This window comes from Micromys minutus (assembly GCF_963924665.1).
Source record: "Micromys minutus genome assembly, chromosome: 5".
Taxonomy (NCBI): Eukaryota; Metazoa; Chordata; class Mammalia; order Rodentia; family Muridae; genus Micromys; species Micromys minutus.
In genome coordinates, this window is record NC_137974.1 from 84,803,259 (window position 1) to 84,926,773 (window position 123,515).

At 45.4% G+C, this 123,515-nt stretch overlaps 2 protein-coding genes across 4 annotated transcripts; both read left to right on the top strand.

Annotated features, from left to right (window-relative positions):
• Window positions 1-8,871: 8,871 nt before the first annotated feature.
• Window positions 8,872-117,710, top strand: NCK2 (NCK adaptor protein 2). 3 transcript variants are annotated; one of them, XM_080916826.1, is made up of 6 exons: window positions 8,872-9,133; window positions 70,759-70,818; window positions 73,049-73,217; window positions 86,816-87,057; window positions 103,282-104,003; window positions 116,359-117,710. In XM_080916826.1, the coding sequence occupies exons 4-6, from the start codon at window positions 86,832-86,834 to the stop codon at window positions 116,551-116,553; spliced, it is 1,143 nt and encodes a 380-aa protein (XP_080772952.1). In that variant the 5' UTR covers window positions 8,872-9,133; window positions 70,759-70,818; window positions 73,049-73,217; window positions 86,816-86,831; the 3' UTR covers window positions 116,554-117,710. The 3 variants fall into 3 exon arrangements, with proteins under 3 accessions (XP_080772952.1, XP_080772951.1, XP_080772953.1); XM_080916825.1 differs by lacking the exon at window positions 70,759-70,818; XM_080916827.1 differs by lacking the exon at window positions 70,759-70,818 and having other exon boundaries at window positions 86,819-87,057.
• Window positions 17,409-17,935, top strand: LOC308420581 (large ribosomal subunit protein eL29-like; the record flags this gene model as incomplete). Its single annotated transcript, XM_080916672.1, has 1 exon — window positions 17,409-17,935. The coding sequence occupies one exon, from the start codon at window positions 17,409-17,411 to the stop codon at window positions 17,877-17,879; it is 471 nt and encodes a 156-aa protein (XP_080772798.1). The 3' UTR covers window positions 17,880-17,935.
• Window positions 117,711-123,515: the final 5,805 nt, after the last annotated feature.

Here is a 123,515-nt window from a genome sequence, read left to right on the forward strand (position 1 = left end):
CCCTCTAAGAATGGGGTACACCTAGACCTTACATCATTAATAACCCAAGAGCTAAGAAAATAGCCTTGTAGCAATTTTTGGTATTTAAAAATCATTATGTTTAATCTACACACACCAAGAAAACTTTGTTTCCATGTTATGTTTTGTTTTACATGTACTTTATGCTTATTGTAACTAGTAAGATTTCAATGCATACTATCAAATCTTTAAAAAAAATCAAGTACTGACAAAAATATATTCATATAGTTTTATGCCAAAATGCCTTTAAAAATCTGTACATGTATCTTTGTTTTTTTAAATAAAGTTGTAAGAAAAAAAAGAATTCATTATAACAATTATATATATCCTAGTCATTATTCTATATTCTATATTCTATATATGTATCCTTTTCTATGCATAATATATCTGATTACATAGGATATATATTTTTTATATTATAGCCTATTAAAATAAGCATAAATTTTACTTCTTGGCTGTTTGCTAAGACACTTTGCAAGTCAATATTTCATATTTGTAGGAGACATCACGTGGAGCGTTACAGCCACGTTCACAGCCTATGATGAACGCATATGGACGGCGCTCTATGCAGAGAGTCTCACAGCCCTCTCCTCTCTATGTGCAGGGTCAGTGCATCCAACAAGTGGAAGCCACGTGGGAGACAGTTCACGATGACTAAAGTGTTACTACTGACTTTTTTTTAAAAAACAAATTGACTCTTCTTGTCAATCGGAATTTTTGGACTTTGGAATATTTGCACGCATCCAGCAAGATATCTTCAGGATGTGGCTGAAATCTAAACACAAATTTTTTTTTTTTTGTACTTCAGGTTCTGTTCATACACAGAAGCCTAGAGTAATTCTTTGCTGCTTTTCATGCACCTGACTTTTGACTGTGATCTTCAGATGAAGTCACAGTAGAATTTTCTTTCTTTGTACAGTGTCATCTTAGTGCTGTTGATAAAGTTTTGGGTTTGGGAGCACTTAGACTTCAGGCTTTCAGATCAGGGATGATCTGGTTAGTTCCTATGTAAACATGTTTGTGTTTAAGTTTACCATTTTGTTGAGTGTGCGGTATATGCCCATGACCCGGGTACTCAGGCGGCTGAGACAGGAGGATGATGGGTTTGAGGTAGGTCGGGGCTACATAGCAATGCTTTTTGTTTTCCTTTGTTGTTGATTTTTAAAGAGCAACAACAAACAGGGAAGAAAAACAGACTTCTCTTTCTAGTTGTCTTTTCTCCCACACCTTCCCTTCAGTGCAATTTCAACTTCCAGCTCTGAGTGGGGTGTCAGTGAGACACCCCAGGGGTCCATGGAGGTCATTGCCTCTCTACTCAGTGCACCACAGTGGAATATCATACGGACCACGAATTACTATACAACAAGGCATTCTTGGCTAATGACCCCATGGAGGTTCATAGAGAAAGGAGAACTCCAAAGCTCTTTGAATCTTGGATAGTGCTGTCTAGCCAGAGGGCCCAGACTAATAGTTATTAAATTACACAGGCTCATTCTTTACACCCGGCCTGTCTCTAGTGTGAAAACTTTTAACAGATTTGACACTGTTCCTCTGAGCAGAGTCCTGAAAACCGCAAAGTCAAAGAGTGAAATCATGGTCTTCCTAAAGCAAACTCCTCAAGGACTTACTTGTTCTCTAAGGAAGAGTGGGGCCAAGGAAGGCACATATTGGCCAGTGCTTTGGCTGAAATTTTATAGATTTTAAAGTCTTTCCTGTTGAAAACACACGTGAAGACTAAACAGACTTTGGTTAATTAGAACTCCCGTTCATTGGAAATCTCTCTTGACACTTTTGGGGGAAATGCAGAGAAATGTGACTATTGCCAATGTTTTGTTTGATCTTGGAAAAAGGGTCTTACTATGTGACCTAAGTTGGCCTTAAACTTGTATAGTACAGTATTGCCTAAAGATAACAATCCTCCTGCCTCAGCCTACCGAGTGCTAAGGTCACAGACATGAGCCACCATGCCTCGGTAACTTTGTTACCTCTCTTGAAGAGCACTTTTGGCACACATCATTGACTTCACAAACATCTTATTTGCTCTGCTACACACTTAGCAGTGCAGAATGTGGGTGCATGTTGTTATGGTGACTCTGAGGGACAGAGAACCCCAGTGCCAGGAAAGGACCTGTCTCCTCACTATGCTGTGCTTTCTAAGGTGATTTATCATATGCTTGCAATCGATCTGTTCTGTTGTTGTTGTTGCTTGTTTTTAGATTTTGACTTCTATTCCAGATGATAGGACTTTCTAGTTAACCTTTAATTCATGTGGAAATGTAATTTTGCAGACTAGCTCCTTCTAGGATCTTCTGATTAATGGAGGATTGATTGTAGCTAACAGAAATGTCGCACACACACGACGATCACTTGAAGGTGGAATTTAAGTGGAAATCTGAGCGTTCCTCTTCAAGTTGCTCTTGTCCAAAACAAATTCTGCCCTGCTGCTAACAATGCAAAGCAATGCAAAGCCTAAGCATTCTTTTTTTTTTTTTTTTTTTTTTTTTTGGTGTGAGCTAGTCCTCGGGGTTTAAAGCTTCCTAAAACCGGCACCATCATTCTAAATTTTTTTTTTTTTACAAAATGCATGTGACTGTGCTGAGTTGATTCTGTCCTAAGTTATATCCAACTCTGCATGGCTGCCTTGTTTCCCCCTTTAATTAAACCAGTTAGATGTGTATAGATATTCCCAGAAGCCCAGTTCACATTTCATATAGGAGAGCCATATTGTTCCTGTGAAGGTGGTGACCCATATAAGGATGAGCTTGTTTGAATTTCATGTTTTACAGTGGTGTTGTTCATTTTCTTACGGTATTATAGGTAAAGCCTGGACCTCAGGCATGCTAGTCAAAAGCTATTCCACTGAGAGCCCTACATTCCAGATAAGAGATTGACTTCCAAATCGTATATTCTGCCAGTCACTTAGAAGGTGTCAGACCTTTAACTTTTTGTTTCCTCTTGAGTCTGAAGAGAAAATGAGGCAGAGCATGCTGGGTAAGAAATCATCACATCACCTTAAGAGCCTTCTATACATTTGTTCTAAAATTCTTCTGGCCTCTTATATAGTTCCTTGTCGATATTTGGGACTTTTGCTCTCTTTGGCAAACTCTCAGGAAGGTGGAACTTCCATCTGTCAGGACAGACAGACAGCCTTGGTCTGGGGTTGTGCAGGAAAACCAGCCTACATCATTGCCCTTAGGGTGTTTAGTTTCATCTAAGACGGATGGTATAATTAAAGAGGAACAAGGTTCATTACTTCAGAAGACTATTTAAGGCAGCAAGAGATAAATTTCTAGCAAAAGTCACTTGAGGGCAGGAATAGCCACTTGATCACTTGTAAGCCTCCTGGCGAGTCCTTGCTTGTAGTAAGTTGGCAATAAATTAAATTCATTAAATTGAGCAGGACATATAGATAGATTTAGACAAACATAGACATAGACACAGACATACATAGACAGACAGTCATGGACGTAATGTGAGATCATACAAAGCAGTTTGTCCTTTCCACATTCTGACGTCCACAATCTTGCCGGAGGTCCCAGAGAACTCCTCTTTCTTACCTATTCCGGCTGCTCATGGCTCCAACACTCTTTTACATGCCTCACGATGCCAACTTTTCTACCTTGGATATCATCGGCACTGTCAACCTTAGAGTTAGCTACCTCTGGCTACTCAGGTTAGATTTGATGCCCAATTCTTGTTCTCTTTGAGCACTCATATCCAAATAGCTGACGACATCTCTAGAGCCCTTTCTGTCCATTCTCCCAAATAATTTCCCCATCCTCTACTCTATTGGAGCTGTTGCCTTTCTGAGTAATGGTAATTTATGCCAATTCTCACCAGTCACTCTTGGGTACATCTGCCAAAGACATTTGCTGATATCCACTTCTGACTACATTGTTTCCTGACCTCACCTTGGGGTCCTCACCCAGCATCCTTTACTTCACTGGGGCAAGAAGATCATTCATCCTCCCCCCACTATCCTGCCTCCCTGTGTACATTCCTCCTCTCAGCTGAGTTCTAAAGTCCTTCAATGAGGAACGTCTCCCCGTTTTCACCCTTCAAAACCCTACAGTTTAATGTTACCCAGGGATGTCAGTTGTGAGAAGAGAATGTGTCTCTAGCCACCATGAGTAAGGTAAGTAAATTTATTAGAAGGATCCCAAGTAGTCCTAAAGAAGACTTAGAGCCAAGCAGGTTAGCAGCTGCGGGAGGGCATTCGCCCTTCCTTGTCCTTCTCACCACAGAGACTCTTTACACAACAGATATGTGACATCAGGAATTTCACCTCACCAACTGATTAGTCAAAGCATGTGTGGAGGTCACATGCAAACCCCGTGCCACTTTGTGTAAGATACACGAGAAGCTGTGGGTTTTGGTACCCCAGTGGGTGAAAAGGTCATGAAAGTAACCATTCACAAATATGAGGGGCTTACTGAGTCCCACAGAAGCCCAGTGACCTCAAGTTGCAGGCTTGTCAGCAGACCTTGAACCTCTAAAATCTGACTTGGGGGACATCCACGCCATTACCTCATCAAGGTAGAGGTTTTGAATGGTTCTCTCGAAGAGGGACAGGGAAAGACAACTCTCAACTGCCTCTCTACTGTAGGAAGGTAGAAATTGGTATGGCTTTGTGAGGCGTCTTGAGGAGTGTAGGGTGAATGAAACAAAACACTTTATAATGAGCGGAGCGGAACAGGAAGCTGTTAAGGCAGAGCTAATGTAAGATGCTGCTGGAAAATGACTCACGGGGCTAAGTGCTGATGGGATTTTGAATGCTTATACTTTTTCTCCTACAATGAGTTAGCAAAGACACTTTAATAGTAAAAGGATGACTATACCTTCGAAGTAGAATGCAAAACTGTATACTGTGTATGTTGTGTATGGTTTTCTTTTCTTTTCTTATGAACTAAGCTTTAAAAAAATATCCCCCATGGTAGGCCTTGAATGGTAGCCCCAAAGAACTACTTGCCTATATATATAGCCTGTGAGTTTGACCCTAGTTAATAGAGGGTCTTTGTATATGGTGTGTGCTAAAAATATTGAGATGAGATCATCCTGGGTTAGTGTCTCTTGAATCCAAGCACATGCCTTTAGAAAGAGAGCAGAGGAGATGATAGTCTGGGACTGGGGAACTGGACATGTTAGCACAAAGCAGACATTCGGATGAAGCAGACATTGTGATGAAGCAGACACAAATCAAAGAATGTTGGAGCCATGAGCAGCCAGAAAAGGTAAGAAAGGGGTGTTCTCTGGGGAGTGTGGAAAGGACAAAATGTGCCTTTATCGTCTTGTCTAGCTAATTAAGATAGCTCCAGGACTCAGCTAATTTCCCAGTCTTCCGGTCTGTGAAGACAGGAAGATCTTTGGTGAGACTGTTGTGGGCAAGGAGAAAGGGCAGCAGAAAGCAGTTTTGAACAAGGGTCAGATGACACTGACACCCAGTATGAATACGAGAAAGCACGTGTGTTAACTGGGAGGCAGTGGGAATGGGAGAGCAAGAGTTGTGGGGGCACACACACACATCTCTGTCCCAGCCTCCTTATTATTTCAGCTTTTGGAGATGTGAAATGGGCTTTAGAGTTGATAGATGTCCAGGTTCAGGAACAATTCATGGTAAGTATTGCCGGGGTATAGCATAAATGCCAAGATCCGGTAGGAAATGGAAAGGAAGGCATGGTTAGATGTTTGAGAACAGTGAACCACAAGAATCATGTTTAACTGAATAGGATTGTGGGGTTATGATGCTCTATTTCTAGGTTGTAGGAGACTGGGAGATGGGTCAGGACAGGGTTAGGATGGGATGCAGTTTCTTCTGGGAGTTGAGGTAGATTATGGACAAATGGTCGCTTACGACCATCCTGCATTATCAGATATTTGCATTATGAATCATAACAGTAGCAAGATTACACGTGTGAAGTAGCAATGAAAATAAATTTATGGCTGGGGGGTCACCACAACATAGTGGTGGGGCTGACTGGGGGCACATCTGTATTGAAGGGCCACAGCATTAGGAAGGTTGGGAACCATTTGTTAAGGCTAGGCCAGAGGCTATGGGCTGAAGAGCTGCCTTTGGAAGGAGATCAAGTGTTGTGGTAGAGTGGGCTAGCTGCCTCGAGGGAGTGAAGAGAAACTGGGGTTCTTGGGCATACAAAAGATGACCTTTCATATTTCAGGGGGTGGGCAGACGTTTCAGTGACAAAGTACTTGCCATGCAAACACGGGAAGAGAGCTTGGACTCCCAGTACCCACATAAATGCCTGGTGGGTATGCAACCCTCGGGAAGTGGAGACGGGAGTTTCCCTAGCAGTCTGCTTAGCTACAGTAGCCAAGTAGTGAGCTATAGGTTCGAGCGAGAGCAGTCAGAAAAAACGCCGGATATCAACATCTGGTCTCCATAAACACTTGTGCGCACACGTGATCATGAGTTCATACACGCACAGCACACATGTACAGAGAGAGAAAAAAATTCATTTCACAATGCAAACCAAGGCCACATCGTCTTTGGGAATGTTGTACTTAGATGCTGCAAAGACAACTTCTTACCGGGAGACAGAGACAGGCAGGAGGAAAAAGTACGGAAGGAGAATAAAACACATTACAAGACGATGGACTTTTAGGCAACAACAAAAGGCCACCATTTGAAGGAAAACTTGGTGGGCCAGAGTTCGAGAAGATGCTATTGAGTTTAGATGCAAGATATCATTAGGAACTGTCTTAGTTTGGATCCTATTGCTGAGGAGAGAAACAATGGCGAGTCAATTCATCTCTCTCTCTACCTCATCTATGTCTAGCTAATCTGTCTTGTGGTGACTGGAATAGATTTGGCCCCACAGACTCAAGCATGTGAATGATTGGCCCATAGGGAGTGGCTCTATTAGGAGGTGTGGCCTTGTTGGATGGAGTAGGAAGTGCATCACTGGGGGGCGGGGCTTAGCGCTCAAGCTCTGCCCATAGTGGAATTAGTCTCCTCAGGTCTCCTTCGGACCTAGATGTAGAACTCACTGCTCCTCCCGCACTGTATCTGCCTGCGCGCTGTCATGCTTCCCACCATGATGACAGTGGACTAAACTTCTGAAACTGTAGGCCAGCCCCAGTGAAATATTTGTCCTTATAAGAGTTGCCTTGGTTATGGTGTCTCCTTCACAGCAATAAAGCCCAAACTAAACTAAGACCCCTCCCCCCTTCTCTCTCTCCTTCCCTTTCCTTTATCTATCATCTATGCATTGATTTGGGGGCTTGCTTAAAATTTCGGAGGCTTGGTCCACAATTATGGCCGGGAGCATGGCAGTAGGCAGGCATGGTGGAAGCAGGGCGAGCTATACTCTCTGTAGAGAGCCTCACAGACATACACAGGTGCTAGTTATGGTTTTGAAACTTGAATGCTTACTCACAGTGACACATCTCCAACTGTTCACCAAGTGGCATGCAAAAATATAGACCCAGGGGAGTCCTTCTTGTTCCAATTCTCTTAGGGATTTTACACGGAATTTCGAGAGAGGAGTCTGAGGCCACCATTCGAAGAAAGTGTTTACAATCTGTGTCCATACTGTTCTGCTTATTTAGCATAAACTCATTATTGATTAGAGTTCTGCTTTCATCGTCGTAAAGCTAGACAGCAACGCGACGGGTCTGCATCAATGAAGTTAGCATCTCCAGTAGGAATAGACCATTGGGTATGCAGGTTAGCATCTCTGATGGGAGGAGGGAAGACTGCTAGGTATGCTGATTTTGTACCGGATTCGCCCAATAGTATCAGGCTGTGTGCCGGGTACTTTACAAAGAAGGCAGGTAAACACCTCATGAAATAAAGCCGAGGAGGTTGTGAAACACCTGTGTAAGGTGACACAGTTCAGGAAGCCTACAGTCAAAGGCTGCTATGACTGCAGTGCCAAGCTTCCTCAGGTTACTTATGCCTGGGAACTTCCTTTAGGGAGGGGGAGGCAGCTGCCTGGTCACTTGGGGTGAATTGTTTCTGCCTTGCTAAGGAGGAGCCAGAAGCTAGGGTAGAATCTCATTAACATAAATGTGAGCTGCCCAACCAGAAAACCGAATTCATTTGAATATCAGTGCTTCCTTTGGGGAAATCACGAGTGAAGGAGTTTGGAGAAGAAACATCTGGATTCCGGTGTGCAAGGCATAAGTGTTCTTTCTCCTAGCTCTAGGGTTCTAACTTTCCAAGTTTGCCTATAGGTTAGCCACTACTCAAGGCTGGGAGGGCGAGGCTTCCTTCTAAAGCTTTCTCAACCTCCTGTACTTAAGAAGAATTCCTGGGCTCTAATAAGCTGGCCAGGGCGCTGCGGAGGAGGCAGCAGAGGTCGGGTTTCCTCTCCTCCCCCCTCTAGGAAGTGGTCCCGCCTGGGGGTGGTGGTGGTGGTGGGGGGATGGAGTAAAAAAGTGTCTGGATGGGAAAGTAAATAAATGCAAGGCAAATAAATAAAGAAAATGCCCACAAGCAATTACTGGGAGGAAGTGACAAGCTCATGTAAGTCACTTTTCTGACAGACACCAGGCCTGTTTGGCTGAGAGTGCCGTGGGAATGCTGGGGGGAGGGGCGGGGTAGGGAGGTCGCTGTTAGAATCCAAGGCACAGCCAGGGCGCGGAGACCACCGGGTCCCGTGGGCTGGAAGCGGCACCTCATTCTCCCTGGCAGCCCCTTCCCTGTGCCCCCAACTCCAATTTAGCGCGGGTTACGGCTTGAAGCCCGCAGGCGGCGCTTTCCCGAGGCCTGGCCGGGACTCCCAGGTGGGTCCCCCGCCCCGCGTGCGCCGGGATGGGCCGGCCCCTGGGCGGCGTCACGGCAGCCGGGGAGGAGCGCGGGCGGGGAGCGCGCGGAGGCGGGCGCAGCGCGGGAGGGTCGCCGCCGCGGATCGCAGGCCGGTGCGCGCGGCCGAGCGGGCGGCGGCGGCGGCGGCGACGGTAGTGGTGGGGAGAGCTCGGCGGCGGGCAGGCTCGGGGCTCCCGGGCCGGCGGGGTCCGCCGGGTCCTATTGCGTCCGCTTGGCGGCGGGAGGAGGGAGCGGTGCAGACAAAGAGCGGCATCTGGGCGGGCGCAGCGCGGCCGCCGCCCCGGGACTCGCGCTGCTGCCCTCCGGCCTCGGCGTGCACTGTGCAGCGAGGTAAGGCGATGGCGGGGGCTGCAAACTTGGGCCGGTCGGTAGAGTTGGAAGAGAGGGGCGGGCGGGCCGGGGCTGCCCGGGGAAAGCCAGGGAGCGCGTACCCCTGCGCACCCGGCCAGTGCCCTCGGCCCCGGCGCGGCCTGGCGTCCCCGGCCACCCGCACCTCGGATACACACCTTCCTGCGAGCCCTCGCCTTTCTCAGCCTCGGGCTGGCGTGGGGGTGGGGCGCCCTCCGCGGGCGGACGCCGGGGACCAAGGACCGAAAGCCCTCGGGAACACAAGCAGCCCTGGCCTGCGGGCGGGCGTGGGACCGAACCGTGGCCGAATCGCCGGGCGCGCGTGCCTGGGAAGAATAGCCTGGGATCTGAGGGCCAAGGCGCTAGGAAGCGGGAGGCTGTGATGGCCGGGGAGAACTTACTGTATTTAGAACTATTCGTGTTCCGGCACAGAGCTGCTGTCACGTTCCATAAAGGAGGTTCTCGCCTCGGCGCAGGGCGCTTTTGTGCCTGGTTCCAGTTCCTGCGACCGGTCCCGCATCTCCAAGACTTAAACCTCCCGAGCCAAAGTTTTTCCCAGTTGCTCTGCCCCCTCAGTTTATTCAGGGCGATATAAGTAAGTGGTTCTGCAAGAATTTGATGCGTGACTTTTAATTTCCCGATGGCACCTCCCTTTTGAGCACAGTTAGCTTGGCATTGTGTGGAGGGGTTTGATTTGCAAAACGCTGTTATTTGTACACAACTACGATTCTCATGGAAGGTGTGCGCAGGTGGTGGTTAATGGATGGCAGACATGACTTACAGTAGTATTGTGAACAGCTTGGGGACACAGCTGGGCGCCAAGTAGAGTGGGCCCTGCCACCCTAGCCCATTCAGGTCGGCAGCTTCCTCCTTATTTGGCCTTCCTGGTTTTACTAACAGGTTTAAGGCCAGTCTTGCCAAGTTAGCGTCTTTGTGTGGGGTGAACAGGTCCGAGTTTGGGCTGGAGGTGCACAGGCCTGCTCCTTGGTTGACCCAAAAAGAAGCAGCCCATTGGCCAGTGGGCGTGGCTTGCTGGTACCCTCCCTGGGAGATTTCTCTGTTCCTCACCCAATACAGGCTTTTCTGCATGGATTTTGAGGAGGAATGAGAATAATTTTGGGTGTGTTTCAAGCCTGGGTTTTTTGGTACTGTTAGCAACCGTGGTTTTCTAGTCTAAAGGTCATTACTTTATCAGAACATCTTAACTGTGCTGTGGGCACTCCCTCCATTCACCTTCCAAGTGTTTATAGAGACAGACTTAGAAACCGGACTTTCGTGCGTGTGCCTGGTTTATACAGTGAAGGCAGCTAGTGGACACATACAATGGTGCACTGTAGACAGTTAAGGTTTTACACCTTCGGGCCTTTCCTAAGTGACCACAAGGGACAGTCCTACCTTAAACTTCATCTCCTGGTAGGTTAGTGTAGTTTTGGTTGAAGAAAGTGAAGGTCTGAGTGATCTGCAGCTGAACTGAGAACTTTGTGCGGCAGTAGGACTTTGACTTACAGCTTACTGCCCGTCTTGCTCTCAGCTTCTTAACTGTGCTTGAATGGAGCCCCAGTTTCAGGGTTGGAAGCCACTGTGTGAGCTCTGGTCACTTGATAGGTGATTTGCCCACGTGAGTAGAGACTGACCCCCTTTAATATGGGTAGAGCTTATAAAAGGTGTTTTCCAGCTCCCTGGAGTCTGTTCTCAATCCAATTCCAGGCTTTCCGTTTTGCCTTCCCCACTGGTCCTTGCTTCCGGCTCCTTCCTCCCTTTCTCTTTGACCCTGTCATATTCCTGACCTCATGTACACTGGGGTACTGAACATTCCTAACAAACAGCAGCACCCAGGTATGTGAGAAATGGGCTTTCATCCTTGTGAAATAGCCCCAGATCTTTCCTTGTTGGAGTAGACTGGATGACCCCTTGGTAACAACCAGGAAACTCTGATTGCTCAGCGACCGGAGTTCTTTATTTGATCACTTGCATTCGCTTAATTTGCCCTGGCAAGACCAGGCTTGGTTGCTCTGTAGGGCACACATGCTTCTAACTGACTGGCTTGCAGTGTGCACTGGGGCTGACGAGACTCGGCTTGTGGAAATGGTTTTCTGATGTTCAAAATGAGCCTTAATGGCCAAAGAATTCAAGGCTGCAAGTGCATAACAGTGCAGTGGGCAGTGTTTGGGGAAACTCGCAAGCAGACTTTTCTTACAGAAGAACCCGGAAGCTTACACTAGGGACTTAGGAAATGAGTTTTCCCATCTAGAGGGACTTCAAATGTTGCTTCAGGATTGTCTTCTCTTTCCCCGAAAACGAGTGAACATTTCTCAGGGTGTTTTCAGAGGACATAAGTGAAAAAAAAATGACACCATTTATGCTGTTAGGTAAGTTAGGCAGCTCAGAAGGAGGTCAAAAACAGCCTTTTCCAACAAGCAATCAGAGGTATGCAGCCCTGGTGAAAAGAATTCATTTCTTTAGGCCATCAGGATAGTGCCATTCAAAAAAAAAAAAAAAAAAAAAAAAAACTTTAAAAAAATTTCTAACTTTTCAACGATTCACTTCGGACAAATTACAGAGAACATGACGGTAAAGCTTTTTTTAGGGGATCACATATGTACCCTAGCCCCGTCCTTGTCCCTGGAGTCCACTTCCACCTGAGATTGTCAGTCCTCCCGGCCATGGTGGTGAAGAATGTCCTTTAGGTCCCACCCACATGGCAGTGCCACGTTAGAGTCACAGTGGCATTTCCATCTCTGACTTGTACCTGTGTGAGTAACCCAAGAGGGATCTTAGTCACCTTCCCAGATTGTGTGGCTGTTGTAAGTTTCATCTTTTTGAAGGACCACTTCTGTCCTGTATTTCACCATCTTCTGTCTCAACTGAGAGGCAGTGACTGTGTCCTGGGACTTCCAACAGAACTTGGTGGTGGTTTCCTTTGGACATTTGTGACCTTCCCAGTTGTCTTCACTACTTCTTACCCTGATGTAGGCTGGAAGGTGACAACACACTTCTTAATACATTGTTGATTTCTGGCCTGTGCTATTGAGGTTGGTGATGAACTCAGACCCTTAGCCTCTGCTCAGAGCCACAACCACCACACCGCAACATGCACAGCTTGGTCTCTAGGACTTTCCAGACAGTGAGGGAATGGGATTTCGTGGCCTTTTCATTTAGCAAATTCTCTTGAGGGCAAGTCGTTTGTAGCTGTGCAGTGAAACCTGAAAACAAAACCCACGAATTCTTTATATCCACCTTTACACATCCTAAAGGTAATCCTTACATAATCCTTTTGTGCAGCTGCCTTGTGACTGCCCTTTGTGGAGCTAAACAAACCCCACCCCAGAGGCCTGTGGTGGGACTGAATGGTCTTTTGCTATCGTGAGACATGGTCTCTCTGCACATTGACCTCAGACTTGATCCTTGTGCCGAAGCTTCTAGAATGCTGGGATTACAGGTGTGTGCCTAGCTTGAGGGTTGGAGTTTTCCAGTAGAGGAAACTATCCACGTCAGCTTGATGTGATTGCTCTAGACAAAGCTTTGGTTGTGTGGCTGGGAAGTGGTTACTGCTAAGCACACCCCTTTCTACTGTCTGCATAGTAATATTTTTGAAGAAGGTTGACTTGAACTCAGAATTTAACTGCCAGTTAAAGATCTGTAACCTGAAAATCTGGTCTGCAAATTTCAGGACTTCATTTTTCTTTACAGCTGAATAGCGTCCCACAGTATATATGTCACTTTTTTTTTTTTTTTAATCATCTTCTCATCTGTCGAAGAACATTTAGATTGTTCCCATATTGTGAATAGGGTGGTAATAAACATGGTGACCAGGTATCTGAGGAGTAGGATGCCTGAGTCCTTTGGGCATGCGCCAAGGACTGGGTCATAGTGATAGCTTTTATTTACACCAGTAGTCAATGAGGTTTTTTTGTTTTTTAAGATTTATTTATTATATATATACATACATACATACATACATAGATCTGTTTTCAGACACACCAGAAGAGAGCATCGAATCTCATTACAGATGGTTGAGAGCCACCATGTGGTTGCTGGGAATCGAACTCGGGACCTCTGGAAGAGCAGTTGGTGCTCTTAACCGCTGAGCTACCTCTCCAGCCCCGAGGGTTCTTATTTCTACAGCCTCACCAGCATTCGTTTTGTTGATCTAGGCCATTCTGACTAGGGTGAGATGAAGTCTCATAGTTGTTTACATTCAAATTTCCTTAATAACCAAGGATGATTAACACTTTTCTGAGAAAGCGTTCCCAAACCGAGGGCTTTCTGAGCACCAACGCCACATGATGCCATAAATGGAAAACTCCACACCTGATCTTGTGACAAATGGTTCAGATTCAAGTGAACTAGAAATAATACTGAGATTACACTCAGGTGCACATACAAACTATATGTGAAACACGTGAATTTTTGTTTTGGATGTTATTTCCTTCAAGTGTGACAAATGCAGAGTAGATTGGAGTAGGAAATAATTGATTTATTGGCAGAATAAGCAAATAATTTACCCAAGAGTTCCAGTCCACGCGACACATGCAAGATGCACCAGCCTCAAAGGCTGGCACACTTCCTGCCCCAAGCCTGTTGGGTGAGGAACATGGAACCTGTATTGCAATTTCTTCATTTAAGACAGTTTTGGGAAATACATGCGTGGGCTGACCAGTTGTTAAAGGGAGACTAAAAATGCCACAGGACGAGATGTGTCATTTTTGTAGTTTACGAGGTACGTTTTGCATGCTCCTGTTTAGCATTCTGCATCGAATGACATTTGGGTATGACACCTGTGTGAGAAAAATGCCAGGGGTTGCAGACCGTGGGCTTGGGTTGAAGTCTGGTCACCTCTCAGAAGGCAGCAGGGTGACTGAGTCCTGGAGCATCCTCATAGCCTTTGGGTGTTGTCTTAGTTATAGTTTCTGTTGCTGTGATGAAACACCATAACCAAACACAAGTTGGGGAGGGAAGGGCTTATTTATCTACTTAGTGATTTTTGGAGGCAGGAGCTCAGGCAGAGAGCACCGAGTCTTGCGGCCACTGGCTGGCTTAGCTGGCTTCCTTCTAGAACCCAGGGATACCAGCGGAGGGTGGCTCCACCCACAATGGGCTGGGCCAGGGATGGCTCCACCCACAATGGGCTGGGCCCTCCCACAGACGTGGTTCAGGTATGTGCAGATGTGGTTGGGGCAGTTTACATGTGGGGTCCTTGGAAGGAGAGCCATTTGTGTGGAGGCAGGCAGGAGATATGGCAGTGACTTTGTCTTTGCTTAGTTTTTAGGAGCCAGAGTTGCCTGGAAGGTCTCCTTGTGTCCAGGTTATTCATTTTTGCTTAGTGTGTGTTTTGGCCTCCTTGGTCTTCGGTAGTGGAATGTTGCACTAGGCGGCTGAAGCAGCAAAGTGAACATTCTGGAACGTTCTCAGCATTCTGGAAGCGGGAAGACCAAGGTTATGTTTGTTGTCTGATGAGGAGGGTTCCTCCTGCTGGCCCTCTTGTCTTTAACAGGCACCTTTGTTTTGTTTGTTTAATGTATTTACTGTAGGTGTATAGAGTAAGAGATCTCTCCTGGACCTTGGGAAGGAAGCAGTTCTATTTGATAAGGCTCCCATTCGTATTATCTGTCCCCTTCCCCAAGTGACAGTCTATTAAAAAAATTATATGTGAGCATATGTGTGTGTGTGTGTGTGTGTGTGTGTGTGTGTATGTGTGTAGCTGTATGTATGTGAGTGCTGGTCTTCACAGAAGCCAGAGAGTGTGTTAGATGCCCTGAAGCTGGAGTTAGTTCTGAGCTGCCTGATAGAGGAGCTGAGAACCAAACCTGGGCTCTGTAAGAGCAGTCTGAGCTCTTAACCAGTAAGCTTCTCTCCAGCCCCAGTGTGAGAACTCTGCTTATTTTTGGAGCCGGAGGTCTCATTATGAATCTCTGGCTGGCCTGAAGCTCACTGTGTAGACAGACCATGCCTCAAACTTACGAGACATCTGCCTGCTCTGCCTTCCAAGTGCTGGGATTAAAAACGTGCACCCCCACGCCCAGCTTCAATGTCTTCTTTAATGTTGTGTTCAGATACATTTGGTCTTCAACATCTGTGGTTTTGACCATTGCAAAATTCTTATCTTTACTAAATATATACAGTTTTTTAAAAAATAGATTTCTTAGTATAGTTTCCATACCTTTAATGTTATTGGAGGTATACATAATCTAGAACATATAGATAGGAAAATAAAGAACACAGGTGATACGAAAGGTTGTGTAAAGGTTCCAGAAGTGTGAACATCTGAGGATTTGGGTATTCCAGTGGTTTTGGAACCAGTCTTCCACGATACTGATCGGGGACGGTATCATTATTTGGGGGTTAGAGTTCAGTGTGTGAATCTCAGGCTACAGTTCCATCTGCCACTGTGTGACTCCGTCTTCTCAAATGGCTGGTCTCAGGACATACAGTTGCTTTCAGCACCCAGTTCTGGAATCTCTTTATTTTTCTCCAAGGACAGCTGCCAGGGTGGTTTCAGAATAGCTAGAAGTAAAGAGAGATTGTCAGCTCATTGAGCCTAGCCCTCAAGTCCCATGGAAGGTAAGTATCAGCTCTAACCTTTGAGGCTTGAATCAGTTAACTATGGACACTTGCCGTGGTGATGTGGTTTGGCCATGGGCACCCACTGTGTTTTGTCAGTGTTTTTTTCTCTACGAGGACTTTCATAAATACAGCAGAGAATATGGCGGACTTTGTATGAGAAGGAACACATTTGCCGATCCCTCCTGAGAATAAAGTGTTGGGCAGGGTCTGCTACCTCTGTGACAGGGTTGTGGTCTGCGAGCCAGTGAGTGCTCTTCCTGGGCTATGCATTGTGGTGTTGGTGAGACATATCTTGTGCTGTGTGTGTGTGTGTGTGGCCAAGTCTGTTGTAACAGGTGACCACACTGGAAAGTGGGGCTAACCCGCAACCACTCTCCATCCATACGGGTTCCTTCATTTGCTGCCTCATTTATTTTGGTGTTGTTCCTTTGTTTTCCTGTTCATTCACTCATTGGTATCTTTCCTAATCATTTCTACAACGTCCAGTGTCTCAAACTATACCATCGTCTGGCCTGCCTTGCCCTCTGGCTACTGTCCTCTATCCATCCACTAATCCATCCTTGCATTCCCTCTTGTGTCCCCAATCTGGTTATCAGCCCTGTTGGTTCCTCCTCCAAAGGTTTGCTTTCACTGACTCTGCTCTATTCATTTTTCCTTTGACTTTGACATCAAAACAGCGTCTGGTGGCTCCTGCTATCTGTTTTCTCATTCTTTGTGCCCTAACACTCAGTTGAGGCCACCTTCTTGCACTGGTGACTCCATCTCTCAAGATGTTCCAAGTCCCTGGTGTTACAGGTGTGACACACCGTTGTCTCTGTTCTCCTCTGTAACCACATACCCATAACGGTTTGCGAACTCTGGCCAGGAACTGCTCTTAGACGCTGCTGCCCACTGGGGCTAGAACTCAGGGTGAGTTCTAGACGGAGAGGCTGCTGTGTGGCTGTGGTTTCACATATGGTGCAACAGGAGCCTGCCTCTTCTTTATGGGAAAAGTTGTCCGAAGAGAGCAGGGTGTGTGTGTGTGTGTGCACGCGCGTGCCTTTTAATGCAGTGTCTCCCTGTAAGTTCTGCTTGAAGCCATCCCATTGAAATGTCACTTTAAATGTTCTCAGGGCCCCATTAAAAGTGTATTAAAAGAAACAAAGGCGACTGTCATGTTTTTCTTTACCCTGTCTAGCTAGTTTGGTTGATGTATATAATCATTACAAACATAATTAATGTGTGATTAGACTTTCTTTATTCAATGAAGTCTTCAGAATCCAGCATCCAAGGTATATTTAACAGCACATATCTTTCCCTTCTTGGTTCATTACAGAGCTTCTAGAAATGTGCTTTTATTGTAGAGATTCAAATTGTCAACGTAAATAAATTTTTACATATTTTTGATCAGTGCTAAGTACTTAATTGGTATGTAGGTCTAGAAGCTAAAATCATGTTTTAGAGTGGTCTCTCACACACACATGCACACATATACACACATGTACACACGTACACACACACACACACACACACACACACACACACAACCAGACATGGTAGTTACTGTTCTAAGCATATTATAGACAATAACTCATTGAATTCTCACAAGACCTGAACACAGCACTTTCTGCCTTTATTCTGGAAAGTGGGGAAAAAAAAGAGGGCTGATCTTCCGGTCCCAGGCGCTGCGGGGGCCGCGGGTTACCGTGCAGACATGGCCAAGTCCAAGAACCACACCACCCACAACCAGTCCTGCAAATGGCACAGGAATGGCATCAAGAAACCCCGGTCACAAAGATACAAATCTCTTAAGGGGGTTGATCCCAAGTTCCTGAGGAACATGCGTTTTGCCAAGAAGCACAACAAGAAAGGTCTGAAGAAGATTCAGGCCAACAGTGCAAAGGCAGTGAGCGCACGCGCAGAGGCCATCAAGGCACTTGTGAAGCCTGAGGTCATCAAGCCCAAGATGCCAAAGGGCCCCAGCCGCAAACTCAGCCGTTTGGCTTTCATCGCTCACCCCAAGCTTGGGAAGAAGATTCTAAGCTACATGGCCAAGGGTCGTAGGCTCTGCCAACCAAAGCCCAAGGTTCAAACCCAGGCAGAGGCCAAAGCTCCAGCTAAGGCCCAGGCTTCGGCTCCAGCTCAGGCTCCCAAAGGTGCCCAGGCCCCTGTGAAGGCTCCGTAGAAAAGGCCCCTGCCAAAGTGAAGACAGACGGACAGACTGCCGTGACACACCCACCTACACACTAGTGCAGATGACCAGTGTCCTATGCTGTTTTTACAAATAAACTTGAAACAAGAAAAAAAAAAAAAAAAAAAAAAAAAAAAAAAAAAAGAGGGCTGGCTGAGACCCCAGCCATTCAGTGGCTGGTCTGGAACTCATGTTCTGACCACTTCACCCTCTAAGCCAGGCTACCATACCTTTGTTGAATTCTGTCTAAAATGCATAAAACAGAACATAAACTTTCATGATAGTTAAGATTTGAGAAATGTTGAAAGGAAAAAAATTATCGGTAGGGAGTGGAGCTTGGATTTAGATTCATTCTGGAAACTGCTTATCAGCTGCGTTGTGAAGGACTCAATAAGGCCGCTTCAGTGGCCTTGGAGAGGTACCTTGAAGGGTTACACTGTTCTTCCGACTACTCCTCTGTGCCCATCTGACATATGTGAAGGTCTTGAGGATTTCCAAGTTGGCTTTGGCCTCTTTTCTAGTCATAGAAGGCAGGGTTGCCCCTTAGACTGCATTCTTGGAAGCAGCTGCTCCATGTCCCTTTGGGAACTATGACACAGTTGTCATTCCAGGAGAGCGTGTTCTCCAGACCTTCCCAGACTTGGCCTTTAGTGTTTGGAGGTTGGGAAGACTTTTCCACGAGCAGATGAAAATGCCTGGAAGTGATAGTCTGCCCATGTCTTATTGATTTTCCTTCAAGGATGTACCTCAGCGTCATAATATATGAACTTTGGCTGAGGATTTAAGGATGTCTGTAAGTCAACAAATATTTTAATCATATCACTCAGGAGCCTGCTGCAGAAGCTTTTTGCTGTCTTTCCTCGCCTCCGTCAGCACTGTCTGTCCTATGGCTAATCACGTTTCAAGCTTGTATCAAGCCTGTGTGTGTGAGGAGGGCCAGTCAGAACTGATAACAAATTGCTCTTAATATTGTGTGTGATGGAAGCCAGCTTCATGTTGACATAAAATCTGCAAGCTACTTTAGTACTTTTTAAATAAAGAAAAAACAACTATCTTTCTTTTTTTTTTCAAGCAAAAAATAAAAAGGGATCAGAGTTATGTTGGAAAGTTTTTGGAATCTTGATAGGTTGATCAGTGAATTTAAAGAAACAAACTTAGCCGACTCTAGCAGGATAGATATTCAGTTTCCCCCTTTCTGTGCCTTTGGGATTTCCCTTCATTTCTTCCCGCTTGTGTGGTCCTCTGTTTAACCACTGGGCTTTTCTATGTGCTCTGTTCACCTGGGTGCACACACTACCCTTTATGTCCTTGTTCACAGTCTCCCTAGGATCTGCCTTGCTCGGCTTTATAGATTGACTCTTATCCCTTCTGATTAGTGCTCTGCTTTGCCTGGGCAGAGCCGGAGCGTGTTTGATGAACTGCCTGTGGGCCAAGAGTCTTGGTGTTCTTTTCAGACGTGATTGTGCCTTGTACCTGATGCACTCAGTCAGCCACAGAAAAGCTGATGCTCTCTTTGATGGAACTGTATTCTTTCATTTCACGGCCGTGTCTAGTGGGTCAGTGTCCGTGCCGAGGGAGGAAATGTTTTAGCATCTGGGGTATTAGTGCACACATACCTTCCTGTTCCTTTTGAGATCTGATTTGCTATTAGATTTAGATTGGGAAATAGAGACAATTCACTTTTGCAAATCCAAAATTATGTTTTTTTTTCAAGGTTTGTATCTTGGAAAAACCTGATGGAGGCTTGAACATCCTTTGCCCGTGTCTGTAAAACTCATGGATTCTCAGCTGAGCAGTTTTCCTGTGCTGACATTTGGTGATGTCTGGAGACGCTTGTCATGCGTAGGGTACAGCAGATGGATAGTACCGACTGGCTGTTGGAATCCTGTAATACATAGGCCTGTATTGCACAGCCAAGAGTTCACCGGCTCAGAATACCCATAGGTAATCAGCCTTGGGGTGAATGAATGCAGTTTTCTCCACATGAGTGTTTTTCAAGTTAGTGAATCACACAGTTACTTTTAGGAGACCAATTTCATTTCTTCATTCTGATCAACATCGTGAAAATAATACACGTTTAAAACTTCTGAACCCCATTTGTACGTCTGTGCCCTTAAATATGTAGAGGAGACACTGATATGTAACAGCCTCGTGTGTGTGTGTGTGTGTGTGTGTGTGTGTGTGTGTGTGTGTGTGTGTGTGTGTGTATAGTAATGCCGAAGTTTTGCCAGTCTGCTTATGTGTGTCCATGTACCTAGGAAGAGCTGATTGTTGCTTTGTGACACTTACCTGAGATGGGGGTAAATTCCTCTGCTCTCAGAATGCCGCCTGATGTGGGGGTGATAGGGGACCCCTTATCAGTTGCTTAAGCAATGGCTGATCAAAAGACATCTGTTTTCTTAGAAACTTTACACCAATGATTATCCAGATTGATGTATTTCATTATTATCAGAGTTCATGGGCTTGAGGGCTCAGGCTGGTTTGTTCTGAGCTGGGCACATGCGTTAGTGTTTTAATGTTTGATGTCTGCTTTATATGGTCCTTGCCCTCTTCAAAGCGAGAACACAAATACCACAAATTAGACCTTAGGAAGGAGAAGGAAAGGGAAAATTCTAATTTGGCTGTTAGTTGCTGACTCCCAGCGTCTACACAACTACTGATTAGCCAGCCTAGGATATGATGACTGTCTGAAAATTTTTTTCCCTTTGTAAAGAGGCTCTTTCTTGATCAAGCAGGGGAGGAAAAGGACCTTGGAGACGTGGAGGAGACTTGCCACTTGGAGATGTCTTGTCTTTGTCGTTGTCTGTGTCGTGTTGATTATTTCCTGTCCTGTCCTCTTCCTCTTTCGACCGAATTTCTTATCATGATTCTTCCTGTGATGAATACCATAGCAACACAGTGAAATATCAACATTCTGAGATCTTAAATGTATAGCCTACCTTTTCACTAGTCCTGTCTCAGGTAGCCGAGGATCCTCTGGAAAGTTAATGGTAACTCTTGGGGAACACTGGGAGCTTCTGAAGTTATGTGGGGCTGAGCAATGTATGTATCTTTTCCTGGCCTGTGGGCTGGCTTTTCAGTGCCATTTCCTCCTGGAGGCTGGGTAGGAGGAGTCTGCTGTTGTGAACTGGACGGTTTAGGTCGGTGGGTTCCCAACAGTGAATGGCTTTCAGGAGAGAACTCTGTAGTATGGCGATGCTTCTTGAAAGCTGCTGGCCCTGCAGTCCACTGTAGCTCGGCTCCTTCTGCCTGTAAGCATCTACCTTAGGTGGGGGATGTTTTGGCTGTTCATTATAATTTGAACTGTATTAAATTACATCATTCTGAACTTGATTAATAGGCTCATCTCAATTTAAATGTCTGAAGTCTTGATTTATATTCGGAGTAGAGATTCTTTGCTACTGATTGGGCTAGTTACAGAGTTGTGCTTTATCCTCTCCTAATACTGTTTTGTGTTTTGTGAAAGAGGTTGCCACAGTGTTTCTTACAGGACTGCCTTTGGGGCGTTTATAGTTAGTGTGATGTACCCTTGATTGGCAGAATGTGTCCTTCAATGAGCATGAATAAATGATTTAAGTGGCAGATACTTGTAGCAGATCCTTCACTCTGGTTAAGGCTGGGAGTGGGTGGGTGTAGAGGTGAACCACTGTTGGGATTGTATTTTGAATAAGCAATGTTCACTTAGTGAATATTCATTGATACCACCTGTGTGCCTGGGCTGTGGGAGCCAGAGACCTACCCTCAGGGAGCCTATAAGCTGGTCTAGAGAACTTTTTTAGTCCACACTCATTTCTGACCTTTAATCACCATCTCCATATTTGCATGAGAGGTGTCACTACAGGAAGTGTCCCCCCCCCCCCCCCCCCCGCCTTCCCTGGCACCAACAGAAATGTAGTTCCAGTTTTGTGGAGAAGGATAAATCTTTCCCAAGTTCCTTGGAGATGGAGGCTACCATGGCCACCCGAGTGGAGTAGTTCCCTGGGGTAGTTGGGGAGGTTGGTGGCTGTCCCAGCACCCTCATTCTCTCCTCTAGCTATTTCAAGGACTCAGATGAAAGTCAGACCTTTCTTTCTTTCTTTTTCTTTTCTTTTTTTTTTTCTTTTTTTTCTTTTTTCTTTTTTGCACACAGTAGACTCTTGTTTTGGGGTCAGCTAAACCTGTTCTTATAATATAAACTCTGTTCGCCCGTTGCTTATTTTCTTAAAAAAAAATTAGTAAAACTACCTATTGCAGGTTTTGGCTGAATATTGCATTTAGGTAGCACACAGATCATTTATCTCCTGTTTTGGTCGATAATAGTATAAATGCATTAGCGCACGTTTTATTTTTGCTTGTTTTTATGTATGGTTTTTGGAGACAGGGTCTCACTGTCAGGTTCCCTGGCTGACTGTAGACTAGGCTGGCTGGTTCCGGAACTCAAGAGTCCCACCTTCCTTTGCTTCCCGGGTGCTGCAATGAAAGGCATGGGCCACCACAGCCGGCTCATGCTCTTACCTTTTAATTTAAAGAAGGTTTATTCAGTCAAGTTTCTGTTTCTTGTGGAGCAATGGATGTTGCAGATCAGCCTTGCCTAGCTATGGCAAGGACTTGTTTTGTTTTCTCCTAGGTCTGATGTGGACAGTACTTCCTTTGGAACTTAAAACTGTCTCTTACCCTAATGTGAATGTTTGTTTTTGCATCAGGGTCCTGAAATTTTGTAGTAAGTGTAGCCTTTCAGACTGCCAGTTTCTCAATCCAGTGCCCAGTTCACAAAGTGGTCTGTGAGCCATTATAAAACTTTTCCAGAGGTGGACAGATGTCAGCCTATATTTTTAGGTTCTGTTTAGCATAGGAAAACAAACAAACCAGCCTTGCTTTTCACCGAGTAGGGTCTTGGTTACTCATGCTGAAGCAGCCTTCATCTCCTTTGGCTTCAGATGACACAGATTATTGTAGAAGGGTTTCTGTCAAATACTAGAATTAATGATAGATTGTAGTTAAGGCCTCATGTTTTTCTTAAAGTTAATTTGAGAGTAAACCAAGTTTAATTGGAGATAGGAGGTTTGTGGTGGACTGAAGGTACAGCAGTGTTGGATTTCTGGTTTGGGGCCTTGAGAAGGAGATACTTTGTATTCAGTCCTTGTTGAGTTTCATTGAAAGTTACAAGTTTGCTTCTGCTGTGTATCGGTTTATGTATTCAAGCACACACAGTATGTTCTGTCCGGTTCAGTACTTTGCAGACCTCATTCTGTTTTACTGAGCTGAGCTGTAATGTTGTCCTTCCCTCCCTCCCTCCCTTTCTAATCATTTGAAAAGTTAGTATTAAACTCAGGACCCAGAGCCCAGGCCTTGAGCTTCCTGGGAACAGGCTCGTGCACTGGCCCTTTATTTTGAGTATTGTGATCTGCCAGCTTTATCAAAGTACCGTTTCTTACCATCCAAAGGCCACCATGGTATTTTATGTATATGTGCATATTTTATATTTTACATTAGCATGCCCCTCACCTGCCAATGATCTCCCTTTATAGCACAAGCTAGCTGTGACTTTGCTCTGTAGCCCAGGCTTCATCCTAGCTTGCCCTGTGGGTTTGAATTGCAGGTGTGTACCACCATATCCATGTGTGTATTTTAAAAGCCTCGGATGACGGAGACATACCCAGCACCCCTTTTCCTCACTTCGTTGTCTGGCATCGGTATAGGGCCCTGGTCATATTCAACGATCTGTTTGTTGATACAAGATGCTAGCAAAAGCCTGCACTATGTTTAGATTTATATAATTAGTTCCTAACATCTGTTTTTCTGTCCCAGGACCCCACATAGCTTTTAATTCTGTCGTCTTAGTTTCTGTGGTCTGGAATAGCTTCTGAGGCCTGGTTCTGGCAGGTTTTGAGGGTTGTTTAGTTTCCTGCAGATAAGATTGGGATTTCAAGCAGAGAGGTGAAAGGCTCCATTCTCTATGAAACAGAGGTGCCGCCCTGTTTCATCTTTGTTGCTATGCTAAAACATCCTGACAGAAAACAACTTCAGGGGTGGTGGTGGTAGTGGTGGGAGATGTATTTTAGCTCACAAATCTAAGTCATAATTCTTTATTTTGGGAGAGCCAAGGCAGGAACTTGAAGCAAGTCACATCCCCAGGAGAGCGGAGAATCGGTGCATGAGTGCACAGTTCACCCAGTCATGAAAGGGTGCTGCACTCCTCCAGGGTGGGAATCTCAGCCCAATTAAGGGAAATCTACAGATTTGCTTACAGACCAAACTGTCTAGGCAATCCCTCGCTACCACACAGTTTTAGATGTGTCCAGCTGACAGTTATGTATACTGTCAGCATAGTTTGCAACTGTATGCTAACCTCCGCCACCTGGTCAGGTACAGTTTTCTCTAATGTTGATCTTTTCCCCCTTCTTTCTGTCTCTGGTCTTTGGGAAAAGTCAGCTCTTCCACCTGGAGTGGTTGTTCCTACGGTCGCTGCTCAGAGCTCTTCATGGGAGATGCTGTTCAGCTTGCAGGAGACAATTTCAGTAGCCACAGATGGCATGGCAACATGGCCCTGTGGTGGAGGAGGTGACAGGGTGGTTCTTTAGCGTATTTCTAGAATGTGGTTTCCCGGATATGGAGAAAAAGAAATTCTCGGGCCTGCTTCGGACTTGATGACTCATTCTTCTGAGACAGATTGGTCAGAAATCTGTTGAGACCGAGTTTCCCAGGTGATTCTGATCTGTGTGGGAAGCTGAGGTCCCCTGCTCTGGATTAGCATCTGAGCCCTTCTCATAACTGGTGTGGAGGCCCCGAGCTGCTGTGTCTCCTAAAGTCCCGTGCGGGAGCTTTTATTCTCATGGCTTGGGCTGGCTAGTCTTATGTCAATGTGACACCAAATTGGAGTTATCTAAAAGGAGGGAACTCTCGACTGAGACAAAGCTTTCTTTCATCCAGCTGTAAGGCATTTTATTAATTGGTGATTGATGGGGAGGGCCGAGCCTATTGTGGGCAGTGCCATTCCTGGGCTGGTGGTCCTGTGTTCTTATAGATGAACAAGCCAATAAGCAGCACCCCTTCATGGCCTCTGCATAAGTTCCTGCTTCCAGGTTCCTGTTTGAGTTCTTGTCCTGACTTCCTTCGGTGATGAACAGTGATGCTGAAGTGTAAACCAAATAAACCCTTTCTTCCCAACTTGCTCTTTAGTCATGGTGTTTCGTTACAGCAATAGAACCTCCGGACTGACTAAGTGCCTGCCTGTCCTCCCCAGTTTCTACTGCCCTGATCTGACACCCTCTATGTGAGCCCGTGTCCCTTCCTTCTAGATAGCATCACTTCTCAGTTTGATGGTCTCAGGTTTGCAGTGGCAGTGGAAGAAATGAGTGACAGTTCTAAGACATACTGCAGAAAGGTTTGGGCCAAGGAAGGAGACTTAGCTAAGTCTGTCAAAATGTTTTGTTTCAAGGGTGGGAGGGAACCTAGACCCCATGTAGACTGTGTTCAAATAAGTCACACCCCTAACAAATCTCTAGTCTGCAAACTTATCCAGTGGCTGTGCTTGAGATAGATTTACAGCTCTCAGGCACATCTGCTGGTTGAAGTAGGCTGACAGTAGCCAAACCAGTTCAGCAACCTTGGGGTCTAGATGGTCTTGGGTATTGCTCTGGGCAGGAATAGGTTGGGCACAGGGGTTCAAATCCAGCGTTGAACATCAGGTACCTCCAGATACAGAGCTGCCTGGCTATAGGATGTGTTAGTCTGCCCCGAGCCTGCTCTAGCTTCCTTCCTTTGCGGCCTGCTGAGCCCGGGTAGTCTCCTGTGGTAGTCAGTCTCCTGTCCCAGTGGTGTAGGAGGCTTTAAGTGTGCTTTGGGCAGTAGTCGGCTCAGAAGCTGACTTGGGCAACATCTTGAAGACAATCTTTTTCTCTATTGGCTTTCTGATACGGTGTTCTAGAGCAGCCTCTGTTTTTGTTGTTGTTGTTTTATTTGTTTGTTTTGTTTGAGGGAGAAGAGTGCTTGGCCATTCTCTTGAGTGTCTGTAAGGTCAGAGTGAGGGCCTCTAAGTTGTTTCCCATAATCCCCCAGTAGTCATATCGTTTGAGTGTGAGGTCAGAAAACAACTTAGTCTTCTGCATCTCCAAGAAGACATAAGTTACAGAGCTTCATTGCATTTATGGGACTGTAACATGGTACTGTATTCATTCTATGTATTAAAATGACTACAAATTCAGTGGTGTTTTTGAACTTGCTTTCTTTTTAATCTGTGCTCCTGTTGTAGTCAGTGTTCATTTTGATCTGCAGATCTCTCTCTCTCTCTCTCTCTCTCTCTCTCTCTCACACACACACACACACACACACACACACACACACACACACACGAGAGAGAGAGAGAGAGAGAGAGAGAGAGAGAGAGAGAGACAGGGAGACAGAGAGACAGACAGGAACAGAGACAGACAGAGAGACCAATGACAGGGGAAAACAGAGAGAGATTTTGTTTTAAACAGGATCTCACTGATTTACTAACACAGGATTCTAACTCCTGGTTTCACGTGATCTTCCCAAGTATTAAAATTAAAGGTATAGCCACTGTGTCTAGCTGCATTTCTGGTGTTATTTATTTAGTTTTTATTTTATTTATTTATTATTTGAAACAAGTTCTTTCTATGAAGCCCAGGCCAGTTATGTAGATAAGACTTGAGCTCAGTCTGCCTGCCTCTGCTTTCCAACTGTTGGGATTAAAGACATGGGCTGTCATACCTAGTGCTGTCTGGTGTTTTTCTTAAGGAAAGATCAGTACTAGTTAAAGATTACAGATGGGAGTTTCAGAGGCTTTGTGTGGATATCACTTGACTCCATGACATTTATGGGGCTGGGGAACATTCAGGGCTGGCTTGTGGAACTGGCTGCCCTTGGGGCTTTCCTGTCACAAGGCTGGCAAAAGCATCCTGGGTCTGTGAGACCAGGACTAAGCCAGGGGTTCTGCAATACCTCCTAGATTTAAACTGGGGGGTGGTTGGCCCGAGGATGTAGGCTCCAGGACATACCCAAGTGTCAGACGGCAAGCTTGGACTATACTTAGGAATCTCCTAGAGTCTGCCCTCCCTACTTATAGCCGCAGCAATTCAGAAACACTCTTCTGAAAAGGGACTTGTCTCTGCTCCAGCTCTGAGTTTGAGATGTAAAAGTTTGTAAAATCAGATAATGGGATGATGTTGTATAGAGTTCAGAATTATTTCTTAGCAAAGACTTGGTCCATCCACATCCTTCTGCTGATAACCCAACAGGAGTTCGTGGACTCGTGATGAAAAACTTAACAAAAGGCATTTTTATTTTGACCAGCTTTTGGTTAATATATAATATTTCTTTTTAAGTGCAACTGTAGTGGTGTAGTCCACAGCTTTTGCAATATCCAGAGAAATAGTGGAATTTTCCCGTGCTCCCATAGTGGCTGTGTGTGTGCTGAAGGCAGATACCTTTCTGCTTTCCTTTGATTTCCTGTCAGACCCACCACTATATCTTGTTCATTGTGGGCATAAAGAAGCCCCAAGGTGACCTGTGACCGTATCCCAAAATTAGTTTGGAATACTGAGTTAATAACTTACAATACTTAAGTTGCTTAAAACCAAAACCATTTAAAACCCGAAAGACTCTTGAGAAAGTCTCCATGCATCACTGTTGTGCCCTTAGAAAAAGGGCACATGGCGTAGAAGTACAGCCCTGGCGGGGACAAACATGATCCTGCCTTCTGATGATGTCCTTGCCACTGGCCAGAAGCAGTCTAGGCCTTGTAGGAAAGTAACTCAATTTTGTTACCTAACAGAACTCTTTCCGGCCTTGCAATGTGTTATTTACCTCCATAAAAATATGTTCTCCAAGGGGGGGATCTAAAAATAATTTAAGTAATAAAAGCTCCCACTATTGTTTTTATAAATGGAGAATTAACTGTTTAATTCCATACTAGGAAAGTATATGCTGTTTCTTGGCTAAAAACACCAATGTAAATTAGTTCTGTTTAAGTGTTCTTATTATGTTTTGGCAGTTAGGTTGAGGCTTTGCAGACTTGTGACAATGTCTAGGAACAGAACAATGTCTGTATCTTTAAAAGATCCCAGGCATTAAGGCTTTTTGGCTCCCTGGTGTCCTGTGGCAAAGCAGTCCTTGGAGCTTTTGACCGTGTTTAAAGAAAAGTGCTGAGAAAATCAGCGATAAGAATTGGTTCACACACATTGCTTGCCTTGGGCTTCCGTGGGTGCAGCAAGGTAAATAGCAGGGGTGAGGAACTCCCTGTAGTGATGGCTCAAAGGTGCTTTCTCAAGACACCGAGGCTACAGCAGTGGGAGCTGATATTTACTGAGTACTTAGCTGGGCTGAGCATTTCATACCTGTTGTCTAAGTCGACTCTCTCCACAACCCTACAAGGCTGCCCTTACCCTTGTTCAATAAATAAAGTGGCTGGCTTGAAGAAGCTCAGCAATTGATCCAAGTGCTAGTCTTGGCAGCTTTACTCTGGAGCGTTTTCCTGTGGGTGTGTTATACTTTCACGCCTCTGCCATGATGCTTGGCTTGGCATTGGCCACAGTCACGATTCCTAGGTGTGTTTCATGTGCACTCTCCAGGGTGTGTGTGTGTGTGTGTGTGTGTGTGGACATGCTCTCTTATCTGTGGCTGTGAGTTCCAGGTGTTGACCTGTCTACCCTCCCAGTGCTGCTGCTTCAGGGTTCCAGCACAAAGCACAGTGTAGCTGCCTCAGGATCTACTACCAATCCTGTGTGTCTGGGAAACACACCAGCTCTGGTTGTCTTAAAGGGAAGCTGGCAGCGCTGCCAGGCAAACAGATGTGTAGGTGCAAACAGAGCTCCAAATTCTTGTACTGAGATCCAGATTCGTCCCCTTTCTTTGCCTCCTTTCCTTCTTTTCTTACTTACTTATCTATGCATTTGTTTTTGCTAGGCAAGAGCTCTAGCACTGAGCCACACCCCCAGCCCAAGACCTTGTAGAAACTGTTCTCAGTTTCATGCTTGTCGCCTTTGTATTTGTGGCCACTGTGCAGAACCGTATAATCTCAGCACATACATCTCTTATCTCACTACCAATCTCTATAGTATTTGTTCCTGTTAGTGCAAGATGAAGGCGTCCACCTGTGCAAGCTGTCTGTGGGGTTGGACGTTTGCGCTTTCACCACAGTAGACCTGATGTCTTCATATATCTCTCTGCAGCAGAATCCCTTTCTTGGCATACATTTTAAGAGAAGGTTGCAGAGTTTCATGGTATGGTTGTCTTATGACTCATGATTCATTTTGCTGTGATGTGCTGTTAAGAGTCCTTCCAGTTTTCAGTAGCCTAGATTTAAGCATCACCCAGGCTGTGCTGCTGCCTTGGAAGTCGGAGTGTAAATGTCCCCCCAGAACAGCACTGCAGTTCACCTGCCCCAGAGACTGATCTCCTCAGGATGACTAATCACACTGCTGCTGTTTTCAGCCAGCTCCGATTGTCCAGTCTATGATGCTGTCGTTTTAGAATTGTTTTCCTCTTAAGCAGTCCTGGAACTTGAGAGGTGGTACCCAGACTTACTGACTTAGCCTTGCCCCTTGTTGGTCCTTCTGGCCAGCCCTAAGGCATCTTTACCATGGAGCGTGTGGCCCATTCTTTGAAGGGACTTTCTGACCACAGATGACACTTGAAGCCTTGGCGTGTCCTTTTCTTTTAAGAATGACTGTCACTCTTGTTGGTAGCTTGTTCATTGCAGCCATATTTGGGGCAGAGTTAATGGTAGAGTTGGATTGTTATGCTTTTAGTCAGTGGCCAAAGAGAGGCCTGGGTGTTCCTTTGTTTAGTAACCCATTTGCTGCACACAAACATCACCTAATAGTGGGGGTGTGTTTGAGAAATCTGTCATGTGATTCATTTCACAAACCTCAGTGTACAGCATTGTCAGACAGCCATGTTACACACCTGGAAGGTGTGGACGTACGTTTGTGTGTGTGTATGTGTGTTCTTGTTTGTAGTCATGATGACAGCAATACAAGATTAAATTAAGTACAAGAAACCACGAGGCAATCAGGAGACACAGTAAGCTCCAAGTATTTAAAACAGCAGAATGGAGGTGTGTGTGGGTGCGTGTGTTTATATAAAGTATCTATGCTGTGAGCAGCCATTCATTTATTGATCAAGTGTCATGTCCTGCATACAGGTGCACGTGCACTTACCGTGACTGGTGGCACAGTAGGTGTGTTCTATCACAGCAATGCCAGGGTGGCTGTGACATTTCCAGCCTCTAGGAAGTTTCCTGTTCCATCGTCCCCTAAAATCCACCATAACTTATGTGATTTGTCAAGGACTGAAATTTTATTACGTGGCGCACGGTTGTGTTTTCTGTCAGTCTGTCATGAAACAGGCAGATAGCCTCCCAGGGGCAGTATTTAGATTGTAAGTTTTTGACTGGGTGTCTTTGTAGGCATGTGTATTGGGGATGGCATGCCCAGACTCCAGACTCACAGAGATAGACAGTCGGCTGTGTGTTTTCAGCTGCTGCAAGTGTACAGTTTATTATGCAGTGCCCGGTGACTAATACGGTATACCAGAGTCGTCTATTTTTATTACCTCTTGGTCAGCATTTGCTACCAAGCATGACTCCTCAAAAAATAACATGAGGTTTTTATGGTGTTTCCCCTAATTCTTTCAAGAGTACAGAAAACGACTTTGGGGGGGGGGGTTACCTTTTCCAAGTGGAAGGGTGAGGAGGAGATGATGGGAGTGGGGGCCAAGGAGAAGCCAGGGGGTGCGAGCTACCGCCACAGCACTGGCAACAGGAGGAGCTCAGAAGGTGTGCAGGTCTTCCAGCTGGGAACCTCGTGCTGAGGGTGGTCCTGGGCATACCGGAAGGTGTAGGAGGACTCGGTGCACTCTGTGTTAACCTGCCTTCGATACCTTGCTCTCCAAGGGCTGCTTTCCCTGCCCATGTGGCCTGTGCTAGGGACCCAGGGAGAGGAGAGGGTTATCCTGACCAGTGTGGTTCCGTCCACCTGCCTCTGCTCCCACGTACATTCCATTCCCTCCCTTCTGTTTCCTTCTGTGGTGAGATCTGTTAGATTTATTAATACTTTTCGTGCCTTCATTTTCAGATTTTAACCTTTGGATGTATAATGTCGGTCCGACTTGGAAGTGGAGGGAAGTGTCGGTCTCAGAGAGAACTTAACATCCTTGAGTGTGTATCTCTTTTCATCTGGGTTGCTCTTGGTGCGCTTAGGCGCCTGCGTGGAGACCAGTACTGCACAGTAGCAGATGGAACCAGCCTCTTCCGGCGCTGAGCACAGTTTCTGTTTAAGCGGGCCTGTAGGGCTCTTTTCCTCTGAGGGCTTTGCAGGGGTTCTGTGGAGGTAAATGGTTGTGACCACCTTCCGGTCTCTAGAGAAAGGAAGCCCAGAGTGTTTTGGTTGTAGAGTACTGTCTCTTCCTTTCACCCCGTCACCTTTGCTCCATGATGTCACATTGATGTTGAGCCACTGTAGGCAACTGAATGCAATCTACATAGGTATAGTAGAAGTCTAACTTTACTAGTGACCCTGTTTAAAAAGTAAGAAGAAATGCATTCATGTTTTTACCCGTAGTGCAAATGTCAGCGTGGTCAGCTTGTGATGGACAAAATAAGTTTGGGGTGGGCAGCAACTTAACGCGGTAGAATTTTATTTTCATTTAACCTTGTTTCCACAACAGCTTAGCTACTGTTCTGCGGAAGGTATTTCTGTAGTTCTAGCTTGGAGACATTTAGGAATGTCTCTTTCTGAATGTATAGGACGGTGCTTGACCAACAGCCCACGGACTGAATCTGTCTCCGTACCTTTTGTGTGATGAGCCTTGTTAGAACTGAGCCTGGCCAGGCTTGGGCGGTGCATAATCCCCACACCTGGAAGATGGAGGCCGGAGGATCAGGGATTCAAGGCCAGCCTCAAAGAAAGAAATACAGGAAATCAAAAAGACAAAAGAAGACAGCCGTGATTGTTCCACTCCTGCTCTTTGTGGCCGCCTTCCTGGTAGCATAGTCCAATTGAGCAATTGTGAGCTGGTGACCCACAGAGGCCAAAATACTGTGTTTATCAGGCCCTTTCTGGAAGAAGCCTGTTCACCATGTGCAGGAAGTACAGGACTGAAGTGGGTGCTGCTGCCTTGGAGCTTTGCCCGTCCCTTTCTTGGCACCATAGCTCGGCACTCTTTTCTGGGGCAGGAGGAGGAGGCAGCCTTCAGCAGAGGGTTTCAGAAACACTGTGTGGTTCCTGGCAGATAACAAGTACTTCCTAAACGTTAGCAACACTCCCCCTATCTTACATCCCATGTTTTAATCTGCAGACTTGCTTGTTTCTTCATGGGAAACTGGAGATAAATTTCAAAGTATTGCCCAGTAGAATTAGAAGGTAAGCTGTGAGCGCTGGAGACATAGCTTCAGGGACCCCTGTAACCACATGTAAAAACTGAAAGGAAGCAGACGGGTTAGCGGTGTGTGGATCAGCCCAGTAGAACCCATGTCATGCCAACATCTGGTCGGTGTGATGAATGGCTGCACGCTAACCTTTCTGGAAGACTGCAGAGTTCCTCATGCTAATATGTCTTACTCTGTCGTACAGCGCAGCTGGAACAGCCACATCCCGAGGAAGCTACCATTAATAGACAGCCTCTTCCCCCGATCCCAGCTGGCTGTCCTATAACACTCACCCCCGATGCAGTCTGCAGGACTGGTACATTCCTTCTAAGTTATGAGCACTTGGCTCAACAACACTGCCCCTCCCCCTCTCTCAGATGCCAGCTGCAGAAAGAGCCTCCTGTATTTCTGGCTGATCAGTTATAAGTTCCCATGACTTCTCCTTCCTGTTCACAAACGCCATGTGACAACTGCCAGAAGTTAGGAAAGGCCCTGGGTCCACCTGCAGCACTACATTTTGCAGGGGTCAGTTGCTGCTAGCTTACTAGGAAACATGCATTTCAGGAATGGCCGGATGTACAGGATTTCAAGGATGCTCGGGGTGGGGCTGAGGCAGCGAGGAGCTGTAGTGTTTTCATGACCTTTCTTCCCAGTTCTCTTCAGAAAATCACCCCGAGGGGCTCATGAACGACGGAGTCCCCAGTCCAGTGTTTGAGAGTTAAGATCTAGTTACTGTTCATCTTCCCTCCCAGCAAGCAGTGGAGGCAAGGCTGAAAGTTCCCCCTCTGTTTAGGGACCCCGTATCATGTCTCTTTACAGGCACAGGCCCATGTTGTGGCCAACTGTGGCTCAGGATCGACCCTTACTCTGGAAACTCTGAGGTTCTCTGGGAGCTGTATCAGAACGCTGCCCAGAGAGTTTTTCTGTATTGTTTCCATGACTGGGCAGTACTAACTCAAGGGCCACCCAGCCCCACCCCTTCCCCAGCTGGGAAGACCTATTTAAAACTCTTTGCTGTGAGCAGCTAAGGCTTTCTTCTTTTCCATTCTCCCTTGCCCTTGTCTGAGTAATTGCTGCGCTGGTAACTCCCCCACATCTTGGTTCTCAGGAAGCAAATTCGAGAAAATATAGCAACATTACTAGGGGATCTTTAAATGTAGCATTGTGACTCTGCTCACAATAACGCGCTGAAGAATAACTGAGCTGGGGAAGATAAGTTTCCCTGTGGGTTTTCTGAGAAATAGGTTACGTAGCTAACTAAGCTCTCCATCCCGTCCACTGTCCTTGTGGACGCTGGGCAGGTCAGACTGGGAGCTTGTCTCGTGACCTTAGTGCCCTGGATCTGAGAAATGTCTTGGTCTCCTCCAGCCAGCTTTGGTGCATAGGATGTGTGCATTGAGGTGCTGCTGGTGAAGTTAATGTGGCAGAGGGTTTGACGTCCCCAGTGTTGTCTTAGCCTCTTTTTCCCTTTGTGATGCTCCTGCATGTTTTCCCCCCTCTCATGCTGGGAATAGAAGCTGGGGCCTTGGGCGTACCTGGATGAGAAAGCTCGCTCAGATTACTAAGCTACACTCACTTGGCGTTTTAATGTTTATTTTTTAGGTTTTTATCTGAAGCTGCATTCAGGACTGGCCCAGGTCTTGCCCGTCTCACGTTGTTTCTCCATGTTTCGGTTACTTTCTCTAGGAGAGAAGTTCTGTGGATGGATAGAGAATTAGAATATGGACACAGCTGGGTAGGATATTTGTTTAGTTGTGTGAAGTCCCGGGGTCCAGCTGTAGTGCCACAGAACAAACACAGAATGAGACACAGAACAGTGCCTTGTGCGGAGACTCGTTTAAGCATTTTCACAGGAATAGTGTCCCGATAGAAGAGACTAGCAAAGAACCTCCAAGAAACTAAGTGGAACACGGCTGCTAAAGGGACGTCTGAGGGGTTTAAGCATTTCATCTCTGGACGTGGCTTTGTACAGATAGTTTAAGGCTGCAGAGGGTGGCTGAAGTGGTCTGTGAGTATCTCCCAGCTTTCCGAAGAAACACGCTGGGGACCTCCTTCTAAAGCGGAAGTCCTTCTAAAGGATGGTGTTTGCACCTGGCTCCTACTTTGCTAGCCGGTAAAACACAGCGTACGAAGCATGGTTGTCCTTCGGTAATTAGGAGGCAGGGAACTTACAGTTGTATGTGAGTGTGTCTGTGTAAATGATGGTCTTTAAAATAGTGTCAGAGGAAGTAGGAGGCTGTAGAATCGGCTTTAGAGAGTCCAAGGATCTGCGGAAACAGTCCTGATGTGACTCAGAATGAGGCTGCATGTGGTATCACAGCAGGCAGTAGTGCCTGGGATGTGGACAGCAAAAGTAAATTGAGTTGTTATTTGTGCATGTGGTGTGTTTCTTTGTGTGTGTGTGTGTGTGTGTGTGTGTGTGTGTATGTGTGCGCGCGCATGCCTATTTATGCCCAGTGGAGACCAAATTCAATGTCAGACGCCTTCCCATTTTGTTCTGCACAGGGTCTCATTGATTGGCTAGACCAGCTGACCATCAAGCCCCTAGGATCCTCCCATTCATGCCTTGCCTTCTCCTACACTGAGATTTCAGGCATGCTCCATCCTGCCTGGCCATTTTACCTGGGTGCTAGGATCTAAGTCAGCATCTTCTGCTCAGCAAGTGTTTTAACCACCAAGCCATTTCCCTGGCTCCTGAATTTTTTCATTATTTTAAATATGGAGATATTTGGCAGGTTGAGAAAACTATTTTGAGGATGGTTTTGGCCTTTTAAAGTAGTTCAGCTATTGAAGGAAGTAGCACCCTGGGCTTTTTGTGCTAGCCTGGCGCCTGGCTTGCTTCTTGACCCTCTGTTGTCAGATTTGTTGTTAACACTGGGATTCTGTCCTTTTACAAGTTTTTCTAGTAAGAAACACGGGGCCTGATTTGGACAGATTCAAGCATACTTTCTAGGTAGAAACCAGTATTTTGTTATGACTGAAAGAAAGTTTTTTTTAAAGCTAATAATTCTCAAAATGAGGCAGTTGAGGCTTTCTTTAAAGTCTGTAAACCTTTCTAGGAAAAGCATGATACGTAGTCATTTTCTTCTGCCCAAAGTCAAAGTTTTGGTCTCAAGGTTGTCTTTCCTCTTTTGGGCCCACCTGTCATTCAAATCTATATTTTCCCTACAGCTGTTCTCAGAAGTCCCTGGGGCTTCAACTTTCCCTGTCCTTGGCACTCTCGGGGTTACCTCTCAGTTCCCCTTCCCTCAGCTCAGACTTGTGAGATGTCTGGGAACTCCCTCACCTCCTAGTTTTGGGGAATTTGGGCTTGTAAACTCTCTCCATTCACTCTCCTGGAGGCAGAGGAGAGGCATCCAGGCAGATACGGTTAAGGATGTACATGTGGTAGCTCCCGTATCTTCCAGTAACCTCTCAGTCCCTCTTGGGAACACTTGCTCTCTTTAACCCCGAGTTTGGAAACCAAAGCCTTACTTGGACTATTGACTTTGACCTCCTCAAGACTCAGCTCCAAAGTGAGCTCGAATTCTTGGTCCCAGAGGAGAACACACCCAGGTCTTGCATGCATAACACAGGACCCTATCATCTGCCTGGGTTTAATAAGTAGAAAGCTGAGATAAAGGAAAGTTGTTGTGTTTCTCCCTGGGACACATTGTTCTGCATTTCCCTGTAACCTTACATAGACTTCATCTTTAACCATGTCTCCTACCAACTTTTCCAAGGGTGACCTCTCCCGTCTCCCATTTCCTATCTGCGTTCCCTCTCACCCAGCCCTGGGGCTGGCCAGTGCACTGGGCAGCACTGAATCAGGGCTTGCATGTCACTATTGGCTTAACACACAGTCATCAGTATAGAGACAATGCAAAGCACGGTGACAAAAATATTGCCTCAGAGCTCGAGTCTCCCTTGCCTGTACAACAGACTCCTAATCCCACCTTCTGCCTCTGCTGTTCCCTGTGTGGGACTTCCCCTTCCTTTCAGTTTCTACAAGGGCTTTCTTCTTAACAAATTGTTCCCTGCTCTAAGCAGATCTGCCTTCTCACCTAAGTGAGGAGTTTCTGTTTTCCTCAGGCCATTGCTTCACCCAGAAGTGTTTACTCTTGTCTCACCTCTGCATTACTCTGCACTGTCCCTGGAACCAAGGGAGTAGGTAGCCAGTTTGAATAGAAGCGCTGGGTGGTTTGGTGGCTGACACACAGTCTGAATCACCTGAGGAGTGTCAATGAGGAAGTGTCTAGATTAGCGTGACGCGTGGGCCAGCCGTGAGGGATTTTCTTAATTGTTAATTGAGGTAGGAAGAAGACCCACCCTGAATGTGGGTGGTGCCATCTCTCGGGCTGGGCTTTGGACTAAATGAAAAGGAAGACAAAACACTAGTGTGCGCACGCACGTTAACTCATTGCTTTCTGCTCTGCGGATGCAGTGTGACTAGGCGCTTCAGGTTCTTGCCTCCTTGACTTCCCCTCAGTGATGGATGGTGATGAGGAATTCTGAGTCAAATAAAACCTTTCGTCCTTCAGCTTTTGTCAGGGTATTTTCCTATAGCAACAGGAAATTAAACTAATCACATGGTACCTACCATATGTGGTTCTTCAAACAAGTCTTTCCTCCTCTGGAAAGTAGCCTATAGTAGGGACCATGGCCCTGGAAACCAGATTCAGGCAGCTTCAGATAGAAAGTGTTATGGACTGTAGAGTGTAGTTAGAGCTAACTCGATTACTTCCATGTGTACTTGAGACATTTTCTTGTCATTCCTTAAAGAATATATTCTCATGCTATCTACACAGAACTGATCACACTGTGTTAGGGATTATATGCAATATGGGAGAGCATATGTAAGTTCTTTACAAATGCTGTATCATTTTATTATAAGGGACTTTGGCATTCTAGGATTTGGTGGGAGAGCGTATTCTGAATCAACAAACTCCATGAAGACGTTAGAGAGTATCTGTGTGTTCTCATCTCTAGAGCCACCCTTCTTGATTGTATTTATGATGGAAGATGTGTGGCCCAAGAAGTTTTACATGGAGTGCTGTTGAAGAAAAAATGCTTCCTGAAATCCTTACCACATGGGCTCCTTTAGAAACGAGTGCCCCTTCATCTGGTACTAACTTGGTTTTCTAAAAAAGATGGTTGTGACAGATTTTGAGGGGTGGGTTTACATGTTCATCTAGTGTTTATTCATGCGGGTGTGGCATGTGGCCACTTCCTCCATGAGAATTTGACTTTTTGTGTGCATTGTTGCCCTTTTTCGTAATTTTTGGAAATGTTAAAGTGTTCTGTGTCTTGACTCCGCAGAGGCAGGGTGGAGTTGTGGCCACCTTTTCCCTTATCTCTGTTCCTCGTCCTGTTTCTGTTCATTCTGTGTTAGGTTACCCAAGCACATTCTAGACCCGTATGCACGATGATTTCTTTTCGAAACCATCTGTAGTCAGCTGCCATTTTAAAGACTTAATTGCAAATTGGTTTTGTTTGAATATAGTTATGATTTGAATATGATTTTCTTACTGTTCCCTGATGTCAGGTACTACGTTCTTTTCTTTTTCTTGTCTTCTTTTCCATTGTTGTATAGCTTACCTTAAACAGATTCTGCTGTCAACAAGAGAGCTTTCTTACGCTGCCTTCTAAGTAAGAGAGTCAGCTAATTAAACAGTTTGAAAATTAGTTCCCCGCCTCCTTCTCTTCTCACCGTCTCAGCTATTACCACAGGAGCATCACAGTTTGGATGTGTGTGTGTGTGTGTGTATTATACAAATAATGCTCGTATAAATGAGAGCTTGTGGCCTGCTGGTTCCAGATTCCCCTTTGGTTACTGAGAACCAGAGAGTGAACAGTGTAAGACATAGACCTGGCCTGCTGGTTCCAGATTCCCCTTTGGTTACTGAGAACCAGAGAGTGAACAGTGTAAGACATAGACCTGGCCAGAGCTGCTTAGGGAGGTACTGGCTTGTTCTAGGATGTTTCTTTTGCCCTACTTGGGCATGGCACTGTCCCTCAGATGGCCATGTTGCAGGCCTGGGTTTTTTTCAGTGATCCTCAGGCTCACGCTGGGTGGGGTTGATGATATCTATCAGCTCCTACTTCCTGTGCAGCCCCATGGTTCAGGTTCTAGCTTCTGTCCCACCGTCACACCCACATCTTCCTCCTGTTACCCATCTCCACAACTATAAGATATCGTGAAACGACAGCAGCTTGTGGAAGGTTTGGGGGTGTAGGCAGGCCTTTGTTACGGAGACTGACGGAGCAGGATGGCTGTTCCCCAAGTGCTGCTTCTGGTGAGGTAGGTACCACCTGCTCGTGGAAGGCTGCCACAGACTGCCTTGGCTTGTCCCCTGGCCCACCTGGGGGCATTTGACATGACCAGAAGAAGAAACTTGTGAGTTTTCTTCACTATTCAGCTGGTGGTGGAACAGCCTTCCCAGCTGCCTTCCTCTTCCAGCTGGTCCATCAGGTTCCAGCCCAGCCGCCCCAGCAGGGCCAACATCTGCTCAGGCTCCGGGGACGTTTCGAAGTCACACCGCACCACAGCAGCTCTTTGAGGAATGACACAGCCCCCGGGTTTCTTTCTGTTTTGACGAAATATGAGTCATCACTCGTAGCTTCATTTCTCAGATGACCTCTGCCTCACTCTCCTGGCCTTCATTAGTAAGTAGAGAAGCCCCACAGATACTCTGTGCAGGCAGAGTCTAGTGCAGGGGTTGGTTATGAAACCGAAGCGCTGGGGGCTGGGGGTGGGGAGCGAAGATAGAAAGCACGAGAGCTGAGCTCAGAACAAGGACAGGGGATTCCCAGAGCCTGCTCTCAGGCCTGTCTCACTGCTGCTGTCATGGGTAGAAGCCTTGGCTCACTGGGTGCAGCTGCTGCTGTATTCCCCTCCACAGGAACCTGCTGTTCTTGGCCACGAGTGGCAGTGGAGAAGGGAGGCAAGGCTTTGTCTCTCCCATTGTCTTCTGTGATCACACCAGGGTCCCTGGCAGAGCCCACAGCCAGGATCCAGCTGACAAGGCTCTGTGAAGCCCAGCTTTCAGGCCTTCAGCTTCAACCATATGGAGAATTGCCTGGGAGGTTCTGATACCAGCCCACACCTGGCACTCGGATTCTTCTAAGTGTGGGTGGGCCTAATGTCCGACATCCAGTCTCTGGTCGGAGTGGATAGATTAAAGTAGTTGCTGCCTGTCTTTGTATGGGTCAGTGTAATCGAGCTATGGAAAATATGCTAGTGATGCAGAGAGACAAGCCGAAAACGTGGCTCTTGACAGCCTCGCTGGCTCAGTGTCCTAGGGTTGAAGTGGGTTTCAGGACACCTACTAATGCTATTGCTGCATCTAATAGGCTGGCTGTCCCTCTGCCATTGCATGTAGTGGCATGTGATTTCCATCTAGAGCATGGAAGCACATACATTCATCAGAGGCCAAAACTTTCCTCGTCTGTTTGATAGTCTACTCCTTGGGGAGGGGCATCTTTGCCCTAGTTCAATGGTTGCCACTCTGAGGAAGTCTTCTGGCTGCTTCCTGGAACACACCTGCCCTAATTACTGCCAGGGAACCAAGGGAAGGGCCAGATCGGTGGCTGGAAAGAGACCCACAAGGCAGAGTCCAGTGGGATTTACCAACAAACAAACCCTGTCACAGGTGACAGAGGATGCAGTGACTGTCAGTCATGGTCACCTTTCCCTGGTCCCTCTGTGTGCCTCCCTAGACTGGGAGTCCACACCTTTGTTACTCCTCTTGGTGAATGGTTTTGGGGGGAAAAAGTTAAAGAAACCCAAGTGCTTCAAGAATTTGGTCTGAGACCATATCCTTTTAAACTTAGAATTTAATTTACTTTCAGATATAAGCTTTAAATAATAAGGCTAATTCGTACTGAGAATTGATAATAAATGTATCTGTTAGAGTCTCCTCTGAGATAAAAAAAGAATCCAAACTCAGAGTACTCTGTTAATTAAAGGATGTCTTGATCTGTTTTCTATTGCTAATAACAGAATAATAAGTTTGTCCTAGCTCAGGAGCTCTAGAGGTCCCAGGGGAGTCTTGGGTGTAAGTTAGAGCTGTGTGTGCGTTCTTGTGCACGCGCATGCACATGTGGTGTCCTCTAGTCTTTCTTAACGAGTTTAGAAAGTAATCAAGGTTCAGTCATAGGGGCTGCAGCCAGATGATTAATTGTTGTTCTTACTAATCACCTTTCAGAGATCCTAACCTCTAAACACTGTGGTCAGATTAAGGGGTGTCCTATCTTGTACCCTCTCCTCCCCCCTCTCATCTCAGTACCTCACAGTATTCAGTTTGAACCCAGGAGCCCTCGGGGAACATATTTAAACCATAGCCCAACCATCGCAAAAGGCCGCTCGTGCTAATTTCTTTGTAGAGATTTTAAGTGCCAGAATATCGATTGTAACTTTACCCTTTTACCAGCGTACCGTAGTCTTCACTTTCGCAGGACAGACTGGGCCCTTGAGGGAGGGGTTTATGTTCCGTGCACCATGTTTGACCTTTTGCTAGACACATGGAAAAGGGAAGTTGCTTGAGCGTGGTGCAGGTTGGGGAGGGAGCAGAAGTGTAATTGGTTGTATTTATAATGCAGCCTTTGCACTGCACTAGTTAGTTTCAAGTGTACACTCTCACACATGGCAACCCCCTAGAAGAGATTTTGCTTTGTGGGCCCCTCTATTCCGATTGTAGCATTTATTTCTTTGTCTGTGCAGAAGGTGGAATTGACCTGGGAAAACCAGTCTGAGGGTTTGTGAAACAGCAGGTCCCCCACACCCCTTTCACCTGCCACGTGGCCTTTCTACACATCCATTCACCCTGCCCTGAGCAGACTCACTGGGCCTCAATGGCTTGTGTTCCTTCAATTCTTTAATTCATTTCTACTCATGAATTAAATTACCCTTCTCATTTGTTTAGTTTACCTTTGGCCTTTTATGTGGTGTTATTTTAACTAAGCATACCTCATACATATTAGAAACAAAAAGCATACCTTTAAGTTTCTGGTTGCAAGATACATGTAGAATAGTAATTATTATAGACTGTTTGAATAACCTTTTAAGTGAAAATTTCAATATTAAGGTCTTTGCTTTTTAGGTACTACATTTACTTGGCTCCTAAGAGTTACAGATATTTAGATATTTTTCTTATGCTCATTTCCTTATAACTTTCGTACATGTTTACGGACCCAAAGGAAATAATACCTTTCCTTTTCTCTCAGTTAGTACATATTAACGATACAGAATTGTGGAGTTTTGATTGTCTTGTTTGTTTTGGTTTTTGAAACAGGGTTTCTCTGTGTAGCCCTGGCTATCCTGGAACTCTCTGTAGATCAGGCTGGCCTTGAACTCAGAGATGTGCCTGCCTCTGCCTCCTTAGTGCAGAGATTAACGTCTCCCACCACTACTTTGAATCTCCCGCCACTACGGCTGGGTTTTGTTGCAACAGTTCCATACATGCTGTTTTACTCTGGATTTAAGTTCTGATGTTTATCCCCATTCTTCATGGCCTTTGTGATGTTGAAATGGATGTTCAGTGGTGTGATTTCCATAGTCTCTGTGCCTGGAAGCCATTGACCATGGAGAAAAACAGTTGCCAGGGGTTGTGTGATCACTGAGTGGCTGAGAGTTTGTCCCTCTGCAGTCCGGATGTTGGGAGTCTAGTTGCAGAGTGATGGTGTTGGGGGAGGCCTTTGGAAGGTGTGGAGTCCCAGTGAATGGATCCACTCTCTCACCCCTTTGTCCACTGTGTTATACAACACAGAGGAGGTGCTGGTTTGCGAACTAGGATATGGCCTCCATTGTACCTTCAGCCTCAGAACAGAGAAGCACCTCAGCTGGCCAGACGCACCAGATGCATCTGGTGGCAGCCCTGATGGACAGAGAAGGCAGTGGTGTGCCTCTGATCACCAGTGGCTCTGGTGGGAGGCACTGCTGTTGGTGGCAGGGTTGTAGTTTTGGACACAATGGTTGGGACTTGCAGGCAAGTTAGAGAGTTACAGAAAGTAGCAGCCCTGCAGCATGGCTTCACCATCCTCCTGAGTCTCCCCTGGCTCTCTGCCTAAACTGCTGGCTAAGCAAAACGGGCTTATGTCCTGGGTGTGCCTAGAACAGGCTCCTGAAAGATGGCGGGCAGGGTTTCTTTAAAGTGACAAGTAGTGGTTTGTGGAAATGGAAGGAAAAGGCAATAAAGTCACTGTTCATGTGGTCTGCCTTCCATGCCGACTGAGATGTCCCGTCTTACCCGCCTCAGGAACAGTTAGCGACGCTCATTTCCCTTGGCTTTCTTTCTCTCTTATGTTTGAAAACTAAAGTTGTGCCAATCTAGGAAGCTGGATGACATCTTTCCCAGACCCGAGCTAGCAGTTGAATTGACTCCTGCTTCACAGAATGCCTTCAGAAATGCTGATGTCAACCTTAGGGATTACCTGGTGGGAACTGACTTAGTCTGTTTTCCATGTAACATTGAACTGTCTGAGGCTAGACACTTTAAGTAAAAAGGGCTTTCTTACTTCAGGAGATTGAAAGTCTGAGGTGGTAGGCTATCTGTGGAGAAGACATTATGCTAGGGACAGCAAGGCAGGTGATGGCCTGTGACTTTGAGGTTACACAGTGAAACAGGAAGCCGGGATTGCAAGGAGCCAGGTTCATTGAAAACTAGTGTTACTGAGCAGATCTCAGACTTGAGGAGAATAATGCAATTAATTCCTTTGAGGGAAGCACCTTCAACCTCTTGGACCCTCCACTAAAACTACCTTTTGGGCATCCTGCTACCTCCCAGCATCAGTTTGAGGACTGGGCTTTTCATGTACCAAACCCTTAAATTTACCCAGGCATACTGAATCCAGATGATAGTAAAAACTCTTCGCTTCTTTGAAACCAGGATCAAGTGGCGATTTTAATATGGCAGCCACGTGCTAGATGCTTGTCTGTTGACCAGGAGGAGGGTGAGGGTTGATGGTAAGTTACAGTATAAACCATCCTTGCCAGAGCGTGAAGTCGCATGTGCTGGTACATGCAGAGCTGTCATTGCCAGCTAAGAACTGTTAGCGTTTCCTGTCACTTGAGATGAGTGTGCCTACCCCTACCCATTTCTGAATAGTGCTCGGAACTCCTCAGCCGCTCTGTGTGTTTTTCCCTGCGTGTGTCGGTTATCTATATAAAGTAATACATATTAGTAATCTTACTAGTGCTGATGTTATTCTATAACCATATGTATTGATATCTGGGTTTTGTATATGTTTACATTGTGTGTGCACATATGTGTTCATGTTCAGAGTCCAGAAGAGGGCATCAAGGTTCCTCCTCTTTTGTTCTTCGCCTTATTCCTTTGAGACAGAATATCTCCCTGAACCTTGAATTTAACTTTTCAGCTAGACTGATAGGCAGCAGGTCTTAGTGATTTTCCTCTCGATGTCCCCAACAGCAGTGGAGTTACAGGTGCACTGGTGACCACGGCCTGCTGCTCACACAGGTGCCGAGGTCCTAACTTGGGACCTCATAGTTGTTCAGAAAGCACTCTTAACTAACGAGCCATCTCTCAGCCCAACATTGTCTTCAAGGGAAAACTCTTGTAGTTTTAAATTTACTGAAAAGCAGGTGACCACAAAAGCATTTTGGGAAGAAAGGGTTTATTCCACCCATAACTTTCCAGTCATAACCTATCGTTGAGGGAAGTCAAGACAGGAACTCAAGGCAGAAACCTGGAAGCAGGAACTGAAGCAGAGGCTGCTTAGGAACATTGTTTGCTAGAGTGCTCCCCGTGACCTTCCCAGCCTACCTTTTCTACAACACAAGACCGCCTGCCCTGGGGTGGCACTTATTTTAGCAGCAGCTGTAACTCTAAAACCTCATGGAATAAAATCCGTCCCTTTGCCTGTCAACAGCAGGGAGATCAGGGGACCTTCCCGGTTTGAGCTGCTCGGTATCCGTAGGCAGTCCCTGCTTCACTTTCCCCATGTGCTTTGCTAACCATCTCTGGCCTTTGGCTTGTCAGTGGAACATTTCATGTCTGTGCTAAATGTAACTGTGCTTCGAAGAACACGCCACTCTGGACTGGTGGCCCAACCTGTGTGCTCTGGCTGTGATGGAACGCCATTTATCAAGTCTGTCAGTGCCCTTGATGCTTTTCCTGCTGGATGCTGGTCCGTCTGTGGTGCATCTGCTCTGTGGCAGGTAAACCTGAAGGAGAGCCTCACTGAGCCAACCCGCTTTCAGACTGAACGTTGGGCCCATTGTGAAGAGGGTCTGTCTTTATCTGCTACAAGAGAGACATCAGACATGTTTATGGGTCTGTTGCTGTACCCGTATAGAAAGTTTCCTTTACTGGAAAAAAAATACCTCAGCAAATGGTTTGTCTCGTTGGCGTTGTGTGGAATGAGAGGTGCTGGAGTCTCTTCACTCACAGCCTCGCCCAGGGCATCCTTGAGACCTGTAGGTTCTAGACACTTCTGCAGACCTGTTGCATACAAGCCCAGCATTATAAGCTGTGCTTGGTCTTTCGCAAGCAATAGGTGTCGTGTTCTTGCCCATGCCTGTAAAGAGCCGAAGATGTACTCCTTACTTAGAGTTTTTGAGAAGAGCAATTATGAACCCGGTGCTTTGGAAATTGATGGGTTGAAATGGGCCACGGTTCTTAGGGAAAATACACCTTTTCTCAGACTTCTTGGGTGATGTCAGAACGTCCATGCCTAGGGCCTGGATCAGGTGTGCTCGAGGCATATTTAGGAGCTAAAGGATACGTTGGGGCTCATTTAGGGTTTGTTTCCCCATTTTCTGTCAGTGAGGCTTATGTTCTGATTATAAAAGTCACATAGATCCAGACCGTTAGACAGATGGTCTCATGGTGGCCTGAATGATTGCTGACCAGACTGTTGGCACACTAGTCCCTTTTGCTTGTGTCCCCTGCCTACTACCTGCTTTGTCCCTGCCTAGCTTGGCTGGGCTTGTCTTCTCGCCCTGAAGACATTTCCTGGTCTCTATCTGACCTGTATGTAGCACTGGGTGTGCCATGCACCCTCAGGTTCTGAATCTTTGTGTGACCCCATCTGCTATGCTTGGGCATGAAGAGGAGGGACACTGGCGGATTCATCCCCACACGCTCCTCCTTAGAGAACATTAGCTTCTCTATGCATCGTCTTCCCTGTCTCTTCAGGACTTCGGTGTTTGGTGGCCAGGCACACTGGTTTGGCATGAGGCACATGCAGCTTGTCTGGGATCGTCCACAGCTTAACTTCAACTCTGATTTTTGTCTATGACCCTCTGTTCACAGCATGTGAATATCATTTGTCCCTTCTCCTGGTGTATTTAGCTCAGGACACTGGCTAGGCTGGGCCATGTGTGATGTAGGACCTGTGTTGCTATGCTGAGATAGGGGAACTTTTCAAGAGAACAAACAGATTGTGTCCAGCCAGGGAGTTGGGTATAGCTCTCAGAGTGCTGTTTAGAGTTTTAAGGAACTAGATGGATGCTTATCTTTCTGGGGACTGAACTCATGGCCCAGACTGCCCTCCTGGGCACTCCTCATGCTTTGAGAAATCCTCACTCTCTGCCAAGCTCAGTCTCCTTTGTTAAGAAAATGGGTGAGCATCTCTGGGAAGGGAAGAGTTAAGTGCTATGCTGTGCATGCTCTAGGCCAGCTGCTTTCTGATTCTTGGGCCTTGAGCTTAGCTGCTAGAGGGTTTGTAAATGAAATTGACACCTGAAACCTGGAACAAGGTGAAGAAATTAAAGCTATTATAAAAGGTAGAGCAAGCTGCTGTTGTCACGAGTTAGACCAGGAGGGAAGCCGAGTTCTGCAGGATGGGAAGCAGAGCTGGCGGAACGTCTGTGCCAGTGCGTTCCTGTGAGATGCCACAGCTGATGCTACTGTAGGTAGATGCGCTTGACTGTTGGTTGTGTGAAAGGCAAAGGCAGAGCTAGGCATGACCATGTTCTGGCCATTGCCCTTGAGTTCATACAGGGCATACTTGGTGTTGAGGCTAGGGAGGGGTACAGGGGCAGCTGTTTCCATCTTGGGATTGAATTCAAGTCTTCCAATGTGTGCAGCAATTGCTTTTACCTACTGAATCATCTTTTCAGCCCTTAGTGCACATTTACTTAGAGCAAAAGCGGCTGGAGCTGCACTTGGCCAAGTAACCCCTCTCCCACCCTCATCCCCCAGTGGGTTAGACTGGACACTGTAGTCTGTACTGATGTGTGGTAGTTCCCACAGTGGGCACAGTAGCTGGTGGGCCAGCCATTATGGGTAAACAATGGTGACTTTTATTCAGCTTGTTCCTTTGAGGATTATAAAATATGCAGGCATGAGGAAACCCAATAAATGCACTGTGTAATAGCCCTGCATACACGTGCTCAGATTATCCTGTGCTCCCTCTACCCCTAGGAAGAGGCTATAAATTAAATCCTCATTTTTTGGGGGGTGGGGGAGGGGAAACAGCAGGCTAGCCTGTTCCATGATGTCCTGTGACTCAAAGGGAATTCACCAGTGGAACTTTCCAGAAAGTGAAGCCTTGTCTCCCTTGCCTGAATATTACTGAAGTGGACATACAGTGGGGATTCGCCAGATAACACAAAACTCCTTTTCTTGCTGCACACAGAGAATGGCAGTTTGGGTCTGAATTAGTCAGCATTCTCTAGAGTCACAGAACTTATGGAATGTTTCTCTATAGTGAAGGAATTTATTGTGATGACTTACAGTCTCTAGTCCAACTAACCCAACCATGGTCAGCTATGAATGGGAAGTCCAAGAATCTAGTAGTTGCTCAGTCCCAGGAGGGTAGTTGTTTCAGCTGGTCGTCTATAGAAGTGGGTTCCCACAGATGTGCTGGCAAGTACGTGTAAGCAGGTGAAGAGTGAATCTTCCTCCTTCTAATGTCCTTAAGTAGGTCTCCAGCAGAAGGTGTGGCCAAGGTTAAAGGTACGTAGAGCCTCGTCTTGATCTGGGACTTGCTTTGTCCCAGGCAGACCTTGAACTCAGAGATCTGCTTGCCTCAGTCTCCTGGGATTAAAGGCATATACTTACTACCTTACCTGGACCTAAGCTTTGCATGGCCACTATGCCTGAAGAAAACTTGTGTCTTCCAGCCTCAAGATCTGGATCACAGGTGAGCCCTAAAATTTTAGATTGTAGTTCATTCCAGATAGAGTCAAGTTGACAACAAGGAATAGCTATTACACGATTAGTCTGTTACTCTCATCTGAGCCTTATGTTAGCTTGGGGGCAGTTTCCTTCTGTGACCTGTGGCATGCTAGTGATGCTCAGAAACTCAGTGTATGGTGTTTGATAGTGATGTCATATTGAGTCAGGAAAGCTTTGATTGCATTTGTTCTAATAGATTTGCCATCCTGTGCTCTGGGACAGTGGCATTCTTGAGGTAGGGTTTTAACCTTGAGTGTGTATGTCTGGGTGAATCGGGAAGGGACAGCTACCTGTGTATCTATCAGTTTGAAGCAGCCTCTCTAGGCTAATTCTGTTAGTGCTGGTTTTGTGAAAGGAAAGGGGCATGTTCAATTCCTAGAACATTTGTGTTTCTACTGGGTGTTCAAAGCACAGTGAAAAATACCTGACACATCCGGCTTGCCTTTTCTTTTACAATGGGGAAGGTTTAAGGAGAACGCAGATTAAACTGGTTTTTCTGGTCTTTAGAATGTAGATGAGTGTCTTCCTATTGTATCATTCTTATATATACTCTGATAATCACTGTCATTTAAATCAAGTATGTTTATAGATCCCTCTGTTCTGATTGCTTCCCACAATAGAATCTGGAATTTCAAAAGAATGGAAAAAAAGTTTGTCTTTGGAAGAACTGTGTGTCTTCCCTGCTCAGTCCTGCTGATCAGGTGCTATTTCAGGTCCTGAGTGTTTCCAAGTCACTGGCGATTTTGATGTTTGCTATTTCACCATTCTTATAATGTGCAGAAATCATGCAACTTAAAATGCGGCCCCAGGACTTGTGGGTGAGGCAAGGAGCACGGAGATGCTGCCAGTGCCTCAGGATGTGTTCTGAAGCAGGCAATCATTTGAATAAAGTGTTCCTTGGCTCCTGTGGTGGTCATAGTCTTTGAATCCACTTGAAAAAAGGCAGAGTTGGATAATGATCCTCACTGGGAGATATCATCCCTTGAGATTTCTGTGGACACAGGAGAAAGTAATCCTGGTGTTTGTCATGTGGGAAGACATGAAAGAAATCACTTCCATTTAAGAAGATAGAGTTGAAACTGTCTCATCCAGAAGACAGCCAAGAAAAAAAATCATATTTACATGCTTCCTTGAGACTTCTTAGCACCCAGATGAGCCCACAGGCTAGGATAGAACCAAGACTCTCATTCCTCATGCACACAGGAAAACAGCTCGTTCTTTCAGTGAGTAGAAGCCATGTTACCTGTGTATGCTCAGGTGCCTGTGAGTCTTATGCTGCACTACATGTGGTCATGTTTGCTTTTGTTCTTTGTAAGAATGGTCTGGGAGAGATCGACTGCACGGAAATGCCACTCTAGATCTTAGCTGGAGGCTGGTGCCAGATCCATAATTCTTAGTAAGTGCTATGTCTTTTATTTATCTGGTGTGCTGAAGCAAATAAATATTACAGCTGGTGTAGTACAGTATTTTTGGTTCAGATGATTCTCCAGAGAGACACAAATTCTTAAACTGGGCTATCCTTATCCTTCCTACATTTGCCTATAGGCATAAATATATGCACTTGAGACCTGCAAATATGTGTATATGTCCGCTCATGTCTGTTTAACTATTTCTCATTTGTCTTCTGCCTTATTTGCCTCTTCGAATGTCCCCTCCAGTGCATTTCTCTCTGTTGGTTAGTTAGTACATTCATCCATCTAGCCTTTTATTGATTCCTTCTTGTTTGGGACACTGTGATTGGTGTTGTAGACAGAACAGTCAGTTATTAGCACCTAGCACAGGCAGAATGGCAAATGCAATGGTGTCTGTAAAACAGGTGCCACTTGTTTGAGTCTGAGCACTAGCTAGATGTGACTGGTCTTCTAAATACAGGCCCATTCATTCTGGGAAAAGCCAATGCTAGATCAGGATAGGCCTCAGCCTTAGAGTTGGCCCTGGTCTTCTCTTGGGTCCATGTCTGCTCTTCCTTATGCATGACATATCAAGCCAGCCCCCAGCTTAGAGTTTTGTCCATATATTCAGGCACAAGAAGAAAGACCAACCATAGGGCATGGGAATTTGATCTGAAATTCTTTGGTAAAACTTTCAGAAGGTGTCAGTTCAGGGAGGCTTGGCAATGTGCCATGTCTGCCCATGGTGGCTGGGGCTTTGTTTTCCCTCTGTGTGGGTCTAGAGTTCTGTGTTTCATCTCTATCACTGCCATATTCCTGGTCTCTCTTTTGTGGACTTGGCCTCCCTCATGCCATAGCCCTGTATTCCATTCCCTCTTTGTGCTGTGGCCCAGGTGCCTCTGACATTTGCACCACTATCCTTGAGGTGCTTGGTTTTGAGCACATATTACATTTCTACCATCTGTGGTTCAGTCTCTCATATCTGTGGAAATGCCAACACCCATTCTTTAAGATTGTGAAGTAGTGATGTATGGCCACGCTCAGAGACACCTGGTGGGAAGGTGTTCTTGTCTGAACTCTTCTGTGGTCGTGCCCTGGACTCATGCAGCGGGGACATAAGGCAGCAATACTGCTGTTCTCTGTCTTCATGTTCAGCCCTGAGTCATGGGTTCTCTCTCATCTTGGATAATTTTTCCTTGTCATCCACTAAAACAAACAAAAACAAAAAACCTTGGCTCACCCACAGCATAAAGCACAGACCCAGTTCTCTTATGAGCTTGCATGTAGAGCCTCTGCTGAATCCTTTACCTATGAATGCAGTGGACCAAAATGTAGAGTCCTCACAACTCAGATGGAGGAGGTGAGTGGCTATATTTGCAGATGGGGCCTTTTGGTCAAAACTTAAATAAGAGTGAAGCTCATGTATTGAGATTAGAGCCTTTCAGAAGTCATAATAGCCAGGCATGATGGTGCATGACTGTAATCCTGGCACTTGTGGGGCAAAGGCAGGTGGATTTCTGAGTTCTAGTTAGAGCTATATAGTGAGAGCCTGCCTCAAATAAACAAAACATAGTGGAGTGGAGTTTGCCTCTGTACTACATGAGGACACTGGAAAAGGCCATCATGAGTCAGGATGAGTAAAACAGCCAGGGGCTGCCTGCATCCTGACTCTGGATTTGTAGACTGTACAAACCTGAGCTGTGAATGCCTTTTGTTTAAGACCCAGGGTGTCACTTCTTGTAGAACCTTACTTAGTTCACTAAGCCATTGAGCCCCTCTTAGCCTTTTGCTGTGGTGAAGAAGTTATCTTAGGAGTTGCTGGGGTACTAGTGACTTTACCCACAAAGGTGTCCCTGTGGGCTAGACTGATTCACGTTAGAGAACAAAACCCTGCTCTCTTTCCCTGATGTTATTGAGGAGGGTGGATAGAAAAGCTAATAAGACCATCACTTTGTATTTTAATTTTGATCTGCACTTATGTTGTAAGCTGAACTCATTCTAACAGAATTACACATGCAGTCCCCTGACATATACTACTCCTAAGTCTATTTAGAAGAGGACCAAACGGACCAGGGATTTTTCTGCTGGTTATTTACCCCCCCCCCCCACCTCCACACTCCTTGGTGGCAAAAATAAAATAGATTTCTGTTTCTACCAGTCCAGCGGTCCCACTCAGCAGAGCTCTCACTCCAAGGGAGTTGTTCCAGTGTGGAGCTGAGCACCTGGTCCCACACAGTCCTCTAGGCAGTTAGTTTCCAAGTGTGGCACCCACACATCTCATTCCACAGGCCCCTGAGCATTCTCATTTTTCACGGGCAACAGAGCTGGAACTTCACACTCCAGCTGCTTCTCAGCCATGGCTTTTACACACTATCCTCCACAGCCCAGTAAAAAACGACTCAACAATCAATAACTTATCAAACAGATTTATATGTTAAATTCTCAATCCACAATACAACCAAACAATAAATTCACTGCCAATTAATAAAGATACAAACTGCTCACCTAGACAAGATAAAATCGATCTAGTTCATCCGCCTCTGAATCTGAACCATCCTCCTCTGCCGCCTAAATCTTGAATCTCCCAGTTTCTCCTTTTCTCCTGCCTTACCATAAACTTTGTCCCTGACCTATTCTCTACTGTCCGACCATTTACCGCCTCGCCCCCCCCCCCCACTTCCTGTCCTCCATCTGCCACTAAGCATGACACACCCAGGATACCTTCTTTTCTGAGGCTAGTCTTGCTTCTAGGATACAAAAATGATGACTTGGGCTTTGAAAGGTTTAAAGTTTTGCTTGCTTTCACTTATTTATCTGACTTGCTGGAAGGGATAGGAGTGGGAGGTTGGGAAGAGGTAGGCAATTCTTTCTCATGTGTGTCTTTTAATCACTTATGTATATTGGAAGCACAAGCTAGAAAATCTAGACACTATGGCTGTCACTGGTTGATTTAAAGGACATCTACCACCCTGAAACTCACTTGCCCATAAAACATTCTCTGGTGGGATAAAGCTCACTGTGCAAAGTAAAGCCAAAGGCCATGGAAGATAAGTGTTTCTCCTTTATCTTGTCAATCACAGTTGAGATGAGGACTTTCAGCCTTTTCTCTGGGTAGGCTGCTTCTTTGCTCTGAGTTGATGCTTTTCGATTTATGGTGTTGCTTGTTTGTGAGCCCATCCTAAGTTGAAGTTGAGAGACGACGTAAGTTAAAAATGCACTTAACACATCTACTGTACTGCATATATTAGCCTGGATTATCTTAAATGAGCTAATAAATCTAGCGTCAGCACACCATAGAACAGACTCATCTAACAGAAAGCTACTTTTATTGTGTTGAACAACTCATGGAATTTATTAAATTTATAATGTAAATTATAATTTAACTACCAATATTAACTGGCAATAGTGTCCTAGTTTGGGGGTTTCCCCAGGTGATGTCCATTGCCTATCCTCCTCAGAGAGGGTCCTATTGCATGTTGCTAGCTTACGGAAAATTTCAGATTTGAAGTTTGGTTTCTATTCAGTGCATATTGCTTTTCTTACAGGAGTTGATAGATCACAGCTGGACCCTGGCAGCCCTAAGGAGCTGGGGTCAGGCACCAACCTTAGTAGGCCACTCGGAGACATTAGAAGTGGTTAAAAAAGCAGAGAGCTCTACAGTGTAGCCATATTGGTATGGGGAACACATAGAGAGGTAGTGATCCTCAAGTCTGTCTTGAGGACCTGTGACAAGGAGGTTTAGATAGGAATACAACTTCAAGAGATGTGATTAGCTAAGCAGTCTTTGTCAAGGTGCCTTGACAAAGTTTTGCCCACCATTACCAGGGCTCGTTTGTCTTATAAAGTTGTTAGAACTATGAAACCTCCCGGGCAAGAGTTCTTTCTTGGATGGTTGGCAATGAGCTTCACTGCCCCACCCCCCTAATCCTCCAAGTCCAGCTCCTGGAGAAACCCAGTTCGTTGGAATCTATGGTCTCAGTAGTTGATGGCCGAAAGACTATCTTTGATGTCTCTCTTTAATGTCTCACCCTCCTGTGAGTCCTGTGTCACTTTCACCACATCCAAAGGTCAAAGTCATGACTCTGAGCTGGAATTGTCTGTGCTTGTAATTATTACCGGGGCAGAAGTTCCTGAGTTTGCTGTCATCTCTAACCCCCTCTGACAAGTGGTGTAAGCAATAGAGGTTTTTAAAATTTTCCTACGTGTCTGCATCTGGTGCAGACATGGTAACGCATGTTACAGCCACTGGATGCTGCAGCTGGCCAAGTAGAACTTAGCGGTCTTCCTCAAGGGCTTCCGCTGGGGTTTTCTGTTTCATGGTTTGTTTTCTTTCAGTGCCGCTTATCCACTTGGCCACTGGCCGCTCAGTTCAACGCTCAGGGCTTTAGATTGAAGGCCATCTGTACCAATTCTGCTGTCTATGAGATTATCATGGGTGGGGGAGGAAACCTTTGATTTGGTGGTTCATGGGAGTGCATGTTTGTTTATTCCACTTACAGTCATTGTTTTAGAATCCTAGATGGATACAGACCCTTTGTTATTTAGAATATGTTATACATGATTATTACAACAATATCTCAGCTGACTAAGGACTTTAGCTCTGTCTTCCTCTGGACAGCAAGAGGCCAAGTGGCTTGCAAGCATTCATATGAGGAGGAATACTTGTTTTCTTAGATATAAGGGAGCTCTTTTCAGCTGAGAAGATATTGAGTCTTAATGACGGCAGTGATTCTCTCAGAAGATCAAGTCCTAACGGGCAGTAAAAGGTGGTGAGAGTCAGCAGGTGCGGAAGCGTGTGTTACTGGAAGTTTGCCTGTGAGGATTCACCTTGTAGTGTGGGATTCTCAAAAGTGGTTTTCTCTAAGTCCTTCCTTCCTTCCTTCCTTCCTTCCTTCCTTCCTTCCTTCCTTCCTTCCTTCCTTCCCCTCATCCTCACCCTCCTGCTTTTAACATATATTTCTTTGTTTGATTTGTGTGTGTGTGTGTGTGTGTGTGTGTGTGTGTACATGACAGTCAGAGGACAACTTGTAGCTGTGAGTTCTCTTCACACCCTGTAGGTTCCAGGGTTCCATGGGTTGTCAGGTCTGGTAGCAGCACTTTTGATCGTGGAGCCTCTACAGAAGGTCTTCTAAAGACTCCGTCTGCTAACCACCTACTCACATCTAGTTTTGGGAGTGGTCCCTGGTATTTTGCATTTCTGAAATCTCCCTAGGTGATAAAGGGGCTGAAAAGTCACAGCACTGCTCCCCTCCCCCACCCCCACCCCGACACAGCAGAAGTGCAGAGTAGATCAAAATTCTACCATGAGCCCTGAGCTAAGCCTTCACCTTGGAGGAGGATGTGCCTGAGGGTGGAACAGTTACGGCTTCATGAATTGCTGCGGGAGAGCAGAGTCCACTTTCCGACTGCCCTCCCCTAGGTAGAACGCTGTTTCCTGTTTGCGGGACTGGAAGAGTTCAAAGTTGATTTGTGAGCCCCAAATACAGTAAATCATTTCTCCTTCCTTAAAGCTCACTGTAGACCTGGGCGTGTGAGCCTGCAGGCGGCACAGCACTAAGGAATGGTTTTGAGATAGACCTTGGAACACTCAGCCCTAAGCTAAATGTGATGTCTCCCCTCGGGGCTCAGAGAAACCTGTAGGCAGACAGGATGGAGGACACCAGGACATCAAGACCCTCTACATCAACAGGATCAACACACAAATGAACTCACAGAGACTGAGGCAACATGCCAGGGCCTGTGGGTCTGCACCAGATGGAGTCTTAGGGCTGAAAGGGGAGTCCATTCTAGCTCAGCACCTATCCAATAGATAACAGATAGATTCCTAAAGAAAATTTAATTTTCTCTAAGGGAATTTCACACGGGAAACCAATTACTCTCAATTATAGACCGGATGCACAGCAGTGGATAAGATGGCCAACAGAAAACAAACAAACTCAGTGGCATCTTTGGAGGTTCCCTGTCTCATAATGCGCTGTTAGGGCTGGGATTTTTTTTTTTAATCTTATTTTTAAAATTTTATTATGTGTGTTTGTATACACACACATATAATAGTTTCCAGGTTGGTGTTTTATGATATTCTTTAATGTGTGACTGAATGGATCTCTGTTTCTAGTCTTGTGTCTTTTAAAAGCCCCCCCCCTTCTGTTTGTTTATTTGTCCTGTTCTGATGTCTTAGTTTTTGTTCTTATTTTATGTCATTGTCATCCCTCAGAACAGTGGTTCTCAAGCTTTCTAATGTTGCAACCCCTTACTATGGTTCCTCGTGTTGTAGTGACCCCCCAACCATAAGTTTATTTTTGGTTCTACTTCGTAACTGATTTTGCTAGTGCTATGGGCCGTAATGCGAATATCTGATATTCAGGATGGGCTCAGGCAACCTCCATGAAAGGCTCACCCAGTCTCCTCACAGACTGAGAACCATTGCCTTTGAAGCGTGTTTTCTAAGAGAGTGTGGAAGAGGATCTAAGCAGGGGGTAGGAAAGAGGGGGCGGAGAAGGAAGGGGGGGACCTTAATCAAGATATATCATGTAGAAGAAAGAATATTTTCAATAAAGGGAAAAGAAAAATATTTGGGTAATAGAACATTAAGGAAGGAAGGAGAGAAGGAAATTGTCCTTGTTATTAGAATTCCCCGATAGGATCACAGTGATGGGCTCCTTTTGGGCTTCTTCAGCTTGCGCAATTGCTCTCCGCCCGCCATCTTTAGTTCTTCTTGTATGACTGATTCAGAGCAGGGACTGGTGAGCAAGCATCACAGGGCAGGAAGTATTGTAGGCTGGCAGGATTAGTTAGGCCTTGGCCCTGTGAAAGCTGGAGTCTCTGAACGAGAACCCACTTCCCCGCCTCCACGCACCTGACAGGAACCACAGCCACAGTTCCCTGGGAATCGGGACAGGTTGTGCTCCTCACGAGGTCTGAGCAGTCTGTAGGACACACAAATGCATCCTTATCTGTCTTCATCTCGGAGTGAACTATCAGAACACCTGTGCTCCTGCTCCACTCTTAGCACACCCAGGGAGAAGGGTGCAGAGGCGGGGTTTGTGGTTACTGGGCTCTGCCTCCTTGAGGCCACCAGGCAGGTGTCTTTGCCTCCACCAAACACACAGGACAAATACTGGATTGGAAGGTTGATTTCTGAGATGCCTCAGGAGGAGGTGTGGGCTAGTTAGCTGGTGCCCCACGTGGCTACCCACTTATTCCTGTGGCCGCTGGACTGAATTTTAAAAAGCCACCACAGTTTGGTCTCTTTTCATCAACCCCAGATAGAAACCCCTCAGGCCATGCTTTTGGCATTTGAACTTGGTAAGAATTGGAGAGTAAGAGTTTGTGGTACTTGAGGGTTTTTCTAGCCGCAGCTCAGGAAGCTTTGGGGCTAGGAGTGTAAGTGGATATATACTGTCTAATGTGTGTGGGAGAGCGGTTAGTGTAGGGGAAGCCGCCCTGACCCTGGGGCGGCATGTATCCCACCACTTCTGCGCCTTCATTTTCTTACTTGATAAATGAAGACCTAGGAGCCTAAGCTCTGTCATCCTTCTTCCCGTCAGGATTCAAACTCTAGCAACTTCTGATTGACATTTCATCTAGAGAAGCCTAAGGAACGTGTCAATTCCAGCCACGTTGAAACACGTGGTTTTCCTCTTACCCCAATGGTTTGATGGTTCTTTTTCTACTTACTTGAAAGACTTGTCTGGTGTGAAGCTTCTGGTTGTTCTTTTGTATAGGCAGGAAGGAGCAAGGGGGTATTTAGTGCTTCAGAACAATCCAGAGGATGCCCCTGGCCTAGCACATCTGCACCAGCTGTTGTGGTCCTGTGGCTCCTCCTTGCTTGTAGTCCCTGGGCTGTCCTTAATGTGTCTTGATTCCTGCACACAGCAGCAGCCCGTTGTGTGTTCCGGAACACTGGTAAGTTTCCTGAAGCAACCTTCTCTATAGAGAGGAACTTTCTAGTTGACGTGTCGTCAGTACAATTGATTGGGATAACCTGGTGCTGATACAGGTTTTAGTTGCAGTAAAATATGACCGGATTGTTACTGATAGTGTGCTTTTCTGCAACACTAAATGACCTCGTATCAGCTGTGTATACTGTCAGAATAAAGTCCTAGGACTTTATGGAGTGAACTCAACATTTCATCTTTATGAAGGGAGTTCAGAAGCCTTCCTGTCTTGTTCCTGTCTTAGAGCCAGCTAAGGCAGCAGTGCCCTATGGCTCTGCACACACTCAGCCGAGATGTTCCCTAGTGTCTCCGGAGCCCAGTCATGCCTTATGTCCTGACAGCTACAAGGTAGCTGAGGTTTTGGAAGCTTAAGGTTCCTGGTTTAGCCTCACCTCCAGCTGTGACTCTGCACTAGCTGGGGTTTTGTGGTAGAAAGTGGTTTGCAGCCTGGTGGGGTTTTGTTTGTTTATTTGTTTTAGTTTTTAAGCCCTTTAGGCTGTCACAGATATGGTGGCTTTGACTCTTGGGATTTCTGGCTTATTAGTATCATCTGTAGTGTTTTGAAAGCCGAGTCACAACGAACCTCCCAGTGTCAGCAAGGACCAGCTATGACTAGCATGACTTAGTGTCTTACCTTTCTTAATCTCCTCTCACATATTAAGCCTGAGAGTAATTTTTAAAGGGAATGCAGATGCCATTCATGTCATCTGTAAATATTTTGGAATGTCAGTAACAGTTTTTTTCTCAACCGTGTCCAAAGACGTATGCGTAGTCCAAACCAAGATGAAGATAGAGTCCACTGATTTCAGATGGGCGTCTCACTGATTTTTTTTTTTTTTTCAGTGCCATTTTCCTTGCATGGCTAATAGATTTGTTTTGAGAAATGTATTCTTTGACTTTCCTTTAGGCTGGCATTTGCTGACTAGATCTTCCTAGAAACAGCTGACCAGGTCTAGAGCTGATCTGATTGGTTATCTGTCATGACTACCTCATCCATTTTGTGTGTGTGTGTGTGTGTGTGTGTGTGTGTGTGTGAGAGAGAGAGAGAGAGAGAGAGAGAGAGAGTGTGTGAGAGTGTGTGTTTCTGTGCTTTTGTAAGTGGCCCCTGTAGATAGACAGGGCCTCCAGTGATGGCTGACCTGTTCCTTCCACATTTGCTACTCAGAATTGGACAATAGTGAATATACAGATACCCAAGAAAGTCTCGCACTTGGTCTAGAAATTTCAGTGTATGGTCGTGGCTTCACTGCGTCTCTGGACACCTGACTCATGTCTGGGTTTTAGAGGATGGCCTTCCAGAATTAGGATCGTTTGACTGACCCTTGACTTTAGGGTAGTACAGAAGTGAGGCAGAGTCAGGAGAACTGTAGTTTGAATATTGAATGTGGACCCTTCTGGGACTCCTTGTGGAGACCCTGCATGCACTGGGCAGGGTGTGCTGTGGTGCTGTGGCGATTGCATTTTTAACTCGAAGTATGGTGGGCTTCTTTGCACCATCACCTCAAATTAAAAAAAAAAAAAATCAGGAATTACGAGCTCAGGGTTTGAGATACTTCTGAAGTATTTTCATCCACTGAGGTTGACTACTATTCAGAGTGTCAAAGTTACCTTAGTGGCTGGTATTTGGGCCTGAGTTCTGCAGACAGAGCCCACCTCAGACAGAGGCTGCAGTCTTACAAAGAACAGTGGTATGGTAGAATTATAAAATAGAATTTGGAACCACATTGGGAATTGAGGATTCCTGTTGTCCTGATTGGCTATTGTGACAAAGGATTTTTTTTTAATTGGTGTTTGTTCTGAAATATATTATAAATTCACTTGACATTTCTAATTCAAAATTGAAATATAAATTCTTAGTTTTCTATTTGTACATGCTTCCTCCTGAAAATAATAGCTAGGTATGTTTACATAATTACTTCTTGGGCTGACAATTACATTTTATTTATGCATAATACATATAAATGTTTCAAGTAGCTAACAAGTGAGTGCTGAAAATACTTTGTCTTTAGGATTTATCTCACTAGGAAGCATAGTCAGATTATTGTATTCAGGGTTGTTCAGAATGATCTCTCTGTATTTATGCTACCAACTCAACATATAATTGAATTATTTCATTCTGCTTTTAGTTTTCAGACATTCACCATTTTCAGTCATTAACGTTCCCAGTGTGGTTCCAAAGGCAAACAAGATGTTTTCAGAGTTTTCTGTCCTGTAACAAACAGCCATCTTTATTGGTGGGTTCTACATCTGTGGGTCTAGCCAGCTTTTAATACGAAATGTCACATTTCTGCTGATTTGTATGCAGTTGGGTGTATGGTGATTAACCTATACTCACTCAAGATTTTCTTGTCATTCTCTAGGTGGATTTTAACAATTGTTTCCTGTGTGTGTGTGTGTGTGTGTGTGTGTGTGTGTGTGTGTGTACACATATTAACTCTAAGTTAGAGGGAATTTAGACTAGAATTTAGGAGGATGTGCATAGGGTGCATCTATAGCTTTTTATAAGGGACCGGAACAGCTCTGTCTCCTCTCCCATAATCAATACCACATGGCTGATTGTTGTGAAACTGTTGAACCTATACGAATGCACCTTACCAACTCAGGAACCATAGTCTAATTTGAGGCTTTTATTTGTGTGTGTGTGGTACATTTTATGGGTTTCGACATTTTGTTTTCCAGGAAAAAATATATCCTAACTTAAGTACTTTTAAGTACTCATTTCTTTATTATATATTTCCTAAATATATAGTAGGTAATATACAATATCTGTAAATATAAATATGTATTTCTTAAATAAAAAAAAAAAAAATAGGAACACCCATTATATACTTTGCCCAAGCGAGGGCGGCAAGATGTGCTCCTGACTCTGGTACATTGTAACTGAGTTGATCCTAACGTTGAGCCACTGAATGTGCTATTTATTCGGTTATTTTAGAAGGGATAATTATAGCGATATCTGTCTAAATACTTTACTCAGATGCCAAGATAGTTAGAAACTACTGAATATTTCTGTCTGCTTATTTCTGTTTCTGTAATTTACATGTCATCTGGTTCAGTAATTCTCACCGGGATGATTTTAACACCCAAAGGATATTTGGCAACACCTGGGACATTTTTGATTGCCCAGGGTGGACGTTGCCTTTCGGTACCCCGTGATGCTGGAACAGTCTCAGCACCACATGTTCCCAAGCGACAATATACTGAGGCTGAGAAAACCTGTCAAGTTCAACCAGGCATTTGAGGGCTTGTGTTCCTCCCTCCAGACCAACCCCTAACCCCCACTTCCTTCCTGCCTTCCTTCCTCTTTCACTTTGCTGCCTTTGCAGCAGCTAGGACTGGAGGGGGCACCAGTCCTTAGGATGGAAAGGCACAGGAACGCCGATGGTGTTCCTTGCCCAGGTTCATAAGGAGAAAAGCAATGATCTCACGAGCTGTGCTGGTTTCCTCTGGGATAAGCCGTCTATACAGACTTCACCTGCCTTACTTTTACTGTCTCATAAAACACAGCCAAGCCATGATCACACTTCCCTCAGTGAGAAGCCACATATGTGATTGTGGACCCCCACTGGGTTATATCGCCTAGGTGATGAGGAAATATTTCTGATATATTTCTTAGATTCTGTCCCCACGGTTAAGTGACTCTACTCAGTTCCGTCTAAATGGATTTAACCATGTATGTAAACATTGATGAATGGGGGTGGGGGTGGTCTTCCTTTTCCGTGGGGGAGGCCTGTTGGAAAGAGTTGGCAGTTCAGTTTAGTCGCAGAGACCGTGTTCAGGCATGGTAGACACGAACAGAGTGTATGTGTCAGGGCTGGTCTGTCTGGTCATTCCTTGGGAGCTTGAGGACTTCCCTGTGACATTTCCCCTTGGCTTAGTAAGCAAGAGGAGTCTTTAATGAGACGCCAGACGTTTGCTTCCCTCATCCTGGACTGTCATGTAGATAAGTGAGTGGGGGAGGGGACAAACCAAGACTCCAGTGGTCAGCGGTTCTCTTTGACAAAAGTGACTGCAGTACCCGTGTATGCAGAAGGGTGTGCATGAACAGAGAGCTTTTACACCCCGGTGGCCGCGGTGGCTCGCAGGCATGTCTGTTCTTTCCCCCAGGTAATGACCTTATAGTTAGTTTCAGGACGCTTTCCCAGTAGGGCTCAGTGTTCCCGTTGCTGGCTCTGTCAGTGTGCCTGGCAGGCGTGTACTGTGCTACTGGTTTCCAGGGAATCCTTAAGAAATGGCTTTCGTCCTCCAAATCCCTCATTGTATACCAACCTTTTCATCTCCGAACCTTCCAGCCAGTGTCACAAGAGAGAGAGAGATTTCCAACTGTTGTGTCTGCTCAAGTTCAGAATCTTGAAAAGGACACTACTCTTTTTTTTTTTTTAAGACTTATTTATTTATTATATATAGTACACCATAGCTGTCTTCAGACACACCAGCAGAGGGCATCAGATCCCATTACAGATGGTTGTGAGCCACCATGTGGTTGCTGGGATTTGAACTCAGGACCTGTGGAAGAGCAGTCAGTGCTCTTAACCACTGAACCATCTCTCCAGCGCCGCCCCCCCTTTTAATCTCTATGTGGGGCTTTTGATGAATCTTTAAACGGGACAAGATTTGGGAATGTCTCTACACGGGGGATGTTTTTATAGTGCTGAGGGGCAGAGCTAATGCTCAGTCCTGATCAAGGATGATCCACCAGCCTATTGTGATGGTTGTGCAGGGACAAAGGTGATTCCTGGGAAGGAGACAAATGAAAGGCTCATTACTTTTTGATGGACCGTGTGAGGGGCTCAGGCAGCCATGTTTTCTTTGTCTTCAGGTGAGGCCTTTAGGAGAGGGATTTTCTAGCGTGGAAGCTAGAAGTCCTTGGGTTTGTAAGACTGCAAGACAGACTGCTTCATTGTGATTCTCAGCTGTGAGGCAAGCAGATGCCCAATCTTTCCCAAACCAAGTGCCCGCACGTCAGCCTCCTGTCTGCCTTTGTTTTTCCATTGAAACAACATGTTCTTTCAACAAGAAGAAGCCACTTGTGAATCTGGTACTCATCCATTTGGTGGTTTGGCTTATTAATTTGTCATTAAGTTATGGTTTCACAGGTTTCCCAAGCTGGCGGAACTTGCAGGTTTAAGCAGCGTGACCATCTGAGCAGGGCTACGGGGACGGCTGGTTTAATCTGATTCAATCTATTTCCTAGAACACAATTATAACGAACTCATTTATGGGCGCTCTGTCTTTTTCAGAGCCAGTATTAGTCATTTGGCCTCCAGGAAAACTGCGTGCACAGATGTCCTTAGGAATTCAAAGGGAGTTCGAAGGGTTTGTTCTCTTCTGCCTACTGTGGATATTTTGCTGAAAAAAAAAAACATTTTATTTGAAAGAATAACATATTAATATAAGCTACACTTTGAACTTGGCTGTTCCTGGAACCAGAGGCCCAGTTCATTATTTTTTACAAGCAGCTCTCTAATTTTCATTCTATAAAGACTTTTGTCTGCCAAAAGTATGTTTGTGTGTGTGTGTGTGTGTGTGTGTGGGTGTGTGTGTATGTGTGTGTATGTATAAAATTACTGAATTATACACTTTTTATTTTGTTAAAGACAGGGTCTGACTGTGTAGTCCTGGTTGTCCTGAATTTGATACATAGGTCCAGGCTGCTCTTGAATTCAGAGATCTTCCTGCCTCTGCCTCTTGAGTACCAAGGTTACAGGGATGCACCACCATGCCCTGCACCTTTTTTCAAATGACATTTTTTGAATGCTATGTGAATTATACTTCAAATCAATAAAAAGCAACTTCAAAACTTGAAGACCACTTTAGAAGACTAAAGTAAAGTCTATATCGAGGCTTCCAAGAGATCTGTCCATTTTAGATTTAAAAATAATGCTTTCATGTATTGCCCAAACAGGAAGCCTGGAGTGAGCCCATTGACATTACAGTAATTAAATGTGCACAGATTAATGAGTCTGGATGAGAATAAGATGGGAGCACACTGCGCTGTTGCTCAAGTTAGTTCCGCTTTCCTGGGGAAATATGTCAGAGGAACACAGTAGCAGTTAACCTGCCTTGGGGAAGTCTTCTGTTTTAGAAACCAGGACACTTTTATGACTGGTGGTGTCCCAGCAGACCAGTGCTGTCACCTGCCAACAGGCATTCAGCTGTTTCTGTTCCAGTCTATCTCAGCCTGTGACAACCTCTCTCTGCTCTGCTGATACCCCACAAATGAGACTAGTCTCTCCAGCCTGGGTACCATAACGTTCTCACACCTCAAGTATTCCTTCCCTCCCTCTCTCCCCCCCCCGTTTTTGTTCTGAAATAAGTTTAGATAAACAAAATGTTGCTGGGATACTTGAGAGAATTCCTATCTGTTTCCTTCCTGCCTTGTCAAATACCAGCACTTCTCCTAACCAGGCTTTGCTGAAGACGGGGCAGGTAATGGTCATCACACCTCTTCTTGACAAGAGGTGATGTCTGTTGGGCAGCCATGTTGTTTTCCGTTTTCATCTGCCATATGTTTTCTTGGTTTGTTCACTGTCTTACCAACTTGCAACCAACCTCAGATAGATGTAAAATATTTGGATCAAAAAATTGCATCTACTGAACACATGTCCTCTGTTTCCCATAAATAATATTATTACTTATATAGTAGCATTAAATAAATGATGTAGGTATATGTATGGAGAATGTGTATATGTTACGTGTAAATATGACATAGCATTTTGTACCCAATCACGTAAAATTCCCCCAATCACGTAAAATTCCAGTATCTGATAGTTTTGACAGCCAAGAGATCCTGGAAACAGCCTTCCATGAACACTAAGGACCAGCTGTACCATGATGACCTACAGGAAAAAACAGTGGCCTGAGACCACTGGATCAGTTTAGCATAGAAGAGGAGACAGATGATTCTCTTCAGCCCCAGTCTAGCAGGCCACATGTACAAATCGCTGGAAGCCACTGGTCTCTACCTGGACTCATCCTTGCCCACTTCTCCTGTATTGTTAGCAGTAGAAGCAAGTTAAAGATGCCCGGGAGAAATGTGATTAGAAACTTTTAATGGCGTAATGCTTTTTTAAGAAAGAGAAGCTGAAAGCCAGAGTCAAACTCATTGTACCAAGGCTGTAAGAATCCCTGACATTCATATGCAGAGTTTGGCAGCGGGTCGAAGGAGTCTCATTTGGGAACACTGTTTGCAGGATGTCCTTAGGTGTGTTTCCGCACTAGCGTTTGATGGAGCTGCTTCTGGTGTTTCCTCCTCTGATGCTCTGTGGCAGGAGGTGGTTAGTGAGGTGGCCATCTGTGTGATCTGTCCCCTTTGGTGTCCCCTGGCTCACACCGGGGCCAAGGATAGAGTTAAAGATCATACACCCTGAAGGCAGCAGGCACCAGATTCTGACCTTGTCACCTGGTTCTGTTAGCCCTGTGCAATTATCTAAGTTGTGTGCAGTGAATGGGCAGAATGAGGTGTCCCATGGCTGCTAGGACTGAATGTAGTGATGTATGTCCATGGCACCCCGGGCGTGTTCAGTAAATGTCTGCATCAAGGTCTAGTCCTCCTCTCTAGCTTGTGAACCCTGAAGCACAGAGTTCTCAAGATTTCACTTGAGTGCCAAACGGCAAGGAGACCGTCTGCCTTGTCTTCAGCGGATGTGTGCTAAGAAAAGCAGCCCACATCTGAAACTGGCTAGTTCCAAACACTGTGATATCCCATGTTTCTGTTTTCCTGCATGAATGCATATGACAGTAAGACTTAACTTACAAATTAGGCACAGTAAGAGATTAATAGCAGCAGCTAATAAGATGGAACCTTTGTAACCTCATTCTATAATAAAATTGGTCTCTCTCGAGTCAAGACAATATTTTCACACTGTGGTTAATTGGAGGTAACTGAAACTATAGGGCATGTGAATCCTTAGTGAATCCTTGGGTAATGAACAGCAGTGAATTTAGAATTATCTCTGAGAGACCCCCAGAGACCCGAGTACCACAAACTAGACATATATGTATGTGATTAGCATGCAGAAGGTTTAAACCCAGCTCAGGCCTGAGACGAAGTTCTGTCTGCCTTTGGCCTGTGCTACTTGAAGTGGTGGAGCCTTTTAGAGTAGAACCTTAGAGTGTTAGAACCTTCTAAAGGAAGCAGGTTGTTACTGGGGCAAACCCTTGAAGAAGACATGGGGACACAAACTCCAGGCTCTTCCATTTTGTTTAATTTTCTGATTCCATGGGGTGAGCAACCTTGCTTCACCACTGTTCTCATTGTGGGGTTCTTTTCTTTTCAACTTCACACAACTAACTTCAGTCCAGAAAATGCCTCCATAAGATCCTGCTGTAGAGCATTTTCTTAGTGATTGATGGGGAGGGCCCAGCCCAGTGTGGGAGGTGCCATCCCTGGCCCAGCCCATTGTGGGTGGAGCCATCCCTGGCCCAACCCAGTGTGGGTGGTGCCATCCCTGGCCCAACCCAGTGTGGGTGGCGCCATCCCTGGGCTGGTGGTCCTGGTTTCTATAGGAAAGCAGTCTGAGCAAGCCATTAAGCAGCCCTCTGACATGGCCTTTGCATTAGCTCTTGGCTCTAGGTTTGGGCTGTGGTTGAGTTCCTATCTGACTTCCTTCAGTGATGGACTACCGTGTGGAAATGTAAGCCCAATAAACCCTTTCTCTCTAACTAGCCTTTGGTGGTGGTGTTTGAGCATAGCAATTGTAGCCCTAAGTATGACATGTTATATCATTCAAAAGCAACTGACCAGGAACTGAGTTCTGAAGCTGAACCAGAATAAACCTTTGCTTCTTTGAAGTCTTTTCTCAGATATTTTAACATGGTAACAGAAAGCAGACTTACACCATCTGCTGCTGCAGGAGTGTGGTAAATCATCTGGATTTTTGTGGGTAGGAGTGATCTTCAAAGCAGAGCATGGAAAAGGAATAGAGATTCAAGGGGGAGGGCACTGTGTTCGTAGGAGAGCCCTTGAACCTAGGCTGTGAAGTGAGTGAGTTCCCTGTTCTTCAAGGGCAGTGTGGCATCTCTGTGGTATTGTCTGAGGGACCATGGGGAAGAGCTCCAGGGGAGTAGAGCCTTGTAAATGTTCTCTTTTTCTCAGTGAAGAAAATGACAGAATCAGAAAGGAGATAGTAGAGCATTTTCTAACAGAGTTCAACCTGGTGAATGATTGACCCTCTGTGTTTTCCGACGCTGGGGCTGTGGTTTGATCTCAGAGTAGCGTCTGACTAGGGTTGGATCCTGTGCTGGTCAAGTGTTTTGTCAACGACACAAAGTAGGGTCTTCGGGGAAGAAAGGGTCTTAATTGAGAAAATGCCTCTGTTGGATTAGGTTGTAATTAAGTCTGTAGGGCATTTTCTAGATTGATGATTTATGTGTGGGGGCCAACCCACTGTGGGCAGTGCCATTCCCTGCACAGGTGGTCCTGGATGGTATACGGAAGCAAGCTGAGCAAGCCACAAGGAGCAAGCCAGTAAGCAGCACCCCTCTATGGCAGTAAATGACTCAGTTCCCATCATCTCCATGTTCTTGCCCTGACATCCCTTAGTGGTGAAGTGTGACCTGAAAATTATAAACTGAAATAAATCCTTTCATCCCCAAGTTTCTTTTAGTCATGGTATTGCATTGCAGCAGTAGAACCCCTATATGCACGGCACTTACTGGGTTCATTCTGTGCTATTTACTGTTTACAAAAAATAAAAAATAAATAACAAGACAATTCTTTCTCTTTATTCTCCATATCACATGAGGGAAAAATATGTACTTTTAAACTCGGTTTTCAACTTAGATGTCTGATAAAGCTTCTCACTCAGAATGTGTTCTGGTATCAGCATTTGGCACGTGAAGGTTGCTAGCATCTGGTCTCTGGTATTTGTTCCATAGAACTTGTGGAATGGAAGACTGGCGTTAGCATGATGACTCTTGGAAAGCCGAGTTTTCCCTTGGCAAGTTAGGGAACTTTTCCCCTGAAAAACTCTGGGAAACATCATGGTTCCTTTTGTTTTAGATGTCAGTCTCTGCAAAGGAAGATCAGATACACTTTTGTACACTTTTTTAAATCTAAAACAATAATGTTAATATAAAAAAGTCACTCGGGTTGTCTTCATAGGATGTTTACTGCAAGGCTTGATAGTTTGGCTAACAGAGAAGTTTTAGAAACAACATAAAAAATTAGTTTGGTTTCTTTTCTAATAGACAAATTCTCTTATAGCAAATAAAATTTAGGAGCCAGGCTGTGTGTTCCTGGAGTTCACTTTGACACCCCTCCCCCAACTCTCCTGGAGTTATTTCAGAAGCATAGGGCGGATGTGCCTTTCTGCTTTTCTTGGTGCGCTTTCGGCTTGGCGGGCTGCCTTAATAAGTAACATGTGGTTTTGCCAACGAGGTGACTGGTGTGGTCTCTGAGGAAACCTGGCTTTTGACGTAAGCAGTAGCCTCAGCACCATACACCTGCAGGCTGTAGACCTGTGATTTGCTTCTCTCTCCATCCCATGCCTCATCCAGGCCAGTCATTCTGTCCGTAGTTTGAGGTGTCTCCAGTTGGCTTTTGTTCATTTCCTCTTTGCCCTAACCACTGGTGGACAGCAGGGTGTGTGTGTTCTGATCCCAGAGGTCTCAGGTAGGATTTGCTTGGGATAAAGGTGGGCGGCAAGCGGGGTGTTTCTGCTTCTTGAATGCCTACTCCCAGCACCCGTCTTCCCACTGGTGTGACCTGCAGATATTCGACGTTGCCAGTCCTTAAGTTAGATGGCAAAGCAGGGGGGTAATTCAATTCAATCTTGGACCCTTTCCCAAACCTTTGCCTCGGGTTTTTGATTTTGTTGGGGTTTTATTTTCTTTGTTTTGTTTTGGTTTTGCTTGAATGTTCTCTTGAGACACTGATTACAAGAATATACTTTATAAGGTTGATGACTAAAGTTACAGATTCAGAATCTGTTCTTTTTTTTTTTTTTTTGAAGTTATGAACCAAATGAATTCTTTTTCTTTTTTTTTATTGAAGAACTTTATTTTAAAAAAACAAAGATAAATGTATAAATTTTAAGCATTTTTGCATAAAAGTATACGAATACATTTTTGTCAGTGCTTGGCTTTTTTTTTTTAAGGTTTGATAGTGTGCATTAAGATCTTACTAGTTACAATGAACATAAAGTACATGTAAAACAGGATGTAACCTGGGATTAGTCAAGGTTTTCTTGGTGTGTAAGGAGTAAACATAATGTTTTATTTCAGAATCTGTTCTTGATTGTGTTTCTCCAGTATACCATATGACTGTATGAAGCTGAAGTTGATCATTTCACAGTGTGTAAACGCACGAACTTACACGGAATGAGGACAAGGATGGCGTTTGGCTTGATGCCAGGAGGCTTTTTTGACACGCCTGTTGGTTCTTTGTGCCTGGCTCAACAGCTCACCCTGTGGATCTCTGCGCTCTTGTCTGATTTCCATTTCAGAAGTGCTGACACAGCTAATCTGAGCATTTATGTCTATTACCACTTGAAGCTCACGGGGTGTCTCTTTGGGGATATTCACACAGAAATGGCTTAATTGGATTTCAGCCCAGACACAGTATCTCAGTAGTTCTTTATGAATTGCATTAATTGGGCTACTGCCATAGGAAGTCTCCTCTCCCTCCTTCCCTCCCTCCCTTCCTCCCTCCTCCACCTGGGGGGGTGAAGGAGAGGGAGAGAGACATTAGAATTTAGAAATGCTTTGATTCAGTCTTTTCCATTGGCTTGTTGCTAATTTCTATAGTAAGTGAAACATCCTAGGACGAGGTAGCGCACCTCTCTGTGGGGAAGCCGAGGCAAAACAATTACTGTGCACTAGACACAGCTCAGAGCTGCACAGTGAGTTCCAGGCTATTTCAGGTTAAAGAGGAGCATCCCATCTCAAAAGTCGTAGGCCAGGAACGTCGCGCATACCTTAATCCCAACATCAGAAGGCAGAGGCAGGTGGAGCTGAGTTCGGGACTAGCCTGGTGTAGTGAGTTCTAGGACGGCCAGAGTCAGAGAGTGAGATCATGCCTCAGAGGGGAAAGAGGGATGGAGAGAATGAGAACCTTATAGGTAACAAATAGTTTGTAAGGTAACTGTCCTTTGGTTGTGTTTTTGCGTTATTTTCTTAATGTTTGTGTTATTTTCTAAATTCAAGGTTCATGTGGCTATTAACTGCCTGATTCAAGAGTGTAGTCAGTAAGGAACTGAACCTTTGAAAGGAAAAGAAAGGTGTAGGGCTGAAGTGGATCTTATGATGTAATTGAGAGGTGACCCTTCTCTAGGTGTGGTGACTCATGCTTGTAAGCCCAGCCTCACTGGAAAGGTCGATGCTGCCCTGAGTTTGAAGTCAGGCTAAGCTATATAGCAAATTTTGGGGTAGCCTGCACTAAAGCGAGACCCTGTCTCCAAAGCAGAAGCAGGCAGACAGCAAACAGCACCAGCACTTTCTCTCCTCCATCCCCCAAATAAAACAACCGGAAACAAAACCCTGAAAGTTTATCTGTGAACGTGCCTCTGAGCCCTGTGGACACCAGCACAGGAGAGTTCTCATCTCACGGTGACTTTTCCTCTCTGGATAGGTGTATAAATGTTAGACTGTGCTATTTGATTTTTTTTTTTTATGGGAATAGAAGGAGATCCTTCAGAAGCCTCTTGGAATCTGCGCCTCAACCCCGAGCAGTTGGTTGGAGAGTGGCGTTGGAGCTGAGGACAGCCATGTTTCCGAGAGAGGACAGTGAGAACAAATGAGCGTGTGGACGCTTGTACTCTGCCAATATTCAGGATATTTCAAAACAGCTAAATATGAACACAATACATTACATTCTAATTCGGTTATAATAATTAGAAGCCTCCATTTAAAATTTTTTATAGCCAGTAGCCTTTCAAAACTTCATTTGTTTTCTTTAATTAAAATAAATTTAAATTAGAGCCACAGAACTTGTTTTTATCTGAGTTACCTGTTGACACATCGCCATCCAGACTCCCGGACAACCGGCTGCCGCTGCTCTGTGCGGTGAGGCCGCAGTGTTTGACGCTGCACCTGGGAGTTTTCACCGAGCGTGGCGTCCACCAGGTTACCCATAATAATCCTCCCTGTGTTGGGCTGAGTAATGTCACACCGTGTGCACCTGTCTCATGTTTTACTGCCCGTTCATCTCGCAGACACTGTTTCCTTACGTTTATCAGTCTTGAGGTTTTTAAAGGCTCCATTACTACTTCACAGCGCAAACTCGGAGGCAGGCTTTTGACACAGAGGCCTGATCGAGACCACAGCAGCTGATGTAGAAAAAGGGTAGAGATTCAGCAGCACTTCCTACCCTGACATGGCCCTTTTAGCTCGTTAATCCCTAGCTCATGACAACCTGGGTCCTGACCAGCACGGAGCTCTGGATGTTTCCATTCTGGGATGCACAGATGTGTGGCTGGCAGGCTTCACAGGTTCAGTCTCTGCCTGGCTAAATTAATACGTGCTCTCAAATGACATGCAGGCTGACGTGCAGGCTGAAAAGGTATGTGAGGTTTCTGGTTTGATTAACTGTTGGCTGCAGGGAACCTCTTGGGTTTATATAAGACAGTGAAATATTCTTTGTGTGGAAAAATGCATTTGACCTTTTATTTGTAGAAAAACCACAGAGAATGCCAGGCTTAATGGAGTACCTCTAACCCTTAACCTAGGGTGGCAGAATCAGGGTTGTGGGTTTGGGGCCAGTCTGGGTTGCATAGTGACCTTAAGTCCAGCCTGAGCTATTTGGGGCGGCGGTCTTCTAAGAATAGGAGGAAAGGGAAGGAAATCGTTTTGCTGTGTAGAGATAATGCCAGAGTGTAAGTTGGTATAAACTGTGTTGTGTTTCTTAGTAAGATCATTTGGAGACTTATAATTGCACTTTTCCAAGGTGGTGTGGGCTTTCTGTAGGCATCTCTCTGGTCAGTGGAATCCTCTGGCCTCTGATATGGTTCAAAACAGAAAAACCTGACTTTGTCGAGGTGATTTTGTAAATTTTAGCCTTTGACTTCATGTGCCTTAACCCAGCCAGAAAAAATACAGTGTGCACTTACTTCTTTCCAGAAGGACCTCTAAGCGGAGAGGAAAGAAAGAACAGAGACTTGGCCCGTAGGGAAGTCTTAAGTAAGGATGGGGGCAGGGGTAGGGCAGGGCTGAGGAAGGGGTGGATCGTTCTCATTTGCCAAAGCCCCAAATAAACCAGCAGTTCCCCAAGCCTACCACTCGGTCAGAGCCAAGCTTCCTCCCTTGAGATAATCTCTCTCATCCAAGGGGTCTCTAGGAATAACTACTGACCTTCTGGAAATGTCAGGGATTGGGGGTTTGTGTGGAAAACACCAGCCTGGATCCACATGGTGCAGAATACCCCCACCTCTGCAGGATGCGCAGCTCAGCACTGTAGCACCATCATTTAAGTGAAATGGAGTAACAGTGGCTTCAGGAGGCCGACCGGAAGTTGTAGTTCATACTCTGTAAACATGACTTGCACCATCGTTGAAAGGAATTAGCTGTAAAAGACTGTTATGCACAATTACATTAAGGAATTATTCGTCAATCTGATGTGGTAATAAAGTTGTCCTTGCTTCTTTTGGGGTGTGCTGAGTTGTCTGGGCCAGGAGAGGGTTGTATATGTGCCTGTAATTGTTGTGGTTGGGTGGCAGTGCATATGGGGGTGGACATACTTTGTGCCTACAGTTGCATGTGTTTAAACATGGTTGTGAAGGGGTGGAGGGCACAGATGTTTACACTCCGTAACAGTAGCAAATTGACACTTAGGAAGTAGCAACAAAGATGATTTAATGGTTGGGGTCACCACAACTTGAGGGACTGTTTTAAAGGGCAAGAAGGAAGTGAGGTCTCCTTTGTAACCCAGACCACTTCCTTTCCCTTTCCCTTTCTATCCCTCATTAAGTTAGCAGTGTTGTTATATCACATATTCCTTCCATGGTGTTGTCTTGACATAGGCCCCCAAACAATGGAGCTAGCCTGCTGTGGTCTAAATGCTCTAAACCCCTTTCCTTAGTATTTGTCATAGCAATAGAAAGCCGACCTGCACACGCCCTGAGGGAGTTGATGCTTTGTAAAAGCAGTCATTCATGTATGTCTTGGAAGGTTGTTAGATCCAACAGCTTGCACAAATAAACAAGAATCTTTAAAATATTTAACCTTCTTCCAGAATAGATCTGGAACTTAGAAATACAGAGGTGGTTGGTAGAGTCATAGTCAAGCCACATAGGCAAGAAGGTCTGTGGTTTCGGCAGGAGAAATAAGAACTGGAGTCCAGATACCAGCCCTTCATTTCATCTTACAGTAAATACCTACAGAGGGACAGACATTAAGTATTCTCCGTGTATTTGCTTATGGGTTTTCCTTATAGTAAATCAAACTGTTAAAACTGTCTGATTCTTTAGAGAATGCATAAAGAGGAATTCATTTTTAAATCAAAATTTATGAACTTGCCTTTTGACACTTTATGATAGTCCTGCTTGAATTATCACTTCCTATTTGAGTAAAATAGAATTCTTTTTTTTTTTCCCTGTGAGGCTGTTAACATTTTGGGACATAATCGTCCTAGGAATGAATTAATAGATCTCCTCCAAGAGAACTGTCAGGACAGATGCCCCTCTGGGTTTGAAATGATTAAAGGTGCCGGTGAAATCACTTGGGAATCTGCAGCACACACCAGAGTCCCCTTAAAAATGCCAGAGGAAAGCTGAAGTGTTTGCCCAAGTGTGTGCACGGTGAATGCAGGAGGGGTGTGGGTACTGTATTAGCTGCTTGCCTCTTAACTATGGTGTAGCTTTGAGGTGCTAGTCCCAGACTCCCTAGTGTGGGCAGGGATGTTTTTAGCCTTAGGATTGGGGATTCAGTTGGTGACCCCCTGGCAAATGGCAGTGCAAGAAACAGTCAGCTGTGGATAGGGCTCTGTTCTCCTCTTCCTGTGGCTGGCCTCTGTTGCCTTGGAAGCGTTCCTTCTGTTTGAGGCAGTGTGTAGTAGTAGATACTTGGGAGCCTTTCTCCCACTATGACTTTTTTACCTGCTGCTCATGCAATGTGAGTGTGCCTGTGTGGTGTGCACGTGTGTGTGTGTGTGTGTGTGTGTGTGTGTGTGTTTCTGCCTGTGAGAGCAGGTGTCTAAGAAGACCAGACGGGGATATTGACTCTTCTAGAAGTTGCATTTACAAGCAGTTGTGAGCCTCCTGTATGGCTGCTGGGAACCCAACTCTGGTCCTCTGCAAGAGCAGTGAGCCCTTTTAACTGCTGGGCACCAGGCTCTTTCTTTTTTCTTTGAAATGGATAATTGAACTCGAATAAGCACGCACACCTAATATGTGTCCCTTTAATTTCTCTGCAGATCCCAGAGCCTCCTCTTCTGTAGTGTCATCCTGGCCCGGCTGGCTTAGGAGCTTGGAAGATCACTGGAGCTTTGTCACCTTCAAGGTGTCCTCAGACAGCAGAGAAACCTCATCTCTTTGAATAGTGCTACAATTTTTCCTGTCACCTCTTGTAACTGCGTGCCAAAGGTAAGCCTATACATTTCTGCATAAAAGAGGCTTGGCTGGTTTTTTGTTTGTTTTTTGTTTGTTTGTTTGTTTGTTTGCCTTAAATACTTAATTTGTCTAGTAGGTTTTTTTTTTAATAATTAAGGTTTTTTTAAAAAATTGTGTATAAGTGTTTGCCTGTATGGATATGAAGGAATGTGTACCATGGTCGTGAGTCACAATGTAGGTGCTGGGAACCAAAAGCAGGTCTTTTGCAAGAGTAGCGAGTGTTCTTAACCAATGAGCCATCTCTCCAGTCCCCGGCATAGTGATATTAAATTAGCAATAATAGCAGTAGAAATGTCCCTGATTTACTGAACTCCATTAAATTTAGGCTCTTAAGGGACATAGTTCAAATACCAGATTGTCACTGTTCTGACTGGAGAGTGGGTGGTTTAGAATATTTATATGGAAGCAAGTATACAGACCAGTGGACAGCTCCCTCCCGTGAGGTGAGGTTCTGTAACCTGTTCTAAGCTGAGGTTCCCTGTGTGCTGGGGACCAACATTTACAGCAGGACAAGGAGTGGTCTTTAGCCTGGCTGAGTTCAAGTCCAGCTTGGTGCCGAGAAGGTCAGTTCACATGAGAATGGACTGCAAATAAATAACTATTCCTAGGACTGTTGGACACGTCTGTATGCGAGATCTGTTCGGGCTGTGATCGAAGGAAATGCTGACCCTGAAGTGACATCGGTGGATGAAGATGTGGTTATGAGACAGAAATATGAGAGAGAGAGACAGAGAGACAGAGACAGACAGAGACAGAAAAAGACAGAGAGAATGTCTGTGTATGTGTGATGTGTTTCATGTTATAGATACATGAAAGATAGGCATTTCATACCTGAGCTACATCCCCAGCTCACAAATATTTCTCAGCCCTGATGAGAGCTTGAGGCCTTTGACTTTGGATGTGGTACAGCTCATCTGGTGTTCCCTCGGGGTGACAGCAACACCGTGTAAGAATGTGTACTGTCTGTAGAGTATCCCCTCAGAATTGCAGGAATAACACCCACTCACCATCCTTTTCCCACAAATCTCATCTTATTTCTGTTATTTAGATTGTCTTAAGATAGCATTGAATCTCTTATTTGGTCTTTGGAATTTGGCATAATGATTTTTGGGAGCGTACTTTTATGTGAGTTAGAATTCTCTTTCATTTGGTTTAGAAGCGACCACTGAAACTCGTTGTGAATGGGCTGTTTCTCCTCGATGCTTTTTAAAACACTTGCCTAGAAACTTGTCCACGTCCTTATCTCTTCCTGGTACGGTGTGTGCTATTTGGAACACTATAATATCGATATGCTGTATTTCACGAGGGTGTAGTTAATGAAGTACCCTGGCAGTTAACGCTGGTGTTATAATGTCCTGTGGAGGAAGTGGCTCGTTGTATCAGGTTTGCGGAGTCTCTGAGGCGGATTCAGAACTCGGTGCTCTCCTGGACTCCAGAGCTGACGCAGGCTTTAGATCTGCATTCCCAGCCCTCCCCAGGCTTGTCACCCCATCACTGCCCACGGAGGACACCCCACTTCCGCCTTCACAGGGCTCTCTACCCACCCCATGCCAAGCCCGTGGGGCTGAGGAATATTCTGATCATTGTAGATTCACATATAAAGAAAATCTCTCAACGCCAGTGATTTAGATAGTCATTGAAGCAGAACCTTATTAGACTCAAGTAATTTGAGAATGCTCACCTATCAATCAGCTCGTCAAATTCCGTGGGCATGTAAGCTAGAAATCACAGCTTCTCAGATCTGGCCACCAGAATTCATTAATAATTCACCAGGAACACACTGGCACTGATTATGAGGAAGTTTTTAATGACCAGTTGGTGACATTGACGGGCTTGGCGTTTGCATCGAGGAGGGAGTGCTCTATCCTGGCTCCTGGCACGGAACCAGCCTGCACACTCAGCAGGGTGCATTACACCGGCCAGGCAGTGGTTTCAGGGGCCATGTTTATTTCATAAGGGATGAGATCTATACGGAGAGCATTTAATTTTGTGGTTTAGGGTGGAGGCAGCTGAGTAATAAACACCGTGAACGCTGACCACATTCTAAGCCGTCTTGCTAGGATTGTCTTCACACTGTCTTTTAGTGGCTTCAGAAATATAAATATGCTTCCAGACTTCCTCGTGTCCGGCCTGGCCAGAGCTGGAGCTGTTGCAGGACCAGCTAGACCGCACGGGTTGTACTCTGTGTCTGTAGCCAGTCTGCCTGGAGCACAGAAGCACTGCCCTTGGAGACGGAGTCTAGGAAGGCCCTGGGGATGTCACACTGGAACCAGTTTGAAGGAATGAAATACACATGGGTAGAAACTTAACAGTTCAGCTTGGCACAGGGCAGGCCTGGTAGCCTGAATGGGTTTGGGTGCCAGAGAAAGTGGTGTCTGGGACTAGCCATGTGCTTTCTGGTCGACGGTCTTTTAAAGGGACATTGAGAAACACAGTGGCTGGACAGCACCATCCGTGTACCAGAGGGACACCAGCGAAGAGTGTCTACAAGAGCGGTGATGGGGATGACGGTCTTGGGTGTATCCCCTGCTTCCTGGGTACCCAAGGAATATACCACGTTTACTAGGCCTACACTTGGGCTGGGCTGAGGAGCAGTTAGAGGGTAGTGGGGTCTCAGAGCTCATTTCTAGGGCTGTGTTTTTCTGGCGCGTGGTTCTTATTTCATTAAAGTAAAGGCACAGAATTTTGGAGACCTGACTAGGAGAACGGAGACCCTGGAGACAGGTTGCTCACACACCCTTTTCACACCCTCCTCGTTGGATTTGTAGATGCTCACGCTCAGCATTTCACTTGAAAACTGAATTTTCATGTTGGTTGGTGGAGGTGGCCGTTGCTCAGTGGGGTGGATGCTATGGGGTCTTTGAGTGCCGTATTGAGGGGAGAGATACCGTCACTGGATTTCACCATCCCGTTAGTGGCTACTGGGATTATACGGAGATATAAATGTGCGGTACTACAGTGCAAAAGAAGATAATGCACCAAGCCTGTCTGTCACCCTTACATTAATACCCAGAGTACTGTCCAGTAGTGCTTCCTTAATGAAGGAAAGTTTCACTATTTTAACATTCACTTTATACTTGACTTAGATAAAAGCGGATTTTCCTAGAGCTTAACATGTTTCCACCTGTTCCTCTTTCCCCTCCCTCTCTCCCTGTCTTTGCTCCAGCACCATGCTAATGGACTAAACCTCTGAAACTGTAAGCAAACCCCCAATCAAATGCTTTCTTCCTTTCTTAAGAGTTGCCGTGGTCACGGTGTCTCTCCACAGCAACAGGATGCTGACAGACACCTCAGGGCTCTGTCAGTTGTGTTATTTTCTCAAGACAGTAGAGCCACATTGTCACTTGACCAGACCCTGCTGCCTTCACAACTGTGGTCCTTATGTCACTGTGCCCTGGTAATTAGGAACTCCTGGTTCTTCTGATGGAGCATTAGAGCCCAAAAGCTCTCTAGCGAGCTGATTCTGTGTCCTGTCTCTAAGAGTTTTGCTTAACAGTATGGATATTGCTTGTGAAGAGACATATTATTTTGACTGTGCCAAAAGCAAAACCTTAACAAGGCTGATACAGAATACCTTATCAATCAGTTATTTTTTATGTAAAAAGAAAACTGATAAGCATCATGAACCCACATTAGATCCATATTTTGGGACGTGGCATGATAAAGGGCCTGGCTTGTAACTTCTAGTTCCTCATATTGGAGCTGATCCTCACGAGTTCCCACAGGACCATTAACCATCACTGGAAGTCCTGGGCACCATCTGCTCCTGAAAGCATTCTTCTGACTCTTCCCGTGGCACATTGTAGAGTCATTGTATAAGTGTACATTCATTGTACACATATATGTTGCATACGGAACAATGGAATAAGTGCTCATCAAAGTAAAGCAAGGGAGGAGTTACAGAAATGTTTCCCAGCAAATGTCCCCAGAGGCTCATCTGTTATAAGCTCTGTCCCTAGCTGCTGCTACTGTTGGGGGTGGTGGGGACTTTAGAAGTTAGACTCTGGTTGAGATCACCGGAGGTAGACATTGGAAGGATGTGGCTTGTCCTCTGCTGCCTGATGGCCATGTCATAAGGAGCCTCTTCTATCCTGTATTCTGGCTATTGTGAAACTGCTTTGCACAGACCCACAGAGGTCAAGCAAGCACAGCACAGCAGAGATGAGGGTGACCTTGGACAGGTATGAGAGAAAGGTGGCTACAGGAAGCCATCTACACGGTGGACTGACAGCCTCCTGTGCCGTCTTGCTGTTAGTGTCTTTGTCTAGGTCACATTTGACTCTTGGGAGAAGTGGATGCTGGTATAAATAATTCTGTACCATTCTAGGAATTTCCTGAGCATCTCTACTCACTTCAGGTCGGACGTTTAAACATTGTTTAAAAGTTGCCGGGGGAGGGGGGGGGATCTCATTTCCCCTTATTTCAGGAGCCACAAGTCTGGAGTCTTAAGAATTTTGAGTTTATGTGATTGAGTGACTCACAGAACAGAGGAAGTAAGGCTGGGGTAGGGTGGAGTTCATCTCACGATTGCTGCTCGTGGTTGTAATCCACAATAAAGCTAATGCTGACCAAGTAAACAGAATGCAGGCTGTGTGTACTGACTACAGAAGGAAGTTCAGCTCAAGGCCCAGGCAACACACACACCCAGTGTGGAGCGAGTGCCAAGTTTACTCTATTCTGTTTAAGTCTAACAAGCAAGGCTGTAAACAGCGATTTTGCAAATTATGTCACTTATTATTAAACTAGGATCCTAGATAGGATGCAAAGAGAGAAAACAGGACACCGGGGAGAAACTGCCAGTCTTGGTAGTTTGGTGTTGGCTCATTAATTGTAGTAAGTACAGTATACTAATACCAGCTATTAATTAGGAAGAGGGCTATAATTTTAATTAGCGTATAAAATTGAGCATAAATCCTCCAAGCGTTTATCACGTCCTCATCCTGACTTAGATCGTGGGCCTCCCTCTGTCTCTGTGACTGAGTGCCTGAGGGCACATGTGAGGGTGAAATGTTTACTTTGTACTTTTAGGTTTTCAACCAATAGTTGCTTCCGGGCCTGTGTGAGACTGCTCATCAGTTACGGAGACTACATTCTTTTCTAAGGAGAGCTTCTCCCCAGTTCATTACAGTGTGAGCCTTTGTGGTCCATCCCAAGTGACCTCTGGATGCTGCTGCAGTGAGGCCGGGTCTGAGCATTTGGGGGCTTTGGACCATCCAGGCCATAAGAGAATAATGTCCTTATAAATGACACGTGCAGTTGGAATGAGCAACTACCCTTCATGTCTCCAGAAATATTTATACATGTGTGCAAGTCAGCCAGTGATAGCCCATGACCCTTCAACAGTCCTGGGGTCCTTGCTGAGTGTGTGGGATGAGGGTCCCTGTTCCCAGAGCCAGGTACCTACCAAAGGGTAAGTGTCCCCTTTGTTATAATCCCTCTCATCAAATGGGGAACACTAAAACGAGGACAGGTGCTTAGGCATGTGGTATAATTATTCAGACCCACGGAGCCAAAGTGACCTTGAACATCACAAGACTGGGTTCTATGGCCTGTGCCCTTCACCTTGTTCTGCTTCTGCCTCTGCCCTGCCTGTTTCTAAATTGTGGGCATCGTGAGTACTGTGGTGGTAAGGGGAATGCCCAGGTACTGCGGAGCGTAATCGAGTGGATGTGCTTATAAGATGTTTAAATAATGGAGGCTGCTTTTATGTTTGGAAACTCAATAGCAAGACTGCGTAAGCCCCTGAAGTCTGGTCCCTACTCATTGTCCTGGGGGACTCTGGAAACACATTTCCTGACAGTCCTTCATGTGCCCTGGGGCTGTCAGAGAGGCCAAGTTTGAGCGTGATCTAGTCCATGCCTCCAGGTGGGAATTCCTAGTTGCTTGTGTTTCTCTTGGCCCCATTATTGAGATGTCCTCCATGCTGGGAGAAGACAGAGCTCTGTCTAAGGCCTATGTTATCCACAGTTTATATAAAATTACTTTACTGAATCAGCAGTGATTGTACCGACTGGTGTCTAAAAAGCAGGCAGTACACAATGCCTAGCCTTTCTCCTGTTGTCTAGCCTGCCTGAGAGGAAGGTGAGCAGGCTTGTGGCTAAAGTAGTTGATTATGCATAAAATAGCCGAACACTTTATGTTTCAAAAAAAAAATAGGTGAAGAAAAATTAGGGCTGTGAAGGAAGGCAGCCCATGCTGACTCCTGGCTCTCTCGAGCCGTGCACATGGGAGAGCAAACCTGCACATGACTGCACATGCACATACATATATGAACCACGTACAGGAAACTGAGGAGACGGGGGAATCTCTTGAGGAGGAAAGAGAAAAAAATGTGGCAGTCAGAGTCACCAGGCAGCCTGGCGGTCCAAACCCTGGCCTTGTCCACCAGAGAGAAATATCTTCGACGGCATCACACTGGTTACTATGAAAGGAACCTTTCACAGCAGTGGCCATCATCCAACAATGGCAGCAAACAAACCACAGAAAGAGCCCCTCTGTAGTAACCCTCGGAGGCAAGCTGGCTTCTGCTGTCACATTCAGCCTGAGCCTCGCTCTCGGGAGACTCTGCCTCTCTCTAATCAAATATTAAAAACACAAATCCCATCCCAAGTCATCCCCAGGATATCAGGGCCTGGTGTTTCTCCCTAAGCAATTCCACCTATTCATTCGTCAAAAGAAAATTGAATCTGGCTTTTGTTTATCAGCATCCATCTTCCCCCTGGGATTTAGTTTTTTAGAACAACAGCAAAATTCTACTGCCAAGTTATACTAGCAAGCAGTGGGAATAGTAATTGAAGCTGTGGGTTTGTGGAAAGTGCCCTCTGGTGAGTTTGAACCCCAGATCCTCTGCTTTCTAACTTTGTGGACTCAAGTGAGTTACTGAACACCCCAAGCCCCACCCCCATCATTTCTAAATGCATCACAAGATAACATCGATTTCAAAAGGTCCTTGTGGACATTTGATGTGCTCCATCTTATGAAACACTGGGACATGGGTCTCAGTTGACTGTCACCATGCACCCCTTGACCATGCAGATGGTTCATGGAAAGGGCTTTTATATCTCTTCTGTTTTATATATGGCCTGTTCTGTTTTAGGAAGGTGGCGAGACCTTGCTTATTGTCACAACTTAATTAACTTGGTAAGAGTTGGAACAGCCACTTGATTCCATATTGTATCCTAGTTAGGATTAAAGTGTATTCGCTGTAATTAGTAACAGTGCTGCAAAAAGCCACCAACTGGCCCCGTTGTTTCCTCACAGGAGACCAGGGTCCTGCCAAATGCTGTCACATGAATTGGCATCTGACTAGTCTATATCTACGCACATCTTGAAGTTAATCAAGAATTTTAGTTGGTTCTAAAACCCATTCACGTGTCAGTCTCTATAGTTCAAATGGGCTTTTGTAGATCATGAATCAAGGACCAGGAATACTGCAATACATGGAGGATTTAGGATGCTCCTGTTTCCAAAGAAAAACTCCTCACTGAGATGAGCTTCCTAGTGCAGTAGGAATAAAGGCCCACAACGCAAATGCCCTAAGACAGTGTCCCCTTCTTTACTTGTGTTCTAAGTTCAGAGTCCTTACAAGTCCCACTAGGTGACACCACTCAGGGCGTCACCATAAGCTTACACTCCGGGAGGCTCCGGGAGAACAGCCTTTTCTGGTGTCTGGAGACATCTCTTGGTTACAGCATGGCATCTTTAATTTTTTCTCTGATTTTCTCAAGTCAGATTAGCAAGGATGTTTGTAGCCGTCCAGAGCCTGCTGGATCATCCAGGATTATCTCCACATCTCAGGGGGAGCAGTTAGTGACCTCGATTCATGTTGGTCATGTAATCCAATAAACCTGTAGATACTCTTTATAGGATGCAGACACATGCTTACCACATCTTGCAAAGCCTGTCTGGAGTAAGTTTTTGTGTGTTGATCACTTACAATCTTCCACCACTCAAGGCATGATATGTTAGATAGGAAAAAAAAAATTCCAGAGACCCTCTGTGAAGTTGTTACATAATTTGAATAATTTAGATTTTGTTGAAAATTGACATTGGGATGGCATCTGTCTCTACTTGGTCTCAGCGTGGGCCCTCCATCCCTGTTCTCTTGGTCTTGCTCACAGACACACATTCTGGTATGTCTACATACACATGCACACAGATATATTTTCCTGACATTTCAAGTCAATATCCTGCCAGTAAAAATGTTAGGCTTGCTTTGCCCGCCTGCTTGTCTATGTGTATATATTTTGAATTTTGTTTGTGAGATCCTATGTCTTCCTTCTCGTGGTTTAAATTGACAGTTCTTCAGTAGTTTATATCTTTATTGAGACCTTTATTAATCATTAAAGCAAACTAAATCAACGTTATTATTCTTTTAAAATAATATTTTTTCTTTGAGATTTTCATGTATGTTTGGAATATAGTCACACATATCGTCATCTATATATATAGTTACACATATAGTCGTGTGTGTGTGTGTGTGTGTGTGTGTGTGTGTGTGTGTGTGTTGATGTTAAGGTGATACATGGTTGGACAGTGGAGAGGTAGGCAGAGAAAAAGTAGGAAAATGTAAGAGGAATAGAGATTGGGGGAGAAAATCAAAATGGAACTGGAAAAAGCAGACCTGGATCCTGGTGGCCGAAATTGGCGATAGGTAGACAGGAATATTTTAAGGGATTCTATAGGTCTTTAATCTCATATAGAAGGGCAGTTTGTATCTTTGTCTATTTGATGTAATCCTATTGTGTAGAGGGTTTATGGACTGAGATTATAAACTTGTATAGAAAGCTACTGGGCCTTAGAGTCAAGTTTGTGCTGGGCAGTGGGGTAAAGAAACACGCCAGGGCAGAAGCACCAGGGCGGGCAGAGTGAACCATCTGGGACGGGAACCTTGTGGAGAGTGTGGCTCATGGACTGAGTGACAGAGTCTGTGCACTCGGCTCCATAAAAGTGTCATCCACAGAGTGAGACCACAGGAGCTGATAAAAAAAGATAAGCCATCAATGTTTAATATTTACTGCAACATATATAGTCACAACATATATAGTCATTATATATAGTCACACACATACCCCAGCCACCATTTTATCCTTCCATCCTTTCTTATGTAACTTCCAGTTTTCTCCTCCTGCTCTTCCTTTTGTTCCTCTTCCTCCTGCTCCTGCTCCTCCTTTTCACCCATAGATTCCAGTTTGTGTTGCCTGACAGCTGTGGGAGCCATAGTCCTAGGTGTAGATACTGGTTCTGAAAGTACACAAACCACTCGATCTCTGATTCTCAGTCTTCTAAAAGACGCTGCCCAGAACGGTGGCTGTTCTCTGGGTTAGATGAGGGGTCGTGTTGCCCATCCCATTTCAGAATTTAGTCCCCACATCAAGGCTTCCTCAACATTTCCATGTACAACCTCACGCCACTGGAGAGTAAGTTTGCACACTACTGAGATGAGATTGTTTAGTTTTCACGAAGAATTAAATCTCTACTTAGCTTTTGTTTCTACAGGATAAAGATCATCTTTAACATTTTTCAAAGTTGGTGTTTTTATTTTATAATCATCAATGCTGAGCTCCCTGCTTGACATACATTGTACAAAACGGCAAACGGGTACGTAGGGCCATGTCTGAAATCGTTGGAGATTTTGAGGCGATGACCGAGCCTGAGTTTTTAACACCCCTATGAAGCTCATGTTAGCAACTCAGCTTTTTTTTTAACTAATTTGGAACTTCCGTGGAGAGAGGACCAACAGCAGGAAACTGTTAAGTCTTCTCCCCCCATAATGAAACCGTTCTGTTACTTTAAAAACAGAAGATTTTGTACAGACAGAGGAATCTCAGTCTAGTCTGGAATCTGAGCTGAGGTGTTTGGGTTTGTGTAGTGTCCCACATTGGGGCATGAGGACATACTTGATTCTGAATTACTCTTTGGTCACACATCCATAAATCTTTGATCGTTGCCCAATGGGTCATGCCCTTCATACTTTATGCAGCCCTTTCTGTGTTTCTAACCGACAGTTTTAAAACTTGGGTCCTAGATAGAAGATTTTGCTTTGGTTCTTGTTGTGTTCACAGATTCCACCCAAGGGATGAAGTGTGGGCACTGGAAAAGATGGGAGGGTGGTACCTGGCCCTTTCTTGAATATTCTGATGTGATTGACAGAGGAAGGGCTCCCAAGCAGTGCCACCTCCTACAAAGGAAGAAAGGCTTTGTTTGGCCTCGTATCAGAAGAAGGCAGTTCACCATGGCACAGAAAAGCAGCTTGCTTTGTGGCCTGACCAGGAAGGAGGGAGAGGAATACTGGGGCTCAGCCACCTTTCTCCTTTTCTCCTTTGTGTTTAGTCCAGGATGCTAGCCCATGGAGTGGTTACCACCCATATCCAGGATAGATCTTCCCTCAACTAAACCTCTCTGGAAACATTTTCAGAAACAAACCCACTACATCCTTGTGCCTCATTAATGCCCTGAGGGATTTTTAGTCCAGTCAGGTTGACAGTTTAAAAAACACTACAAAGCACCCAAACACAGCACTTGAATCGTAATATTTTCCCCTGGTCCCTAGAGGCTCATGGCTACCTCTTAATGCAAAATGCATTCATTCTAACTTGGAAGGACTTCATACTCTATCTCAACAGTGTTAGAACTCCAAAGTCTTTTCCAAGACCTGAAACAAATCTTAACTATGAACTTCAATAAAATGAGAACAAGTAACATATTTCCAATAAGTGGTAACAGAGTAGGAATAAGATTTAGGGTATAACAAGGAAAGAGCCCACTAGAACAAGACTGAAGCCTAACCAGAAAACACCAAGTCTTGCGTCTCTGTATCCAGTATCTGGGCATCTGCCTCTCTGCCTCCAGTTTGGCTGCCTGCAGTGCATGTGGCTTTTTCTTGGCTACACTTGGTTCCTGCTGTATCCCTTAGCAACTGCTGCATGTTTCTGGCCTCTCCAATACCCTGTTCTGAGGCTTAGCAGGAAGCTGTGTTTTGGTGAGCCTTAAGCATTCAGCATGCACTGAAATAAATGCATCCAAATCCTCCCATAGCTACTGTTGATGCAGAAGGAAATTCAGTGGAGAGCTTTGGTTGGCTGCATATCAACTGATTTAAATGGTGATCTGTTCCTATTTAAAATCATTTTGGAAATTATATAATTCAGCAACAGACCTGAATTTAAATGGAACTTAAATGGAATCCCCTCTGAACCCCATTTTTATTAGTTATTGGTCCTGCCCTTGACTTTAAAAGAGATACCCACTGTGATGCTTTTCAGGTCTAAGCTGATAGAGAAGTCAGATATGTGAGCTTCAAGCTATGAACTAGGGGTCCTCAGATGTCAGGTAGTTATTTTCTCTCCGGCTTTGAGAAGAACTTTGTGTAAACGGCACCCTCTTGGATATCATGTACATTATATGTCCAGTTAACAAGCATTTTCTTCTTCCTGAATGATTCTCATCTAATGTGGTAATTCATAAGTGAGAAGACATGAACTAGTCTTATGTGTCTGAACGTGGTAGAACATGTATTCATGCCTCCGTGGGTTTCCTGTGACTCTGAACTCATGAGGTAAGATCAGGACTCTGAACAGAGGGGTTTGGGTCAAGTACCTTGTTATTGTTGCTTCTGTACTTAAAGGGCATATCCAGTCAGTAGAGGGACTAAATACTGATTTCTGCTGCAAGAACACGTGTGATTTTTCTACCCCAGTAGGGTGTAGTTGCTGAAGTAGGCGATACCCGTGTGAATTGTGTTCTTTCCTGTCTACTACTCCCCAGATTGACTTCATCAGATTTGTGCCATATCTGTTGTTTTTTAAATTATTTTATTGGATACTCTCTGTATTTACATTTCAAATGTTATCTCCCCCTTCCCATCCTTCCCTCACCCTCAATTTGTGTCCACAAAGTTGTACCCTCTCCCAGTCGCCCTCTTCACCTCAGTGCCTTGGCATTTCCCTACATTGGGAAAACGTGCCTTCACTGGACTAAGGGTTGCTTCTCACATTGATGCCAGGCAATGCTGTCCTCTGCTACATGTGCAACTGGAGCCATGGGTCTCTCCGTATGTGCTCAGTGGTTGGTGTTTTAGTCCCTGGGAGTTGTGGAGGGTTTGGTTGGTTGATAATGTTCTTCCCATGAGGTTGAAAACCCTTTCTGCTCTTTCAGCCCTTTCTCTAACTCCTTCATTGGGGTCCCTGTATTCAGTCTGATGGTTAGCTGCAAGCATGCTCAGCTGTAATAAGCTGTCTTTTGGAGTAGTTTTAATATGTATTTTGACATATTAAGACAACAGACATGTCTTGACATATATTTGCAAATACAAATACATGCATCCACCATCTGTCTGCATTAACCCCCACACCCCCGCCGGTCCTCTTTCTCCATAGATTGTTCTTTCCTAAAAATGTCATATATAAGAACTAGTTAGGGCAGACTGTTCAGGGAATTCTACAACAGAGTTCTACAGTCGGGAAGGGTTCGACTCCCCAGTTGAAGATAAGTGGGGGTTCACAGCCAGGCTAGAGGAAGAATAGGAACGGACGATCCTGGATGAGCCCACCTAACAGGATTCTGGCTAACGAGGCCAGGTGACCAGCCATCACAGCAGCATGGCGGGAGTCTAGGAACCTGGTCAGGTGTCAGGTGGATGTCACCGGATGATGCAGAGATGGACACAAGCTGTAGAGAACAGGATTCCAGGGACTGCAGTGAAGTTTGTCCAGAGGAGACCCGTGTCCAAATCCACATGCCCAGCTCTCTGGCTTCACTGCCTGCCTTCGCTTCCGGGAAGCATCTGCACTTCCTCCTCCTTTTCCCTGGCACTTAAATATTCCACTGTCAGGTAGACAGTTCATCAGTTCACCTACTATAGGGTATCTGTTTATTTCCAAGTTTGGGCAATTATGAATAAAGTAGTAAATGTCTAAGTATTGCTCTGTTTTCCAGGATAATTTTATATTTATAGAAAAGTCGTAGTACGCTTATTTATGCAAAAAGTTAGCCCTTAGCTAATTTCTCCAGGATTAACATATCGTATGGAATTGTTAAAACTAGTTAACCTGGTGCTTTGCTGTTATCTGGGCTTCGCTTACATTTCAACAGTTTTTTATACAAATTTTTCTTTGTGTATTTTACCATCCGTCTCAAGCGACCACATTGCATTAATTGAATTTGAGCTTATTGGATTAGTTTGGGTGTGTTATATTTATTAAATATCTTCAAACCCCTCAGCATATGCTGAGAATACTAGTGCTATGAGGGGCAGGTGTCACTTGTCAAATTCGGACTTTAATTATGAGATTGTTATTTTGAGTATCCCCCCCCCCCCAATTTTGCATCTAGCTTCAGTAAAATGCGCAGTGCATTTAGTGCCCTGAGAGGGACTGCAGGCTTTGATTACAAGATGTTTCTCAGCAGCACTAGAGCTTACGGGTAGGTCATTTTAAGGTCAAGTGTTTGAAGGGGCCGGAAGGAGACTGGTGGCAGTGTGGTCATGGGAGCTGTCGCTGACAATTTTTCAAATCTGTCAGAGGAGAGGTGTTCAGGTAGCTAATGAGCATCTTTAAATGCTTTGCTGGCAGAAGGACTCCATGAAAGATGACAGAAGAAGTCATTGTCATAGCCAAGTGGGACTACACTGCCCAGCAGGACCAGGAGCTCGACATCAGGAAGAACGAACGCTTGTGGCTACTGGACGATTCCAAGACGTGGTGGCGGGTGAGGAACGCGGCCAACAGGACGGGCTACGTGCCTTCCAACTATGTGGAGCGGAAGAACAGCCTGAAGAAGGGCTCCCTGGTGAAGAATCTCAAGGACACGCTAGGTGAGTGGCCAGACCTACCTGGAACAGCAAGTCACCCCACAGGAACAGCCAGGGGATAACACTGCTCCTTCAGAGTGTGTGTGTGTGCTGTGTATAGTGTATGTGTGTAGAGTGCGTATGTGTGTGTATGAATGTATGTATGTGCTGTGTGTAGTGTGTGCGTGCTGTGTATAGTGTATGTGTGTAGTGTGTGTGTAGTATGTGTAGTATGTGTATGTGTGTATGTGCTGTGTGTAGTGTGTGTGTGCTGTGTGTCTGTGTGTAGTGTGTATATGTATTATGTGCTGTGTGTAGTGTGTGTGTATTTATGTATATGTATGTGCTGTGTATAGTGTGTATGTATGTATTATGTGCTGTGTGGTGTATGTGTGGTAGGTGTGTGGATGTATGTATGTATGTATGTGCTCTATGTAGTGTGTGTGTGTGTGTGTGTGTGTGTGTGTGTGTGTGTGTGTGTGTGTGGTTTTGGGCCAGATGTTAATGTTGATAGCCTCTTACCTACTTGGGTTTTGTACTGAGATCAAGATAAATACTCTCCCTATCATCTTCTGGATAAATTATACAGTTTGGGATCTTGGGTAAATCAGTTCTGCTGTGTTCTATGGACTCCACACAGCTGTCTGTTCCCTTGAATCCAAACTGTAGAGGACCCTGACTTAGAATCATGACAAGTTCAGTAGCTTTTCCTGTCAGTGTACCAGCCTTTTAGCTTTCAATCTCTCATGCACTGGCCTCTGCACACAGAAGAAGGAGAAGGCACTTTTTCCCTCGTCGTAGGTGATAGGATATTTTACTCCACAGTTTCAGGCAGATGGTTACTGTGTAGTTGGGGTGATTAAAAACATGACATTAGAAGTCTCTCAGATAGACATCTCCATAAGCCCTGTTTAGTTATCACATTCTTCACAGCCGTGCCTCTTTTCTTCCTCCGGTATGTTAGTTCATTTCCTGTTACTGTAACAAACTGCTTGAGGTTAGGTTACTTTATAAAGAATAAAGCTTAATTTGGCTTACACTCATGGTCCAAAGTCAAGTGGCTCAATGTATATTGCCTTCTTGGCAAATTTTTAGTGTGGTTTAAGTGCTTTATGGCAAGAGACTAGGAAGGATAAAGAGCTGTATGTGTATGTTTTCTGATGCTGTTCCCTCTGTAAACCCCAGTATTTATGCAACTAATATCACCCAAAAGCCCCACCTCTAACCACTTTGATAGGAACCAGTTTCATCTTCCTTACTACGTCTGTGGGGGTTAAATTCAGCATCAGCTTAGGAGATACATTCAAACCACATTAATCCATGGCACCTGCTCAGACAGGGCATCACTACCACAGTGATTGGCACATTGTGCTCACCAGCCGTGGTCATTGCTTCAGATTGTCTAAGAATATATTTGGGAGGGCTCTATGGAAGGACAACTAAACTGAGCTGACAGTTTACGGCTGCTGCCTCCTCGGGTAAGTATGAAGTTGTTGATAGGCAATAATGCTAACTTGCCACTTGAGGTTTGTCATGGAAGTGAGCCAGTATCACCTGGGCTAAGCGTATGTAGGCTGTTTTGTGTGTTACTGGAGGGGGGCAGGGTGAGGGAAATACGGGAAAATTGAAAACAAAATCACAGTGATGGTGGTGGGGGTTGCCCGGGATCCATCTTCTTCCTTGTAGGATTCATAAAGGCCAGTGGATGAAGCCTTCGGTCATTGGGAGGTATTTTGTGTTGTGATTGGATTTTTCTCAGGATGTCTGTGGCTAGTGTAGACTCTGAGACTGCTGGAAAAATTCCATTTGTTATTAGCATTCTCTGTCTTTTTCCACTAAACTCTCTCCCCTGTGTACTTTTTTCCTTTGCTTGAGACACTCACTGGGAAGAAATGCTTCTGTCCTATTCTTGGGATTCTTAGTTGAGTATGGTAAATAAAGAAGCGGGTTCAGTGGGCCAGTGCTTTAGTGTTCTGAGAGTATGTGGCTGGTCTTTCTAACACACCCTCTGTAGGGTGTTGAGCATTGTTGACATGTTTCCCTTTAAAAACAAAAACTTGAGAATTCTATAAAGCATAAAATGCACAGGGCGTGGAGGTAGAATAAGGTAGCCCCCCAGGCCATGGAGAGCTGCTGAGGGGCTGCCTGTTGACTTTCTTCAGAGTAAAGATAGACATCGGGTTGGTGCTCCACGCCTTATGTTTGCCCAGTGTATTCAGATTTCCCTGCGTGTGATCAGTCCCTCCTGTTTCACGACCCTAAGTTACAGAGCAAACCAGTGCGTCTTCCTGCTGGTGCTGGGCCTGCTCCCCTGTCACCGACAGGCTGCCATCCCGCCCTGCCGGGATGCTTACACTGCTAGGAAAGGCCAATTCCATTTTTGGAGAATACAGATTGTTAGAAAGTGCTTCCTTAAATAGAATTGAAATCTTACATTTCTCAAACTTCCTCTCCTTGGCTCTGACACTGCCCTCCAGTACCATGCCAAGCAGAACAAATCTCCTCAGTGAGTGACAGCTCTTCTGTGAACTTCTGTCTCCATTTCAACACACAGTTCTTTGGAAAACATTTGCATTAAGCATGAAAGGTTGCAAAAATAGAGATTAAACTGTGTTTTAGATATCCATATTTATTAATAGGAGTTGATTTTCATAACCAGGAGGCCTTTGGGATTCAGGGAGAAGTAGCCTGATTAATTTTTTTCTACGTTTTATGCATGCATACAACATACAAAATTGGGGGGTGTGTGTGTGCTACAACATGTATGTGTAGGTCAGAAGACAACCCACGGGCATCTGTTCTTTCTTTCTACCATGTAAGTCCCAGGGATTGAGCTAATCTGGTCTGCAGATTTGATGGCAAGCACCCTTATCCATGGGAAGCTACTTCACTGCCTGGGTTTTCATGTTTAGTACTTTGTTGGTGCTGCCTGCTCATTTGTTTTTCTTACCTGCCATGACCGCCTTTGCTATTGGGCAAAGAGAGACCCTGGCATCTGAGTACAGCCTTCCTGCTGTGAGGCAGTATCTAGAAGAAGGGGAGGCATCTTTACCACGATCTCTTTGTACAGTATTCTTTTGATACGGACTGTCTTTCCCCAGTTTGTAGGCTACAGAAAGGTGGAAATGCCTTCTGTAATTCTCCTGTCTCCCAGGTATTTCTTTTAATATAAACCCCTGAGACTAATTGTAACCATTTGGGTTTTTCTATGCCTGTCCATGGTCTGAATAATGACGGGGAGACTTTGTTTTGGTTTGGGTTTTTCCCACAATGCTTTTAGCCTTAGCGTAGGCTAACTCCCCAACTATCTTTTAACTTATATTAACCTGTTCTATTCCATGTCTGGCATGTTGTCAGTTATCTTCTCAGCTTCATACTTCCAACTTCCTCTGCAACTTAGTGGTGAATCTTTTTGTGCCTTATACTCCCAGAATTCCTTTCTCCTTCTAGTCTGCCTTTTTGCTATAAGCGACAATTTTATTTTAACCAATCAGAAGGTGCCTTAGGCAGGCAAGGAAGAACAGAGACACATTGCTACACAGTGCATATAAATAGTATCCCTGCAGCTGTGATGGCTTCCTGTTCAGTTACAGACTCTGGTGTGTCCTCAGAGTTAGAGCATGAGTTTTAAGCTGGAAAGTGTCTCTGCTGTGCGGAGGTACCCAAACAATACTGACTTACCCTGCCTACCCTTTCTTGTAACTGAGGGGTGGCATTCGTGTGGAATTTGTACTACTGTGGAATCCGTTTGAATCTGTGGGGCAAATGTTCATCTGCTGGAGCTCCTTTCGTGTTCTGATCCTGATCATGAGCCGTCAAGAAAATGTTCCCGTGCAGAGTCGGGATTGTCAGGAGCTGGTTCAGAAGGCAGTGTTCTGCTCTCTCCCGGCTGCTGGCCTTGGCCTGTATAACTGTCTAGGCTCCATGTTAGCCTTATGCCAAACCTTTGGAGATGGAGACACTTCTCCCTGGGAGATAATTTTCTAAGATTTCTCTGCAAGTGCCTCAGACACAGTTTTTGTTATCATTCTGATTCTAGCTAGAACCTACCACAGTTCCAAAGGAGTTGAACCTTACTCAGGTGACGATGAACAGTAGGCAAATTGAGCAGAAGCATTGTGACCTCTGAAAGAATGAGGGGAAAATGGGGGCAGGGGTGGTGAAGAAAGGCAGAGGTCAAGAGACAGGCATACCCTGATCCAGACCAAGATGGGAGACTGTGAAGCCGTAAAGCAGGGTACATGGAGGGATGGACAGAGAGATGGGGAAGGTTGAAATCTGTCCCCTGCACTCATGCCTGCTGGTGCACTAGGGTGACACTGTGTGCCTCATGGTGTGGTGCACGTTTTCTTTGCTTTTACCAAGTTCCCTTCCGGGAACTCTCAGGTCCTAGGAGGCTTCACCATCAGGGGATCCCGCCTGGTATGGAAGCCCTCCAACAGACAAAGACAAGAGCTCGTCATAGAAAAGTAAGCTTTACAGTGAGTTCTTAGAAGTTTGTTAAGGATACAGCGCCTCTCCGGGAGGGAAATTACATTCCATGTACCAGCGACTTTCATGCCTCAGTCAGGTTTGGTTTTAAAGTTTGAGGGAACTAGTAAATGAATTTCTTTATGTAAAAATTAAACACTTATATTAACAGGTGACATCCTTATAACTAACCCCACCAAGACAGAAAGGGCTTGCCTCGCAGGCTGGTCTTGGCCTTGCCATGAATCCCAAATGACCGTGAATTCTCAGCAGCCCAGAAGTCCTCCTTACTCAACCTTTGAAGTGCTCGGATTCTGAGCATGAGGGGACACATGTAGCATCTCACGTTTGTAACATTAGGACCACAGTCTTATATACAGACTTCATATGTTTAGAGAATAGTAAACTAGTGTGTGTACCTGATTCTCACACCTCTCCTTCGGGTGGCATGGTCTCCTGTAGGAACCGTGGGCCAGGTCACAGGGCCAGGCAATTTCTTTCCTGTTAGTGCCATCAGGTTTTGCTTGTCTTCAGGCATACCTGCCTTCCCACAAAGGACACTTACAAGTGCCTTAGTCATCCGAAGTTTTGTCTTCAATCCATCTGTCAGTGAGCTGGACGTAAGCAGTAGTGGGCAGGAGCCAGGCCATTAGATGCCTGCAGCACTTACCTGATGAATGAACACAAAACAGCTTGCAAGTCTCACCACATTCTGTCCTTGCCAGATCAGCTCGCCCCACATACAATTTTCCTGTCAACAGTAAAGATGCCAGTATTCTGCCTAGAGAGGATTTGGAAGCTTCATAAAGCAGGAAGGCGTTCTTCAGCCAGTGGGCAATGTGCTTTTTTCATGTAACATAGACGTGGGTTGTTAAGGTAAGCAAAATGTGTGTAGTCAGTTGGAAACATCTGTTATATAGAAGCAGGTAACCCCACTCCTGCCCTGAGAATGGCCCTGTGACATTAGGCCCACCTCCCTAAGAACACCAGATAGGAGACCCAGAGTACACTTCAGCAGTCGTGTTCTGCCTGACCGTCTGGATTGATTGGCAAGCCTCTCTGTGCAGTAGATTGAAAACGTATCTCCAAGTCGGTATTTATGGGTTGTTGGAGAACCGTTGAGAAGCAACAAACTTTTCATTCTACACATGGAAACATTAGGGCCCAATTATCACAAATCGCATGAGGTCCCAGATTAGATGGTAATAATGAATGACTGTAAAATTCCCCAGTTTGATGGATGCCCTGGTTTGTAGTACTGGGGTGATAAAATGTGGTCTCGGCAGCTTTGTCTGCAATGCGTCCTGGAAACGGGGTTCCCGTCACTTGCTTTGCATTGAAAGCATACAGACCCACTTAGGGAGTTCTTTAGAGACCTCCCTGGGCCTACAGGTCAGCAGGGTGCTGTGACATGAACCCCAGCTCAGTAGGAACATTTGCATGTATGCAAGTATGTATGTATGATGTATGTGTGTATGTATGATGTATGTATGTATGTATGTATGAATGATATATGTATGAATGAATGATGTATGTATGTATGAATGATGTATGTATGTATGATGTGTGTGTATGATGTATGTATGATGCATGTGTGCATGTATGTATGATGTGTGTATGCATGCATGTATGTATGATGCATGTATGTATGATGCGTGTATGTATGATGCGTGTATGTATGATGCATGTATGTATGATGTGTGTATGTATGATGTGTGTATGATGCATTTATGCATGTATATGTGCATGTATGTATGTATGATGTATGTATGTATGGTGTGTGTATGTATGTATATATGTATGATGTATGTATGTGTGTGCACCCCTTGCACTGGTGGGGTGGGGTGGAGCTGGAGCTTGCTGACCACTCACCCAGCTCCAGGTTAAGTGAGAGACCGTCTGAAGAGAACAGGCAGAAATGGTGAAGAAGATGTTAATATCGTCTCTGGCCTCCACCCGTGCCCTACTGCTTGTACCCAGAGTCTGCTGTTACACATAGTTCTGGAGGCCAAGTCATGGAACATAGTTGCTTGGTTTCTATGAGTTTCAGGTTTCAGAGTCATTTAAATCATTTTCATTTGGTGACTACAGCAAAGACCTGATTATTTCTGAGGTGTATCATAAGTACCTCCCTCAACCCAGCCTTTCCACCATTTTTCTTGTATTGATGACTGGCCTTCAGCATCCGGGCTTCTTCAGTGTATATTTTTTTGTCCTCTCTAGATATGGCTTTGGCCTGCTGAACCCAGAACTCCTGAGCTTTGTGAAAAACTTGAGTGCTTAGGGGCAGCTGCCTCCCCCACCCCCCATCTTTGATTGCAGGTGACTGAAGAGTTAACAATAGGCTAATGCCAGGGGGGGGGGGCTAACAGAAGACCACATCCTGTCAGTTAGAAGCTCTCACTGCTTCATCCCCTGGCAGAAAAGGGCTAAAGAACTTCCTGATAGCACGCAGGAGCTGGCATACAGGTGTGGACTCCTTCTCCAGCTGGGCATTGTGTGGTCTCCCTGAAGCCCAGCAGAAAGCTCATAGCAGAAAACCCAGACCAGGTCCCCAGCTGACTTCATGTGTGTTTTCATAAAATGGTCAGCAAGGTCTGTTTTTGCACCAGTACCCCACTGACACCCTCCAGGGTTCTGAATCTTTACCTATTTAATCTTTTTCTCGCCCATACAAGAGAAGTGAGTGTCTCATTTCTCGGTAAAATATTGAGTCTTAGAAGTTATTGTTGTACCGAAGACCACACAGTAAGTCATGAGATTGAAATTCAAACCCAGTGAAGCCTGACCTCACTCTCTGCAGTTCTTCAGTCTCTCGGACCCCAGGGAGAAAGCTTTCTGTGGACTTCATATTGGCGACTTGATTGTTCCCTGGCTGCACCATGGTGCTGTTTTGATTTGCAACCCTTAGCTGTAGCCCCTCAAGTGTTAGCAAAGAGCTGCTTCAGCAGATATCAGCTCTGGCCCAAAGTCTTATTTATTAATAATTGCCCAGCTGTATAATGTCAGGACAGGAAGTAAGAGGCATCCATTCAAATGATTCATATGCTGATGGCATACGTGTGATGTTGTCATGGTTCGGGGCTTGTTAATGCAGCCATTTCTAAGAGAGGGAGTCTCACAGCAGACCTGACATTCTGTTCTTACAACATTCCAGCCCTCTTCCGTGGCTTTCACTGAGACGTAGATACAGGAGCTATCCCGCCTTTGCACCGTGTCTGTCATTTCTGTGATGGTCCCTAGTACAGAGTAATTAGATCTGAATACACACAGAGGCACACAATGAAAATGGATTCAGCAAGTTGTATTTATGTGTTTGTCCATGGGGTGTGTGTGTGTGTGTTTGTGTGTTTGTGTTTGTGTGTGTGTGAGTGTGTGTGTGTGAGTGTGTGTGTGAGTGTGTGTGTGTGTTTGTGTGTGTGAGTGTGTGTGTGTGTGTGTGTGTGTGTTGTGTAAAGAGGCTATCAGTTTAAAATGGTGAGAACACAAAAGGAGTAAAGACAGGAAAAGGGAAAACAGAAGAGATATATTTCATGAAAAATGTAAAAAAACAAATAATCCACGAAGTGGCTTCATTTCCTAAACCGTGAGTTGCCTCCAGGCATACCTTTAAGAAAGTTGGGATGTGTGGGAAACTCAGATGAAGAAGAACATCCCCTGGTGTCGCTTGGCTCTGAAAGAACCAGTTAGCAATTATATCTCGTCTCTTGGTGTTTGCATACATGTCAGTGAAGTTGCTGGGATGGCCCCTTGCTGCTCTCTGTGGTTCCATAAAGCACGTGGCCTCTGTCTGAAGGGTACCTGACACTGGCCAGGGTATTTCCGTTTTCTGATAGTCCTGTACTTCTTGGTTCTGTTGGAATGCTTGGAGTTTTTTTCCCGTTGAGGGAGATGCGGACTTGTGGCAGCGCGTTTGTTGTAGACGTCTTGGGCTTTTCTCTACTCACGGCTCTTTAGGAAGGAAAGCAATGCTGGTAGCCATCCTGCCCTAAAACTTGCTTCCTGGCCCAGCCACTCAGTGAAACCACCTCATTAAAGGTCAGGACAAAGCCCAACACACCCGAGCAAAAGTTGTATTGCAACATTAAAAACGTGGGCTCCCAGTTCTGTCTCAGGTGTCCAGACTTCTCCCGAAGGCGTGACTTCACCCGCTCTGTGCTGTACTGTCTAGACTGTGCATGCGTGAGTTATACACAAGCACTGTCACTCAGAACCCATTAAACCCTGTCACGTGGGTTGCTGCTGCTGGAATGCTATGGAAACGTGTATAGTGCTGTACTGCCAGACACTCGGAATAAACTCAAATTTGTTTTTGTATCCCATGAGGTTTCCAAGTATCTCGGACCAAAAATGTAAAAGAACTTAGGACAGATTAGTGGGAGGGTAATTAGAAAATAGAAACAGATTGTTTCTTTTTTAATTACTAATAGGACAGAATCTAGGAGAGACCGTGAGATGTGGGAGGGGTTTCCTAAGAGAACCTAGAGAAGCAGGCGTGGAGCTAACAGTAGAGGGCATGAAATCCATGTTGCTCTGCCCGCTGGGCTGTCGTAGCCTCTTGTGTCTTCACAAAGGACAGAAGGTCAGATTCATTACTGTGAGTCCCTGTCTCTGTTCACAGGTTCCACACTAAAGAATCTACCAAACAGGAGCAAGTTGAAAATAATCAGGAATATTATTGTGTTTATATGTGTATAGGCATCTGTTCTTGTCTTGATTCCATACAATACAGTATATCATCTACGTAGCCCTTGCATTATAGGGGGTAGTTCTTGACTTACACTATAAGGGAGGATGTGTTTACATTCTGTTCTGTGCAAATACTCTGCTGTAATATATAAGGGATGGGGGCAGACATGGTGACCATGGCAGACCCTGGGACTTGGTCCTGAGGATCCCGGGACTGTCTTTCTGGATAACCGACACATTGGTGGCGTCTTACAACTCACCATTTGGCCACTTTCTAAAGAATTAATTTAAGCCATGGAACAGAGGACATGAACTAAAAATGCCTAGGAATGAGTAAACCCATCATTGTGTGTCCCCATATGGTGTGGGTTTTTATTAGCTCCATCCATGTGTTTGAAATGGTCCTTTTCTCTATGTTTACCTCGGTGGCTGAGACACCTAAGGGGTTCGAACTGCACCATGCCCAGGACTGGGCATTGGTCACCTGTGTGCCCTTCACCCAAAACAGCAAGTAGTCTGTCCTGCGACTCTTGCCTTGGAAACGGTGCCTCTGTCCTCCTAACACCAAAACCTTTTGTTCTGAGCAGCCTCTCTGGTTATTCCTGAACACCAATACTTAGCTACTTCCGACCCTGAGGGCAGGAAGGAGGTGACTTCTGCAAATGAATGTTGTAGGGGACAAATCCATGCAGCTCGGTTGAAAACGTCTTGCCTCTAACTTTTCCCACTTGATTCACCTCTGGCTCTTAACTGTAGCATTAACTGATCTAAATCCTTATTTACAGCCAGCCCCGAATCCATGGCCCCTTGGGTTCTTGCTATGTACCAGTCACTTCCCCCCAGGACTTTACCCAGCTACTTTACCCACCATGCCCCCTTCACCATCCATATCCTCTGTAGATGGTGACAAGGAACAAAAGAGGTGCTGTAAAATTCCCAAGGCCAAGAGCTAGGCAGGATGAAAGAGCTGGATCCCAAGGTGCCTGGGACAGTCCTGCAGGAATGGCATTTGCCTGTGTCTTCCCCAAGAACATGTACTTACTTTAATTTATAATGTTCCGTTTTTGTCAACAGAGTTCAGTCTTAGAAAGCTAAGGTTTTTGCTGGTGGCTTAGCACTTCCAGTCATAATGGAGAATGTCACGTGTAATCTGTGCCACATTTTATGCATACTTTACACACTCAAAATATTCATGCTCTTGGATTGGGTACATGTGTTGAGAGATACTGAATATGTATTTTCATCAAGAGTTGTAATGAGAAATTAAGGTATCTTCATTGGCATCGTGTTACTGTTTGACTTTTGCATTCGTTTTCTTAAAAAGATCCTCCTAAATCATTTTTCCCCAGTCTTAAATGTTTAGTCACATTACATACTGGATTGCTAAGAAAAGAACATAGCTTTCATATGTGTTAGGAGTAGACATTCAAGTTCAGAGTCCTGGTCATGAGGAACCGTGTGATTGTAGGGAAGGCCATGTGCCCTAACACCTCTGTCCCCAGACTGGCTCTTGGTGCAGCTGTCCAGTGGAAGAGGGATTGCGTAGGCACAGAGAAGGCAAGTAGTAACTAACAGTTCTCACCCAACTCACAAATATGCCCCTTTCTTCCCATCCTTAGCATTTGGCTCTGAACTTGGGAGTTTCCTATGGCTCAGTAGAGTACTCCTTTATAAGGCACACACTCCTAGAAAGAAATCACCATTTGTTCCAGTGTCAGGAATTAGTGCAGCCCCTTGATTTGTGTCCCCTGCTCCTCCTTTCTGTGCTGAGCCCAGACCTCTACATTTGGAGCATCTCAAAGCCCATCTGCTCGTGACTCCAGATAGTCTACAGTTCCTGCCATGGACACTCCTGGTCCTCATCTTGATGAGCTCCAGTGCTTCCTGCAGGCTTACAAGCCACACACTCACAGGGACCTCCCCTTTTATGGCACTTGTCACCATAGTGACATTTAATATTAAAAGCCTCATAATTTTTAGTTGACTTTAGTAATGGGTCCTAACTCTAATGGAGGAAATGCCCATACATCAATACTCTCTGGTCATAATAGTATCAACAACATTTTAGCATAAAGAAAATTTTTGGTTAAATTCAATTTGGATCTAATTAGTGGCAAGAGTTGTTGTTGGCATCTGTCCTTTGAGTCTTGGCAAATGGCTCGTCTGCACTGATTTGTAATGTCCAGAGGGCCAGAGAGACATTCTTCCTGCTTGGCTTCAGGCCAAGCTCTGAAGAGCAAACAAGCAGAGATCTTCCTTGAATAGACAGAGAAGAAAGGTGCTGTTTATAAAAATTTACCTTGCAGCCATGGCTGACCCTAGCTCAGTGCTTTGGGAGTTACTGAGAGCAGCTGTAGTCTGATAGAATGTCCCTGAAATCTCCTACAGCCTAAGAGCCACCTGCTGTCCACGAGATCATGCAGGGGTCTACAGATATCGGAAGACGTGACTGTCCCCATGTCACTCTCTTAAGCCCACAGTGGTGGAGTAGTGACTAGATGCTTATCATACAACACTGAGCAGTTCCTTGTGTTCCACCCACCTTTGGTGTTCATCTATGGAGAGATGGTCTGGTTTCCATTAAAAAAAAAAAAAACTCACTGGCCTTTCAGATCTCACTTCTACTACGACACAAACATCTGAAAATCATTACTGGCATAATTAGGTGTCTGTAGAACCAAAGCAGCCGACCACAATTGTGTAAGTCATGACTGAGGTTTCTTTGATACTTTCTAAGACATCGGCCACAGTAAAATGCAGCTTGCCACTCTCCACCACGTTAGATAGCTTGCAGAAAACAGGCTGACTGGTGGGCAAAGCCTTCTGGCTCTAGATACTCTCAGTCGTAGATTGATCATAGAACTCTGGGCAGTGAAGCCGGAGACATCGTAGGCTCAGTGGTGCGTGGAGCCCATGAACATGAATGGGGCCTCTGTTTGCTACCTTCTGTCTCTCCCATGACAAAATTCAGGGGGCCTCAAGCCATGCATGTTGTTTTCTGCTTGCTTGTCCACAGGCAGCACTTTGACAAATAGGCACCAGTGGTTTGGTACTTTAAAGAAGGTGGGGGAGGGGAGTGAATATAGAGGAGGAAGGCTGTTTGATTTTCTCAGGACTCGGTTGATGAGACAAAAATCAGCTGAAATCGGGGTTTAAAAGGAGAAAAATACTAAAGTCAGCTTATGAGTACGTATGTAGGATTCTGGGAGTGTGGTTCATGCTGTGAGGAGTCTGTCCCTTTGGGAATTATTTTGATCATCTCCACCCTTCATTAAGTGCCCAGTGCTGCTGGCATCTGCTGCCTATGGCCTTCCCTTGTCCCTGGAAAGCTTGGATACCACATGTACTCCTTCTGGAGCAGGAGTGCAGGCAGGAGACCTGATCACCCAGATGGAAAAGCCTTGGATATGAGAGGGTTTAAGAAGTGCTGACCAGGTTAAAACTTGGAGGCTTGTAATTTTACATGGTCAATCTATCCAAATATTCTTACAGTTATCATCAGAGTTGTAATTCATAATGTAAAAACCTGTGGTTTTTGATGGTCTTAAACAATCTTGTGAAAGGGTGGTTCAGCCCCACAGGGGACGTGATCCACAGGTAGAGGACCACAGCTTACTTACTTTCTCCCCAGAAGTGGCATCATCCCCAGGGAGCTGGGATCGCCCATGTTACTAATCAAGAAAATGACCTGCAGGCTTGCCCAATGCCGAGGACATTGATTTTGCTTGAGGTTCTCCCCAAATTCCTCTCGCTTGTACTAAGCTGATAGAACTCTAGCCAGAACACATAGCAAAGTTGGGGTTTCTCTCACCTATTCTGTTAAGTTTTATTAAATTATCTTAAACTTTATTCTGAAGTAACTGAGTTGATCTTACCAGCATTACCACAGAACTAGATGAAAATCAAGTCAGCACACAGTGATGTGAAATTGCTCTAAAAGCCAAATATTAAATGCTTCCTCTCACAGCGGATTATCTGTGGTCACTTTCTACCTCCCTTAGTCAGATCTCATAGCCTTTCATAGCAAGGGCCTTTCAAAATTTTTAGTAATAATAATAATAATATATTAATAACAATAACATTAATAACAACTAACTCTAATGGCAGAAATTCCTACACGTTAATACCCTCTAATCACAACAGCTTAAAGTAAGGAATATATATTTTTTTATTTTGGTTAAACATTATTTAACGTTACAGATAGGATTAGCGGCAAAACTAACCGACTTGCCCCAGAGTTCCCGAAATTCAAGCACACTGCATCTGCATGAGTTCACTTGAGTATATTTCATAACCATCAGATTTGTTTGACAGTTTTCTCTTAAATCGCAGGCTCCTAGCTGGAAGATGACAGAACGCGTCTCAGAGGTGTTTGTTGTAACAGCTCTTCATCTTTGGGGGAAGAGATTTTGACTTTAAAATTCCGGTCATTAATAATGTATGATATATTCAAACTTTTATTAGAACTCAGTCTTTGTTTAATTTTATCCAGGAAAGTTAAAATGTGTCCGTTGTCATCAGTAAAAACTGTAGCTCAGGACCAGAGAGCTAACACCTCTCTGATGCCAAAAAAAAAAAAAAAAAAAAAAAGTCATGAAAATGGAAACACATAGCTCGCCTGCAAATGCAGCTCAGCTGTTAGCTAATCAGCTGCCATCTATCTGCTCAGAGAATGAAAAATACCATCTCACGGAGTGCGGGTTGTTACAGGACGCTAACTTGTGGCTTGTCTTTTCTCAAGGCTCTACAGAGGTGGCGTCATTAGCACCTTGGTCACCTTCGATAGCTGGCAAACCTTATGCTGGGCAGCTTTGCGCTGGGGAGGGTAGCTGACTGATGTGGGACAACTCAGCTGGTCCAGTCAGACCCTCTGAGGTTCTGAAGCCTGTGGAGAGGAAACAGCACCGTAGCTGCTCCAGTCTGGCAGGAAGGAAATACCAGGCACATAGATACTTGCTTATAGTCTTTTTGGTAGAACACAATAGGGTTCAGGGTTTACTGCCCACAACAGGAGCTGGCCATGATGCTATGGCCTGAGCCTTTGTGGTCTGCCTCAGTTCAAACCTCACCCTATCTACCCCCTGATCTTAGGAGGTATAAGGACATTGAGAGGCCTCAAAATGAAGGGCTAGGGAAACCTGTTTCCCCTTCTATCTGGTGGGGAAACAGGGCCTTGAAAGTAGTATATAAATGTGTACTACCCTAAGCCCAGTACCATAATCTTATGGTAATAGATTTCAGAGAATTGAAACTTCTCTCTGAATACAGATCTTCGGTGTAGGTGTTAAATCTTGCTCCTGAGACCTTGAGAACAGCATCTTGCAACTGTTTTGTGTAGGGATTTTTTCACTGGCATTTTCTGTTCCTTCTTTGTTCTGTTTTTCTTTCCCCTATGCCAAAGTGTTGGAGTTTAAAGATAATTGAACAATCCGTAGGTAAAGCCATTACTGTGCATAGTGTAAGACTTTACCTGCCCCAGTACATGGCTTGCCAACAGTTGGGAAGTTTCCAATGGGCTAATTCTAGATATTCTCATTCGTGTGACGTATGCAAAGCAAGCTGCAGCAGCACACACCCCAGGTCAGCTCTGTAAGGGACGATTTTATGATCAACATGAGATTTGGAAAGAGGAATGCGTTGCTGACCATGCAGATTGGCACAGATACCCCAGTGTGTGCTGCGTCTGGACTGGTTCAAGATGGCACATACTAGGCATGTTTGTTCTGGGTGGGATTTATTAAGGACAACAGGAAGGACCCCACTGTTGGTGCCTGGATCAGGAGTTGGTTGTTGGGACTCTAGTTATAAGGATAAGGGTTCTGGAGACAGCTTGTCCCTGTATGTGGTATAAATGGAGTAATAGGATTTCTGCTCGGCCATGCTTATATGAGCTTGCTATTTATGGCCAGTAAATATGGCTCGGGTCCTTGAGAAATGGATGTGAAGGCTTGTCTCTTGAGAAAACACATTGATAAAATATATCGAATTCTAGAAGGAAGGCCATACAGGTTTTCCATCAAAATCCTCAATTACATATTTTTGGCCGTGAGCCTAGCCTTTAACAGCTGAGCCATCTAGTCAGAGACCTGGGGACTCCAGGGAGTCTGTGAACATGGCCGTAGCTGAGATGGCCTGCAGTGGGGGATATGGAGCATGAGTTGGCCGCCTCCTGTAGCCTAGAGCCTAGGACATACAAGTATATGTAGCAGATGTGCAGCTCGGTCTTCATTCGGGTCCCCCAACTACTGGAGTGGGGCTGTCTCTGACTCTTGCCTGCCTGTGGATCCCATTCCCCTAATTGGGCTGCCTTGTCTGGCCTCAATGAGAGGATATTGCCTAGTCCTGCAGTAACTTGAGGTGCCGGGGTATGGTATGGGGGAGGGGGATTCCCTTCTCAGAGGAGAAGGGGGAGGGGGGAGAGGCTTTGGGAGGAGAGGTGGGGGCTGTGATGATCAGGATGTAAAGTGAACCCGTAAATAAAATAATGGAGAAAAAATAAGCTCTCGTCAGTCTTCCTGGATTCAGTATGTCAGCAAATCTTTTACTAATTTGTCAGTCTGTTGTAGAAAAAACAAAGTTCAGTGTTTTGTTAGCAAAGGGATTGGGACTGGAGAAGGAAGGCGGAAGGTCCAGCATGCAGCCAGGCGACAGGAGGGCAAACTGTTTAGAAGGGAGGTAGGGGTATGAAGGGGAGAATCCAAGTTCCTCCGGCCTAGCCCTCACCCACTCTTTAAATTCATTTAGTCCAACTTCTTACGCATTGCAAAAGTGCAGGCACCTTTTTTGTGCCTTTATGCCTTTCTTTCAGGATTTACTTTTCTCTGTTCTTGTTGTCTTTCGCGTCATAGACCTACTGGCACTTGTTAATGGGTAGAAGGGAACAGACCACTTTCGGTAAGTATCAGCTTTTAATAACTTCATATCTGTGCCACACAGCTGGACTGTTTCCTTTTCCAGCTAGTCGATGCCATTGGTAACCAGTCTTGGTGCGTCCTACCCCACCCCACGCCCGCTGAAAACTTCCATGCCCTGACAGCATAGCATGGTGTACAACATGTGCCAACTAAACCCTTTGCCGTGTCTTCACAGGCCTCGGAAAGACGCGCAGGAAGCCCAGTGCTCGGGATGCGTCCCCAACGCCAAGTACTGACGCTGAGTACCCTGCCAATGGCAGCAGTGCTGACCGCATCTATGACCTCAACATCCCAGCCTTCGTCAAGTTCGCCTACGTAGCGGAACGAGAGGACGAGCTGTCCCTGGTGAAGGGCTCCCGCGTCACAGTTATGGAGAAATGCAGTGATGGCTGGTGGCGTGGCAGCTTCAACGGGCAAATCGGCTGGTTTCCCTCCAACTATGTGCTGGAGGAGGCGGACGAGGCTGCTGCTGAGGCCCCCAGCTTCCTGAGCCTGCGCCGGGGTACGGCCCTGAGCAATGGGCAAGGTGCACGGGTGCTGCACGTGGTGCAGACGCTGTACCCCTTCAGCTCGGTCACCGAGGAGGAGCTTAGTTTCGAGAAGGGGGAGACCATGGAGGTGATTGAGAAGCCGGAGAATGACCCTGAATGGTGGAAATGCAAAAATGCCCGAGGCCAAGTGGGCCTGGTTCCCAAAAACTACGTGGTTGTCCTCAGTGACGGGCCTGCACTGCACCCCACGCACACCCCACAGATCAGCTACACCGGGCCCTCAGCCAGCGGGCGATTTGCTGGCCGTGAATGGTACTATGGCAACGTGACACGGCACCAGGCCGAGTGTGCGCTCAATGAGCGGGGCGTCGAGGGCGACTTCCTCATTAGGGACAGCGAGTCCTCGGTAAGTGCCCAGCTTGCTCCTGTGTTGGAGCCAGACTGCCAGAAGTTAAGTGCACAGTTCCCTGACCTGTGAGTTCAGGGACTCCAGCCAGCCCTGGCCTGCGGATATTCAATGACATTACAGTTCATGTGCCTGATTCTCCATTGTTAAATGTCCTACCAAGTCTTATAAGTTAGGCTTAATCATGGGCATAACAAAAACGTTATTTCTAGGGTTCTGATCTACCATGGTTTTAGATGTCCCCTGGAGTTCTCGGACCTGTCCTCGAAAAGAGCCACATTGTGTGAGTGCCGTGTCTGGTTTGCCATTATCCCGGCATGCTGGCTGGCTAGACGGTCTTTGAGGGCACGCTACTAAACTAGACAGATACTGCATTGACATGGAGTCGGCCGCTCCCGGGTTAACTAAATCTAGGTAGGATAGGTAGAGGTCCTGCTGCCGCTCCTTTCCCTGGTTGCGGAAAGATAAGAAAAGTGATTTTTTTCATCTCTCTAGGGTGGTCTTGGCCCCGCAGAAAGGTTTCCCCTTTCCCAGTTTAGAGATGCAGGCTTCCTTTCCCATCCTGGGTCACTCCTGTGTGGAAAACCCCTGTGATTATTTGCTCGAAGACTGCATCTGAGTGTGCAGTGGGCTCTCAGCTAGCAGGTGCTGGGGCTTCTGACACAGCCTTTTGCTGGTTTGTTTTCCTTTGCAAACCACATAATCCTAAGGTTGCCTCTGCTGCAAACAGAGCCACCGAAAAGCTCGTAAAGTACTTACAGACAGAACTAAACAGAAACCTGGAGTGCTCGGGGGATGAGGCCACCTGTCTGGTACAGCCACTCTCCCTCTAACAGGTGCTCATGGGGCACTGAGGCTCAGTGGGACAATCTGAAAGAACCAGACAACCCACTACAGGCAGCCTTACTCTGTGTGTGTGTGTGTGTGTGTGTGTGTGTGTGCTCTTCTCTGCTAGCTCAGCAAGCAGTGTACACTCCTGCCTCACAGAACTGATCTGAGAGGAGGTCACAACCTGTCATGGAGACAAGCTACTGAGGCATTGAGCTAGTAGCAACCAGATCCCTTTATGGTGTCAGTAGCTTTTCAGGGCCAGCCTCGGCCTTAGATATTCTTAGGCAGGACGCCGACCGCCTCTGAAATCTGAACGCCGAGATGCCCTGATCGAGACCAGGGCGGTCACCATTGATGAAGACTTCACATGACATTGTTCTCACGCCGTGGAAGCTCTGTGCCTAGCTGCCTCTAGATCACACTCTGGGCCTGTGAGGAATTCAGGAGAACAGCAGAGCAGAAATAGCACAGGCGCTGGAAAACCAAGGAGAATGCAGAGCGCCTAAGAGCCAGTGCTTGAGTTTAGAGTAGCTTCTTGGGAGAGAGAGAGATAGCTAAGAGCCACACAGTGGGTTATTGATGGATAGGGTTTCTAATCCAAAAAAAAATTTTTTTTCTGTGTGCCAATAAGCAGCCTTCTTCCCGCTGATGGAGGTTTACAGTTTATTTTAACCCTTTTTGTGCCAGGTTAAGACAGGCTTTTGTTTCTAGGGGTGTGGGGGCAAAGAATACTTTATTAGAACATGTGTCACTTCCAGAGACACTGCTTGGGCAGCGTCTGTGTGGGGCTTCTGCTCCCGAATTCTTGGGGCTGTGTATGTGTGCCAAGAGGTCCAAGTTGTGTTAAGTTTCATCCACTGCTGGAGGGATGGGTCAGATTCAGGTTCACTGTGTCAGGGAAGGGACTGTCCTGGTGGATGCATGGTGACTCTGGGACTCATTGTTTTCCAGTTTCTGCTGCCTGCCCCATGCGCCGTGTCATTTCTCTTCTTTTGGGATTTTCCAGGTCAGAGCCTTGTTCTCACAGAACAAGGGGTTCTCACAAACAAGGGTTTCTCACAGCCAAACCGGGGTCACACAGAACATTCATTCATGATCTAATTGCACAGGACAGGGTTGGGGTATAGAAGGCATTCTCAGAGACTTGACTCTCCCACAGGACTGAGGCAGGTGCATTTAGGCCTGTAGCCTCCATTATTGGGGGTAGGGGGGCTGTGGGAAGCCTGACTCCGGAACCTGAATGGTAGTTTGAGGGACCACATCTTCCTGATACGTGTCAATTAAAATGTATCTCGAGTGACCACAGGGTAAAAATGAAGGCTCTGGGTGGTGTTCATCCTTCCTGAAAGGGCATCAGGTCCCTACATTGATTCTATGGGAATGCTTAAGAGGCTATACTCAAAATTAACTTCCGTCAAGCAGTACAAGTGTCAGTGTTTTTTCTTAGTTACTGGATCCCCTTCCTGGTAAACGGTGCTCACAAGGCATTTGGTAAGTATGGAGACCTTCTGAAAGGTAGAGAAGGTGCTGGGTAGACACAGGACAGCATCTGCAGCCGTGGGGTAGGGAATGCTCCTCTGTAGACTTAATCCTCAGCTCCTCATTCCCTTCCTGTAAATTATGTGCCGTGATGATTATTAGGCACTGATGTTTATCATGTTTCACACCCATTTCAGGTAGAAAAGTCCTTTGATTAAAAAAAGAGTTTAATATTTTATTGACCACACATGCAAAATCAGTGGGTGTTTCACTTCCCTTTTAAAGACAATATTACTTGATTAGGAAATAAAAACTAATGAGTTCTGTGTTAAGTTTTATTTTATGCCGACACATGTGTCTTTGTATCCCATGTGTGGAGTGTCCTCGGAAGCCAGAAGAGGGCATTAGAGCTAACCCTGGAGTTGCACCAAGTTGGGAGCCACCATGTGGGTACTGAGAATCGAACCTACATCCCCTGAAAAATCAACGGCACTCTTAACCTCTGAGTCATCTTTTCAGACTAACATAATCTTATTTCTTCGTGAAAGATTTCTAACCGTAGTTTAGTGAGTGGTGACACTTTAAGAATTTATTTCTTGTGGAAACAGCCACAGCTTCATTGGCCCGTCTTACGGCTCAGTATAGAGAAAACTGCCCTTCCATCCTCTGAACAGTTTTCAGGATGAAACTCTTTCTGGGTCAGCTTGGAAGACAAGAAGTCAAGTCAGTTCCTCTAGGGTTTGCATTGTACAGCTCCCTAGCTCACGGCTCAGCCCCTAACCACGTTGGCATTAGGAGAGAGCAGGTTACCTCGGACAGTATCTGTATTTATCTCTGAGTTTCTGTTGCCGTGATAAACACCATGACTAAATGGAACTTTGGGAGGAAACAGTTTATCCAGCATAAACCTTCCACATCACAGGATGTCGGGGCAGAAACCCGAAGTCTGGAACTGAAGCACAGGCCATGACGGAAGGGATGCTGCTCTCTAGTTTCCTCTTCATGACTTTCAACACCTGAACCTGCAGCCGGGGTGTCAGTGCCCACGGGGAGCTGTGGCCTCTCACATCAGTTAAGAAAATGCACGTCAGGCTTACCCACAAGCCAATCTATTGGGGACACCCCACAAGCCAATCTATTGGGGACACTTTTTTCCACTTGAGGCTCTCTCTTCCAAATGACACTAGGTTGTGTTCAGTTGACCTAAAACTAGCCATTACAGCCCTGTTTTGGAAAAAAAGTCATTTGGGTTGGGTTTATTATGTAGTACCAAATGAAAAAAATGTCTAACTTTAAACTTAAAATATATTCTGATCATGTTTTCCCTATCCTGAATCTTACCCATCTCTAAACTCCATGTCTCCTTTCTCTCTCTCTCTCTCTCTCTCTCTCTCTCTCTCTCTCTCTCTCTCTCTCTCTCTCTCGCAATCAAAAAAAAATTTTTTTAAAGAAAGAAAAAACACACATACAAAAAGCACAGAAATGAGAAATCATAATGTACCTCCAAAAGACCAAGAAAATACAAACAAAATATGAGACAAAAATTTACAAAAATGCTATTGAGTTCATTTGTCTTGTGTTGGCATGAGGCTTGCCCTCAAGTGTGGTTATGTATCCAGTTAGACTCTGTTGGAGAAAACTAGAGGTGGGACCCTACGTTCACCTTCTCTCAGAGACAGGGCCTCATCTATCCCTGTGCTTGCTGCCCCGGCCTCTGAGAGGTCGTATGTGCTTCAGCCCTGCTGTGTCTGGAAGATACTCTTTCCTTAGGGTCCTCATCTCATCCCCTCTGTCTCTTAACATCTTCCTACATCCTTTTCCACATCGGTCCCTAAGCCTTAAGCTTGATGAAGACGTTCTTGTTACTGCTGAGTGTTCTATAATCTCAATACATTGTCCAGTTGTGAGTCTCTGAGTTAGTTCCCATCCACTGGAAGAGGAAGCTTCTCTGATGGCTGAACAAGGAAGGCACTGGTCTGTGGGTATAGCAGTATGTCATTGGGGGTCATTTTATTGCTACGCTACTTCAGAAGAATAGTTTTTGGTTTTCTCCGAGGCTCATGGTCTGTCCAGTCACAAGTCCTTGGTCTCCTAAAGCAGTAGCGAAGAAAGAGTTTCATCTCATGGAATGAGCCTCAGATCCCGTGATAACAATGGTTGCTTACTCCTACAATGCTTGTACCAGTATTGCTCCGGCATAGCTGTGGGTAGGTCGCTGTTGTAGGTCACAGGGTTTGTAGCTAAGCTGATGATGGCCTTTCTCCTCTGGTAGTGTGCAGACTATTTCCCAGTACCACGAATCTAGTCAATAGGTGTGAAGCCTCTAGCTAGGTTCTAACTTGACTTCTCAGTGTTCAGTGTGATATGTAAATGTTCTCATCAGCAATAGGAATTTACCATTGAGTCTTAAACTTAGAAGGCTATACACACGTTTAAGATGGGCCTTTTTTTCTAAGAGCCATTGCTCATTGACTGTTTAACTCATTCCCCGGTGAGCCTCGGAGGCAGACTCCTCCTCACCAGCCTTTGAACTTCAGTACTCACTTTAAAACAGACAGCACTGTCTAGGACCTGTCAAAAGGAAACGGTTAGTTTGAGAGGCTAGCTCTTACTCAAAGATGACTCATCACGTTCATGGGGCAGAGTTCAAACTCCAGAGTTTCTAGTCCAAGCATAGGATACTGGACCTACAGTGCTGTGTCCATTGACCTCTGTGAGAGAAATGTAGAAGGGCGGGGATGTAGAAAATGGAGAGCAACCTACAACAACCTGGAAGTCACGGTGTGTCTGAGATGAGTCATCAGAGCCAACAGCTGTCTGGACAGCGGTGGTAAAACATCCCTCGCTCGTCATCATCACCCTGTAGGTGGCTCCCAGTCACCTCAGCAATGTGCCTGGCTCCCACAGATCACATTTTCCTCAGCTCTTGCCTGTCCAGAGCTCAGTACAAATGTGGAGAACTAAAACGCTATCCCCGCCTTCTGTACCATCTTGGGAAACATCAATCTTTCCCATCCTGCCCATCTTTTCCTGTCCCTGTGCACATCTCTTTGCATGAGAGTTCTATCAGGTTATACCAGCAACCATGTCTACCTTGCTAGGCATTGAAGTTCAACAGAGCTGTGGGGTTGTGCTGTGCTGGTGGCTGGAGTGGGCCAGAGCCCTGGCCTCTGGAGGACCATTGCTGCTACTGCTAAAGAGTCTGGATGCTTTAGGCCTGCCAGTGTGGTAAGGAGAGAGATCATCCACTGTCCGCTAAAACAGCTCTTCAGTCTAAGAAAAGATGTCAAGTTGACAGTCCAACCTTAAGGTTGTCCAGAAATGTTCATCAAAACCCCTTAGATCTGTAACTCCTTTCTGCGTAAAGATTTATGTAGACTTCTTGCAAAATTGTTGGCGCAGGGTAGAGATGTTTTACACCCAAAACATGTAAAAGTATAATGGGAAACGAAACTTAAAACCCAGAATCAAATACACCCTTATCACTCGGGTCCCTGGAATGCCCACGTGGCTAATGTGCGAACTGCACTAAGAGGGAGCTTCTGGGGCTGGCTTTTTTTGCTATTTGGTTGTTGTCTGGTTGGCATTTTTACCGCGGCTGCTGTAGACACCCAGTATGTGTCTTACAGATGGAGACTTTCCTGTGCCTCACAGAGAAGGAGTTGTCAGAGGTTGGCTTGCTTGCTGGCAATCCCACACGCATGCCATGTAGTCTTGAAACTGTAGACGAGGACTTGGAATGTGTTTGTCTTTAGTAAATCACATGCAAAGCCAGGTAATGGGTCTGTGGACCAGCAAGCCCTCGCGGGACCCTCTGCTGTGGGAAAACTAGGAGTGGGTACTCTGTCTCATCAACAGTGCCGTCCTAAAGCCAAGGAGGGTCACTTACAGCTTCACACCCTCACTGTCAGCATCCACTAAGAATAAAGAACTGTGATAGATTGAAACTAACAGCTCCAGAGCTGCTTTCACAGTTTGTCCTTTAGCCTGCCCTCCATCCACAGAATGTCATTAATGCCATCTGCTCCAGGGAGGCACAGTGGCTCCAGCAACCACAGGCAGTCAGTGTCCCTAGAAAGGTAGACAAAGATGTATTTATAGAAGAATGAGGTATGGCGTCCGGAGAATGCCTGGTGCTGGGGCCATCTCAGCTTTGTCCTAGTCCCTAAGAAAAACTGAAATAGTCAGCAGGTGTCTCAAGTGGACAAAAGCTCTGTTTGATCTCCAAGGGGCACCACTTGGGGACAGCACCTCCTCCCCATGACTTCCCATGCCCACTGCTGGTGGCTTCTGTGGTAGGAAGGGAACAGCCCTCCCACCCACTGTGGCACTTCCGTTTCCTGGATTCCCATCAAGGTTTCTCAGATCTTTTGTAGATCATCATTTAACCTTTACTTTTTTTTTTTTTTTTTTTTTTTTTTTTTTGTGGTAAAACGTCTTTAAAACCAAATTGGCTGTTTCAACAGTTTTTAAGTGTGCATTTTAGTCGGTGGACGCTTTCACACCAATTGTGCAGCTGTTAACCCTCAGAGCTTCATTACTATCCCAAACTGAAACTCACCTCATTGACCACTGTCTCCCTAACTGCCCTCTTCACTGAGATTCCTCTCACACGCTGAGTTTTTATATTTAGGGGCCTCTTATAAGTGGAATTATGTGGTAGTTTTCCCAGTTATAATATCCTCAGAGTTCATTTATGCTGTAGCAATGTTTTAGAAATTGTCGTTCAATAGTAAGTAATATTCCATTTTCTCTATCCATTCATCTGGTGATAGATTTCTCGGGTTGTTTCCAGCTTTGTTGTTAATTATTAGTAATTCTGCTGCGATTGTGGGTATATAAATATTTCTACAAGTTTCTACTTTGAATTCTCTTGGGTGTAGTACCCTTTGGTAGGTTTGCTGAATCAAATGGTAAATCTATTTTAAATTTCTGAAGACCTGCATAGGTTTTCCACAATGATGTTTCTCGAGTCCCTGCCGACATTTCCTCGACAAAGCCTGATGCCGTGGCAGGAGCAGTGGGATCAGGAGCCGCGTTCTTACGCCATGGGGTCTGCTGCACACGTTAATGTGTGCTAACCAGGGTGGAATCCCTCATTCCCCTTCCTTGCCCTACTCTGGATCACTTTCCAAAGTTCCAGTTTTATGATAAGCATCAGGCATGCTCACAGAAACCACTGCAGGAGCAATTCTCAGACAAGGGGCATCATTGTCAGCAACAAGCTTGCTAGAAATGCAGAGTACCAGGCCCCTCCCCCAGGGAATCTGATGCTGGAACTTGAGAACTCCTGCCTTGTGGGATGTATGCTTGTTTGAAGCCCAGGGTAAAATTATAACTCACTGTCATTTAAACTGGGCAGAGTGGTTCACAGCTGTGGTCCCAGCAGTCAGGGGGCTGGGGTGGGAAGAGTAGGTTCAAGACCAACCTGGGCAACAGAGCAACAAGTAAAACATGTTCTTTAGTTATACGCAGTAACACACTGTGGACAGATAGAGAAGGGCAATACTCTTTAAAGTCTGTAAGATGAAATATTACATTGAGGAAACCTGTGGGGTGGGCAGGGGACATCTGCACAGTTCTGTTTGAAGATGACCTTGGGAGCTCTGATAGTGCCACTTCCAAGTTATTGTAGTTGAGGATCAGTTTTCTTTCCTAAAATGAGTTTCTTTCACACTAGTGAGATGTATGCTTCATGTTCTGTGGGTTGAGTTTAGGGCAAGTGCCACCAGCATTGATGGAAACGTTTCAGTCAGTTTTGACTTAAAACTAAGAGGCTGCACGAGGCATCCAGGGAAGGTGGACAGAAGCTGTTACTCGGTAGAGCCCATTTTCCCTCTCATGCATTGGTTCTTCATCTGGGGATCAGTGCACATCTTCAGACAAAGGATGTCTACCCTACTGAAGTGAAAAGGGAAAAAAATATTTCCCAAATGAAAAGGAGGGAGGGGATGTAGGGTTTAATAAGAAACCAATAGACTGCCCTCTCTCTGAGATGCCGGGAATATCAACGTTAAGTACGTATCATTCATGCTTGAGACAGTGATGAGTCTGGGTCCAGTTCATGTGGGTAGTCAAGGACATTTCCTGTCCAAAGTGAATTTTAAGGTTAATTAGAAACCAGGTGTGTCTCAGCAGCGATGTCTCTTCCCTTAATTCCCTACAGTCGTCCTGCCAAGAAAACAAATCACTTTCTTGCTTAGTGAGCTCTCAGAGATGAAGAGAAAAGAATATCAAAGATCACTCTTGGCGTTTGTGTTTCTCCGTCAGTCAGGTTTGAGTGAGGAAGAGAAATGTTTTCCCAAGTTACCTGCTTTATGGGGAGTGCAGAGGCACCCCTGAGGCTGTTAAGACACTGGGCTAAACGGTGCCTCTGCAGGAAGCACCAGTGACCATCTTTCAGGTATTTTTCTAAAAATGCCTGTACACAAAAATTGCTCGGACACAAGATTTAGGGAGGAGAACAGTGGGAGAGACGGTCAGAATTGGGAATCTATAAGTCCTCTGAGCCCAGTGCAAGGGTGTAAAATCAAACCAGGTTCTCAGATCCGGGGTAGGGGATCCCATATAATGAATTCTATCAACATGTTGTCTGTAGATTCACCTGAACACGACTTCCTAAAAGACGAGCGGTGTGGATGGATTATACTCACGGTTGCTATGCTTGGATTTCACTGGGCCATGAAAAAACAAAACAAAACCACGTCTTACAAAGGAATAGGCAGAGAAAGAGTCGGACAGAGCAGTCCAGCATTAGGGGATGTGAAGGAGGTCCAGTCATCAGCTCAGAGGAACATCAACCAGACCAGTGTTGGGAGAACTTGTGGAGCCCAGGGAGAAGTCTCTAAATAGGAGAAGAGAGAGGGGGCATAGAGGCAGATGTTTCAAATTAGAGAAAATACAGTCTTAGTAGCATAGCCAAAGCTCAGTCTAGCTATAAAAAGGTCTGATGGCTACAGTATATAGAATGGTAGAAAAAGGTGTCGGTCCATTTTTCACTACCTCTGGAGTGTGGAGCCTATTCCGTGACTGACGTCTAGTGACTAGAATGAAGTCCACAGTGGGCTGAGTCTTCAGGTATGCTCTGTAACACCCTGTGTGGGCCGAGTGAGCTGCCATGTGGTGTTACACTTACACAGCCTTGCAGAGGGCCTTGTGGGGTTCCAGGGAAACCCCAAATTTGGCCAGATGACTGCAGCCCCCGCCGGTGACTCTGTCTTGTTTTATAGAGCTGGGGATGAAAGGCAGAGCCGCACACGTGCTAGGTACATTCTCCCAGGGAGCTGTGCTCATATCCCGTTCCCTGTGTGTTTGAGAAACGTGTACGGGTTCCCGACAATCTTGGTTTGAGTATCGGATCTTACCGCAGTACCGTACTGTTTTTGACATCAGGCTACTTTATCTGTTCCCTAACTCTATCCATAAAGGCAGGCACAAGAAATTCAGGACAGGTGGGGTAATCTTTCTAGGACTTGTTCCCATGCCTGGTGTTCTTTGAGGTAGGTTTGTTTAGGGTCCAGAACAGCTCCCATCTCCAGTAGACTCGGGTTATTTCACATTACAGGAGTAAATATTAACCCTTTCCAGAATGTCCTAGCTATCCCATTAGGGGAAGCTCTCCACAGGGACTGGGCAGACAGAACAAGGAGGGCATCGTTGTAGACTACCTAGGAAGTCGGCTGTGGGCCTCCATTTCTGAACTGCTCATGAATCACATTCACATCTTTCCTGGTGGCTTGTACATTTATTTATTCATGATTGCAGTACTTTTGGTGGCTGGCCCAAGGTCTGTTGATACCGGGGTGGCTGTAGCCTCTCCACACTGGTGACCTAGTCCTCCTGTTGACAAGTTTCTGTTTCTGGAGGAGGCATACAAACCTCCCTTCATAAAGTCCCCAGATGCCACCTCTGCTGCTGGTCTGGGGATCACTGAGTTTTGCCATCTTCAGGCAGTATGTAAAAAGGTGTTTGGAGGCAATGTGGAGGAAGTCTCATTTCTAATCTGACACGAGCCAAGGTAAAGCAGCATACGTTTTTTATTTTAAAATAATGTCATGGTTGGGATTTAGTTCAGTGAGTTTACTCCTCAGATCTAGGAAAGAAAGGAAGGGAACTGTCAACCATGCTATATAAGGCTCATGTGAAAAATGAATTAGTGTTTCAGACCCTGGTCACATCCCCAAACTATTGTATATGTAAATATTACAGTTGAAAAATCCAGAATGTTCTTGAGAGGCAGTAGGGTCCTGTGACATGAAGAAATGTCTACAGGTATTGATTGTTCATTTTCAGATTGCCCGGGGAAAGTCTTATCGGTTTGAATTACTAACACTCTAGACTCCCCGGTATGCCTGCTTAGCATGAGTTGATTGTGTACCCTTGACTTTAAGGCTTTACTCAAGAAGCCTGTGAAATTAAAAGCTGCTTTCCCAGCTGCATCATCTTACAAGCCCATACACGTCATGGTAACAAATTAAGGATCTGATTCAAAGCAAATTTCCCTGTTCAGAAAGCCATCTTCGTTAACAAACACAAGGCAGATCGAGTTTCTGCTCCAGCCATCCCCGGTTACCGTCCCTACAAACAAGTCTGCTTTGTCTCGGTTGATTAAAGAATCATCCAAGTAGCACAGTTTGGCTCGTGGCAGGCCGACACAGGGAGGGCACCCCATCTTAGAACCTACTTATGGAATATTAATAGTGGAACTCTTGGGAGAGAACTGAGCAGCTTCTAACGTGCATGTTTCATTGTGCTCAGTTGTCTAGCGACTGCCTGGCACCCGCAGTGCCACTGTGTGCCTGTTAAGTAGCATCTACTGATATTTCCCAAGTGGGCCACCCAGAATACTGAGGCTACGGATGTCTGTAGCCGTCTTGGCTATCTGGTCAGTGATCAGACTATCACATGGCTACATTCAAGTAGCCATATTTAATGTTGACATCACAAGGCAGGAACAATGGTGCCGGCAGTTTGGATATTCCAAAAGGAAACAAAACTGCACTTTTCAGCATTACTGGGGGGCCTTGGAGCATAAAAAGATCTGTCTGTTATAGATGATGTTCACGGGGCCAGCTGCCATGCTCACGTGTGACTTCAGAGTTCCGTGATCCTTTGAAAAAAAGTGTCAGGTTCTGTGTGTCACCAACCCAGGGGCTCATGCATGGCCGTGATGCCGAAAACCTATATTCCACAAGGCCTTCTCCCAGGTATCCAGCTCTGGAGATTTAAAAACAAAATCAAACTGTGACCGTTATCATCCCTTTCTTCAAGTAGCTGTGGCTGGTAGGTGACCCAGCTGCCTACTACGTTTGAACTACTCCCAGCCCTGTCTTGAAATGGCCAAGGGCAAATAGGGAGCCCACCCTATCAAACAAGCCACTAGGTTTTGTTAATTTCCCATGGGGGTCCCGCTGGGAGAGAGGGCCAGCTACTGGCTCCTGAGTCAGTGAGTTCTGAGGGGCATCCTCATCCTGCCCAGAGCATCCAGACTTTTGAGAACAGCCTGTAGCAAATGACCAACCAGGGGACAGAGCATACACAGTTCAGGGATGCCATGAATGGGGGCGGAAGGGGTCCGAGGTGTGAGTCTCCTCCCTTCCTACTGAGCCACTCTGCCTTTCCACCACAGGTCCCATACACAGTGCAGGCAAGCCACTGCCACCCATAGCTCACGTTGTCCACTGCCTTGACCGTATCTGTCGTTAGAGCGCTTCCATTCTAATAGAAACCAGAAGGGACACTTCCAGTTCTCTGCCTGCATGAAACCCACTTTGAACAATTCCCAGTTTGTCAGAAACAATTTGGGGAAATGAAAATCTCAGGGCTCTTCTGCCTCGAGGTTAACCCAGCCGCCACCCTCTTTGTAACATCTGTAATGAGCTGCGTGTCAGAGACCCGGAGTGCGTTTATCCCTGCGTCCGTGTGAAGCAGGGTTTCATTAGTGCTTGATTATGAACCCGAGAGCCCTGGGCTGCCGGTCAGTCCGCGGACTCTGGGTGAACACAGTGCCTACCCTGCTGGTAACTCCCTTCTGCTTCCTCCTCAGCCCAGTGACTTCTCCGTGTCTCTCAAAGCGTCAGGGAGGAACAAGCACTTCAAAGTGCAGCTGGTGGACAGCGTCTACTGCATTGGGCAGCGGCGGTTCCACAGCATGGACGAGCTTGTGGAGCACTACAAGAAGGCCCCCATCTTCACCAGCGAGCACGGGGAGAGACTCTACCTCGTCCGAGCTCTGCAGTGAGAGCAGCCATTGGCCCCCTCATGCCCCGCCCACTGTGGGCCTCGCTGCCACCTCCGCGTCCCAGAGCCCAGCACTTCTGGCCACCTCCACCCATGTGGCTTGGATCACCTCTGTGGCCCAGTCTGTCCTCCTCTTCAGCCTTGTCAGTCAACCATAGCTACCTAGACCCTCACAACCATGCCCACGGCCACCACCTCCCGGCTACGTTCTGGTGGTGAAGGGCAAAGGGGGCAAAGCTACTCACTTTTTTTCCTTTTCAGTTGGAAACAGCCTGTTTGAATCCTTACACACACACACACACACACACACACACACACACACACACACACACACGAGAGAGAGAGAGAGAGAGAGAGAGAGAGAGAGAGAGAGAGAGAGAGAGAGAGGTGGGGGGGGGGGCATTGAGGCTGTATGGAGAGAACGTGTGACCTGGTGCACACTCTGAGAGCTGTGTCCACAGGTGTTTGGTGCCTCTCATCCGCTATGCTGGTCCAGGCCCGCAGCCTGTGTCCTGAGCCAGCTTTTTTGTTGTTGTTTTGTTTTGTTTTGTTTTTGTGGCTCCAGGCTCTGCAGGAGTCCAAGAATGTGCAGATAGCAATACTGGAAACCCTGGGGAGGTGGCCATGAGGGAGCTGCCCAGTGCCTTTGAGGCTGTGCTTGCAATAAAAGAGGGTTTTGGTGAGAGTTGGTCTGCAAAAGAGGGAGGTGGCAAAACAGAAAGATGCTCTGGTAACGTACCAGGTGTGCCATCCACATAGTGCTTTTGCCCTTTGGCTTGTTTGAATTTCACAATTATGTATTTAATTCTCAAAAGTAATATGTATCTGTAGCTGTTTGTTGACACTAAGAAGAGATGCTGATGGGAAGGGGAGCTACCAATACTTTATACATACACTATATATATAAATATATATATAATATGTGTATATTATATATATATTATTTGCTTTACAGGGAAATTTTTCAGGGTTTACAAAAGAATATGTGATTAGTAGTAACAGAATGTTTATGAAGAAATTACATTTTCATTTTTCTTTACATCTGAACTTCTTTACAGTTTGACTATAGAGTCTTGAGATGGCACATTCCTACAATTGAAGAAGGGGTCTTGGGATCCCCTAAACTTGCATACCCAGTTTTTTGAATATTGTAATAAAAAAAAATTACAACAAGGCTGTGTGTTTGTGTTTTGGGAGACCTGATTCTATTCTAGGAAAAGAGCAGCCGCAGGAGTCATGGAAAACTCACCAGAAGAGGAAGATGGCTTTCTGGACACCACACCTGCTGTGGCCAAGCATGGACCTGAGTTCAGATCCTTGGTACCCACAGAAAATTGGTGTTGGTGTCATGTGTCTAATCCTAGCACTTAAAACCCGGAGCTTGCTGCTGAGGCATTCTATGCAGTCCATGTGCACATTCGCACACATCACAAGCACACAAATGCGTGCTCAGAGGATCTTAGCACACTGACTACTTGTGTGTTTTCCTACACCTTTTTGTTTTGTAATAGTGGTGGAATGTATGAGGCAGAGGTGTGTGTTCATGGAACGCACAGGCGTTGTTTTTCCACTTTTATGTAGGATCTAGAGATCAAACCCTGGTCATCAGACTTGCTAAGGAGGCACTTTTGCTGAGCCATCTCAGCACCCCTGCTGTCCACATTGTGGACTGAAATGCTCAGCCTTGGATAGCAGAACTCCAGGAGAACCCAAGACATGAAGCTTGAGGTTTGCTTTTTGGAGATTAGTGGTTTAAAAGTATATAGTTAACGGAATTGTTAAAGCCAAAGTGCTCTGGCTGCCTCCTTGTGGTCTCAATGTTTACTGTTGGGTTACTGACTTTGCAGGAATGTGTCCTATGTGTCACGTGTCACTCCCAACCTTGTGAGGTAGCCCCATCTTAAATATGAACTCATTTTAAAGCTGAAGACAGAGGCTTAAAATCTGTTCACAGGGTGCATGGCCTCTCTGTGGTAGAGCAGGGACACTGAGACTGACAACCCCGGTCCTTTTATTGTGTATTAAAGTCACTTGAAGGTGTGTGGTTAAGAAGACTGAAGACTTAGCTCCCCTGATTATGCGGAACAGGCCTTCATTCGGGTGACTGGACAGGTCATAATGTTAGACATCTGCCCATGAGCTAAACACCCACCACCATTTTGATTCTGGGGATGATCATATCCAAGGTCTTGTACAAGTTTACTAGACCACAGAGTTACACCTCATTTCTCTAAAGTCTTTGCTTGAGACATGGTCTTGCTATGTGTCCCAGGCTGACCTTGTGATCCTCCTGCCTCAGCCTGTAAGTTCTGTGCAGGTGTTTAACTCCACACTTGGCTTCTCTGCATTTTTGACAAGCTCCTAAAAGATGCATTGTAAGTGGGTCAGCCCTACATTTGGGTTCTGTTGTAGCCTTCTTGAAGCTTTAGGAAGATCGCCTGTACACACACCACATACACACACACACACACACACACACGAATCACTCTCAACATCTTGGACAGCACATACTTTAAACCATAGCACAGCTCCCAGACAAAAGCCTAGTCATGCAAATGTCCTTGTTAGTTCTATGTCAACTTGACATCAACTGTAATCACTGGGGAGAGGAAAACCTCAATTGACAATATGCCTCCACCAGATTGGCATATTCTTGACTGATGTGGTAGGGCTTAGCTCACTGGCAGTTCGATCTATGGACTGGTGATCTTAGTGATTAAAAAGGGGGCAGGGAGCAAGCCAGTAAGCAGGAGTCCTCCTTGATCTCTGCTTCAGTTCCTGACCCCAGGTTCCTGCCTTTTGCACCTACTCTGACTTACATAATGAACTACAACCGAGAGATGAAATCAACCCTTTCCCCTCCAACTGCTTATTGTCTTGGTGTTTTTTTCACAGCGATGAAAATCCCGACTAAAACAACATTCTGGAGAAGGCTGCAACTTGACACTAAATGGGTGATTCCGGAAGGTGCCTAAAGATCCTGAAAGCTTTTTAGAAACATAACCTAGGAACTGGAGAGGTGGATCAATGGTTGAGAGCACTTGTTCTTGGAGAGGACCAGGTTTCAGACCCTTTCACCCACATGGTAGCTCACAGCTCTCATTAACTCAAGTTTCAGAGGATCCAAGGACCTCTTTGGGGTCTGACCTCTGACATCTGGGGACACTGGGCACACACACGTTGCACATGTAAGCATAACACTCAAATTTAAGACACTCAAATTTTTTAAATCTTTACAAAGATGATGGATGGATGGGTGGGTGGACGGATGGACGGACAGACAGACAGACAGACAGACAGATAGATAGATAGATAGATAGATATCCAAAACTGCTTCCATAGTCACTGGTGATCACTGGTGCAGCCCTACGTACTTCATGGCAACAATTTAAAGACAGCCTTATACGTTTTGATGAGGCTAGTTGCTTTGTATTCTTTCTAATAACATGTACAGGGATTAGAACCACTGTTCAGTTTATTAAATGGGCTTAATAAAAAAAGGAAATAAGTCTGCATACTAAATTGTTACCTAATTTAAATTGTAGTGGGTGGCCTGAGATTTCAGACCACATGTGCTGGTGATAACATGGAGTATGAAAATAATTTCTCCCTGGAACTCCCATTTAGTCACAGATGCTGAATGGATTTATTTCTTCGGGTGCTTTGGAATGCCCATAAAAGAGCAGCAGAGTGGTAATGAAGTCATGACACAGAAGTAATGAAACTAAAGTATTTGCCCAATCAGACTCTCAGTGTCTGCATGCGAGCTGCCCGAATCATTTTAACCCTGTTGCAGTGTGCAGCTGTGGGCATCAGAGTCAGAACTACAACCCTTGCCAAGAGTTTTTGGAGCTTGTCACTGCACATGGTCTGTGTGTACTGCATGTGCCTGAAGTTGTCAACTCTACAAAATCTTCAGGCTTGCTTCTCATCCTCAACCCCATGTGGAGATCGGGGCACTGATCGCAAACTTCTCAAAAACCCTGACAAGAAATAAGAGGTGATTTTACTTCACACTCCTGAATATCAAGATATTCTACCAGGACTATGAATTATTCCAGCAAAAAAAAAAAAAAAAAAAAAAAAAAAAAAAAAAAAAGATCGCAGAAAGGCTGGTTTCACTTGTTTTTAAACGACATAGAGCCAGATAGGTTAACTAGAGATGTTCTTGTAATCTAGTGGAAAATCATCAGATCTGCACCAGACTTGGTTTACCTGGTGGGATTAGAAATTTTTACCTTTAGTCAGAATTTTCACCCAAACACTAGTTAACACAATTACCAATTTGAGACTGAAATGACATCTATTAATAGCAGATTCCATGTTGTGGAACACACAACTCATAACCCAGATGACAGAGAAAACTTAGCAGGGCCTGGACCGGCGTCCTTGCTCTTCTTTCCTTCCCCATTAGTACCTATCAACCTCTACAGATGGGGTCACCTGTTCCCTGCAGTGATTCTCATTTAATAGAGTGGGATGATGGTCCACAAACGTGGGGCTATTTTGCAGGCAAATGGATGGAACTTAAGAATATCATACAGGAGATTCATAGTATATATTTACTTAGTATATATTTACATAGTATATATAAGTGGATATTAGCCATAAAAATGCAGGTACCTAGTTACACTCCACAGACCCAGATAAGCTAAACAAGAAGGAAGGCCCAAGCAAGAAAGCTTGAACCCCACTTAGAAGGGGGAATAAAACAGTCATAAAGAGGCAGATGGAGTGAGGGAACTTAGAGGGATGATGGGGGGGTGTTCAGTATCAGGTGTAAGGAAGGACAGGAGAGATGGCCAGATGGCCATGAAAATGAATGGAAATCTGCAGCTGACAGGGGTGAGGAGCCAGGGTGGGGGGCATCTCTAGGACAGGACAAAGACCTGGCATAAGGGAGGCATCCAAGAATCAATGTGAGTGATCTTATTTATCACCCACTTCACTGGGGATATGGAACCTGAAAAGGCAATCTCCAGTATCCATGCAGGAACCCAAATGGAGCAAGAGAGCTATCAACCCACCCACAAAACGTTTAACCCATTATCTATCCTGTCCACAAGAAATGCAGAGTTTGGAGATGCAGTAGAGACCGAGGGAATAGCCAACCAAAAACTGGCCCAACTTGAGACCCATCCCATGGGCAAGCACCAGTCCCTAACACCGCTAATGATACTCTGTTATGTTTGCAGACGAACATGTCCTCTGAGAGGATCCACCCAGCAGCTGATTCAGACAGACACAGACACCAATAGCCAAACAGTGGGTGGAGCTTGGGGATTCTTACGGTAGAATAGGAGAAAGGACTGTGGGGCCCCGAAGGGGATAGGAACTCTACAGGAAGACAAACAAAGCCAACTAACATGGACCCTTTGGGCTCTCAGTCTGAACCACCAACCAAAGAACACACACGGGCTGGACCTGGCCTCCCTGCTCATATGTTGCACATGTGCAGCTTGTCTTCATGTGGGTCCCAACAACTACAAAAGGGCTGTCCCAAAAGCTGTTGCCTGTGAGTAAGATAGGTTCTTCTAGCTGAGATGCCTTGTCTGGCCTCAGGGGGAGAGAAAGCACCTAACCTTGCAGAAACTTGAAGAGCCAGGATGGAGCAATGCTCACCTGCTCAGATGAGGACTGTGGGAGGGGGTGACTGGGAAGGGTACAGTGCACAGGAAATGAAGTGAATATGTAAAAAGAATTAAATTTAAAAACAAAACAATGCACTGTAGTGACTCAAAACCTTCCACTTTCTATCAAAGTATGTGAAGACCTGAGGTCACATCTCGCAAGATGGTATTGATGAAGACATCGCTTTAGTATTTCAGACAAAAAAACTTAACTCTGCTCCTCTTAACACTCCATCCTCTATCCAAGCATTATTTTAAAGGTTTCTTTCTTTTTCTTTTTCTTTTTTCTTTTTTTTGTTTTTGTTTTTGTTTTTAGAAAGAAGCTGGTGCCACCACAAGCTCAGGGTCAAAGCATGCTCCAAGGCGGTGTTCCTGTAATGCATCTAAGTAATAACTGACCAGAATACCACCACCGGGAAAATGAATTTAAACATTCCCTTCAACAGTCTGAGATTTGACCCTGGAAGACTATTTTAACTTTTTCTTTTTAATATCAGGCAAGTCTCTACATGTGGTACCAATAGACAGAAAAGTTGGTGTAAGCAAGTGTTTCATTGAATTAAACCATTACACCATGAGAAGACCTTTCAAATCACTCTTAGAATTCAGACTCTGGGAGTTTTGCCTGAACACCCACTGAAAATTTACAGCAACTTCCTACCTATTTGAAACATTTTCTTTTCAGTTTCCAACACCCACCGAACATTAGTCCAGGGGAAGGGCAGGATCCATTTCTCCTTACTCAGCATTGTCCCTCCTCAGCCACAGGCACACTGGCTGCAACCCTAGGGATTCCTTCACAAAGACTGCTCTCATAGCTGCTTCTCTCTGTCCCTAGAAGTCCCCTGGTTGAGTCTCTTGGCTGGAACCTAAGCTACAGCTAAGTATAGTGACACAAAAGAGCTACTGTGTGAGCTGTAAGTCAGTAGGAGGCTGTGGGGCCCAAGGCTGACTCACCATGGGCACAAATGGGTGGAGTTTCCCAGGTTGCCATGGGTGGGGCTCCCTGGGTACCATGGGCCTCATCCCACTGATCTAAGTCCCAACACTGAGGCATGACTTTTATATCTGTCTACTGTCCCAGCTTGCATTTCTACTTTTCTTGCCTTCTTTCTACTGATGTAAAGGCCCCAAGGTCAAGCCCTAGACACTGTAGTCTAATCCACAACAGTTCTTGAGCCAGAGAGATGGTTGCAGGACTGGTCCAGAGCTTACCTTGAGTTTGGAGATATTAGAGGTACTAGTTACTGCCATTTTTAATAACTAGTGTGTTGGGCAAGCTCCTTTCTGCCCTGTACGATATTTCATAATGCACATTTTAAGCCAAACTAAT

What these genes read in the sequence shown, in the direction of transcription:
- NCK2 (XM_080916826.1), top strand. Translation starts at nt 86,832, where the DNA reads ATGACAGAAGAAGTCATTGTCATAGCCAAGTGGGACTACACTGCCCAG. An exon ending in GAATCTCAAGGACACGCTAG is followed by an intron (nt 87,058 to 103,281) that starts GTGAGTGGCCAG and finishes GTGTCTTCACAG; the next exon opens with GCCTCGGAAAGACGCGCAGG. An exon ending in TTAGGGACAGCGAGTCCTCG is followed by an intron (nt 104,004 to 116,358) that starts GTAAGTGCCCAG and finishes CTTCCTCCTCAG; the next exon opens with CCCAGTGACTTCTCCGTGTC.